Here is a 144,179-nt window from a genome sequence, read left to right as displayed (position 1 = left end):
AAGGAATTTGGTCGCGTTCAATGAGAACTCTCAGGGCTAGATTAACGAATAGTGCGGTTTATTGAAGCAACAGCTGCACAAGTTCTTTTGGATTGCCGGTGATAGAACTGCTGCCTACAAAGCATGGGCACATGCCAAGAATACGAGTAATGTAGCCTGGCTACGAACGCCTTAAGTTATAAAACAACTCTATAGAGATTTCTAAGGTTCCCAGGGAAGCACTCGGTATATCCAAGTGTTCGAATCTTACCCAAAGGCGTCCCTGTGGGGGGAAGAAAGGCTCAGCCCATCGACTGATCCCAGACGTCAGAGGTGGTCTGCCACGGTGTGTTCCCTAACATCCCGCCCCTCTCAAGCCTTTTGACACTATTTTTTACTTTACAGGTGGAGCTTGAGTGACTCTAGTCCTACATATCTTTGTTGGAATCGGTGTCAAAGTTTCTCGCTTTGCTTGTAAAGGTATAGACCAAGAAAAATTCAGAGCGCAAGCTCAGTGAAGGGTGGTCACACCTTGGAGGCGGGTAGCTTTTGGGATGGAGGTGTGTTTTGCTATTATGATGAGATTATAAGGAGCAAAGTTCACCCAAGGATAGTATTTTGTCAAAAAAGTGAGAGTCTGGGGGCCCATTCCCAGGCAGATTCGTCAGATTCAAAAATACTTCACTGCACAGCATGACACACGCTAAATAGGTTCTTGTGTCTTTATACAGTAGCATTGTCTTTGACCAGGGATGCGTATCCTGGTTACCAGGGTGGGTCTCCATCTCCGTGTCCCATAGTACCTTCCAGTTCCCGTCTTATCACAGAGCCTGGCCGCAGTGTCTCCACTCCGCTCCACCCTCCGTAGAGTTTCTCTCCGAGTCAGCACACCAAGTTCCCCGGGTGTTGCCAACATCTAAGGTTGCCTAGGGAACTTCTGTGGGATGGAAGCCTTCCATAACCTCCATGCTCCACCCTGAAAGTTTCTTCAGTGCTGTACCTTTCCTTAAAATGCGAATAGAAATTTAATCTCTAAGTCACCTCCAGCAATAATTCCAGAGACCTGCACTGCAGAGAGCCGCTCTCCTCGATGGAGCAGGAGACCTTACCTACATTGGTAAGGAACGGTGAGGAAATGCTGCACGCTCTCTACGTCTCTGCAAAGTTCATGCAGAGGGAACCAAAAGCCTTTCTTTCACCTTGGGCATCCCCACATCCAAAGGCATGTCTATGGTGTCAATGCCCTTCTTTACCTAGTCTGGACGTGCAGGTGAATTGAGAAGGACGCCCAGCAGCTGTGGCCAGGGCATGGCCACCAAGGGCAGGGACGGCCCCCTGGGCCTCCAGGGCACGGGGACTGCCTGGGGGCCAGCACCCCAAAGGCCTTCCTCCGAAGGGTGCTGGGCGGAGGGGCGGCGGGCGGGGCTGCGCATGGCGGGCCCCATCGCCCCCATGTCACAGGGCCGCCACCCGGCAACGCAGCAGTCACAATGCCCTGGGACAGGATAAAAGGGAGCGTCGTCCCCTGTCCCGCTGCCAGAGGGCAGCCCAAAGGCATCCGAGAGGAAGCCCATGAGGAGACGGTGGGATTACTTGGAGAGGGGGCTGAGGGAGGAAGAGAGGAGGAGGTGGGACGAGGCTGCTGGAGGTTCTCCGCTGCAAGGCCAGCTCCTGACGGGGCCCCCTTCAGAGCCCGTCTGATGGATGAAAATCCTGCCTCTGCCTTTAAGGAACAGACACCAGCTGCTCAGGAGATGAGAAGAAGCACCAAGGCCTGGAGGTGCCCAAGGCTCTCAGGCCTTTTCAGCTGGATAAGCGGGGGCAAGACCAAGGGACTGCCTTCTTGAGGAGCACTGCAGAGCCCGCCGTCCTCATCCTCTGCGGAGCCAGTGGCAGCAGCCGTAAGAAATGGGATGCAGAGATGTTGCCAGGGGTCCCAGTGCTTTGGAGCACCCACCGGTGCCCTGCCGGGCGCGGGAAGGATTTTGCCCGCAGGGTCGATCAGGCCGGGGGCCTTTGGCCACTCTAGGAAGCCCCTGAGGTGGCTCCAGGGTAAGGGAGAATAGGGCTGGGGCATCTCCTGGGAGGCGTGAGCAGCCTGTGGGAGGAGGAGGCAGGTCTTGCTCACATGCTCAGGGACTAGCCGATCGCCAGCGCTGGGGTCAGGAAGGAATTTTCCCCCGGGGCAGATTGGCACCGGTCCCCGGGGGTTTTTTGCCTTCCTCTGCAGCATTGAGCATGGCCACTTGCCAGGGCTCCTCAGGTCCCTTTTGGCTGGGTCACTGCCTGCTGCTCATGCACCACGAATTTGGCCTCTCGTGCCCTGCAGCTGGCGGGAGGAAGGCTTTTTTTCCCCCACGGTGGGCTAGCGAGTGTTCCCGGGGGTTTTTTGCCTTCCTCTGCAGCACGGAGCACGGCCACCTGCCAGGGTTCCTTTGGGCCATTTTGGCTAGGTGCCTGCTGCTCCTGCTCCACAAAGGTGGCCCTCGTGCCCCGCCTCCGGAGGGAGGTATCTCTCTAGACTCCCAGGGCAGGCCCCCAGGGTGGCCCCCAGGGCTTGCTTCTCGTCCTCTGTAGCACTGAGCACAGCCCCTTGCCAGAGCTCCTCCGGGCCCTTTCGGCTCGCTTCTTGCCTGCTGCTCTTGCACCTCCGAGGCGCCACTCCTGCCCTGGCTTTCTTGAGCTCTCTTGCCCAGTGCCACTTTGGAGCGGGAGCGAGCTCTGTTCTTCCCTGGGCTCCATTTCCCCAGGGGTTCTTGCCTGCGCTTGGAAGGGCTCCAGGCTCGCTGCACCATCTATCTGGAGCTGCCACTTTTCAGCTGTCCTGGCGTGCAAGACAAGCGCAGGGCAGGCCCGAGAGCGCTTTTCACGCGTCACTGGCCAAGAAGCACAGCGCAACAAGTTTTGGAAGGCAGAAAGTGCGCTTGTCATCGATACGTGTCATCCTTTGGAAAATACCCGACGGTGCCACACACCTCTTCTTCTTCTTCTTGTCCTTTTGTGTGTGGCCGGTACTGACGCTCGTAGATCAAGTTGTCACTCTTGAGGAGCCAGGGACTGCTTGGCCTGTATTCCTGCTGCGACTTTCCGTGGCTCTGTGGCATTCTTTTGCCAGACAGCAGGGGCTGTTTTTTTCAAGCTAAACTGAAGAATGCATCAGCCTGCTCCTGGCTACACACAGGCGTTGTTAGCGCTAGTGAGCATTGGCTCTGCAAGGGATTCAGAGAAACAACATAAAATCACATAAAACCACATAATAAACCTTAAAATAACAAACCATAAAATAACATGCCATAAAATAAAACAAAACAAAGTAAACCGAAACAAAGTAAAATAAAAAACTAAACTAAACTAAACTAGACTAATATAAAATAAAATACAAATAAAATAAAATAAAATAAAATAAAATAAAATAAAATAAATACAATAAAATAAAACAAATAAGTAAATGAATATAAAATACTTACAGTAAAAAATTATAATAAAATAACATAGTAAAATATCATAAAATAAAATCTCATAACATAAGAGAAAATAATGCAAAGAAAAAGAAGAGAAAGGAAGAGAAAAAGAAAAGAAAAAGAGAAAAGAAAAGAAAAGAAAAAAGAAAAAAGAAAAGTAAAAAGAAGAAAAGAAAAGAGAAAAGAAAAGAAAAGAGAAAAGAAAAGAAAAGAAAAGGAAAGGAAAAAGAAAAGGAAAGGAAAAAGAAAAGAAAAGAAAAGAAAAGAAAAGAAAAGAAAAGAAAAGAAAAGAAAAGAAAAGAAAAGAAAAGAAAAGAAAAGAAAAGAAAAGAAAAGAAAAGAAAAGAAAAGAAAAGAAAAGAAAAGAAAAGAAAAGAAAAGAAAAAAGAAAAGAAAAATAAATGAAAATAAATCCTGTTTCCACCCGTAACCTTTCTGATTTGTGTGCTTCAAATTTCTTTTTAGAGCTGAAAAACCCCTGGCATTACAGGCAAATAACAGTCTCATCGTAATTGGACTCATGGTGAGCGCAGGGGATAGAACAGAAGAGCATAGAGTAGAACAGAAGGCAAGAGAAGAGAAGAGTGATGCTTTGTTATGCCTAGAGTTCTGCGTGGCCGTCTCTGCCCCTGTCTCCTGGATGGGCCGGGGACCTTGTCGAGTTAAAGGGCAAAGCAATTTGGCAGAAAATAACCCCCCTTGCATTCCAGCTTGTCCTCAGGTATCAGAGGGGCTGGGGGCGGCTGGGCTTACGTTCCGAGTGATGCCCAATTCTCTGCGTTACAAGCCCGGTCGCGTTCAATGTATTGAGCTCTCACGATTACGGATGCACTCGTAACACCATACGCTATCAGTCTAGTCGCGTTGCATGAACTAGCACAGCCACCCTTAAGGAATTTGGTCGCGTTCAATGAGAACTCTCAGGGCTAGATTAACGAATAGTGCAGTTTATTGAAGCAACAGCTGCACAAGTTCTTTTGGATTGCCGGTGATAGAACTGCTGCCTACAAAGCATGGGCACATACCAAGAATACGAGTAATGTAGCCTGGCTACGAACGCCTTAAGTTATAAAACAACTCTATAGAGATTTCTAAGGTTCCCAGGGAAGCACTCGGTATATCCAAGTGTTCGAATCTTACCCAAAGGCGTCCCTGTGGGGGGAAGAAAGGCTCAGCCCGTCGACTGATCCCAGACGTCAGAGGTGGTCTGCCACGGTATGTTCCCTAACATCCCGCCCCTCTCAAGCCTTTTGACACTATTTTTTACTTTACAGGTGGAGCTTGAGTGACTCTAGTCCTACATATCTTTGTTGGAATCGGTGTCAAAGTTTCTCGCTTTGCTTGTAAAGGTATAGACCAAGAAAAATTCAGAGCGCAAGCTCAGTGAAGGGTGGTCACACCTTGGAGGTGTGTTTTGCTATTATGATGAGATTATAAGGAGCAAAGTTCACCCAAGGATAGTATTTTGTCAAAAAAGTGAGAGTCTGGGGGCCCATTCCCAGGCAGATTTGTCAGATTCAAAAATACTTCACTGCACAGCATGACACACGCTAAATAGGTTCTTGTGTCTTTATACAGTAGCATTGTCTTTGACCAGGGATGCGTATCCTGGTTACCAGGGTGGGTCTCCATCTCCGTGTCCCATAGTACCTTCCAGTTCCCGTCTTATCACAGAGCCTGGCCGCAGTGTCTCCACTCCGCTCCACCCTCCGTAGAGTTTCTCTCCGAGTCAGCACACCAAGTTCCCCGCGTGTTGCCAACATCTAAGGTTGCCTAGGGAACTTCTGTGGGATGGAAGTCTTCCATAACCTCCATGCTCCACCCTGAAAGTTTCTTCAGTGCTGTACCTTTCCTTAAAATGCGAATAGAAATTTAATCTCTAAGTCACCTCCAGCAATAATTCCAGAGACCTGCACTGCAGAGAGCCGCTCTCCTCGATGGAGCAGGAGACCTTACCTACATTGGTAAGGAACGGTGAGGAAATGCTGCACGCTCTCTACGTCTCTGCAAAGTTCATGCAGAGGGAACCAAAAGCCTTTCTTTCACCTTGGGCATCCCCACATCCAAAGGCATGTCTATGGTGTCAATGCCCTTCTTTACCTAGTCTGGACGTGCAGGTGAATTGAGAAGGACGCCCAGCAGCTGTGCCCAGGGCATGGCCACCAAGGGCAGGGATGGCCCCCTGGGCCTCCAGGGCACGGGGACTGCCTGGGGGCCAGCACCCCAAAGGCCTTCCTCCAAAGGGTGCTGGGCGGAGGGGCGGCGGGCGGGGCTGCGCATGGCGGGCCCCATCGCCCCCATGTCACAGGGCCGCCACCCGGCAACGCAGCAGTCACAATGCCCTGGGACAGGATAAAAGGGAGCGTCGTCCCCTGTCCCGCTGCCAGAGGGCAGCCCAAAGGCATCCGAGAGGATGCCCATGAGGAGACGGTGGGATTACTTGGAGAGGGGGCTGAGGGAGGAAGAGAGGAGGAGGTGGGACGAGGCTGCTGGAGGTTCTCCGCTGCAAGGCCAGCTCCTGACGGGGCCCCCTTCAGAGCCCGTCTGATGCATGAAAATCCTGCCTCAGCCTTTAAGGAACAGACACCCGCTGCTCAGGAGATGAGAAGAAGCACCAAGGCCTGGAGGTGCCCAAGGCTCTCAGGCCTTTTCGGCTGGATAAGCGGGGGCAAGACCAAGGGACTGCCTTCTTGAGGAGCACTGCAGAGCACGCCGTCCTCATCCTCTGCGGAGCCAGTGGCAGCAGCCGTAAGAAATGGGATGCAGAGATGTTGCTAGGGGTCCCAGTGCTTTGGAGCACCCACTGGTGCCCTGCCGGGCGCGGGAAGGATTTTGCCCGCAGGGTCGATCAGGCCGGGGGCCTTTGGCCACTCTAGGAAGCCCCTGAGGTGGCTCCAGGGTAAGGGAGAATAGGGCTGGGGCATCTCCTGGGAGGCGTGAGCAGCCTGTGGGAGGAGGAGGCAGGTCTTGCTCACATGCTCAGGGACTAGCCGATCGCCAGCGCTGGGGTCAGGAAGGAATTTTCCCCCGGGGCAGATTGGCACCGGTGCCCGGGGGTTTTTTGCCTTCCTCTGCAGCATTGAGCATGGCCACTTGTCAGGGCTCCTCAGGTCCCTTTTGGCTGGGTCACTGCCTGCTGCTCATGCACCACGAATTTGGCCTCTCGTGCCCTGCAGCTGGTGGGAGGAAGGCTTTTTTTCCCCCACGGTGGGCTAGCGAGTGTTCCCGGGGGTTTTTTGCCTTCCTCTGCAGCACGGAGCACGGCCACCTGCCAGGGTTCCTTTGGGCCGTTTTGGCTAGGTGCCTGCTGCTCCTGCTCCACAAAGGTGGCCCTCGTGCCCCGCATCCGGAGGGAGGTATCTCTCTAGACTCCCAGGGCAGGCCCCCAGGGTGGCCCCCAGGGCTTGCTTCTCGTCCTCTGTAGCATTGAGCACAGCCCCTTGCCAGAGCTCCTCCGGGCCCTTTCGGCTCGCTTCTTGCCTGCTGCTCTTGCACCTCCGAGGCGCCACTCCTGCCCTGGCTTTCTTGAGCTCTCTTGCCCAGTGCCACTTTGGAGCGGGAGCGAGCTCTGCTCTTCCCTGGGCTCCATTTCCCCAGGGGTTCTTGCCTGCGCTTGGAAGGGCTCCAGGCTCGCTGCACCATCTATCTGGAGCTGCCACTTTTCAGCTGTCCTGGCGTGCAAGACAAGCGCAGGGCAGGCCCGAGAGCGCTTTTCACGCGTCACTGGCCAAGAAGCACAGTGGAACAAGTTTTGGAAGGCAGAAAGTGTGCTTGGCATCGATACGTGTCATCCTTTGGAAAATACCCGACGGTGCCACACACCTCTTCTTCTTCTTCTTGTCCTTTTGTGTGTGGTCGGTACCGATGCTCGTAGATCAAGTTGTCACTCTTGAGGAGCCAGGGACTGCTTGGCCTGTATTCCTGCTGCGACTTTCCGTGGCTCTGTGGCATTCTTTTGCCAGACAGCAGGGGCTGTTTTTTTCAAGCTAAACTGAAGAATGCATCAGCCTGCTCCTGGCTACACACAGGCGTTGTTAGCGCTAGTGAGCATTGGCTCTGCAAGGGATTCAGAAAAACAACATAAAATCACATAAAACCACATAATAAACCTTAAAATAACAAACCATAAAATAACATGCCATAAAATAAAACAAAACAAAGTAAACCGAAACAAAGTAAAATAAAAAACTAAACTAAACTAGATTAATATAAAATAAAATAAAATAAAATCAAAATAAAATAAAATAAAGATAAAATAAAACATAAAATAAAATAAAATAAAATAAAATAAATAAGTAAATTAATATAAAATACTTACATTAAAAAAATTATAATAAAATAACAGAGTAAAATATCATAAAATAAAATCTCATAACATAAGAGAAAATAATGCAAAGAAAAAGAAGAGAAAGGAAGAGAAAAAGAAAAGAAAAAGAGAAAAGAAAATAGAAGAAAAAAGAAAAAAGGAAAGGAAAAAAAGAAAAAAGAAAGAAAAACGAAAAAAGGAAAGGAAAAAGAAAAGAAAAGAAAAGGAAAGGAAAAAGAAAAGGAAAGGAAAAAGAAAAGAAAAGAAAAGAAAAGAAAAGAAAAGAAAAGAAAAGAAAAGAAAAGAAAAGAAAAGAAAAGAAAAGAAAAGAAAAGAAAAGAAAAGAAAAGAAAAGAAAAGAAAAGAAAAGTGAAAAGAAGAAAGAAAAGAAAAGAAAAGAAGAGAAAAGAAAAGAAAAGAAAAGAAAAGAAAAGAAAAGAAAAGAAAAGAAAAGAAAAAAGAAAAGAAAAGAAAAGAAAAGAAAAGAAAAGAAAAGAAAAGAAAAGAAAAGAAAAGAAAAGAAAAGAAAAGAAAAGAAAAGAAAAGAAAAGAAAAGAAAAGAAAAGAAAAAAGAAAAGAAAAATAAATGAAAATAAATCCTGTTTCCACCCGTAACCTTTCTGATTTGTGTGCTTCAAATTTCTTTTTAGAGCTGAAAAACCCCTGGCATTACAGGCAAATAACAGTCTCATCGTAATTGGACTCATGGTGAGCGCAGGGGATAGAACAGAAGAGAATAGAGTAGAACAGAAGGCAAGAGAAGAGAAGAGTGATGCTTTGTTATGCCTAGAGTTCTGCGTGGCCGTCTCTGCCCCTGTCTCCTGGATGGGCCGGGGACCTTGTCGAGTTAAAGGGCAAAGCAATTTGGCAGAAAATAACCCCCCTTGCATTCCAGCTTGTCCTCAGGTATCAGAGGGGCTGGGGGCGGCTGGGCTTACGTTCCGAGTGATGCCCAATTCTCTGCGTTACAAGCCCGGTCGCGTTCAATGTATTGAGCTCTCACGATTACGGATGCACTCGTAACACCATACGCTATCAGTCTAGTCGCGTTGCATGAACTAGCACAGCCACCCTTAAGGAATTTGGTCGCGTTCAATGAGAACTCTCAGGGCTAGATTAACGAATAGTGCAGTTTATTGAAGCAACAGCTGCACAAGTTCTTTTGGATTGCCGGTGATAGAACTGCTGCCTACAAAGCATGGGCACATGCCAAGAATACGAGTAATGTAGCCTGGCTACGAACGCCTTAAGTTATAAAACAACTCTATAGAGATTTCTAAGGTTCCCAGGGAAGCACTCGGTATATCCAAGTGTTCGAATCTTACCCAAAGGCGTCCCTGTGGGGGGAAGAAAGGCTCAGCCCGTCGACTGATCCCAGACGTCAGAGGTGGTCTGCCACGGTATGTTCCCTAACATCCCGCCCCTCTCAAGCCTTTTGACACTATTTTTTACTTTACAGGTGGAGCTTGAGTGACTCTAGTCCTACATATCTTTGTTGGAATCGGTGTCAAAGTTTCTCGCTTTGCTTGTAAAGGTATAGACCAAGAAAAATTCAGAGCGCAAGCTCAGTGAAGGGTGGTCACACCTTGGAGGCGGGTAGCTTTTGGGATGGAGGTGTGTTTTGCTATTATGATGAGATTATAAGGAGCAAAGTTCACCCAAGGATAGTATTTTGTCAAAAAAGTGAGAGTCTGGGGGCCCATTCCCAGGCAGATTCGTCAGATTCAAAAATACTTCACTGCACAGCATGACACACGCTAAATAGGTTCTTGTGTCTTTATACAGTAGCATTGTCTTTGACCAGGGATGCGTATCCTGGTTACCAGGGTGGGTCTCCATCTCCGTGTCCCATAGTACCTTCCAGTTCCCGTCTTATCACAGAGCCTGGCCGCAGTGTCTCCACTCCGCTCCACCCTCCGTAGAGTTTCTCTCCGAGTCAGCACACCAAGTTCCCCGGGTGTTGCCAACATCTAAGGTTGCCTAGGGAACTTCTGTGGGATGGAAGCCTTCCATAACCTCCATGCTCCACCCTGAAAGTTTCTTCAGTGCTGTACCTTTCCTTAAAATGCGAATAGAAATTTAATCTCTAAGTCACCTCCAGCAATAATTCCAGAGACCTGCACTGCAGGGAGCCGCTCTCCTCGATGGAGCAGGAGACCTTACCTACATTGGTAAGGAACGGTGAGGAAATGCTGCACGCTCTCTACGTCTCTGCAAAGTTCATGCAGAGGGAACCAAAAGCCTTTCTTTCACCTTGGGCATCCCCACATCCAAAGGCATGTCTATGGTGTCAATGCCCTTCTTTACCTAGTCTGGACGTGTAGGTGAATTGAGAAGGACGCCCAGCAGCTGTGGCCAGGGCATGGCCACCAAGGGCAGGGACGGCCCCCTGGGCCTCCAGGGCACGGGGACTGCCTGGGGGCCAGCACCCCAAAGGCCTTCCTCCGAAGGGTGCTGGGCGGAGGGGCAGCAGGCGGGGCTGCGCATGGCGGGCCCCATCGCCCCCATGTCACAGGGCCGCCACCCGGCAACGCAGCAGTCACAATGCCCTGGGACAGGATAAAAGGGAGCGTCGTCCCCTGTCCCGCTGCCAGAGGGCAGCCCAAAGGCATCCGAGAGGATGCCCATGAGGAGACGGTGGGATTACTTGGAGAGGGGGCTGAGGGAGGAAGAGAGGAGGAGGTGGGACGAGGCTGCTGGAGGTTCTCCACTGCAAGGCCAGCTCCTGACGGGGCCCCCTTCAGAGCCCGTCTGATGGATGAAAATCCTGCCTCAGCCTTTAAGGAACAGACACCAGCTGCTCAGGAGATGAGAAGAAGCACCAAGGCCTGGAGGTGCCCAAGGCTCTCAGGCCTTTTCAGCTGGATAAGCAGGGGCAAGACCAAGGGACTGCCTTCTTGAGGAGCACTGCAGAGCCCGCCGTCCTCATCCTCTGCGGAGCCAGTGGCAGCAGCCGTAAGAAATGGGATGCAGAGATGTTGCCAGGGGTCCCAGTGCTTTGGAGCACCCACAGGTGCCCTGCCGGGCGCGGGAAGGATTTTGCCCGCAGGGTCGATCAGGCCGGGGGCCTTTGGCCACTCTAGGAAGCCCCTGAGGTGGCTCCAGGGTAAGGGAGAATAGGGCTGGGGCATCTCCTGGGAGGCGTGAGCAGCCTGTGGGAGGAGGAGGCAGGTCTTGCTCACATGCTCAGGGACTAGCCGATCGCCAGCGCTGGGGTCAGGAAGGAATTTTCCCCTGGGGCAGATTGGCACTGGTCCCCGGGGGTTTTTTGCCTTCCTCTGCAGCATTGAGCATGGCCACTTGTCAGAGCTTCTCAGTTCCCTTTTGGCTGGGTCACTGCCTGCTGCTCATGCACCACAAAGATGGCCTCTCGTGCCCTGCAGCTGGCGGGAGGAAGGCTTTTTTTCCCCCACGGTGGGCTAGCGAGTGTTCCCGGGGGTTTTTTGCCTTCCTCTGCAGCACGGAGCACGGCCACCTGCCAGGGTTCCTTTGGGCCATTTTGGCTAGGTGCCTGCTGCTCCTGCTCCACAAAGGTGGCCCTCGTGCCCCGCATCCGGAGGGAGGTATCTCTCTAGACTCCCAGGGCAGGCCCCCAGGGCGGCCCCCAGGGCTTGCTTCTCGTCCTCTGTAGCATTGAGCACAGCCCCTTGCCAGAGCTCCTCCGGGCCCTTTCGGCTCGCTTCTTGCCTGCTGCTCTTGCACCTCCGAGGCGCCACTCCTGCCCTGGCTTTCTCGAGCTCTCTTGCCCAGTGCCACTTTGGAGCGGGAGCGAGCTCTGCTCTTCCCTGGGCTCCATTTCCCCAGGGGTTCTTGCCTGCGCTTGGAAGGGCTCCAGGCTCGCTGCACCATCTATTTGGAGCTGCCACTTTTCAGCTGTCCTGGCGTGCAAGACAAGCGCAGGGCAGGCCTGAGAGCGCTTTTCACGCGTCACTGGCCAAGAAGCACAGCGGAACAAGTTTTGGAAGGCAGAAAGTGTGCTTGTCATCGATACGTGTCATCCTTTGGAAAATACCCGACGGTGCCACACACCTCTTCTTCTTCTTCTTGTCCTTTTGTGTGTGGTCGGTACCGACGCTCGTAGATCAAGTTGTCACTCTTGAGGAGCCAGGGACTGCTTGGCCTGTATTCCTGCTGCGACTTTCCGTGGCTCTGTGGCATTCTTTTGCCAGACAGCAGGGGCTGTTTCTTTCAAGCTAAACTGAAGAATGCATCAGCCTGCTCCTGGCTACACACAGGCGTTGTTAGCGCTAGTGAGCATTGGCTCTGCAAGGGATTCAGAGAAACAACATAAAATCACATAAAACCACATCATAAACCTTAAAATAACAAACCATAAAATAACATGCCATAAAATAAAACAAAACAAAGTAAACGGAAACAAAGTAAAATAAAAAACTAAACTAAACTAGATTAATATAAAATAAAATAAAATAAAATCAAAATAAAATAAAATAAAGATAAAATAAAAAATAAAATAAAATAAAATAAAATAAAATAAAGTAAAATAAAATAAAACAAAATAAAATAAATAAGTAAATTAATATAAAATACTTACAGTAAAAAAATTATAATAAAATAACAGAGTAAAATATCATAAAATAAAATCTGATAACATAAGAGAAAATAATGCAAAGAAAAAGAACAGAAAGGAAGAGAAAAAGAAAAGAAAAAGAGAAAAGAAAAGAAAAGAAAAGGAAAAGAAAAGGAAGGAAAAGGAAAGAAAAGGAAAGGAAAGAAAAGAAAAGAAAAGAAAAGAAAAGAAAAGAAAAGAAAAGAAAAGAAAAGAAAAGAAAAGAAAAGAAAAGAAAAGAAAAGAAAAGAAAAGAAAAGAAAAGAAAAGAAAAGAAAAGAAAAGAAAAGAAAAGAAAAGAAAAGAAAAAAAAGGAAATGAAAAAGAAAAGAAAAGAAAAGAAAAGAGAAAAGAAAAGAAAAGAAAAGAAAAGAAAAGAAAAGAAAAGAAAAGAAAAGAAAAGAAAAGAAAAGAAAAGAAAAGAAAAGAAAAGAAAAGAAAAGAAAAGAAAAGAAAAGAAAAGAAAAGAAAAGAAAAGAAAAATAAATGAAAATAAATCCTGTTTCCACCCGTAACCTTTCTGATTTGTGTGCTTCAAATTTCTTTTTAGAGCTGAAAAACCCCTGGCATTACAGGCAAATAACAGTCTCATCGTAATTGGACTCATGGTGAGCGCAGGGGATAGAATAGAAGAGCATAGAGTAGAACAGAAGGCAAGAGAAGAGAAGAGCAATGCTTTGTTATGCCTAGAGTTCTGCGTGGCCGTCTCTGCCCCTGTCTCCTGGATGGGCTGGGGACCTTGTCGAGTTAAAGGGCAAAGCAATTTGGCAGAAAATAACCCCCCTTGCATTCCAGCTTGTCCTCAGGTATCAGAGGGGCTGGGGGCGGCTGGGCTTACGTTCCAAGTGATGCCCAATTCTCTGCGTTACAAGTCCGGTCGCGTTCAATGTATTGAACTCTCACGATTACGGATGCACTCGTAACACCATACGCTTTCAGTCTAGTCGCATTGCATGAACTAGCACAGCCACCCTTAAGGAATTTGGTCGCGTTCAATGAGAACTCTCAGGGCTAGATTAACGAATAGTGCAGTTTATTGAAGCAACAGCTGCACAAGTTCTTTTGGATTGCCGGTGATAGAACTGCTGCCTACAAAGCATGGGCACATACCAAGAATATGAGTAATGTAGCCTGGCTACGAACGCCTTAAGTTATAAAACAACTCTATAGAGATTTCTAAGGTTCCCAGGGAAGCACTCGGTATATCCAAGTGTTCGAATCTTACCCAAAGGCATCCCTGTGGGGGGAAGAAAGGCTCAGCCCGTCGACTGATCCCAGACGTCAGAGGTGGTCTGCCACGGTATGTTCCCTAACATCCCGCCCCTCTCAAGCCTTTTGACACTATTTTTTACTTTACAGGTGGAGCTTGAGTGACTCTAGTCCTACATATCTTTGTTGGAATCGGTGTCAAAGTTTCTCGCTTTGCTTGTAAAGGTATAGACCAAGAAAAATTCAGAGCGCAAGCTCAGTGAAGGGTGGTCACACCTTGGAGGCGGGTAGCTTTTGGGATGGAGGTGTGTTTTGCTATTATGATGAGATTATAAGGAGCAAAGTTCACCCAAGGATAGTATTTTGTCAAAAAAGTGAGAGTCTGGGGGCCCATTCCCAGGCAGATTCGTCAGATTCAAAAATATTTCACTGCACAGCATGACACACGCTAAATAGGTCCTTGTGTCTTTATACAGTAGCATTGTCTTTGACCAGGGATGCGTATCCTGGTTACCAGGGTGGGTCTCCATCTCCGTGTCCCATAGTACCTTCCAGTTCCCATCTTATCACAGAGCCTGGCCGCAGTGTCTCCACTCCGCTCCACCCTCCGTAGAGTTTCTCTCCGAGTCAGCACACCAAGTTCCCCGGGTGTTGCCAACATCTAAGGTTGCCTAGGGAACTTCTGTGGGATGGAAGCCTTCCATAACCTCCATGCTCCACCCTGAAAGTTTCTTCAGTGCTGTACCTTTCCTTAAAATGCGAATAGAAATTTAATCTCTAAGTCACCTCCAGCAATAATTCCAGAGACCTGCACTGCAGAGAGCCGCTCTCCTCGATGGAGCAGGAGACCTTACCTACATTGGTAAGGAACGGTGAGGAAATGCTGCACGCTCTCTACGTCTCTGCAAAGTTCATGCAGAGGGAACCAAAAGCCTTTCTTTCACCTTGGGCATCCCCACATCCAAAGGCATGTCTATGGTGTCAATGCCCTTCTTTACCTAGTCTGGACGTGCAGGTGAATTGAGAAGGACGCCCAGCAGCTGTGCCCAGGGCATGGCCACCGAGGGCACGGACGGCCCCCTGGGCCTCCAGGGCACGGGGACTGCCTGGGGGCCAGCATCCCAAAGGCCTTCCTCCAAAGGGTGCTGGGCGGAGGGGCGGCGGGCGGGGCTGCGCATGGCGGGCCCCATCGCCCCCATGTCACAGGGCCGCCACCCGGCAACGCAGCAGTCACAATGCCCTGGGACAGGATAAAAGGGAGCGTCGTCCCCTGTCCCGCTGCCAGAGGGCAGCCCAAAGGCATCCGAGAGGATGCCCATGAGGAGACGGTGGGATTACTTGGAGAGGGGGCTGAGGGAGGAAGAGAGGAGGAGGTGGGACGAGGCTGCTGGAGGTTCTCCGCTGCAAGGCCAGCTCCTGACGGGGCCCCCTTCAGAGCCCGTCTGATGGATGAAAATCCTGCCTCAGCCTTTAAGGAACAGACACCAGCTGCTCAGGAGATGAGAAGAAGCACCAAGGCCTGGAGGTGCCCAAGGCTCTCAGGCCTTTTCAGCTGGATAAGCAGGGGCAAGACCAAGGGACTGCCTTCTTGAGGAGCACTGCAGAGCCCACCGTCCTCATCCTCTGCAGAGCCAGTGGCAGCAGCCGTAAGAAATGGGATGCAGAGATGTTGCCAGGGGTCCCAGTGCTTTGGAGCACCCACTGGTGCCCTGCCGGGTGCGGGAAGGATTTTGCCGCCAGGGTCGATCAGGCCGGGGGCCTTTGGCCACTCTAGGAAGCCCCTGAGGTGGCTCCAGGGTAAGGGAGAATAGGGCTGGGGCATCTCCTGGGAGGCGTGAGCAGCCTGTGGGAGGAGGAGGCAGGTCTTGCTCACATGCTCAGGGACTAGCCGATCGCCAGCGCTGGGGTCAGGAAGGAATTTTCCCCTGGGGCAGATTGGCACCGGTCCCCGGGGGTTTTTTGCCTTCCTCTGCAGCATTGAGCATGGCCACTTGTCAGGGCTCCTCAGGTCCCTTTTGGCTGGGTTACTGCCTGCTGCTCATGCACCACGAATTTGGCCTCTTGTGCCCTGCAGCTGGCGGGAGGAAGGCTTTTTTTCCCCCACAGTGGGCTAGCGAGTGTTCCCGGGGGTTTTTTGCTTTCCTCTGCAGCACGTAGCACGGCCACCTGCCAGGGTTCCTTTGGGCCATTTTGGCTAGGTGCCTGCTGCTCCTGCTCCACAAAGGTGGCCCTCGTGCCCCGCATCCGGAGGGAGGTATCTCTCTAGACTCCCAGGGCAGGCCCCCAGGGTGGCCCCCAGGGCTTGCTTCTCGTCCTCTGTAGCATTGAGCACAGCCCCTTGCCAGAGCTCCTCCGGGCCCTTTCGGCTCGCTTCTTGCCTGCTGCTCTTGCACCTCCGAGGCGCCACTCCTGCCCTGGCTTTCTCGAGCTCTCTTGCCCAGTGCCACTTTGGAGCGGGAGCGAGCTCTGCTCTTCCCTGGGCTCCATTTCCCCAGGGGTTCTTGCCTGTGCTTGGAAGGGCTCCAGGCTCGCTGCACCATCTGGAGCTGCCACTTTTCAGCTGTCCTGGCGTGCAAGACAAGCGCAGGGCAGGCCCGAGAGCGCTTTTCACGTGTCACTGGCCAAGAAGCACAGCGGAACAAGTTTTGGAAGGCAGAAAGTGTGCTTGTCATCGATACGTGTCATCCTTTGGAAAATACCCGACGGTGCCACACACATCTTCTTCTTCTTCTTGTCCTTTTGTGTGTGGTCGGTACCGACGCTCGTAGATCAAGTTGTCACTCTTGAGGAGCCAGGGACTGCTTGGCCTGTATTCCTGCTGCGACTTTCCGTGGCTCTGTGGCATTCTTTTGCCAGACAGCAGGGGCCGTTTTTTTCAAGCTAAACTGAAGAATGCACCAGCCTGCTCCTGGCTACACACAGGCGTTGTTAGCGCTAGTGAGCATTGGCTGTGCAAGGGATTCAGAAAAACAACATAAAATCACATAAAACCACATAATAAACCTTAAAATAACAAACCATAAAATAACATGCCATAAAATAAAACAAAACAAAGTAAACCGAAACAAAGTAAAACAAAAAAACTAAACTAAACTAGATTTATATAAAATAAAATAAAATAAAATAAAATAAATATAAAATAAAATAAAAATAAAATAAAAAATAAAATAAAATAAAATAAAATAAATAAGTAAATTAATATAAAATACTTACAGTAAAAAATTATAATAAAATAACAGAGTAAAATATCATAAAATAAAATCTGATAACATAAGAGAAAATAATGCAAAGAAAAAGAAGAGAAAGGAAGAGAAAAAGAAAAGAAAAAGAGAAAAGAAAAGAAAAGAAAAAAGAAAAACGGAAAGAAAAAAGAAAAAAGAAAAAAGAAAAGTAAAAAGAAGAAAAGAAATGAGAAAAGAAAAAAAGAAAAGAAAAGAAAAGAAAAGAAAAGAAAAGAAAAGAAAAGAAAAGAAAAGAAAAGAAAAGAAAAGAAAAGAAAAGAAAAGAAAAAAGAAAAGAAAAGAAAAGAAAAGAAAAGAAAAGAAAAGAAAAGAAAAGAAAAGAAAAGAAAAGAAAAGAAAACTAAATGAAAATAAATCCTGTTTCCACCCGTAACCTTTCTGATTTGTGTGCTTCAAATTTCTTTTTAGAGCTGAAAAACCCCTGGCATTACAGGCAAATAACAGTCTCATCGTAATTGGACTCATGGTGAGCGCAGGGGATAGAATAGAAGAGCATAGAGTAGAACTGAAGGCAAGAGAAGAGAAGAGCAATGCTTTGTTATGCCTAGAGTTCTGCGTGGCCGTCTCTGCCCCTGTCTCCTGGATGGGCCGGGGACCTTGTCGAGTTAAAGGGCAAAGCAATTTGGCAGAAAATAACCCCCCTTGCATTCCAGCTTGTCCTCAGGTATCAGAGGGGCTGGGGGCGGCTGGGCTTACGTTCCGAGTGATGCCCAATTCTCTGCGTTACAAGTCCGGTCGCGTTCAATGTATTGAACTCTCACGATTACGGATGCACTCGTAACACCATACGCTTTCAGTCTAGTCGCATTGCATGAACTAGCACAGCCACCCTTAAGGAATTTGGTCGCGTTCAATGAGAACTCTCAGGGCTAGATTAACGAATAGTGCAGTTTATTGAAGCAACAGCTGCACAAGTTCTTTTGGATTGCCGGTGATAGAACTGCTGCCTACAAAGCATGGGCACATACCAAGAATATGAGTAATGTAGCCTGGCTACGAACGCCTTAAGTTATAAAACAACTCTATAGAGATTTCTAAGGTTCCCAGGGAAGCACTCGGTATATCCAAGTGTTCGAATCTTACCCAAAGGCATCCCTGTGGGGGGAAGAAAGGCTCAGCCCGTCGACTGATCCCAGACGTCAGAGGTGGTCTGCCACGGTATGTTCCCTAACATCCCGCCCCTCTCAAGCCTTTTGACACTATTTTTTACTTTACAGGTGGAGCTTGAGTGACTCTAGTCCTACATATCTTTGTTGGAATCGGTGTCAAAGTTTCTCGCTTTGCTTGTAAAGGTATAGACCAAGAAAAATTCAGAGCGCAAGCTCAGTGAAGGGTGGTCACACCTTGGAGGTGTGTTTTGCTATTATGATGAGATTATAAGGAGCAAAGTTCACCCAAGGATAGTATTTTGTCAAAAAAGTGAGAGTCTGGGGGCCCATTCCCAGGCAGATTTGTCAGATTCAAAAATACTTCACTGCACAGCATGACACACGCTACATAGGTTCTTGTGTCTTTATACAGTAGCGTTGTCTTTGACCAGGGATGCGTATCCTGGTTACCAGGGTGGGTCTCCATCTCCGTGTCCCATAGTACCTTCCAGTTCCCGTCTTATCACAGAGCCTGGCCGCAGTGTCTCCACTCCGCTCCACCCTCCGTAGAGTTTCTCTCCGAGTCAGCACACCAAGTTCCCCGCGTGTTGCCAACATCTAAGGTTGCCTAGGGAACTTCTGTGGGATGGAAGTCTTCCATAACCTCCATGCTCCACCCTGAAAGTTTCTTCAGTGCTGTACCTTTCCTTAAAATGCGAATAGAAATTTAATCTCTAAGTCACCTCCAGCAATAATTCCAGAGACCTGCACTGCAGAGAGCCGCTCTCCTCGATGGAGCAGGAGACCTTACCTACATTGGTAAGGAACGGTGAGGAAATGCTGCACGCTCTCTACGTCTGTGCAAAGTTCATGCAGAGGGAACCAAAAGCCTTTCTTTCACCTTGGGCATCCCCACATCCAAAGGCATGTCTATGGTGTCAATGCCCTTCTTTACCTAGTCTGGACGTGCAGGTGAATTGAGAATGACGCCCAGCAGCTGTGCCCAGGGCATGGCCACCAAGGGCAGGGACGGCCCCCTGGGCCTCCAGGGCACGGGGACTGCCTGGGGGCCAGCACCCCAAAGGCCTTCCTCCGAAGGGTGCTGGGCGGAGGGGCGGCGGGCGGGGCTGCGCATGGCGGGCCCCATCGCCCCCATGTCACAGGGCCGCCACCCGGCAACGCAGCAGTCACAATGCCCTGGGACAGGATAAAAGGGAGCGTCGTCCCCTGTCCCGCTGCCAGAGGGCAGCCCAAAGGCATCCGAGAGGATGCCCATGAGGAGACGGTGGGATTACTTGGAGAGGGGGCTGAGGGAGGAAGAGAGGAGGAGGTGGGACGAGGCTGCTGGAGGTTCTCCACTGCAAGGCCAGCTCCTGACGGGGCCCCCTTCAGAGCCCGTCTGATGGATGAAAATCCTGCCTCAGCCTTTAAGGAACAGACACCAGCTGCTCAGGAGATGAGAAGAAGCACCAAGGCCTGGAGGTGCCCAAGGCTCTCAGGCCTTTTCAGCTGGATAAGCGGGGGCAAGACCAAGGGACTGCCTTCTTGAGGAGCACTGCAGAGCCCGCCGTCCTCATCCTCTGCGGAGCCAGTGGCAGCAGCCGTAAGAAATGGGATGCAGAGATGTTGCCAGGGGTCCCAGTGCTTTGGAGCACCCACAGGTGCCCTGCCGGGCGCGGGAAGGATTTTGCCCGCAGGGTCGATCAGGCCGGGGGCCTTTGGCCACTCTAGGAAGCCCCTGAGGTGGCTCCAGGGTAAGGGAGAATAGGGCTGGGGCATCTCCTGGGAGGCGTGAGCAGCCTGTGGGAGGAGGAGGCAGGTCTTGCTCACATGCTCAGGGACTAGCCGATCGCCAGCGCTGGGGTCAGGAAGGAATTTTCCCCTGGGGCAGATTGGCACTGGTCCCCGGGGGTTTTTTGCCTTCCTCTGCAGCATTGAGCATGGCCACTTGTCAGAGCTTCTCAGGTCCCTTTTGGCTGGGTCACTGCCTGCTGCTCATGCACCACAAAGATGGCCTCTCGTGCCCTGCAGCTGGCGGGAGGAAGGCTTTTTTTCCCCCACGGTGGGCTAGCGAGTGTTCCCGGGGGTTTTTTGCCTTCCTCTGCAGCACGGAGCACGGCCACCTGCCAGGGTTCCTTTGGGCCATTTTGGCTAGGTGCCTGCTGCTCCTGCTCCACAAAGGTGGCCCTCGTGCCCCGCATCCGGAGGGAGGTATCTCTCTAGACTCCCAGGGCAGGCCCCCAGGGCGGCCCCCAGGGCTTGCTTCTCGTCCTCTGTAGCATTGAGCACAGCCCCTTGCCAGAGCTCCTCCGGGCCCTTTCGGCTCGCTTCTTGCCTGCTGCTCTTGCACCTCCGAGGCGCCACTCCTGCCCTGGCTTTCTCGAGCTCTCTTGCCCAGTGCCACTTTGGAGCGGGAGCGAGCTCTGCTCTTCCCTGGGCTCCATTTCCCCAGGGGTTCTTGCCTGCGCTTGGAAGGGCTCCAGGCTCGCTGCACCATCTGGAGCTGCCACTTTTCAGCTGTCCTGGCGTGCAAGACAAGCGCAGGGCAGGCCTGAGAGCGCTTTTCACGCGTCACTGGCCAAGAAGCACAGCGGAACAAGTTTTGGAAGGCAGAAAGTGTGCTTGGCATCGATACGTGTCATCCTTTGGAAAATACCCGACGGTGCCACACACCTCTTCTTCTTCTTCTTCTTGTCCTTTTGTGTGTGGTCGGTACCGACGCTCGTAGATCAAGTTGTCACTCTTGAGGAGCCAGGGACTGCTTGGCCTGTATTCCTGCTGCGACTTTCCGTGGCTCTGTGGCATTCTTTTGCCAGACAGCAGGGGCTGTTTCTTTCAAGCTAAACTGAAGAATGCATCAGCCTGCTCCTGGCTACACACAGGCGTTGTTAGCGCTAGTGAGCATTGGCTCTGCAAGGGATTCAGAGAAACAACATAAAATCACATAAAACCACATCATAAACCTTAAAATAACAAACCATAAAATAACATGCCATAAAATAAAACAAAACAAAGTAAACGGAAACAAAGTAAAATAAAAAACTAAACTAAACTAGATTAATATAAAATAAAATAAAATAAAATCAAAATAAAATAAAATAAAGATAAAATAAAAAATAAAATAAAATAAAATAAAATAAAATAAAGTAAAATAAAATAAAACAAAATAAAATAAATAAGTAAATTAATATAAAATACTTACAGTAAAAAAATTATAATAAAATAACAGAGTAAAATATCATAAAATAAAATCTGATAACATAAGAGAAAATAATGCAAAGAAAAAGAACAGAAAGGAAGAGAAAAAGAAAAGAAAAAGAGAAAAGAAAAGAAAAGAAAAGGAAAAGAAAAGGAAAGAAAAGGAAAGAAAAGGAAAGGAAAGAAAAGAAAAGAAAAGAAAAGAAAAGAAAAGAAAAGAAAAGAAAAGAAAAGAAAAGAAAAGAAAAGAAAAGAAAAGAAAAGAAAAGAAAAGAAAAGAAAAGAAAAGAAAAGAAAAGAAAAGAAAAGAAAAGAGAAAAGAAAAGAAAAGAAAAGAAAAGAAAAGAAAAGAAAAGAGAAAAAAGGAAATGAAAAAGAAAAGAAAAGAAAAGAAAAGAGAAAAGAAAAGAAAAGAAAAGAAAAGAAAAGAAAAGAAAAGAAAAGAAAAGAAAAGAAAAGAAAAGAAAAGAAAAGAAAAGAAAAGAAAAGAAAAGAAAAGAAAAATAAATGAAAATAAATCCTGTTTCCACCCGTAACCTTTCTGATTTGTGTGCTTCAAATTTCTTTTTAGAGCTGAAAAACCCCTGGCATTACAGGCAAATAACAGTCTCATCGTAATTGGACTCATGGTGAGCGCAGGGGATAGAATAGAAGAGCATAGAGTAGAACAGAAGGCAAGAGAAGAGAAGAGCAATGCTTTGTTATGCCTAGAGTTCTGCGTGGCCGTCTCTGCCCCTGTCTCCTGGATGGGCTGGGGACCTTGTCGAGTTAAAGGGCAAAGCAATTTGGCAGAAAATAACCCCCCTTGCATTCCAGCTTGTCCTCAGGTATCAGAGGGGCTGGGGGCGGCTGGGCTTACGTTCCAAGTGATGCCCAATTCTCTGCGTTACAAGTCCGGTCGCGTTCAATGTATTGAACTCTCACGATTACGGATGCACTCGTAACACCATACGCTTTCAGTCTAGTCGCATTGCATGAACTAGCACAGCCACCCTTAAGGAATTTGGTCGCGTTCAATGAGAACTCTCAGGGCTAGATTAACGAATAGTGCAGTTTATTGAAGCAACAGCTGCACAAGTTCTTTTGGATTGCCGGTGATAGAACTGCTGCCTACAAAGCATGGGCACATACCAAGAATATGAGTAATGTAGCCTGGCTACGAACGCCTTAAGTTATAAAACAACTCTATAGAGATTTCTAAGGTTCCCAGGGAAGCACTCGGTATATCCAAGTGTTCGAATCTTACCCAAAGGCATCCCTGTGGGGGGAAGAAAGGCTCAGCCCGTCGACTGATCCCAGACGTCAGAGGTGGTCTGCCACGGTATGTTCCCTAACATCCCGCCCCTCTCAAGCCTTTTGACACTATTTTTTACTTTACAGGTGGAGCTTGAGTGACTCTAGTCCTACATATCTTTGTTGGAATCGGTGTCAAAGTTTCTCGCTTTGCTTGTAAAGGTATAGACCAAGAAAAATTCAGAGCGCAAGCTCAGTGAAGGGTGGTCACACCTTGGAGGCGGGTAGCTTTTGGGATGGAGGTGTGTTTTGCTATTATGATGAGATTATAAGGAGCAAAGTTCACCCAAGGATAGTATTTTGTCAAAAAAGTGAGAGTCTGGGGGCCCATTCCCAGGCAGATTCGTCAGATTCAAAAATATTTCACTGCACAGCATGACACACGCTAAATAGGTCCTTGTGTCTTTATACAGTAGCATTGTCTTTGACCAGGGATGCGTATCCTGGTTACCAGGGTGGGTCTCCATCTCCGTGTCCCATAGTACCTTCCAGTTCCCATCTTATCACAGAGCCTGGCCGCAGTGTCTCCACTCCGCTCCACCCTCCGTAGAGTTTCTCTCCGAGTCAGCACACCAAGTTCCCCGGGTGTTGCCAACATCTAAGGTTGCCTAGGGAACTTCTGTGGGATGGAAGCCTTCCATAACCTCCATGCTCCACCCTGAAAGTTTCTTCAGTGCTGTACCTTTCCTTAAAATGCGAATAGAAATTTAATCTCTAAGTCACCTCCAGCAATAATTCCAGAGACCTGCACTGCAGAGAGCCGCTCTCCTCGATGGAGCAGGAGACCTTACCTACATTGGTAAGGAACGGTGAGGAAATGCTGCACGCTCTCTACGTCTCTGCAAAGTTCATGCAGAGGGAACCAAAAGCCTTTCTTTCACCTTGGGCATCCCCACATCCAAAGGCATGTCTATGGTGTCAATGCCCTTCTTTACCTAGTCTGGACGTGCAGGTGAATTGAGAAGGACGCCCAGCAGCTGTGCCCAGGGCATGGCCACCGAGGGCACGGACGGCCCCCTGGGCCTCCAGGGCACGGGGACTGCCTGGGGGCCAGCACCCCAAAGGCCTTCCTCCGAAGGGTGCTGGGCGGAGGGGCGGCGGGCGGGGCTGCGCATGGCGGGCCCCATCGCCCCCATGTCACAGGGCCGCCACCCGGCAACGCAGCAGTCACAATGCCCTGGGACAGGATAAAAGGGAGCGTCGTCCCCTGTCCCGCTGCCAGAGGGCAGCCCAAAGGCATCCGAGAGGATGCCCATGAGGAGACGGTGGGATTACTTGGAGAGGGGGCTGAGGGAGGAAGAGAGGAGGAGGTGGGACGAGGCTGCTGGAGGTTCTCCGCTGCAAGGCCAGCTCCTGACGGGGCCCCCTTCAGAGCCCGTCTGATGGATGAAAATCCTGCCTCAGCCTTTAAGGAACAGACACCAGCTGCTCAGGAGATGAGAAGAAGCACCAAGGCCTGGAGGTGCCCAAGGCTCTCAGGCCTTTTCAGCTGGATAAGCAGGGGCAAGACCAAGGGACTGCCTTCTTGAGGAGCACTGCAGAGCCCACCGTCCTCATCCTCTGCAGAGCCAGTGGCAGCAGCCGTAAGAAATGGGATGCAGAGATGTTGCCAGGGGTCCCAGTGCTTTGGAGCACCCACTGGTGCCCTGCCGGGTGCGGGAAGGATTTTGCCGCCAGGGTCGATCAGGCCGGGGGCCTTTGGCCACTCTAGGAAGCCCCTGAGGTGGCTCCAGGGTAAGGGAGAATAGGGCTGGGGCATCTCCTGGGAGGCGTGAGCAGCCTGTGGGAGGAGGAGGCAGGTCTTGCTCACATGCTCAGGGACTAGCCGATCGCCAGCGCTGGGGTCAGGAAGGAATTTTCCCCTGGGGCAGATTGGCACCGGTCCCCGGGGGTTTTTTGCCTTCCTCTGCAGCATTGAGCATGGCCACTTGTCAGGGCTCCTCAGGTCCCTTTTGGCTGGGTTACTGCCTGCTGCTCATGCACCACGAATTTGGCCTCTTGTGCCCTGCAGCTGGCGGGAGGAAGGCTTTTTTTCCCCCACAGTGGGCTAGCGAGTGTTCCCGGGGGTTTTTTGCTTTCCTCTGCAGCACGTAGCACGGCCACCTGCCAGGGTTCCTTTGGGCCATTTTGGCTAGGTGCCTGCTGCTCCTGCTCCACAAAGGTGGCCCTCGTGCCCCGCATCCGGAGGGAGGTATCTCTCTAGACTCCCAGGGCGGGCCCCCAGGGTGGCCCCCAGGGCTTGCTTCTCGTCCTCTGTAGCATTGAGCACAGCCCCTTGCCAGAGCTCCTCCGGGCCCTTTCGGCTCGCTTCTTGCCTGCTGCTCTTGCACCTCCGAGGCGCCACTCCTGCCCTGGCTTTCTCGAGCTCTCTTGCCCAGTGCCACTTTGGAGCGGGAGCGAGCTCTGCTCTTCCCTGGGCTCCATTTCCCCAGGGGTTCTTGCCTGTGCTTGGAAGGGCTCCAGGCTCGCTGCACCATCTGGAGCTGCCACTTTTCAGCTGTCCTGGCGTGCAAGACAAGCGCAGGGCAGGCCCGAGAGCGCTTTTCACGTGTCACTGGCCAAGAAGCACAGCGGAACAAGTTTTGGAAGGCAGAAAGTGTGCTTGTCATCGATACGTGTCATCCTTTGGAAAATACCCGACGGTGCCACACACATCTTCTTCTTCTTCTTGTCCTTTTGTGTGTGGTCGGTACCGACGCTCGTAGATCAAGTTGTCACTCTTGAGGAGCCAGGGACTGCTTGGCCTGTATTCCTGCTGCGACTTTCCGTGGCTCTGTGGCATTCTTTTGCCAGACAGCAGGGGCCGTTTTTTTCAAGCTAAACTGAAGAATGCACCAGCCTGCTCCTGGCTACACACAGGCGTTGTTAGCGCTAGTGAGCATTGGCTGTGCAAGGGATTCAGAAAAACAACATAAAATCACATAAAACCACATAATAAACCTTAAAATAACAAACCATAAAATAACATGCCATAAAATAAAACAAAACAAAGTAAACCGAAACAAAGTAAAACAAAAAAACTAAACTAAACTAGATTTATATAAAATAAAATAAAATAAAATAAAATAAATATAAAATAAAATAAAAATAAAATAAAAAATAAAATAAAATAAAATAAAATAAATAAGTAAATTAATATAAAATACTTACAGTAAAAAATTATAATAAAATAACAGAGTAAAATATCATAAAATAAAATCTGATAACATAAGAGAAAATAATGCAAAGAAAAAGAAGAGAAAGGAAGAGAAAAAGAAAAGAAAAAGAGAAAAGAAAAGAAAAGAAAAAAGAAAAACGGAAAGAAAAAAGAAAAAAGAAAAAAGAAAAGTAAAAAGAAGAAAAGAAATGAGAAAAGAAAAGAAAAAAAGAAAAGAAAAGAAAAGAAAAGAAAAGAAAAGAAAAGAAAAGAAAAGAAAAGAAAAGAAAAGAAAAGAAAAGAAAAGAAAAGAAAAGAAAAGAAAAGAAAAGAAAAGAAAAGAAAAGAAAAGAAAACTAAATGAAAATAAATCCTGTTTCCACCCGTAACCTTTCTGATTTGTGTGCTTCAAATTTCTTTTTAGAGCTGAAAAACCCCTGGCATTACAGGCAAATAACAGTCTCATCGTAATTGGACTCATGGTGAGCGCAGGGGATAGAATAGAAGAGCATAGAGTAGAACTGAAGGCAAGAGAAGAGAAGAGCAATGCTTTGTTATGCCTAGAGTTCTGCGTGGCCGTCTCTGCCCCTGTCTCCTGGATGGGCCGGGGACCTTGTCGAGTTAAAGGGCAAAGCAATTTGGCAGAAAATAACCCCCCTTGCATTCCAGCTTGTCCTCAGGTATCAGAGGGGCTGGGGGCGGCTGGGCTTACGTTCCGAGTGATGCCCAATTCTCTGCGTTACAAGTCCGGTCGCGTTCAATGTATTGAACTCTCACGATTACGGATGCACTCGTAACACCATACGCTTTCAGTCTAGTCGCATTGCATGAACTAGCACAGCCACCCTTAAGGAATTTGGTCGCGTTCAATGAGAACTCTCAGGGCTAGATTAACGAATAGTGCAGTTTATTGAAGCAACAGCTGCACAAGTTCTTTTGGATTGCCGGTGATAGAACTGCTGCCTACAAAGCATGGGCACATACCAAGAATATGAGTAATGTAGCCTGGCTACGAACGCCTTAAGTTATAAAACAACTCTATAGAGATTTCTAAGGTTCCCAGGGAAGCACTCGGTATATCCAAGTGTTCGAATCTTACCCAAAGGCATCCCTGTGGGGGGAAGAAAGGCTCAGCCCGTCGACTGATCCCAGACGTCAGAGGTGGTCTGCCACGGTATGTTCCCTAACATCCCGCCCCTCTCAAGCCTTTTGACACTATTTTTTACTTTACAGGTGGAGCTTGAGTGACTCTAGTCCTACATATCTTTGTTGGAATCGGTGTCAAAGTTTCTCGCTTTGCTTGTAAAGGTATAGACCAAGAAAAATTCAGAGCGCAAGCTCAGTGAAGGGTGGTCACACCTTGGAGGTGTGTTTTGCTATTATGATGAGATTATAAGGAGCAAAGTTCACCCAAGGATAGTATTTTGTCAAAAAAGTGAGAGTCTGGGGGCCCATTCCCAGGCAGATTTGTCAGATTCAAAAATACTTCACTGCACAGCATGACACACGCTACATAGGTTCTTGTGTCTTTATACAGTAGCGTTGTCTTTGACCAGGGATGCGTATCCTGGTTACCAGGGTGGGTCTCCATCTCCGTGTCCCATAGTACCTTCCAGTTCCCGTCTTATCACAGAGCCTGGCCGCAGTGTCTCCACTCCGCTCCACCCTCCGTAGAGTTTCTCTCCGAGTCAGCACACCAAGTTCCCCGGGTGTTGCCAACATCTAAGGTTGCCTAGGGAACTTCTGTGGGATGGAAGCCTTCCATAACCTCCATGCTCCACCCTGAAAGTTTCTTCAGTGCTGTACCTTTCCTTAAAATGCGAATAGAAATTTAATCTCTAAGTCACCTCCAGCAATAATTCCAGAGACCTGCACTGCAGAGAGCCGCTCTCCTCGATGGAGCAGGAGACCTTACCTACATTGGTAAGGAACGGTGAGGAAATGCTGCACGCTCTCTACGTCTGTGCAAAGTTCATGCAGAGGGAACCAAAAGCCTTTCTTTCACCTTGGGCATCCCCACATCCAAAGGCATGTCTATGGTGTCAATGCCCTTCTTTACCTAGTCTGGACGTGCAGGTGAATTGAGAATGACGCCCAGCAGCTGTGCCCAGGGCATGGCCACCAAGGGCAGGGACGGCCCCCTGGGCCTCCAGGGCACGGGGACTGCCTGGGGGCCAGCACCCCAAAGGCCTTCCTCCGAAGGGTGCTGGGCGGAGGGGCGGCGGGCGGGGCTGCGCATGGCGGGCCCCATCGCCCCCATGTCACAGGGCCGCCACCCGGCAACGCAGCAGTCACAATGCCCTGGGACAGGATAAAAGGGAGCGTCGTCCCCTGTCCCGCTGCCAGAGGGCAGCCCAAAGGCATCCGAGAGGAAGCCCATGAGGAGACGGTGGGATTACTTGGAGAGGGGGCTGAGGGAGGAAGAGAGGAGGAGGTGGGACGAGGCTGCTGGAGGTTCTCCACTGCAAGGCCAGCTCCTGACGGGGCCCCCTTCAGAGCCCGTCTGATGGATGAAAATCCTGCCTCAGCCTTTAAGGAACAGACACCAGCTGCTCAGGAGATGAGAAGAAGCACCAAGGCCTGGAGGTGCCCAAGGCTCTCAGGCCTTTTCAGCTGGATAAGCAGGGGCAAGACCAAGGGACTGCCTTCTTGAGGAGCACTGCAGGGCCCGCCGTCCTCATCCTCTGCGGAGCCAGTGGCAGCAGCCGTAAGAAATGGGATGCAGAGATGTTGCCAGGGGTCCCAGTGCTTTGGAGCACCCACAGGTGCCCTGCCGGGCGCGGGAAGGATTTTGCCCGCAGGGTCGATCAGGCCGGGGGCCTTTGGCCACTCTAGGAAGCCCCTGAGGTGGCTCCAGGGTAAGGGAGAATAGGGCTGGGGCATCTCCTGGGAGGCGTGAGCAGCCTGTGGGAGGAGGAGGCAGGTCTTGCTCACATGCTCAGGGACTAGCCGATCGCCAGCGCTGGGGTCAGGAAGGAATTTTCCCCCAGGGCAGATTGGCACCGGTCCCCGGGGGTTTTTTGCCTTCCTCTGCAGCATTGAGCATGGCCACTTGTCAGAGCTTCTCAGTTCCCTTTTGGCTGGGTCACTGCCTGCTGCTCATGCACCACAAAGATGGCCTCTCGTGCCCTGCAGCTGGCGGGAGGAAGGCTTTTTTTCCCCCACGGTGGGCTAGCGAGTGTTCCCGGGGGTTTTTTGCCTTCCTCTGCAGCACGGAGCACGGCCACCTGCCAGGGTTCCTTTGGGCCATTTTGGCTAGGTGCCTGCTGCTCCTGCTCCACAAAGGTGGCCCTCGTGCCCCGCATCCGGAGGGAGGTATCTCTCTAGACTCCCAGGGCAGGCCCCCAGGGCGGCCCCCAGGGCTTGCTTCTCGTCCTCTGTAGCATTGAGCACAGCCCCTTGCCAGAGCTCCTCCGGGCCCTTTCGGCTCGCTTCTTGCCTGCTGCTCTTGCACCTCCGAGGCGCCACTCCTGCCCTGGCTTTCTCGAGCTCTCTTGCCCAGTGCCACTTTGGAGCGGGAGCGAGCTCTGCTCTTCCCTGGGCTCCATTTCCCCAGGGGTTCTTGCCTGCGCTTGGAAGGGCTCCAGGCTCGCTGCACCATCTGGAGCTGCCACTTTTCAGCTGTCCTGGCGTGCAAGACAAGCGCAGGGCAGGCCTGAGAGCGCTTTTCACGCGTCACTGGCCAAGAAGCACAGCGGAACAAGTTTTGGAAGGCAGAAAGTGTGCTTGGCATCGATACGTGTCATCCTTTGGAAAATACCCGACGGTGCCACACACCTCTTCTTCTTCTTCTTCTTGTCCTTTTGTGTGTGGTCGGTACCGACGCTCGTAGATCAAGTTGTCACTCTTGAGGAGCCAGGGACTGCTTGGCCTGTATTCCTGCTGCGACTTTCCGTGGCTCTGTGGCATTCTTTTGCCAGACAGCAGGGGCTGTTTCTTTCAAGCTAAACTGAAGAATGCATCAGCCTGCTCCTGGCTACACACAGGCGTTGTTAGCGCTAGTGAGCATTGGCTCTGCAAGGGATTCAGAGAAACAACATAAAATCACATAAAACCACATCATAAACCTTAAAATAACAAACCATAAAATAACATGCCATAAAATAAAACAAAACAAAGTAAACCGAAACAAAGTAAAATAAAAAACTAAACTAAACTAGATTAATATAAAATAAAATAAAATAAAATCAAAATAAAATAAAATAAAGATAAAATAAAAAATAAAATAAAATAAAATAAAATAAAATAAATAAGTAAATTAATATAAAATACTTACAGTAAAAAAATTATAATAAAATAACAGAGTAAAATATCATAAAATAAAATCTGATCACATAAGAGAAAATAATGCAAAGAAAAAGAACAGAAAGGAAGAGAAAAAGAAAAGAAAAAGAGAAAAGAAAAGAAAAGAAAAGGAAAAGAAAAGGAAAGAAAAGGAAAGGAAAGGAAAGAAAAGAAAAGAAAAGAAAAGAAAAGAAAAGAAAAGAAAAGAAAAGAAAAGAAAAGAAAAGAAAAGAAAAGAAAAGAAAAGAAAAGAAAAGAAAAGAAAAGAAAAGAAAAGAAAAGAGAAAAAAGGAAAGGAAAAAGAAAAGAAAAGAAAAGAAAAGAAAAAAAGAAAAGAAAAGAAAAGAAAAGAAAAGAAAAGAAAAGAAAAGAAAAGAAAAGAAAAGAAAAGAAAAGAAAAGAAAAGAAAAGAAAAGAAAAGAAAAGAAAAAAGAAAAAAGGAAAGGAAAAAGAAAAGAAAAGAAAAGAAAAGAAAAGAAAAGAAAAGAAAAGAAAAGAAAAGAAAAGAAAAGAAAAGAAAAGAAAAGAAAAGAAAAGAAAAGAAAAGAAAAGAAAAGAAAAGAAAAGAAAAAAGAAAAGAAAAGAAAAGAAAAGAAAAGAAAAGAGAAGAAAAGAGAAAAGAAAAGAAAAGAAAAGAAAAGAAAAGAAAAGAAAAGAAAAGAAAAGAAAAGAAAAGAAAAGAAAAGAAAAGAAAAGAAAAGAAAAGAAAGAAAAGAAAAGAAAAGAAAAGAAAAGAAAAGAAAAGAAAAGAAAAGAAAAATAAATGAAAATAAATCCTGTTTCCACCCGTAACCTTTCTGATTTGTGTGCTTCAAATTTCTTTTTAGAGCTGAAAAACCCCTGGCATTACAGGCAAATAACAGTCTCATCGTAATTGGACTCATGGTGAGCGCAGGGGATAGAATAGAAGAGCATAGAGTAGAACAGAAAGCAAGAGAAGAGTAATGCTTTGTTATGCCTAGAGTTCTGCGTGGCCGTCTCTGCCCCTGTCTCCTGGATGGGCCGGGGACCTTGTCGAGTTAAAGGGCAAAGCAATTTGGCAGAAAATAACCCCCCTTGCATTCCAGCTTGTCCTCAGGTATCAGAGGGGCTGGGGGCGGCTGGGCTTACGTTCCGAGTGATGCCCAATTCTCTGCGTTACAAGTCCGGTCGCGTTCAATGTATTGAACTCTCACGATTACGGATGCACTCGTAACACCATACGCTTTCAGTCTAGTCGCGTTGCATGAACTAGCACAGCCACCCTTAAGGAATTTGGTCGCGTTCAATGAGAACTCTCAGGGCTAGATTAACGAATAGTGCAGTTTATTGAAGCAACAGCTGCACAAGTTCTTTTGGATTGCCGGTGATAGAACTGCTGCCTACAAAGCATGGGCACATACCAAGAATATGAGTAATGTAGCCTGGCTACGAACGCCTTAAGTTATAAAACAACTCTATAGAGATTTCTAAGGTTCCCAGGGAAGCACTCGGTATATCCAAGTGTTCGAATCTTACCCAAAGGCATCCCTGTGGGGGGAAGAAAGGCTCAGCCCGTCGACTGATCCCAGACGTCAGAGGTGGTCTGCCACGGTATGTTCCCTAACATCCCGCCCCTCTCAAGCCTTTTGACACTATTTTTTACTTTACAGGTGGAGCTTGAGTGACTCTAGTCCTACATATCTTTGTTGGAATCGGTGTCAAAGTTTCTCGCTTTGCTTGTAAAGGTATAGACCAAGAAAAATTCAGAGCGCAAGCTCAGTGAAGGGTGGTCACACCTTGGAGGTGTGTTTTGCTATTATGATGAGATTATAAGGAGCAAAGTTCACCCAAGGATAGTATTTTGTCAAAAAAGTGAGAGTCTGGGGGCCCATTCCCAGGCAGATTTGTCAGATTCAAAAATACTTCACTGCACAGCATGACACACGCTACATAGGTTCTTGTGTCTTTATACAGTAGCGTTGTCTTTGACCAGGGATGCGTATCCTGGTTACCAGGGTGGGTCTCCATCTCCGTGTCCCATAGTACCTTCCAGTTCCCGTCTTATCACAGAGCCTGGCCGCAGTGTCTCCACTCCTCTCCACCCTCCGTAGAGTTTCTCTCCGAGTCAGCACACCAAGTTCCCCGGGTGTTGCCAACATCTAAGGTTGCCTAGGGAACTTCTGTGGGATGGAAGCCTTCCATAACCTCCATGCTCCACCCTGAAAGTTTCTTCAGTGCTGTACCTTTCCTTAAAATGCGAATAGAAATTTAATCTCTAAGTCACCTCCAGCAATAATTCCAGAGACCTGCACTGCAGAGAGCCGCTCTCCTCGATGGAGCAGGAGACCTTACCTACATTGGTAAGGAACGGTGAGGAAATGCTGCACGCTCTCTACGTCTCTGCAAAGTTCATGCAGAGGGAACCAAAAGCCTTTCTTTCACCTTGGGCATCCCCACATCCAAAGGCATGTCTATGGTGTCAATGCCCTTCTTTACCTAGTCTGGACGTGCAGGTGAATTGAGAAGGACGCCCAGCAGCTATGCCCAGGGCATGGCCACCAAGGGCAGGGACAGCCCCCTGGGCCTCCAGGGCACGGGGACTGCCTGGGGGCCAGCACCCCAAAGGCCTTCCTCCGAAGGGTGCTGGGCGGAGGGGCGGCGGGCGGGGCTGCGCATGGCGGGCCCCATCGCCCCCATGTCACAGGGCCGCCACCCGGCAACGCAGCAGTCACAATGCCCTGGGACAGGATAAAAGGGAGCGTCGTCCCCTGTCCCGCTGCCAGAGGGCAGCCCAAAGGCATCCGAGAGGAAGCCCATGAGGAGACGGTGGGATTACTTGGAGAGGGGGCTGAGGGAGGAAGAGAGGAGGAGGTGGGACGAGGCTGCTGGAGGTTCTCCACTGCAAGGCCAGCTCCTGACGGGGCCCCCTTCAGAGCCCGTCTGATGGATGAAAATCCTGCCTCAGCCTTTAAGGAACAGACACCAGCTGCTCAGGAGATGAGAAGAAGCACCAAGGCCTGGAGGTGCCCAAGGCTCTCAGGCCTTTTCAGCTGGATAAGCGGGGGCAAGACCAAGGGACTGCCTTCTTGAGGAGCACTGCAGGGCCCGCCGTCCTCATCCTCTGCGGAGCCAGTGGCAGCAGCCGTAAGAAATGGGATGCAGAGATGTTGCCAGGGGTCCCAGTGCTTTGGAGCACCCACAGGTGCCCTGCCGGGCGCGGGAAGGATTTTGCCCGCAGGGTCGATCAGGCCGGGGGCCTTTGGCCACTCTAGGAAGCCCCTGAGGTGGCTCCAGGGTAAGGGAGAATAGGGCTGGGGCATCTCCTGGGAGGCGTGAGCAGCCTGTGGGAGGAGGAGGCAGGTCTTGCTCACATGCTCAGGGACTAGCCGATCGCCAGCGCTGGGGTCAGGAAGGAATTTTCCCCCAGGGCAGATTGGCACCGGTCCCCGGGGGTTTTTTGCCTTCCTCTGCAGCATTGAGCATGGCCACTTGTCAGAGCTTCTCAGGTCCCTTTTGGCTGGGTCACTGCCTGCTGCTCATGCACCACAAAGATGGCCTCTCGTGCCCTGCAGCTGGCGGGAGGAAGGCTTTTTTTCCCCCACGGTGGGCTAGCGAGTGTTCCCGGGGGTTTTTTGCCTTCCTCTGCAGCACGGAGCACGGCCACCTGCCAGGGTTCCTTTGGGCCATTTTGGCTAGGTGCCTGCTGCTCCTGCTCCACAAAGGTGGCCCTCGTGCCCCGCATCCGGAGGGAGGTATCTCTCTAGACTCCCAGGGCAGGCCCCCAGGGCGGCCCCCAGGGCTTGCTTCTCGTCCTCTGTAGCATTGAGCACAGCCCCTTGCCAGAGCTCCTCCGGGCCCTTTCGGCTCGCTTCTTGCCTGCTGCTCTTGCACCTCCGAGGCGCCACTCCTGCCCTGGCTTTCTCGAGCTCTCTTGCCCAGTGCCACTTTGGAGCGGGAGCGAGCTCTGCTCTTCCCTGGGCTCCATTTCCCCAGGGGTTCTTGCCTGCGCTTGGAAGGGCTCCAGGCTCGCTGCACCATCTGGAGCTGCCACTTTTCAGCTGTCCTGGCGTGCAAGACAAGCGCAGGGCAGGCCTGAGAGCGCTTTTCACGCGTCACTGGCCAAGAAGCACAGCGGAACAAGTTTTGGAAGGCAGAAAGTGTGCTTGGCATCGATACGTGTCATCCTTTGGAAAATACCCGACGGTGCCACACACCTCTTCTTCTTCTTCTTCTTGTCCTTTTGTGTGTGGTCGGTACCGACGCTCGTAGATCAAGTTGTCACTCTTGAGGAGCCAGGGACTGCTTGGCCTGTATTCCTGCTGCGACTTTCCGTGGCTCTGTGGCATTCTTTTGCCAGACAGCAGGGGCTGTTTCTTTCAAGCTAAACTGAAGAATGCATCAGCCTGCTCCTGGCTACACACAGGCGTTGTTAGCGCTAGTGAGCATTGGCTCTGCAAGGGATTCAGAGAAACAACATAAAATCACATAAAACCACATCATAAACCTTAAAATAACAAACCATAAAATAACATGCCATAAAATAAAACAAAACAAAGTAAACCGAAACAAAGTAAAATAAAAAACTAAACTAAACTAGATTAATATAAAATAAAATAAAATAAAATCAAAATAAAATAAAATAAAGATAAAATAAAAAATAAAATAAAATAAAATAAAATAAAATAAAATAAATAAGTAAATTAATATAAAATACTTACAGTAAAAAAATTATAATAAAATAACAGAGTAAAATATCATAAAATAAAATCTGATCACATAAGAGAAAATAATGCAAAGAAAAAGAACAGAAAGGAAGAGAAAAAGAAAAGAAAAAGAGAAAAGAAAAGAAAAGAAAAGGAAAAGAAAAGGAAAGAAAAGGAAAGGAAAGGAAAGGAAAGAAAAGAAAAGAAAAGAAAAGAAAAGAAAAGAAAAGAAAAGAAAAGAAAAGAAAAGAAAAGAAAAGAAAAGAAAAGAAAAGAAAAGAAAAGAAAAGAAAAGAAAAGAAAAGAAAAGAAAAGAAAAGAGAAAAAAGGAAAGGAAAAAGAAAAGAAAAGAAAAGAAAAGAAAAGAAAAAAAGAAAAGAAAAGAAAAGAAAAGAAAAGAAAAGAAAAGAAAAGAAAAGAAAAGAAAAGAAAAGAAAAGAAAAGAAAAGAAAAGAAAAGAAAAGAAAAGAAAAGAAAAGAAAAGAAAAGAAAAAAGAAAAAAGGAAAGGAAAAAGAAAAGAAAAGAAAAGAAAAGAAAAGAAAAGAAAAGAAAAGAAAAGAAAAGAAAAGAAAAGAAAAGAAAAGAAAAGAAAAGAAAAGAAAAGAAAAGAAAAGAAAAAAGAAAAGAAAAGAAAAGAAAAGAAAAGAAAAGAAAAGAAAAGAGAAGAAAAGAGAAAAGAAAAGAAAAGAAAAGAAAAGAAAAGAAAAGAAAAGAAAAGAAAAGAAAAGAAAAGAAAAGAAAAGAAAAGAAAAGAAAAGAAAAGAAAAGAAAAGAAAAGAAAAGAAAAGAAAAGAAAAGAAAAGAAAAATAAATGAAAATAAATCCTGTTTCCACCCGTAACCTTTCTGATTTGTGTGCTTCAAATTTCTTTTTAGAGCTGAAAAACCCCTGGCATTACAGGCAAATAACAGTCTCATCGTAATTGGACTCATGGTGAGCGCAGGGGATAGAATAGAAGAGCATAGAGTAGAACAGAAAGCAAGAGAAGAGTAATGCTTTGTTATGCCTAGAGTTCTGCGTGGCCGTCTCTGCCCCTGTCTCCTGGATGGGCCGGGGACCTTGTCGAGTTAAAGGGCAAAGCAATTTGGCAGAAAATAACCCCCCTTGCATTCCAGCTTGTCCTCAGGTATCAGAGGGGCTGGGGGCGGCTGGGCTTACGTTCCGAGTGATGCCCAATTCTCTGCGTTACAAGTCCGGTCGCGTTCAATGTATTGAACTCTCACGATTACGGATGCACTCGTAACACCATACGCTTTCAGTCTAGTCGCGTTGCATGAACTAGCACAGCCACCCTTAAGGAATTTGGTCGCGTTCAATGAGAACTCTCAGGGCTAGATTAACGAATAGTGCAGTTTATTGAAGCAACAGCTGCACAAGTTCTTTTGGATTGCCGGTGATAGAACTGCTGCCTACAAAGCATGGGCACATACCAAGAATATGAGTAATGTAGCCTGGCTACGAACGCCTTAAGTTATAAAACAACTCTATAGAGATTTCTAAGGTTCCCAGGGAAGCACTCGGTATATCCAAGTGTTCGAATCTTACCCAAAGGCATCCCTGTGGGGGGAAGAAAGGCTCAGCCCGTCGACTGATCCCAGACGTCAGAGGTGGTCTGCCACGGTATGTTCCCTAACATCCCGCCCCTCTCAAGCCTTTTGACACTATTTTTTACTTTACAGGTGGAGCTTGAGTGACTCTAGTCCTACATATCTTTGTTGGAATCGGTGTCAAAGTTTCTCGCTTTGCTTGTAAAGGTATAGACCAAGAAAAATTCAGAGCGCAAGCTCAGTGAAGGGTGGTCACACCTTGGAGGTGTGTTTTGCTATTATGATGAGATTATAAGGAGCAAAGTTCACCCAAGGATAGTATTTTGTCAAAAAAGTGAGAGTCTGGGGGCCCATTCCCAGGCAGATTTGTCAGATTCAAAAATACTTCACTGCACAGCATGACACACGCTACATAGGTTCTTGTGTCTTTATACAGTAGCGTTGTCTTTGACCAGGGATGCGTATCCTGGTTACCAGGGTGGGTCTCCATCTCCGTGTCCCATAGTACCTTCCAGTTCCCGTCTTATCACAGAGCCTGGCCGCAGTGTCTCCACTCCTCTCCACCCTCCGTAGAGTTTCTCTCCGAGTCAGCACACCAAGTTCCCCGCGTGTTGCCAACATCTAAGGTTGCCTAGGGAACTTCTGTGGGATGGAAGCCTTCCATAACCTCCATGCTCCACCCTGAAAGTTTCTTCAGTGCTGTACCTTTCCTTAAAATGCGAATAGAAATTTAATCTCTAAGTCACCTCCAGCAATAATTCCAGAGACCTGCACTGCAGAGAGCCGCTCTCCTCGATGGAGCAGGAGACCTTACCTACATTGGTAAGGAACGGTGAGGAAATGCTGCACGCTCTCTACGTCTCTGCAAAGTTCATGCAGAGGGAACCAAAAGCCTTTCTTTCACCTTGGGCATCCCCACATCCAAAGGCATGTCTATGGTGTCAATGCCCTTCTTTACCTAGTCTGGACGTGCAGGTGAATTGAGAAGGACGCCCAGCAGCTATGCCCAGGGCATGGCCACCAAGGGCAGGGACGGCCCCCTGAGCCTCCAGGGCACGGGGACTGCCTGGGGGCCAGCACCCCAAAGGCCTTCCTCCAAAGGGTGCTGGGCGGAGGGGCGGCGGGCGGGGCTGCGCATGGCGGGCCCCATCGCCCCCATGTCACAGGGCCGCCACCCGGCAACGCAGCAGTCACAATGCCCTGGGACAGGATAAAAGGGAGCGTCGTCCCCTGTCCCGCTGCCAGAGGGCAGCCCAAAGGCATCCGAGAGGAAGCCCATGAGGAGACGGTGGGATTACTTGGAGAGGGGGCTGAGGGAGGAAGAGAGGAGGAGGTGGGACGAGGCTGCTGGAGGTTCTCCGCTGCAAGGCCAGCTCCTGACGGGGCCCCCTTCAGAGCCCGTCTGATGGATGAAAATCCTGCCTCAGCCTTTAAGGAACAGACACCAGCTGCTCAGGAGATGAGAAGAAGCACCAAGGCCTGGAGGTGCCCAAGGCTCTCAGGCCTTTTCAGCTGGATAAGCGGGGGCAAGACCAAGGGACTGCCTTCTTGAGGAGCACTGCAGAGCCCGCCGTCCTCATCCTCTGCGGAGCCAGTGGCAGCAGCCGTAAGAAATGGGATGCAGAGATGTTGCCAGGGGTCCCAGTGCTTTGGAGCACCCACAGGTGCCCTGCCGGGCGCGGGAAGGATTTTGCCCGCAGGGTCGATCAGGCCGGGGGCCTTTGGCCACTCTAGGAAGCCCCTGAGGTGGCTCCAGGGTAAGGGAGAATAGGGCTGGGGCATCTCCTGGGAGGCGTGAGCAGCCTGTGGGAGGAGGAGGCAGGTCTTGCTCACATGCTCAGGGACTAGCCGATCGCCAGCGCTGGGGTCAGGAAGGAATTTTCCCCTGGGGCAGATTGGCACTGGTCCCCGGGGGTTTTTTGCCTTCCTCTGCAGCATTGAGCATGGCCACTTGTCAGAGCTTCTCAGGTCCCTTTTGGCTGGGTCACTGCCTGCTGCTCATGCACCACGAAGATGGCCTCTCGTGCCCTGCAGCTGGCGGGAGGAAGGCTTTTTTTCCCCCACGGTGGGCTAGCGAGTGTTCCCGGGGGTTTTTTGCCTTCCTCTGCAGCACGGAGCACGGCCACCTGCCAGGGTTCCTTTGGACCATTTTGGCTAGGTGCCTGCTGCTCCTGCTCCACAAAGGTGGCCCTCGTGCCCCGCATCCGGAGGGAGGTATCTCTCTAGACTCCCAGGGCAGGCCCCCAGGGCGGCCCCCAGGGCTTGCTTCTCGTCCTCTGTAGCATTGAGCACAGCCCCTTGCCAGAGCTCCTCCGGGCCCTTTCGGCTCGCTTCTTGCCTGCTGCTCTTGCACCTCCGAGGCGCCACTCCTGCCCTGGCTTTCTCGAGCTCTCTTGCCCAGTGCCACTTTGGAGCGGGAGCGAGCTCTGCTCTTCCCTGGGCTCCATTTCCCCAGGGGTTCTTGCCTGCGCTTGGAAGGGCTCCAGGCTCGCTGCACCATCTGGAGCTGCCACTTTTCAGCTGTCCTGGCGTGCAAGACAAGCGCAGGGCAGGCCTGAGAGCGCTTTTCACGCGTCACTGGCCAAGAAGCACAGCGGAACAAGTTTTGGAAGGCAGAAAGTGTGCTTGGCATCGATACGTGTCATCCTTTGGAAAATACCCGACGGTGCCACACACCTCTTCTTCTTCTTCTTCTTGTCCTTTTGTGTGTGGTCGGTACCGACGCTCGTAGATCAAGTTGTCACTCTTGAGGAGCCAGGGACTGCTTGGCCTGTATTCCTGCTGCGACTTTCCGTGGCTCTGTGGCATTCTTTGCCAGACAGCAGGGGCTGTTTCTTTCAAGCTAAACTGAAGAATGCATCAGCCTGCTCCTGGCTACACACAGGCGTTGTTAGCGCTAGTGAGCATTGGCTCTGCAAGGGATTCAGAGAAACAACATAAAATCACATAAAACCACATCATAAACCTTAAAATAACAAACCATAAAATAACATGCCATAAAATAAAACAAAACAAAGTAAACCGAAACAAAGTAAAATAAAAAACTAAACTAAACTAGATTAATATAAAATAAAATAAAATAAAATCAAAATAAAATAAAATAAAGATAAAATAAAAAATAAAATAAAATAAAATAAAATAAAATAAAATAAAGTAAAATAAAATAAAACAAAATAAAATAAATAAGTAAATTAATATAAAATACTTACAGTAAAAAAATTATAATAAAATAACAGAGTAAAATATCATAAAATAAAATCTGATAACATAAGAGAAAATAATGCAAAGAAAAAGAACAGAAAGGAAGAGAAAAAGAAAAGAAAAAGAGAAAAGAAAAGAAAAGAAAAAGAAAAGAAAAGAAAAGAAAAGAAAAGAAAAGAAAAGAAAAGAAAAGAAAAGAAAAGAAAAGAAAAGAAAAGAAAAGAAAAGAAAAGAAAAGAAAAGAAAAGAAAAGAAAAGAAAAAAGAAAAAAGGAAAGGAAAAAGAAAAGAAAAGAAAAGAAAAGAAAAGAAAAGAAAAGAAAAGAAAAGAAAAGAAAAGAAAAGAAAAGAAAAGAAAAGAAAAGAAAAGAAAAGAAAAGAAAAGAAAAGAAAAGAAAAGAAAAGAAAAGAAAAGAAAAATAAATGAAAATAAATCCTGTTTCCACCCGTAACCTTTCTGATTTGTGTGCTTCAAATTTCTTTTTAGAGCTGAAAAACCCCTGGCATTACAGGCAAATAACAGTCTCATCGTAATTGGACTCATGGTGAGCGCAGGGGATAGAATAGAAGAGCATAGAGTAGAGCAGAAAGCAAGAGAAGAGTAATGCTTTGTTATGCCTAGAGTTCTGCGTGGCCGTCTCTGCCCCTGTCTCCTGGATGGGCCGGGGACCTTGTCGAGTTAAAGGGCAAAGCAATTTGGCAGAAAATAACCCCCCTTGCATTCCAGCTTGTCCTCAGGTATCAGAGGGGCTGGGGGCGGCTGGGCTTACGTTCCGAGTGATGCCCAATTCTCTGCGTTACAAGCCCGGTCGCGTTCAATGTATTGAACTCTCACGATTACGGATGCACTCCTAACACCATACGCTTTCAGTCTAGTCGCGTTGCATGAACTAGCACAGCCACCCTTAAGGAATTTGGTCGCGTTCAATGAGAACTCTCAGGGCTAGATTAACGAATAGTGCAGTTTATTGAAGCAACAGCTGCACAAGTTCTTTTGGATTGCTGGTGATAGAACTGCTGCCTACAAAGCATGGGCACATACCAAGAATACGAGTAATGTAGCCTGGCTACGAACGCCTTAAGTTATAAAACAACTCTATAGAGATTTCTAAGGTTCCCAGGGAAGCACTCGGTATATCCAAGTGTTCGAATCTTACCCAAAGGCGTCCCTGTGGGGGGAAGAAAGGCTCAGCCCGTCGACTGATCCCAGACGTCAGAGGTGGTCTGCCACGGTATGTTCCCTAACATCCCGCCCCTCTCAAGCCTTTTGACACTATTTTTTACTTTACAGGTGGAGCTTGAGTGACTCTAGTCCTACATATCTTTGTTGGAATCGGTGTCAAAGTTTCTCGCTTTGCTTGTAAAGGTATAGACCAAGAAAAATTCAGAGCGCAAGCTCAGTGAAGGGTGGTCACACCTTGGAGGTGTGTTTTGCTATTATGATGAGATTATAAGGAGCAAAGTTCACCCAAGGATAGTATTTTGTCAAAAAAGTGAGAGTCTGGGGGCCCATTCCCAGGCAGGTTTGTCAGATTCAAAAATACTTCACTGCACAGCATGACACACGCTAAATAGGTTCTTGTGTCTTTATACAGTACCATTGTCTTTGACCAGGGATGCGTATCCTGGTTACCAGGGTGGGTCTCCATCTCCGTGTCCCATAGTACCTTCCAGTTCCCGTCTTATCACAGAGCCTGGCCGCAGTGTCTCCACTCCGCTCCACCCTCCGTAGAGTTTCTCTCCGAGTCAGCACACCAAGTTCCCCGGGTGTTGCCAACATCTAAGGTTGCCTAGGGAACTTCTGTGGGATGGAAGCCTTCCATAACCTCCATGCTCCACCCTGAAAGTTTCTTCAGTGCTGTACCTTTCCTTAAAATGCGAATAGAAATTTAATCTCTAAGTCACCTCCAGCAATAATTCCAGAGACCTGCACTGCAGAGAGCCGCTCTCCTCGATGGAGCAGGAGACCTTACCTACATTGGTAAGGAACGGTGAGGAAATGCTGCACGCTCTCTACGTCTCTGCAAAGTTCATGCAGAGGGAACCAAAAGCCTTTCTTTCACCTTGGGCATCCCCACATCCCCACATCCAAAGGCATGTCTATGGTGTCAATGAAATGAAATTAAATAATGAAATGAAATGAAATGACATGGTCAGTGAAATGATAGAATGAAATTAAATGAAAAGATAAATTGAAATGAAATAAAGAAATGAGAGGAAATGAAAACATTAAAAATAAGGTGAAAGAATGAATCAAATTAATAAACAAAATGAAAGAATGTAAATAAATTTAAATTAAAGAGAGAAATGAACTTTAAAAATGAAATAAAATGAAAAAAGTGAAATGATGTAATGAAGGCATGAAAGGACATGTAATAGTGAAATAATGAAAAAAGGAAATGACAAAAAATTAAATGAAAGAATGAAAATAAATGAAAGATGGAAAATACATGTAAAAATGAAAAATGAAATGAAGAAATATAATGCAATTTATTTAAATGATATGAAACAGAATGGAAGAATTAAATGAAAAGACAAACTGAACTGAACTGAAATAATAAAATGAAATGAAATGAAATAATGAAATGAAATAATAGTCGTATTATATAAATTATAAATTATAAAATAATAAAATAATTTAATTTCATTTTGTCATTTCATTTCATTCATCACTTCTTACTTTCATGGTTTTGTTTTTTCATTTTTTCCATTTTTTAATTTCTTTTACTTTATAATTTCATTATTTCAGATGAAATGAAATAAAAAGACATAACATGAAATGAAAGAATGGAATGAAATGAAATGAAAGAATGAAATGAAAAATTGCATAAAAATTGAATTGAAATGAAATGAGGAAATAAAAATGAATTAATCAGAAAAAGGAAATTAAAGAATAAAATTTGAAAAAATGCAATGAGAGATTAAATGAAAGAATGAAATGAAATGAAACCTAAGAAGGAAATAGTGACATGAAAAAATGAACTACTGACAGAATGAAATTATATAATGAAATAAGGAAATAATGATGTAATGACACAATAAAATAAAATAATTTTAATTCATACTTTCATTTAATGTAATTTCATTTCAATTCCTATCTTTTAATTTAATTTAATTTAATTTAATTTAATTTAATTTAATTTAATTTCATTTCATTTCATTTCATTTCATTTTGCCATTTCATTTTTCTTCATATTTTCATTTAATGATTTCACGTCATGATTTCATTTAATTTCATATTTTTATGTCATTTAATTTCATTTCATTCTTTCATTTGATTTTTTGTTAGTTTTGTTTAATCCTTAAATGTAATGTCTTTCTTTTCATTCTTTCATTTTATCCTGTGATTTCATTTCATCATTTCATTTCATTTCCTTTAATTTCATTTCATTCTTCAATTCATACTTGCATTTCATGTTTAAATTCTTTCATTCTTTCATGCTGTCCATATTTCATGTAATTTCTTTTCATTCTTTCTTTCTTTCATGCTGTTTTACTTCATCATTCATTATACATATTAGATGAAAAAAAAGACATGAAATGAAAAGAAAGAAATGAAATTAAATGAAAGAATGAAAAAAAAGGTACACGAAAGATTAACATGAAATTTAATGAAAGGAAATGAAAGGAAATAAAAAACAGAAATGAAAAATGAAAGAAGGAAATGAAAAATTAAAGAGTGAAATGAAAGAATGAAAGAAATTAAATGAAGGAATTAAGTTAAATGAAGAAAGAAACAAAAACAGAAATGAAAGTATGAAATTAAATATAAGAATGAAATAGTGACATGAAAAACTTAAGTACTGTAAAAATGAAAGAGTGAACAAATGACAAAATGAAGTAATGAAACAGAATAATGAAATAATGACATCATGAGATGAAATAATTAAATCATTCAATTAAAAAATGATACAATGAACTAAAATATTTTCATTTCATTCTTTCATTATATTTCACTGAATTTCATTTTGTTTTGTTTCCTTTAATTTCATTTCACTTTATTTTGCTTAATTTCATACCATCATTTCATGATTCCACTTTATGATTTGATTTCACAATTTCACCTCATTTCATGATTTCATGTCATTTCATGTCATTTCATTCTTTCATTTCATTTCACTTCATTTCACTTCATTTCACTTCATTTCATTTCATTTCATATTGTCATTTCATGATTTCACTTTATGATTTCGTCTCATTTAATTTAATTTCATATTTTACTTTTTATTTTCTCCTTTCATTTCATTACATTCTTTATTGAATTAATTTTTAGTTTATTTCATTGTCTTTTTTAAATTAAATTTTATTTGATTTCTTTTCATAGACTTACATTTCTTTTAATTTAATTTCTTTTAATTTCTTTTATTTTTCATTTTATTTAATTTTGTTCTTTCACGTCATTTTAAATTTCATTATGTCATTTCATTTTAGTCTTTATTTAATTTCATTCTTTCATTTCATTCTTTCATTTCATTTCTTGTCTTTTTATTTAATTTCATTCATTAATTTCATGTCCTTCTTTCATTTAATTTCATCCTCCATTTCATTTAACAGAATTTCTTTTAATTTCATTTGTATTCATTCTTTCATGACATTTCATTTTTTCGTTTCATTTAACTTAATTCCTTTCCATTTCATTTCATTATGTAATTGCCTGTATTCACTTCATGATTTCAGTTCATTATTTCATCTCAGTTCATAATTTCATTTCATTTCATGTGATTTCATGTAATTTATTTTCATTCTTTCATTTCATTTAATTTAATTTCATTTCATTTCATTTCATTTTTTAATTTAATTTTTCATTTCATTATTTCCTTTCGTTGCATTTTTCCATTACAATTCATGCAATTCTTTGATATTGCTTCATGTCACTTCATTTCTTTCTTTCATTTCATTTCATTTTACATTTCAATCTTTCATCTCATTTAATCGTTTCATTTCATTTTTCATTTCTCCATTTCATTTCATTCTTTCGTGTCATTATTCGTTTCATTTTATTTCATTTTTTCATGTCATTCTTTCATTTCATTCTTACTTTAATTTCATGCCATTTCATTTCAGAATTTCATTTAATTTCAATTAAATATATAATTTTGTTTCATTTAACGTTATTTTATTTCATCTTTCATTTCACCTTATATACTTTCTTTTGATTTCACTTAATTTCATTTATTTGCATTTCATATTTTATTTTCATGATTTCATTTCATCATTTCATTTCATTTCATTTCATTTCATTTCAGTTTCATTTCATTATTTCATTTCATTCTTTTACTTCATTTCATTGTTTAATTTCATTTCTTTTCAGTCACTTATTTTATCCTTTCATTTAATTTCATTTCTTTTTGTGATTTCATTTCATTCTTCAATTCACACTTTTGTTTCATTTTTTCATTGGTTCATTGTTTCATTTTTTCATTGTGTCATGTCAGCATTTTCTTTATTTTCATTTTTTCATGGCATTAATTCTTTTCATTCTTTCATTCCTTCATTATTTTTTTAATTCATCACTGCAGTATTACCAATGAAATAAACTAAAAAGACATTAAATGAAATGAAAGAATGAAATTAAAAGAATGAAACAAAAAATTACATGAAAGAGAGAAGTAAAATGAAATTAAGTAAAATTAAATGAAAGAAAGAAATAAAGTGAAATAATGAAATGAAACTAAATTAAATTAAATTACATTAAAGAAAGAAAGTGAAATAATGTAATGAAATGAAACAAAACCTAAGAATGTATTAGTGACATGAAAAAATGAACTACTGACAAAATGAAAGAATGAACGACTGACAAAACAAAATAATTGAATAGAATAATACAATAATGAAACAATGACATAATGACATCGTATAATGATATAATGAAATAATGAAATAATTAAATGAAATAATGATACTATGAAATGAAATAATTTTTTTTCAATTCATTCTTTCACTTCATTTCATTTCGCCTTATCTAATTCCATTTCATATTGTCATTTCATGATTTAACGTCTTTATTTCATCTGATTGCATTAAATGCAGTGAAATGAAATTAAAAGATGAATAGAAATGAAATTAAATAAAAAAAATTAAATTATATTACATGAAATGAAGGATGAAATGAAATGAAATGAAATGAAATGAAATGAAATTAAATTAAATTAAATTAAAGGAGGAAATGAAAACTTAAATGAAAGAATGAAATTAAATTCAATTACATGAAATTAAATTAATTTTTAAAATTAAAGGCAATGAAATAAAAGGAAAATCTGAAAGGAAAGAAAGTAATGAGTGTATTAAGTGGAAGGCCAAAAGGAAAGAATGTAATGAAAGAATGAAAGAACGAAATGAAATGAATTCATAACTTGAAATGTAAGAATTAAAGTATGAAATGAAATGAAATAAAATGAAATTAAATTAAATGAAATGAAAAAATGAAGTGATGAAATGATGAAAGGAAATCGAATGAAATAATGAAAAGTAGTGAAAGGATGAAATGGAATGAACTGAAATTAAATTAAATTAAATTAAATTAAATTAAATTAAATTAAATTAAATTAAATAATGCAATGAAATTCAATGAAACAATGGGAGGAAATGGTGAAATGAAATGAAATAATGAACTGAAAGGAAATAATGCAATAAAATGAAGTGAACTAAAATGAAATGAAAGAATGAACAGAAATGAAAGAAATTTAAATGAAAGAATAAATAACATTAATAAGATTTTAAAAGAAAATTAAATTCAAGAATTAAATAAAATAATGAACTATCATGCAGTAAACGAATCAAAGGAAATAAAAAAAGAAAAGAAATGAAATGAAAGAATGACAAGTAAGAATGAAATAATTAAGTCAAATAATAAATGAAGGAATGAAATGCAGTGCAATTAAACGATATGAGATAATGAAAGAACCAAAAAATTAATGTAAGGAATGAAAAGAAATTAAATAAAATCATCAAATTAAATGAAATGAAATAATTACTTTATGAAAAAAAAGGAAATCATGAACAGAAATGAAAAAATGTATTAATGAAATAAAATGAAATTAAATGAAAGAATAAAATAAAATAAAATAAAATAAAATAAAATAAAATAAAATAAATAAAATTACATTACATTACATTACATTACATTACATTACAATAAATGAGATTATGGAATGAAATGAAATGAGACAAAAGAATGAAATCAGATGAAGAAATGAAAGGAAATTTTTAAAAATATTGAAATTAAACAGAAGACTAAAAAAAATCAAAAAATGAAATGAAATTAAAGGAAAAGAGAAGAGTTGAAATTAAATGAAAGAATGAAAACAAATGAAAGAATGAAACTAAAAAACAATTAAATGAAATGATGAAATGAAATGTAAGAATGAAATGAAATGAAGCAATTAACAGAAATCAAACAAAAGAGTGAAATGCAATAAAATAATGAAATGAAATGAAATGAAATTAAATTAAATTAAATTAAATTAAAGAAAATGCAATGAAATTAATTGCAATGAAATGGAAGAATGAAATGAAATTGAAAGACTGAAATGAAATGAAGGCATGAAATAAAATGAAATTAAATGAAATGAGAGAATCAATTGAAAGAATGAAATCATTAAATGACATGAGAGAATGAAAGAAAATGAATTTAAATGGCTAACATAAAATGAGTAAGTGAAATGAAATTAAATTAAATGAAATTAAATGAAAAAATGAAATGTAAAAAAAATGAAATTAAGGAATCAAAATGAAAGAACGAAATGTAAATGAAATTAAATCATGAAATGATAAAGGAATAAGAAAGAAAAGAAAAATTGCATGTAATGAAAGAATGAAAAGACTGTATTATATGAAATGAAATGAAATGAAATTAAATGAAATGAAATGAAATAATGAAATAACGGAAGAATGGGTTGAAAGGATGAAATACAATGCAATGCAATGCAATGAAACGGAAAAATTAAAGGAAATTAAATAAAACATAAACAAGGAAAAGAAAGGAAGTAATGACAGGATTAAATTAAAAAATAAAATTAATGAAATTAAAAGAATGAAGTGAAAGTATGAAATAATGAAACTAAATGAAATCATGAACTTGAAAGAGAAAAGGAAATTAAATTAAACTAAACTAAATCATATTAAATTAAATGAAAAAACTAAATGAAATTAAATTAAAGAATAGCAAAGAATGAAGTGAAAAATGAAGGAATTTGTTTAAATGTAATGAAATGTAATGTAAAATTACGTAATGTAACGTAATGTGATGAAATGCAATGAAATGCAATGACATGAAATGCAATGAAATAATTAAAAAAGGAAATGAAATGAAAGAGGGAAATTAAAGGAAAGAATGAAGTTAAATAAAAGGCATGAAAATAAATGAAAGAATGAAATGAAAGAATGAAATAAAATGAAAGAAAGAATAAAATGAAAGAATGAAATGAAAAATTACATGAAAGAACAAAATGAAATTAAATGAAAAATGAAAAATTAAATGAAAACTGAAATTAATGCAATGAAATGACATTAAATATTTAAATGAAATGGAATGGAAGAATGAAATGAAATTAAATGAAATCAAATCAAATGCAATGCAATGAAATTAACGAATGAAAGGCAATGAAATCAAATGAAAAAGTGAAAGAAAGTAATAATTAATTCTTTTTGTTAGTAGTTCATATTGTCATGTTCCTATTTCATTCTTAGGTTTCATTTCGTTTCATGTCATGTCATTTCCTGTCATTCCTTCATTTAATTCTTCATCTCTTTCTTTCATTTAATTTCTTTCATTTCATTTTTTCTTTCACTCTTTCTTTTCATTTTCCATTTTCTTTCGTTTTTCATTTCCTTCTTTCCTTTCCTTTCCTTTCATTAAATTTCATTTTAATCTTTCATGTAATTTGTCATTTCATTCTTTAGCCAGGGGTTTTACGGCGTCGTAGGGGAAGACAGGGAGTCGGACATACGCTACCCCTTTGGCGATTTAGAATGTGCAAGAGAAAAGCACCTTAGAGATGACCAGGAGGCGGCCCTGAGGCCCCTTATAAAGACAGAAATAAAAGGCGGGGTGTGGAATTTGGATAATGAGGTGGGATTCCTGTGCACCAAGAACTGTTAAGACTGACCTTGCCATCTCTTGTGTGACCTGGGGGAGTGGAGACCCACCTGCTAACACAGGGTGCAGATACGGAGGGGGCTCTGTGGAGGCAGGACAGCCCTGCGTGTGGTCAGCAAAGACAGCAAGATAACAGAAACCTGAATGGTTCTTTGTTTCTTCCAAAGGCTTCATGTCCGATCACTGACCTTTGCCTCATTACCAGTGAAATGCATATTACAACTCACACCCTGCATATGCTAATGAAGATTACAAAGATCATGCTAAACCTATAGGACTATAGCACTCGTCTCTCCACCCAAATCATGCTACATGTCACATATGGGGGGGGAACCTCGTAGTTTTGGGGATAAAAGAGGGAGAAAATGATTGTTAAGGTGGGAGAGAAGAACCTCGATACCTGACGGAGCAGTCAACGGGCTGTGTTCTCTTCCTCCACCCCAGGCAGGGACGCCTGTCTGGGTACGCCCTGAGCCTCTCACCCTCTGGGTGACAGTTATCCCCGGGGTTGTGTATTACTGTCAAGTTTGCTAGCAATATTAACCTTAATTAGTAGCACTGTTGTAGTTAGTGAATTTATCAACGGCAATCTCAAATCTGTTCTGTCACTCTCAATAAAATAACTGATTGTGCTTTTTGTGCATCTGCTCAGTGCAAGTCCTTTTGCTGAGGCTCTGATAAACGAATCGGTGAAAGTCCTGGGGCTCTGACAGACAAATTTCAAAACTACATTCCTTTTAACGCGACAGTAAAAATTGGCGTCATGGACAGGATTGCCCTGGATAAACTGCTACAAAACTATAAATGTGCACTGTCCCAAATGGGACTAGAGTAGGCCCAGAAATTCTGGAAAAATGAAAATAAAATAATAGAGCGAATCGAACAGTGCAGGAGTGAGCAGAAGGTTAAAGATGGTGAGGGTAAAGGAATTGTCTTCGCTATTTTAGGAGCTTCTTATCACGCAGAAGGAGGCTAAGGAATTCCTGCCTCCTGAATGAACTGCAGATGTGGAATGTTACCTTAAAGTCATGCAATGATGTGTTACAGAAATCACTAAATTTTGAACATGAACAGTTAGGAACGCGAGTAGATACCCTCCTAATAGAAAATGCAAATTTAAAGAAGGAAAATGAGCTGCTTAAGACACTATTGTTGGCTTTTGGTGAAAAAACCTATAGAAAGTCCGTTTCAGGAAAAGTTGCGCTCTGTGCTGGAATCAATGCAGACAGCTAGCGATCCCACAGCGCAGATCCGCAAAATTGTTTGGCACGCTGACCCTGAAACATGGGATGGAGATACCTGGTATGATGATGATTATTCTGATGAAGCAGGGGAGGGTTCCAATTAGGATTATACCCCAGAGCTGGTATCTGGATGGCCGCTTATTAAAACTGAAGTCACAAATGAGGGGAGGGACGATGTTCATACCACTATGCGAACTGTCCCATGGACAGTTCCTTGTTAAGGAGCTCCCCAATGTCAGCCCCTATTGATCCAGCTAGATTGACCCCCCCTTATCCGTGGACTCCCAGACAGTCTAAAGACATATGTGGCAAATGTGCAAGATCGCAAACGGGCCACCCGCAATTCTGGGCAACAGGGTGGTGCACGACAGAGAAGACGGGCAGAACAGGTTCGTGCAACTACTTGGGGGGAGTTTGTTCAGGAATTGGTAGATTATGGATGCAGGATGGACTGGGTCTATTTGACTGTTGAGAAGCCCCACAACCACACCCCTCACCGAGTCTGTCAAGTCTGTACTCCTAAGCCAAAACCTGAGGTCAAAACTAAATTTGATAAGGAGCACGATGACCTCTGGCGACAGGCTGTGGCGATAGGAGTGCCTCGACGGCTGTTACACGGCTCATGCACTGCTGATCTCCGAGCTCTGGTAAAAGTGGTGAGCAGAAGGGACTCGCTACAGGGAGGTCGGTCCCAAAGGAGACCTTTGGCCCCTGACAAACCCCCTCCCTCAGTGCCACAGAGGGATTTGATTGGCGTGACAGATAACCTGCCAAAAAACGCATGTCCCTCAGGAGGACAGTGAGCCATCCTGCCCAGAGGGTGTTAGCTACGCAGTGGCTCTTCCAGGAAACATCAGGAACCAATTATTGCTATACCAGTGGGACCCCGGAGAGTTTTTGTAAATTTTCTTATTGATACTGGTGCCCAAATATCAGTGATTACTAAGGAGATGGCAGAATGCCTAAATGTCAAACCTGGCCACCACAAACTAAAGTTCACAGGGATTGATGGGATCATAAAGGAATGCCCCACGGTGAAGATCACTTTATGGCTCCCGGAAGAAGATAAACTGACTCAAACTGAGGTATTGGTAGGTGCAGCCAATGCTAACGTATTGGGATTTAATTTATTATTTGGTAGAACATGGAAGCTCCCTGATGGCTCAGTTTGGAGCTTCGCTGGGCGAGTTAACACAAAAGGGGATGAGACAAAAAGCATAAACTTATTAGAGATGTCCATACCCTTGCCCCCATCAAAAATTAGTAATGTGATACAATACCCACTGCCAGCGACCGTGCAGTTGGGCATGGACGGCGTGGTAACAGACTTGGAAAAAAGAAATATTGTCATTCGCACTCACTCCCCATATAATTCTCCTGTCTGGTCAGTAAAAAAAACAAACGGACAGTGGCGGCTTACAATTGATCGTAGGTGACTGAATGCCAATGCAGCACCTTTAACTGACGCTGTACCAAATACTGCAGAGTTAGTGACCCAAATCCAGGGAGCATCTCACACATCGATGGCAACCCTAGATATAAAGGAGATGTTTTCAACAGTGGCAATGGTATTAACGACCCCAAAGAATCTCTATGCTTGGGAAGCAAAGGACAGTTCTGTGAAAATACACCAAATTAGTACCAGATGGCTGGTATGTACCTTTTAACATAACTCTGCCGGTCAGAAGACGACCAAGCATTCTTTTGTTTTCCCTTGCAGAAACATTGATGACAACAAATTACACCTGGAACCACGGCCTATCCTACGTGGAGCTGGAGTGTCCTCAAGGCTAGCAAATAGCTCAAACAATCTAACTTGCTTTCGTAGTATTGATGATAGTTTGGCAACCAAAAGTTTTAACCATGATGCTGGTAGAATATAGTTTGAGTATTCTATCGTTGACTACCTGTGGATGTTTTTTTTTCCTCAAACCTTATATTGCAATTGATCTATGCTTTTGGGCACATGCATAATGTCAGTCAAATAACTGCATGTTTGCCTCTACCCAAGTCTGCTGCTTCAGCTTTGGACTGGGGAATTTTAACCCTTGACCTAAATCGAACCTTTTCAGCCATGAAAAAAACTAGTGTGGGCAAGATGAAGTTTGGAAACATTACAACATATTCTCTTGGCTGGTCGTACATTGGCCAAAAAGAGACCTGCTGGGAGGGTAAATATTCTCCTGCAACAATCAAAGCCACATGTGACATATTTCCCTGGGGAATGCACTTACCCAAAACATGGGACGCACCCCAAACGGGTGACTGGCATTACATGCAGACCACTGATTGGGATGGGACTACTGGACCATCAAATACCCTCGTTGACGTATATACCAATTTTAAGATTTCCCGTGCGGTTAAACCAAAACACTGTAATTGGAACTGTACTAAAGTTCACAATTGCAATAGCAAAAAGAGTGGAACTCAGAAATTGGGCCTGATAGCTCGAGCCCTTTGGCTGGGTTGTATTTGCTGTAACTATGCCACCTCTATCAATGACACCTGGTCACGTTTGACAGTTAACGATACCCATATAAATTGTAAGAAGCTGACATTGCCTTCTATGGGACGCACTGTTTGGGTTACTAGTGATGGAACATGGACTACAGATTTGCCAGTGGAAGGTCTGCGACGTCGGCATGCATTGGCATTGTTGACACATTGTCCTCTCCGGTGAAAACAACCTCTTGTGCTACCCCTATGGAGGCAGATCAAATGGGAACCAGAAGACCCTTGGCAGCATCCAACCACAGGAATGGTAGTTGGATGGACTTTGGAATCTATCTTTACACCCCAGATAATGGCTTTCCAGAATCGCATGATGCTGTATAACCTTACGGGACAAATTGAAGCATTGGCTGATGTGATTCAGGTTGGACTGGAGAAGTTAAATGAACAGCTGCAGGCAACATTGAGAACAGCATTGCAAAATAGAGCAGCCTTAGATCTGCTATTACTGCGTGAAAATGGAGTGTGCAGATATTTGGATTTAGTAAATGATACTTGTTCTGTTCATATACCAAATGTAACTAAAGATCTTGACGAACAACTAGATCACATAAAACGCGTGGCAAAGGCCAGCCGTGAAGTGAGAGAAGGGATGGAAACAACCTGGTTGAACAAGCTGTTATATGGATTGGGATTTTCACTATCAGGCTGGCTTGCTTCTTTATTGCAATCTGCGATTATTGTAGTTACTGTAGTCACTGTTTTCTGTATCATATTGGCTTGTGTCAAATCTCTGTTCACCCGGGTGTTCACTCATCAGGTGCGTATGATCTCTGGCTGTACAGAACTGAAGGTGAGCCCTGGAGTGAGGAAAAGAAGTCTAATGTGAGGGATATCCCCAAAAGCGATTTTATGCAAGTGCGATTTGGATTTTGATACGAGTGACTATAGTCACGGGGTGGATAATGTGGAATTTGGATAATCCTCTGGGTGAAAGTTATCCCCGGGTTCTTGTATTACTATCAAGTTTGCTAGCAATATTAACCTTAATTAGTAGCATTACTGTAGTCAGTGAATCTATCAATGGCCATCTCGATTCTGGTTCTGTCGCTTTCAGTAAAATAACTGATTTCGATTTCTGTGCATCTGCTTAGTGTAAGTCCTTTTGCTGGGGCTCTGAGAAATGAATCCGTGAAAGTCCTGGGGCTCTGACAAATTTCAAAACTGCATTTCTTTTAACGTGCCAGTGTATGTATTGAACACGATCGAACTTGTAATACAGGAAATTGGGCATCACTCAGAATCTAAGCCCAGTCGCCCCCAGCCCCTCTGATATCTGAGGACAAGCTGGAATGCAAGGGGGTTTATTTTCTGCCAAATTGCTCAGTCCTTTAACGCAACACAGAGACATCAATTTGTTTTGGAAAATGTGGCTTGGCAGTTGCATGTGTTGAGTCATTGGACCAGGTGTGCTTTTGGAGAATTGAATTTACAAGAAGTCCAACAAGTGTCTAAAATGACGGTACAAAATAGATTAGCATTGGATATGTTATTGTTAAAAAACAGGGCGGTTGTAGAATGTTAAACCTGACCGACGGCGAATGTTGTGTCACCATTCACAGCGCTACTACCTCTACTGAAGAAGCCCGTGCCAAAATGAAGGAAATCACCAACCAGACTGCCGACCTATTCCAATCACAACAACCTAAAGATTGGTTTAATGGACTCACCCCTGGGTCATGGGTTACATCTGTGCTAAAACCTCTGGGACTCACAGGGTGGGGAAGATGGCTAGTACAACTTGGGCTAACATTGGTAGCCAGATTTACATTTTTACTGATAGGGATAGCTATAGTGCAATGTCTTGCATACTTGTATGATGTCTTCTATCTCTTCTCTCTTTTCTCCATCTGTCCGATAGTGAGGATCACCACCCTCAAGGAAGAAATTGAGGCTTGAGATTTGACAAAACGCCTGTTAAAGTCACGGGGTGGTGTAACAAACAGGATGTGTGGCCTATGGGATATGCCTTAAACAAACCGGTTTTGCAAGTCGGTGGGAAAAAGGGAAGTGGCGAGCTTCGCAGAGGCAGGGCGATGTTGTCTCCTGCCTTAACTCCCCCATTTTGATGAGATGCATACACAAGGAAAAGGTCACATCGCGGTCACAACCGGAGGAGGGGTGTGTTGACCACCAAGACCCCACACACCCCCAGACTCATTTCGAAAACGTTCCAAGTACTCCAAGTACATAGTGACCCTGTGTGTCAAGACTCCGCCTGAAGGGAGGATCCCAGGAAGAAAGAGACTACAAAAGACACCAGGACAGACTGGGTGACGGCACTCCACCATCCAGGAACCACAAACCAGACACTACGCAGAAGACATCGCTGGAACCAAGGGTGGCGATATCTCTTTCTTTTCTATTTCTCGCTTTTTCTTGTCTATTCTTACTCTTCCTTCTTTTTCCTTTTACCCCTCGTTTGGGAATTTTATAACTATAAAGGTAGTAAGGGGTATTTTATCACTTTTGTCTGCAATCAATAAAGGATTTCTATGGAATCGCCTGGTCGCTTGGTGTTAAGCTCGCCTTTATTTCTCCGCTGGGGATCACAAAACCGAAACAGAACTTGTCCTTTAACCCAGGGCTTTAGGACTCGGCTTGCGACAGAAGGTGCAGGTTTTCCTCTTGCCGTTCATCATGGCACTGAAGTTGATGAGCGAGGCAGGTAAGTGCTGGACTTGCTGAACAGGGCTTTCACTGACACCCTTACTGGGACGATGGCAATGGTCTCACCTCCTTCACAGATGCTGGGCTCAATCACCTGCAACCGGAGGAGGGGTTGGTAAATACAGCAGAGGACAGCCTCTATCTCTGCCCCTGATGCCACCCCAAGTCCCCATCAGCTCACCCTCCCTGCTTAAACGCCTCCTCCAGAGCCAGAGCTTCAGCTCTGCTTAGGAAGCATCACGAATGGTTTCTGAAAGACTTGATTGCATATGGATGAGAGAGGATTCCCCAAATAAAGCCTTCCTTCCCGAAGACACAGGTCCTGCTTACACTCCCAAGATGCGGTGTGCTAACACTGCCTGGCCCAGGCAGCTCACCTGGCACTGCAGGATGGGTTTGTCCTCAATGTTCATTTCCATCTTGAGGTGGAAGAGCAGCCGGACCTGCATGAGGCACCCGGAGGCAGTCAGCATGCCCTTTTGCGGCTGGAGAGTGAAGTGGATGCCAAGTCGCATATGTTGGTATCTGTGGTTTCCAGCTTGAAACTGGGGTGAAAGGGAAGGAACAGACCTCTGCAGTTAAAAATACCAGTGCCACCAGCACAGCCGGGGCTTTGCATAGGACCATGAAAAATAATACAAGGGAAAGAGTCCAGCTCTGCTCGGGGAATCCCAGATCTTGATACAGAGTGCAGACAATCAGCAGTGCTGTAAGCTAACTGACACCAAAGTTTTTCCTTCCCTCCTTTAAAGAGTCTCATAAAGAGAAATGAGCTGACCCTCAAAGAAGGCCATGAATCTCTGCAGTGAGGGGCTTACATTTCAGGGTCTCTCCTGGTTCCTGCTGAGCTGTGAAGAACTGCTGGTGCGTGGCTGGATTCTCTATTAAAATATTTGAGATTAGAGAGCGCAGGTTTTGTATTTACTTGAACCGTGAGGTAGCCAGCATGGGAACAGGTTCTAACCATGGACAGAAGGAGAATGCAGGCCTGGGCAGGTGGTGGCACCATGCATTCATGGACCAGGCAGCTGGACCCACCTGTACACAATCTCGTACTTCCCTTTGTTCTTCAGAGCCAGCACTTGCTTTGCATCATCCAGGACCTTAAGCATCCCAAAATCCATGCTGCTGCCTGTACCTGCAGAAAACCCACAGAGAGAGGTAAGAAATGGTAAATATTTGTGAGCTGCTGCAGACTACACCAAGTGACAAGATACACATTTGGAGTTCTCAGGTGGCACAAAACCCTTCTCAGCAAGTTTCCTTTCTGGGAAGTTTTCTCTAGCTACTTTGCTGCCCTTTCCCTTACTCGGCGAATATCTGCAGGGTTTAGCAGCTAAGGAGGTTGCTTTCCATCTCCTTGCTTCCGAGCACAGATCCAACCACTCTCTGTGCCATGCCGAGCCTTCAGGAGTTGCCAACTGCTTGTTCACATCACTGTCATTTCAAAGCCCCCAAATCAATCTGCACATGAAGTTGCACACTTCAAAGTTTGGAGGTGAGAGACTCAAGGCTCTCTCTGTGCCCTGACAGTGCTTCACTCCATGCAGCTTGCAGGATACATGCGTTATGTATCCGTGCCACGCTTGCGTGGTACCCCATCCCGTCCTAAGTGCTTTGGTTGCCCACCTGCCAAGGCAATGCAATGCACCCGGACTACTTGGCTTCAGGGGCATCCACTCACCTTTAGAAATGCTGATGCTTAGACCTCCACAAGGATTTGGGTATTTTCAATCTCACCAATCCCCAGCACGTTTTCTGCACCTGAAACCTGAGGCGGCAAGAAACAAACACTGCTTAGACCATTCTCCTCAATTCTTTTGCTAGACAACATACAAGGCCTTGCCTCTGCCAGCTGCTTCCACCCTGGCCTCCCCTGCTTGACAAGCATTTGTGGACTCCTAAGCTTTCCTAACCTGTTCATCTCACGGGCTGACCCAGCGAGATTCTGACGCAGTAAGAAACCCTCTCAGCCCACCTTGGCACTCCTCTAGCAGCAGTGCTGCTGCTAAAGCACCCTGGGAAGCAAGGTGATGTTAGAGCAACCGTAAGAAGTGTGAGGTGTCCCAGAGCATGTGGCACTGACGACCAACCCTCTCCTCTTCAACCAGCCAGCACCCTCACTGAAATACAGCCCCTAAACCATGGGGAACAAATCCCAGGCTGAGAGTTTGTTGCTCTATGTTAAGAGCCCCAGACGGACTCCAGGATGGCTGCAGGGAGCACGTCCAAGTCTGGACAACCAAACAACAGCATTCAACCATGCACAGCAGCACAGTTGGCATTGCACAGGCTCAGGACAAAGCCCCGTAACCCAGACATAAGCCACACAGAGGCAGCACCTCTTCCTGAGGTGCTGTACAGCAGTACATCTCTTCCGGACTCCACAGTGTACTTGCCCCATGAAGCTCAGCTACAAGAGCACCCTAGTAGTCACCTAGTTTCCAAAACGTTATCCTTCAGTGAGAGTCCCTTGCTGCTAAGGGCCTGGCCCCCGGCAATGCAGGTAGAAAGGAATCTCGGGAAGGCTCATCCTTTTGCCCTTTTGGCAGGGTACCCTTCAAGCACAGTCTCCATCCGTAAAAGCACAGCGATCACTCTGCCCTGCTCTGCCAGGGAGGGCACAGTCCCCCTCACCTCTAGTCGGATCATCTTTTTAATGCTTAGAGCCTTTGTGGCCTTGAAATAGAGATGCACGCCAAACTCCGTGTGGGGAGCAACGATGCCCTCATCTTGTGACATGGAGAAGTCCTCGCCGACGTTTTCCAGCCCACTGACCCGCCAGGCCACGGGCAGTGGGGTGCTGTTTTGCAGCACCAGGGTCTCGCTGTCCCTCCTGTAGAGACAAGAAGACACTCAGCACCGGTTGCTCGACGGTCATGCTAGCCTTGCAACTGAATGCAACTTGGAGCAGCCCTAGCCATGCGTATGAAACCATACTTTAATGGTTTCTCTATGTCACAAGTCTGAGAGGTGAGGTCCTTGGGGGGCAGCTTGGTGTTACAAGTGTATCCAACAGAAGGCAGATAAGGAGGAGCAACTGGACTGCTCGGCAACCAGCAGACAAGATACAAATGCATCGAGATGCCCATGGCACAGCATTGCTGCGGGGCTATGGAGCTCGTGGCTGTTACAGGATATCGAAGCCAGCGAGGAATGGTGAGCAAGAGACTGGGAATTGCTGGGAGAAAAAGGGATGCTAGCCCAGCCAGCTGGGCAAAACCTCCCTGGCCTCTCCCTTGTCCCTGCCCCAGGCTCTTCTCAGGATTCTACAGACTTCATATGCAAGAGTGGATTCAGGGCCCACAGGAGCAAAGATGGCACCAGGCTGCAGTGAAGTGATGGAGGTGACACTGAAGTCCTCCACTGCCACAACAGACATAAAATAGGTGAAGGGCTTCACGTTATTACCCGTCCCGCATCATTTCTCAGCACCTTCCTCCTCCTCCTCTCCACATTCAACTTTAGAGTCCACTTTGCTGGACTGGCTTTCATCAAAAATGGAGGAGGGAACAACTGAGTTATGGGATGAGATGGTGTGAACAATCCCAGCAGAGTGCTCTCCTCCTTGATCTGACAGAGACTGGACATCTTCAAAGTTTGCTGAGGAGGAAAGACATGGGGAGGGAAGAAGAGGGTGAACATGGCCAGGCAATCTGCTCTTTGCCATTCGCCACTTTGCACAGCCACATGCAAAAGACAGAAAACTTACCAGGAAGGGAAACTCCCAAGGCAGAGTTTCCCTGCCCAGGCTGTCTCTGCCCTCAGGAGAAATTTGAGCTTGTGCTTTTGTTGCTGGGAAGGAGCAAATGCAAAATAGCTAGTGATATTAGACCTGGTTCTACTGGCTGAAGAACTCATCCAGTCCTGCTCTTTGTGGATGAGGGACACAAGGGGATATCCTGATTATTTCCCCAGTCCATGGTAGGCAGATATGAGCTTGCTTAGACTGCACTCAGGGCTGGCAGAGGATGCGCATTCCAAGCCACAGACTTTCACCTGGGAATTCCTTCACCAAGCTGGGGAACCGGTGGCTGCTAAAAGCATGGACTTTCCATGGAGAATGAGGTCACGGAGAGCTCAGGGGAGGTGGGCTGGACTCCCCTGCTGTGTCCACACTTAGGACAGCCAATGCCAAACCCTCACCATTGTCCTGGCCTGCTGGTTCCCCAGTCTTGCGCTTTGCCTGCTCATCCTGCAGTCTTTTCTGGTCCTGATAGTACTCCAGCACCTCTGGGGGCAGCTTCTCACCCGGGGCGCGCGGAGGCAGCAAGAAGGTGTTGTGGCAAATGTAGCCCTTGAGCATCCGCAGGATCTGTGTGCATAGGGAAGAGAAACCATAGATGGGATGTGTTTCTTGACCTCCATTCCATGAACAGGCTCCCCAGCCAACCTATCTTCTCCCTCATTCCTTCCTCCCAACAACACAGACTATCCAAGCCCCTCCACAGCCTGCCAGCTGAGCTGGCTAACCCTGAAATGCCACCAGGCTTTGCCCTGGGGACTGCCTCCATCTCCCCGGCACAAGCCTGGGAACGCTGAAGCACTGTGGAGCTACGGGAGCATGCACATGGGGACCAGACCTTCCCTCTCACCTGCTCCTCAGCCAGTACTGCTGGTCAAACTCCAGCAAGTGAAACTCGATGGCGAACTCGCATGGGTTCTTCACCACCACTGTCCCCTCCACCCCACGGCTGTACGGCAGCACTGCTCCCAGCTCGAGCACTGCGGGGCTCAACTCCAGCTGTGGCTCCAGCCCCTGCCCCAAGACCTGCAGCTGGAGGGGCTGGGTGCGCTGGCAAATGTTAACCTTCATCTCGCTTCTGTAGGACTTCTGAAAAGAAAGAAGTGCAGAGAGCTCCTCCATGAAGTCCCAGGTGACAGGGCCTCAAATTCAACCCTTGCCCCAAGGTCAGGGATGTTACCAGTACCTCTAAGGTGAATGGAAAACAGATATTAACTTACAGCAGGGGCTACAGCACCTGCATGCTGGCTCTGAGTAACTGGGATGAATCCTGCTGTGAAGTGGAACTGCATATTTGGGGTCAGATGGATCTAAAATGGACTATCAGATGTTTCCACCTAGTCACGAGGGAGCGCAATGCTCATAAGAAAGGTCCTCATGGGTGGACTCAGCTCCCACAGGACTCAGGGGCTGCTTCACCTCCTTCTTCAGGGTTGTGTTGCCCAGACACAGTCCTGGCACTGCTGCATCAGGCAAACATCAGCTACATGAAGGAGGCAGATGAGCTCTCAGTGGCTACAGATAAGGGTCTTCCTCTCTGCTCAGTGCTTGGCTCTGGTTAAAGCCAGAGACAAGATGGTTACAGCCTGCAAACACACCGATGCAAGGGGGAAGATGAGGGGAAACAGGCAGATTTCCCCCCATGCGCCGAGAGGGAGCCACACCGCAGTGCCCTGATGCTCTCTGTGCCAGCTCCCCATTGGCATTTCAAAGCCCCTCTCAGAAGACTGTGCTGCAGGGGAAACTGAGGCACCGTGGGTACGGGGCTTGCAGAAAGCTCCATGTGCAGGCAGACCTCATCTCCTCCTCCCTGTGCTGAGTTCTAGTTACCACACTGCCCTGCCACACCTCCTGGGAGTGGCACCTGCCGATCTCACCTCTTCTGGGGGTAAAAGCCTGACTCGCACGTTGCAGCACTGTCCTGGAGCCAGGGCTCCAGCCGAGGACAGCACCTTGAAAACACAGGGCTTGGCCTTCGACTCCTGCAGCAGCTTCTGATGCACCCTCGCTAGCAAACGTTTGTCTGCCTGAGCACAAAAAAAAATTGTGGGAGGTCTCCTTGGTCTGCGAGGACAGACCGTCGGGTCCTGCAGTGCTCTGAGATACTGTCACGGTGCTGAGAGCACCCACATCCAAACTGGCCACGGCCACCACTGGTCTAGAACTGGAGGGAAGACACATAGGCAGGGCAGGCAGATGGGGAGGCGCTGTCCTTGGAGGACGAATGGGGGAAGATGGCAGAGAAGTGAAGCATCAGCTAGTGCACAGGTCCAGGTGAACCAGATTTGCTCTGTACTCTCTAAAGCTTCCTCACACGAGCTGTAGCCCAAGTGCTCAGGCAGCCACAGGGGCAGAAAAGGCAAGAGAGGCAAAGAAAACCCAACCAAGAAGTTAGGCGCTACACGTTGTCTGTGCTTTACCTTCTTAACAGGCTCATTCATGGTGATGAACCATTTACAGGGGACCTGGAGCTGATTGTGGAGCTGGACGGTTTCTTCCTGGCACTGTCCACACTGGACAGCGGAGAACTCCAGTCTGTCCCTGGAGAGGCAGAGGGACGGCACAGTCACGTTGGCATGGAGGCAGACATGAAGCGTGGGGCCTCTTGCTGCCTAGTGAAGGACAGAGCATCCAGCTGAGAGCCCAAGTGACATCTACTGCTGTCCCCAACCTGCTGCCTGCCCCAAAAGGTGGTGCGGGCACAGGGAGGTGAGGGACCATGAGGTACCTTGATGGGCAGGAGCACGTCCACCGCTCCCAGTGGCAGGTTGGCACTTGGTGGGTCAAAGCGCACTTCGAATGTCTTGGTCTTGCAGCAGGGCAGGTGCTTCACACAGTCCAGGTCCACGCTGAAACCTTGAACAGATGAAAATAAAGCAGCTGAGACACTCAAGCGACAGGAAATGTGTCGCAAGCACGTTAAGGCCATACGGGTGTCCTGGCTGGCAGCTCTGTGAAGAAGGCGGCAGCTCTTTGCCTCTCCGGAGAAGCCTGCCACTCTTTCTCCCTTGTCACCGCTCAAGGAGAAAGGCTTTTCACAGCCAGAATCCAAGGTCCTCATGGTCAAAAGGAAACATACTAGCTGAGGAGCATGGGTAATTCCTTTATCAGGCATCCCAGGGAAGGATGCGCAGGCCTCCCCAAAGGAGAACTTCCAACTGTGATTCCCACGGGCTGTGGTGCTCCCTGGAAAATAACTTAAGAGGAGACACCTGACCATCCCTCAGACACAGCCAGTCACTGTTTGATGGCACTGCAGCCTTACCTCAAGGCCTGTTTTGGAAGCCTATTTTGATACACCAGAGGACCTCACAGGCTGGTTTCTCAATAAAGGCTGAACAGAAGTGCTGTGACATTATGAACTCCAAACCAAAGCACTTCCAAACTACCACGCGGCCATCTGTTTGCAATGCAAACCCACTGCATGCACAAAAACTCAGATGATGCTCACGGTAACCAAAAGCAGAAGATGCTGAGAGGCGACCATGGTCATCAGCACATCCAGCCCCTGCAATCACGTGTTAGGGCAGCCACAGGCAGGCCACGTCTCTGGGCACTGCTGGCCAGGAGAACTCAGGCTCCAAGGCACCAAGCAGGGGGTACTAAGGAGGACAAAGCTATACAAACAAGCACTCAGAAAAACTCCCCATGTCCAGTGGCTTAAGCTAATCTGTCAGAGACAGCTCCTTCAAGCCCACATGAAGTCTCCCCAGCACTGGTTACCTGTGTCACACAGGACACATCCGTCAGTGTGAAAGGACACACGGAACTGCCCGGTGTTGGTGATCTTCACGATGTGTGTATGGATGTTCCCGAGAATGACGTAGCCAAAGTTCAGGACATACTCGGGCAGCTCAGCTCTGAAAGGAGGAATAAGGAACGCCCTTAAACCACAGCCTGGCTATGTTTCCAAGTGGATGGAAGATGCAAATAAAATGGATATTTCTGTATTCACTGCTGTAAAAACTCAACTCTAGCCAGTGAAACCCAAGCCTGACCACCTGGTAATAAGTCTTTGGCAAGTCTCGGGGAGTCTAGGCCCTAGGTTTCATCAGCTACCAATGCGACCTTAACAAAAAATCAGTTTATACTGCTCTGCAACCAGATCTGTTCCCAGAGAAGCACCGGTAAATGCAGTAATCAACACCTATGAGATTCGTGGGAACATCCTTTGCCAGAGCAATCCCACTCAGGAAAACACCTAAACAATCTGTTTTGCAGAGCCTCTTCCTCCTGAACTGGAGCCTACGGTGCCCATCCCTCCTCATGAAGGAGAAAAGGAAGGACAAGTTACCTAGGTAAGCCCTGCAGTCACACCAGCACCCAAGCCACCTGACGTAGGGCTTGTCAAGGATTTGTCAACCTGTGCCGTTCCCTGCTCTTTTTGCTTAGTGGGATCTGTTAGTTGGAACAAAGACGCCAGCTTTGAGTTGCCTCTTTCAGAGCTGGGCAGCAGGGATGCTGTCTGTGCTGTCTGGATGGGCTTGACAGTCGGCACTGGACCCCCTCAGCTCTAAGAGCAGAACCCATCATCGGTGGGGAGCTGAGTCCCCAGCTATTCCCAGCTCTGCAGGCACAAGGAGCTCTCAGGAGCAGGGGTGTGCTGCCGAGTGTTACCCTTGGGGTGCCTGGACATAGGGTACGGGAGTCCCCACTAACTTGAGAAGCCTCCGACGAGCACGCCGGTCAAAGGCAGTGTCCTCAGAGGGACCGGAGGCGAGAGCTTTCTGCTGCGCCAGGGCGCGTTCCTCTATCAGCACGTGCTCCATCTGCATCTGCAGCCAAATGTTGAACTGAGGAAAGCAAAGACGGTGGCTTGTTAGCAAAGGTCCTTCCCAAGGGAGAGGCTTGTCTATGAAAGAGGATCCCGCACTGCTCTGCTTGAGAGGGGTGATGGGGTCCTCCTGTCTCGCTGCTCAGTCTCTGTGACACCCCCTGCTCTCTTAGACAGGACCTTATCTGGGGGGAAATGAACTCCAGCATCTTTGCCTGTCCAGTCACTGTTATAAAAGCTGACCTGGCCAGACAAACAGACAGACAAGCCGGGAACCTTCCAGCACTCCAAGTATTTGCCTGCCCCCAGCCACTGCCAAACCAGCTTGGACAAAAGTTCTCTCCAAAAAGGAACCATGACAAAGCTGGTGCCTCTTGGAGACGAACACTGACAGCACGGTCCCAGGGCACAGTCAGGCTGCTGCTATGAAGCTCTGTAAACCTGGCAGGGCTTGGGGTGTGAGCCACAAACACCCCAGCGATGACCTGCATCTCTATTCACAAAGTACCATAAATTCAATCACATGAGCACGGTCTTCAGGATCTCTCCCTGGGGTAGTCCGGAAGATGGTGCGTCTACAGGAGGGACAGCTACCAGAGGTGGGCAGCCCCCGGGCCAACGCTGAGCTGATGTATGATCATGGCCAGATGCGGGCAGGGAGATCCCAAGTGCCAGCAGGGCCCCGGGAAGCCTGCTGCAGGGTGCAAGGGGCCCAAGTGACATGGCGGGAGGGTGGCAGTGACAAATGGGGCAGCAGCCATTCTCACCACGGTGCCCGAGTCGTCTATGGGTGGCTCCATGGCCGCAGCCTCCCCCAGAACAAGTGCTTTGTCCCTCTGGCTGTCTTGTTCCACCTTTGCTGTCACCTCGGAGGAACTTCTCGTACTTTTTGTTTCCTGAAAGAAGAAAACATCCACAAATAGAAGTGTGGGCGCAGCGCCATGCCCACTTAAGCTGGGAAGTCCCACTCCTCTGATGCTGGCCTCTCTCAGAAACAAACCCCTCGAGCAATCTATGCAAAATGGATGCTGCTACTCCTCTCTGAATCCTGATGCTCACTCCCACCCATCTTCCTCCCCACAGAGGAGCACCTCATCCCCTGCAATGCGATGCAAAGCCAAACCTGCCAAAATCCCTGCCAGCCTTTACAGCTTTCCCAAGCTTTTCTGTCTAGGCATCATCTTTGCAGGCCACCAACAGATACGCTGGCAAGCTCTGCAGGGTGGTTCGCGGGACAAAGCCCACATGGGCTCGTCTGCTAGACACTCAGGAAGCAACCAGAGGGTTGAGTGCTGGTCTGACAGCCCTGAAACCTCCAGGTTTGGTGGAGATGGCTGGGAGCTGCCCTATGGGCATACGATACGACATGGGGGAAAAAGCCAGGGACCTACCTGGGGAGCAGACAGGCAGTGCTCACCTTTGGTGTTCCTGGGCAGGCCCAAGTAGGTCCTGGGAGAGATCCCCTCTCCTTTGAGGGAGACTTCTTTTGGCTCCAGGTGACCCACTTGGACCTGGAAAGTCCTGAAGAAGACTCCTGGCACTCCTGGCAGGTAACGGACTTTAAGCACTTGCTCCTTGCCAGGTCCAATGTAACCCTGCAGGGCACAGGAGAAGAGGGAGGGAATGCAAACCAAAGAAGGTTTGGTGGAGGGATGGCTCAGATGATAGACATGCTGAGAAGAGAAGGCAGGTTCTCAAAGGTAAGAAATTATCAGACAACATCGCCTTCTAGCTCTCTTCTATCCAAAAGCTCAAGTCTCCTACACCAGGATGCTCTGTGTCCTTCAGAGGGCTTGTAGGGATGCATTCCCACAGCACAGACTGCCCTGCACTCAGCATGAGCACACCTCTCCTAGCAAGAGCCAGACGGAATAAATAAAAGCTCTTTTACCAGCCGCTGTGGAAGATGAGTGAACTGCCTGACCTCTCAGCAGAGCCAGCAGCTCCTCTCACAGCACGTCAGTGGTTCCCAGGCTGCTGTCAAAGGGCCTCACCCCTTATTAACGACCCCAACCAATCATCTCCTGCCTGTGCGGTTACACCGAGGGTGCACGAGTCTATCTGGACTCACAATGACCTGCAAACGTACATCTCTGGAAACGCAGGAGCAGAGACTAGGAGGAGATCTAGGGAAGAAGGTGTTGCCAGGAAGGTCACCTCCTCTCCGGGCTTCCAGAAGGACTGTCCGACCCCCGGGCTGGGCTCACGCCAGCCAGGTCGAGAGCAAACTCAAGCAGATGGCAACACAGCTCGGGGTGACTGGACACAGCCGCAGCTTTCCTCAGCTCGCCCTCTGTACACGGGGCTGGACCCTCGGCTCCCCGCTCCCCTCCACGCTGCAGGGACAAGCTACTGAGCGGGACGGATCCTGCCACTTGGTCCCCCGAGCCCTTATCCAGCGCACAACACAGCTGCAGCGAAAGCGAGCCCTGCCAAGCTGCCAGGGACGACAATGCTGTTACAGCAACAACCGCATGGGTCCGAGCAGAGCTGTGTCTTGGGAAGCTCACAGGAAGAGGGCATCAGCGTGTCATCCCTTGTAGGAGACAGGCATGAGGGAACGTGAAATCCTTTTGGCTTCCTCTTCCCATTGCAAAAAGTATCTAAGATATGAACACTGCTTCAGCTCAAAGACATCCACGCAGGACTGAGAAGCTGGGATGGTGGGATGCTGCAAACTCCTCTCCTTGCTATTCCAGCCCTGCTCCTCCCTGGCCCCCCCACTGCCCCACAAAGCTGCTGCAGAGCAGTAAAGCTGGAGGAGTGAGGGACCAGCACAGGGGCTGTTACAATTTCTGACCAAAGAGCTTCATGCCCAAGAAAGAGAGTATTGAAGTCTCACCTGGTCAGTGCTGGCAGGGGGCAGGCAGGGTTTGTTACAGGCCAGGATGAGGACTAAGTCCTCTCCGATCACACAACCCGGGTACGGTGACCCTCGGGAGAGCCTGCACCGGCCAGCGCCAGTGCTGGCACAACCAGAGAGCTCAGCAGCTGGGGTCCGGAGAGCTACCAAAGCACTCGTGCCTCCCGCACGTGGCTGCTGAATGACAGCAGAGCCACCCACCAGCAAAGGCCATTAAAGGGAGACTATTAGGACTGCGCTTGCCTGATCTTCTCTGCCCCCCAGCAGCAATTGCTTACAGCCCTCTCTCTCCTGGCTGCTTTTGTGGGTTTTTTCATGGCTTTTTTCCCTTTTTTCCCTCCAAACCTCTCCTAGGCAGCCTGACAAAGGACCAGGGTTAATCGCTTGCGCTACCTCCGTACTCACCGTGCTGGGCACGACCAGGGGCACGCCGGGCAGAGGGCTGTCAGCAGTGGCCGCGCTGGCACTGAGCACCGCATAGGTGAATCCCACCTTGCCGCTGTTCTGCAGGGTGACCTCTGCTTTGGTGACTTTGTTAAACAGCTGAAGAGAGGACAGAGGAGTGGGAAGTTACAGACACAGGCCCGATGCTGAGAATCTCCTTCCTCTTTCATTGGCTTGAAAGGAAATGAACCCAGCGCAGCAGCAGGGACCGCAGAGGACATATGGCACTTGACTCTCCTGGGTTAACCCGGGGAACCCACAGCCACAGGGTACATCTTAGCCCTACACAGGAACAGATATTTACGGCAGCACGCAGAGGTGCAATAACAACCATGTAAAGACCAGTAACAAAGAAATGAGGGGATACAAGCCCTCTGCCCTTTAAGGTGTCATCGAACAGCTAGCTGAAACAGAGAAGGAGGCATCGAGGCATTTCAGAGGATAAGGCACCTGCATACAATTACTTGCAAGCAAAATACCAGCAAAAAGGGAGACAGACGGTGCAACACATGCAGGGCCAACAGCTGGAAATATCTGTGGGGTTTTTAACGAAAAAGAAGTAAAGTGGGGATTATTCTGGGACATTCTCTCCAGCTTCAGTGACAGGAAGCCCAAGTTAACTCCTGGTTTGTTTTGTTGATTAATCAAGAGCACTGAAAAAGAGCATCTCCTTGCACCTCAGGCTTTAGGAGCGGATCAGTGGATGGATGTCTCAAGGCACGTCCCTCTGGAGATCACCGCTGGGATCCTGCCTGCCCCAGGAGGCAGCGTTAGGAACCTTGAAGAGGAGCAATTCCCAGCTTTGGGTGGGGGGGGGCAGGGATGGAGATGGCCATTAAAAACCACCCTGGATGCAGGACGTATTACTCAAAGGTTGTAATTCCAAGTCATACAGCTGACAAAGTAGCTGGGAAGGGGAGAGAGCCCTAGACCTAGGTGGGCAGCAACCCACCAGGGATGGTTTCAAAGACCGCTGCCAAGAGAAGTGTGCAGTACCTGCAGCCCGCAGTCGATCTCCATGGTGTCTAGGAGGTAGTCAATGAGTGAAGCCTCCCCACTCAGCATGATCTCATAGGTCGGGCCTCCCTCCACCTTGCACAGCGCCGTGACACTGGCGACGATGTTTGCGTGGCCAAAGAAGGTGAACATGACCTGCTGGCTCTCGCCCGGCTGCAGCACACTGTACAGCGGCAGGATGTCAAAAACCTGGAGGGAGCGGAGGAGAGATCAAGATGTCAAGCATCCAAATTGATGCAGAAGAGGAGCCATGGCTTGAAGCAAAGGACAGACATGACTGGAGGGGCCTGTTCCTCAAACACAGGCAAAATCATCCTAATCTCATCCTGCATCCATTACGCTTTCCAGTGGAGAAACCATGGGAAAAATCTCCCATACTCACTAACTAGTACATTCATTAATACACTACATCAAAGTAACTTCGGAGGTCTCATCTCTCTCTCTCTCTGATCTGCATGCTGCTCTCTCAAGATGCTGCAGCAAAATCTACTGCAAAAATTTCCTATCGACCACTTGATTAGTAACAGCAGGATGAATAATGCCCTCCATAGGTGCCGCACAGGTAACATCCTTAGCCAACCCTATGACATGTCCCGCATGGCCTCTCCAATGACCCGTTGCTTCAGCAGTGCTGTGCAACGTGCTGGGAGGGGTGTGAGGCCACTCTGTGAGCCATGCTGAGGGCCACCGGTGGGAGCGGGGGCTACATAAGCAAGTCAGATTCCCACTTACCTCCTCCACTCCCAAGGCAAGGGGCTCTGCCTCCATGAACGGCATCAGCTCCTCGATCCTCACCCGGCTCTGAGTCTCCGCAGCACCCTCCATCTCTGCAGCACCTTCCAGCTCCGCAGCAGTGGATGGTAGCAACTGGAAAACAGGCACCATGAGCTGCAGAAAGCAGCTGCCTGGTCTGGGTGAGACCACTCTGCTGCAGGCTCCACCACCTCACCAAGCCAGGAGCAGCTGAGATGGGACCTGGGTGCAAATCAAGCAGGGGTATGCCCATGGCATCAGTTGAGCGTGGGTCCAAGCCCACCCACAGATGAGACACAGGCTCCATATGCACTTCCTACACGCAAGCTTGCACGAGGAAGCTGCATGCGCCCAGCACTGAGTCCTGGCAGAGACCTCAAGGGTACTTTGCACCCTCGTGCCAGCCTGGCTTTGCTCACTCCTGCCCAAGGAACACACGGAGAACCCCATGCCTTGACAGGTTAGGTTTTCTGTGACAAAAGGGGAATGCAGCTGCAAGTGAGATTTATTAAAAACAGGAAAATAAGGACTTAGAAAGTGCTCAGCACAACTATCCCGTTTCAGATGGTGCTTAGATTTCATCTCATGCACTCATCGGTGCTGGAGAGCTGAGGATCTCTGCTCGGACATTCTTCTCCAACAGCGCCTTCCTGAAGAAGGCAGCTGAGATGTTTTTTTGTCTTGCAGCAGCCGAGAGCTGGTATCGAACCTCAAAGGCGCCATCTCTCAAGAGGAACCTCATCCCTGGGCTTCTGACCCCTATTTATAAAAGAGGGCTTTGTGACTGCTCTTGAAGTTTAAGAACACCCCCTTGTTCGCTAATGTCAAGAAGTGCTTTGTGCTGTGGCCTTGACTTCAGCAGAATCTGCAAGAATATTTACAGGACATCCTTAGACCTAGTCAGAGGCTCCATCTCCCCAGTAGGTAAAGCACTGGGGAGGGAAGAGTTTTCTCTCATCTCAATGCTCTTTCTGTTGTCTCCATGTTTTCAAACTTAGCAAAGCTTTGCCAAGCGTATATTCCCCAAGATGCTAACCCACATCTTTCCTAGGCCTGTGGTCTCCCAGCTCCCCAGGGAGGTTATATGGCGATTGCCTTGATAGAGTGACACAAGCAGAAGACCAAACTGCAATCTAGAAGCATCCTTTGAATCCAGAAGAATCCTTTGAAGCAATTTTGGATCCTACTTAGCCAGGTCCACTTGTATTTCCCTGGTTTACTTCCCGTGCATACATGGCAACAAAGCAGGAAATAAAGATGATTTCATGCTTCTATCCAAAAACATTCAGCCACACTATTCTTTACGTCTACAGGGTATCATTTCTCCTGATTCAGAAAAAATGTGCAGAGTTACAACATTAAAACTGCTGATATTTGGATGTAAGCAGGTGCAGCTCCCCTCCTTGAACTTAATGTCAACGCTGGCACTTTCAGAGCCTCTCGGGCTCTCTTACCTCCTTTTCTATTGCCCTAGGAGCAGCCTCTGTCCCACACGATGCACAACAACATGCCAGCTCCCACTAGTACCAAGGTCAAGCTCCAAAGCAGCGAGGTTCACCAGGAAGGTCAGCACATCAAAGGCAACTTTGTCTGCAAAGCCTTCTTTTATAAAAAGTAATCTCTGTGGCCATCACTGCAACACGGGCTCTTGGAGTAAGGCAGAAGCGTGAAAGCGGGTGGCTCCAGCTGGGCTTGAGAAGGTGCTACAAGCAGATCACTACTTGGCACGGCTTGATATGGAAAGGAAACTGGAAGCCCTCACATCATGATGCAGATAAAAGCCTCATTTGATGTTGTAAACAAAAAAAACCAAAACCAAACAAAAAACAAATTATCCCAAACCCAATGCAAGTCAGGAGAATCTGAGTGGCCTTCTCCAAGCAAAACTGTCCTATTTCTCCCTCCCCACAGAATCACAGAATCACTAAGGTTGGAAAAGACCTGTAAGATCATCAAGTACAACCAAAAAAAAAAAAAAAAAAAAAAAAACACCGAAAAAACCAAACAAACCACACCACACAACAACAACAAACCACAACACACCAAAAACCAACCCACCCAACACCACACAGCTCCATGCCCATTAAGCTACATCCCACAATGCCACATCCACACGCTCCTTGAATACCTCCAGGGAGGGTGACTCTACCATCTTCCTGGGCAGCCTATTCCAATGTTTCACTACTCTCTCAGTAAAGAACTTTTTCCTAATATCTAGCCTGAACCTCCCCTGGCGCAACTTGAGGCCATTTCCTCTAGTCCTGTCACTAGTCACTTGGGAGAAGAGACCAACACCCACCTCTCTGCAACCCCCCTTCAGGTAGTTGTAGAGAGCGATAAGGTCTCCCCTCAGCCTCCTCTTCTCCAGGCTAAACAACCCCAGCTCCCTCAGCCGCTCCTCATAAGACTTGTGTTCCAGACCCCTCACCAGCTTCGTCGCCCTTCTCTGGACACGCTCCAGCACCTCAATGTCTTTCTTGTAGTGAGGGGCCCAAAACTGAACACAGTATTCGAGGTGCGGCCTCACCAGAGCCGAGTACAGGGGCACGATCACCTCCCTGCTCCTGCTGGCCACACCATTTCTGATACAAGCCAGGATGCCGTTGGCCTTCTTGGCCACCTGGGCACACTGCTGGCTCATATTCAGCCGGGTGTCGATCAACACCCCCAGGTCCTTTTCTGCGGGGGAGCTTTCCAGCCACTCATCCCCAAGCCTGTAGCGTTGCCTGGGGTTGTTGTGGCCAAAGTGTAGAACCCACAGAAGCCCCGTGTCCAGCCGCTGGCCCTGCTGCCCAGCCCGCTCTCAGGGCATGTGGCAGCAGGGCACCAAAAAGGGAGGTTGGCATTAGCATGGCTTTTTAATGGCAAGCTGGGGGAGACAACGCAGGTGGTAGGCATAGAAGAAAATCTACCTTTGCTTCCAGGGAGTCATCTGCAACTGCTGGCTCTTGGGCAGGATCCCCCGCTGCTACCAGGGCTTCGGCTGGCTCCGCCGCACCCCCGTCCCTCGAGCTGCTCTCTGCAAATGCTGAGCGCTCTGACCGGCCTCCCTCCTTCTTTGGTGGTTGGGCTTTGATGAAATATTTAGGTGCTGGAGGGCTGAACCTGGAAAAGAACATAACTTTGATCACGGACCTGCAGTGGGAGGGAGGGGAGCCTGCACGAGCGGCCCCTTGGCAGGATGCAGCCCCTGGTGTGGCACTGGTGGTGTGAGCTCAGTGATGGATCTGACCAAGTAGCTCCAAAACCAGGATGGAGCAGGACAATGCTTGGAGCTGCCCAGGGATGATGCTGCTATAGTGGCTGTGCAGGCAGCTGGCAACTGGCTGCAAGGAGAAATGGAAGAGGACAGAGGGGAATGGCTTGTAGGGAGGTAAAAAGCACAGCAGGAAAGGAAAAGAGACACAAACTGTGCAAAAAGGTGAGGCTGAGATGCAAAGGGGCAGATCCGAACAGCGATGAGCCAGTACAGACCCACTGGTGCCCTCCTGAAAGCACCCACCGCCGCGGACCATGCCTTCCTCACCCAGAGGGCCAAAGCAAGAAATTTTGCAGCTCTACTACACCTTTATCCTGAATATTTCCCCTGATAATTACCCGCAGTCATAGGTCACTACGAGCAAGCAGCGATGCTGGCGGCTTTCCCAAAGCATGACCAGGCAGGAGCAGGGGTGGAGCCCGCAGCCTGCTGTGCCCTGACCGGACAGAGCCCAGCACCGCTCGGGGCACCCATGGACACTCTTGCACGCGCACGGCAACATGGAAAGACACGTTGAACAATTCCAGGCAGAGACTCGCAATTAAACAGCCCATTGATCCCTGATGAGTGCCAAAGCAGCAGCAATGAGCACTTTGGGGAAGGAAGCTCTGGTCATTTTTAATCAATATACGGCAAACGTCGATGACAACATTCAGCTCCCTGCTGTGCCGCAGGTATTCCCCTGTACATCTTCCAGCTGAACATCGCTGGCAGAGCAAGAAGTCACCTTCCAGGCAGGGTTTGCTGGCCAGCTGTAAAACCAGAAGGCAACCCCCATCCAACTGCAGCCCACTCAGGGCATGGATGACACATGGACATCTCCCACGCTTTGTCCTGATGGCACAGGACAAAGCCAGGGAGAGAGTCAACTACCTGACAGCACCTCGGGGCAGATGTGCAGCGCTTTTCACCCAAACAATGGTTTCTCCTTCGCCTCCCCTGCCCTAAATCCACTCCTCTAACTCCCTGGGGCTGCTCCCCGGTCTGCCGGGGCAAAGGAAAGCTCTCGGGGTCTGTCACCCTCATGCAAAGGAGGAGGCTGAGCCTCCGAAAACACAAGCGTAATACTTGAAGTGATTCCCACGCAGCCGTTCTGGGCTCCAACCTCCATCGCGATGGCCCAGGTAAAAGTCCTCCAGGTGTGCAACAGTGAAACCGTTGGTCAGAAGCCCCGGGGCAGCAGAAGCTGCCTCAAACCTGCAGCTTCCCAGCAAATGAGCTGGGAAAAAGCAGTGTCGTGCTGGAAGGCACAGAGCTGGAGGGTACGTGGTGAGGGTCACCATGCTGAAGGTGAACGTAGAGAAGAAGCAAGCTTACAGACACGTTTCAAATAGGAAATCATCACCCTCCAACCTTTGTTCTGATAAAGCATCACTGTACCACACCTAGTATATGGGTTTATGTCTCTAATACAGACTTGGTAACAATATACGCTCACTTACTCCTGGCTCCAAACCCCTCCTTGGCACTCACTGTATTTACTTCTCATCCTTTCTGGAGGGGAACAGGTCACAAATTTCCCCAAGTCTCCCTTGCTTCAGCTCCTCAATGCCTCTGTCCACGAGTACAGAGCCTCTCCGTAAGCCGCTCACGGCAGCCGGACTGCCACCCCAGAAGTGAAGCCTGCCCGGCACCCAGCCCTTGCTCCAAGAGACTCCTCCGTTTCCAAGAAAGAAGAGGCCACTTCTCTGTTACACCGAGCAAACCGCTTCTCAGCTGCTGCCAAACCACACGCAGCTGAAGGACACCTTCAGCAGCACATTTCCACCACGACTCAGTCCTCCTTTTCTAAGTTACCCATGGGATTGAAGCAGGAGAAACAGCACCCATAGGGCTACCAAAGCCCAAAGCATACTGCCCCAAGGAGCTGATAGCACTGGGGGGTGACAAGGGGGTATGCTCTACTGTCACCATCCCAGACTCCCCAGCAGCAGGGGCACGGTGGATGTATGCATTTCTGATGTATATTCTCGCTGCTCATGTTGCTACCTCTCCCCTCTGGTTGCTGACAGAACACTGCTGTCAGATTTTTGCCTTGCACCTTTTCTCACTCTCTACATTTTCCATCTTCCTTGTTATAAAAACATCAGCAAAGCAAAAAACTCATCAAATATAACACAGACTTGGGGTTGTGGGGTTTTTTTGTCACTACCAAGGCTGGGATCTGGCTTGCAGGGTCCCTGCAGGGCAACCTGCCAAGGGACATGGACGGAGAGAGGACAGAGGCATGAGGAATTACTAATGCTATAGGAAGATCCACTTGGGAGGAGAAAGGCTGCTGGTTTGTTCAAAACAAATTGGTTGAAAAAATCCTGGATGGAAAGGAAAGAGTCATCTTCTACATGTTTAGCCCAACAATCCCTTTCCCCAAAGAATCTACTGGCAAGTCATTACGCTGGATTTGTAGCCAAGACGCTCCCACTCTCCAGAGAGGTCAGATCAACACACGGAGGGGACCTGACATGCGCCACGGAGGTGCGCAGCTCCTGCTGATCCACCCTGGCACACGGACCGCATGGCGTGTGTTAGCTCTATCCCAGGGAGGGAACATGGCTCGCGTGAAGGGGACAAAGAGGTGATGCAGGAACAGCAACGCTCAAAGAAAATGACAAGGCATGGACCCTTAATAAAGGATTAAAACTCTAGAGAACAGCTAAGTTTGGGGATGAGCCTTTGGCAGCCTTTGTCACAGGTCTCTAAGAAAAGCCTTGTATAGCCCTTGGATTTAATGTCTTCCTTTTGATGGGAATCCCAAACAAAGCTGAGGAGCTGGGTACTGCCCTTAGAAAGGGGAACAAATCTGCCTTTCAGGAAGAAACCTTTAAGATAAGAAAGATGATGAAATGTTTGAAATTGACTCCAGATCTATTATCTCCTGCTGGGCCATTCTGGAGATCCTTTCCAACACTGCAGAAAACATCTTGGTGCAAAGGCTTAACTCGGCTTTGAGCTATCAAAGGTCCAAGAGGTAAGGAGAGCCTATTCCTACTCTGTCTCTAACCACATAGAAGAAGAGTAACCAGGAGAGATTTATGGCTCAGCAGTGTCAGAGAAGGGGCATGGGTTGGCGTGAGTTGGGCATGTCCAACCACACAGCAACGGTTGGACTGTGTTGCTTATATGATTGCTCTGCTCAAAGTAGCAGCAGTGACTGAAGAGTAAGGAGGAAAAAATGCGTTGAACAATTAGAAGAAAAAAAAAAAAAAAGAGATCTAAGCACACAGCGTCCCTTCCAGGCAGAGAAACAACACTCTTCTCTCCTGTCCAAAATAAACATGTGTGTCTGATTGATGCTGCTGGGAGTCTCTGATGATTGGCTCCAGCAAGGTTAGATGTATGGTCAGTTAAACTCTATTGATCTCACCTTCCTGAGACCTGATGTTTGATTCCCTCAGTGTCAGACTGAGTGACCTTGATCTGACCATTTAGAATACCAACAGTGCTTAATGTGGACCAGAAATAGTATCTGACACGTTGCCCTTCTGCAGGGCTCTTAATGAGCAATTTGAGGTATTAATAGCTTGGAGACAGTCTTCATTTCCAGCTCTGCCACAAAGGATCACATGGTGTCTGCTGAGGGACGCGGAGAGAGTACATTACTGCTTAACCAACATGCAGAGCAGAAAAGGGAGCTGTCGTAACGTCCGCAGCGCTAACGAACCAGCAAAGGGGCTATGCCCAACCCTTTGGAGCCGAGGCTGCTATCCTGCTAGATGCTTTGGACCCTCAACTGCTACCGACTCAGCAGAGTTAGGTGACTCTGCATCCACTGGAAAACCCATTTGCTACGGTAATCAAAACTGCCCAGACTAGACTTTTGTACTATGTAGAGAGGCCACAGTGGGAGGAACTGCTAGAAATGTGTTTATAGATGTGCTCTGGCATGACTGCATGATTGGCTTGGAAACCACAGACCAGCGCTGGGTGGCCCTGCTCCCAGGGGATGTTCAGACAAGTCCTCCCACCAACATCCACAGCTGTACCCGAAGCTGCAGCAGAACCTGCCATTTCGCTGTAAGACACTAAAGACCTGTTTGGTGAATGTGACGTGCCATTGAACAGATGAAAACTCACTTCACCAAGGTGGTGTTTGCCTCAGGCCACAAAGGTCTGAGAAAGCAGCTTTCCATACCAGCTTCCCTTCCCAGGGGAACCAGTACAGGGGCTACAGCAAAGCAGCAGCAAGAGACTGGGGACACGGCACATCGTTCTGGTGGCAGTGCCTGTGTAGGTTCTTCGTATGACATAACAACAAATAGGGTTGGCAGAGAAGGAAGAGAGCTCCTGTTACAGATCTGCTTCTCCAAGTGCCTAAGCGTGGCTTTGTAGCTCCAGAGACAAAGCAGGATTCTAGGCTACGGGTTATGCAAAAAGTGTTGGTAGCACCTTACAGTCCCAGCTTCGCTGAAGAACGCTGCCTCTTTCCCAGCATCAAACTGGTGGAGATCACCTAGTCCCTGCACATCTAGCCTGACCACAGCTGGTATGTGTTCTTTCCACAAGGGAAAGTTGAAAGCAATTTGTCGGATGCCAGGCAAACAGCTTGGTCTTTGCAAAGTACAAACAGGACACCGGGAAGAAGAGCTTCAAGGAGAGGGTGGAGGCGCACATACCTCATCTGGTTCACGTGGCTGTCCATCAGGAAGGACCAGTGGTACCGGACAGGAAGTGGGCTGCAGTTAGTCATCTTGACGTAACGCACAGCTTCGGTGTCATTCAAGACGCACCCAAAGTCCACGGCCATGGTCGGGAAATGGAGATTGGGGAAGTAGACCTCTCCCCGAACGGTGACCTGCTCCTCCTGAGGGTGCTCGAGAAAGCGTATCTTCAGAGCCTTCTCTGCTACCCAGGTATTCAAACCCTCTTCATAAGCAGGGTTAAAGCTGATGGAGAGATGAAGTTCCTCTCCTATCTCCAGCTTCATGGGCTGCAAGGAGATGAAGAGTATTAACCACCAGTGTGATGAAGTCCCAAGTTCTGACGGCATGAAAATGTAAATATTCAACATGTGACCCCAACGTGGCCTTCTCAGTTCATCTTTCCTTTTCTTTACAGTGTGCACCTGCCCGCAAGCACCACAACACTCTGGTCTGAGACTATCTCAGGCTCATGCCTCTGGGCTCTGCATCCATACAAGAGGCAAAGAAAGATTGTCCTCCTGAATTCTGGACCCACAGAAGCTATATGCTAAATACATAACCAAACCAGCACTCTGGCAAGCCAGGGCCTTTTGCCCCGACTCTAGAGGAACATCTTTTTCCTCACAGCACAAGCGCAACGGCATTGCAGCCTCACCCTTGCAGGTGCTAGTCACTGGCACAGCACAGAAATGGTGGCTGTGCCTACCACAACACGTTTAGCAGAGTCCATACCCAAGACCTTCCAACAACAACAGGGCAGGTGCCAGGGAGCAGCTGGAGGAGCTTCCTCAGCCTTCCTGAAAGCAGGGCTGCCCTTGAAGGGAGCAAGCTGCTCTTGAGGTTATCCAAGGATGGCTGCTGGAGAGCTAGGATGGTTTCCAGGAGACACCTTTACTACATGGCATGCCCAGACCTAGTTGCACGCTCCCCTCTCCTCATGGCTTAGAGCCAGGACGTATTTCCCCAATTCAGATGATAGTTCATTTCCTTCAGCAACTCATTTCAAATCTAATTTAGTTCAGGCTAGTCTACTGCTGATTCTAAAGAATAAACCTCCCTACCAGAGGACCTCCCAACAGAAATGCACCACCACTTTCCTCCCTCTTCAAACCCCACCAGCACGAAGGTCCATGGCTGCTCACCTGAACATCTGCGGGGAGGGGCTGCTGGTCCGCATCGCAGATCACGAAGGGTTGCTCCAAGGCCAGGACAACGCTGAGTGGCAGGGAGGACATGTTTTTTAATGAAAGAGGCTTGTACTGCAGAGTTAGGACATCACTGGGTTGCTACAGAAACAGGAGACAAGGAAAAAAAACAACCTGAAGCAGCCACGGACCTCCTTCCCTTTTCTGATGCATTTCAAGGTTTTCAACCCCAAAAGAGCATACATCTCTATTTACTATTTTTATTCACTTCTACCCTTCTAGAAAGGTTTCCTTGAAGTAGATCAGATGCTTTTCATCTTTAGAAACTACAGCATCCCCCGGGGGACAGGGAAACAGTCTCATGTACAGATGGGGGGATAGGACCCCGAGAGGAGGCAGCTGCTTGAACAAGATCAAAAGAGAAAGTGAACCCAGAGCTTTTGTCCCTGCGTGGTTTATAGAAACTAGACAGGGTTTGGGAAACTACTTCTGGGTGTATTGACGTCAAACAGCTGCAGCTTCGTAGCACTCGATAAATCAGAGCGTGTGGCATCAAGCAGACCACAGGCAGACATCAGGCAGAGCTGAAAAGCTTCTAATTAAATCTGAACTGCCTACGCACAGGATTTTGTGCTTCTCTGGAAGCCTGGGAACTGGAGGAGAGACCTGAAAACACAGAAACTAAATAATGAAGTATCTTCTCTTTTTCAGACACTTCGCGGGAGAGGGAAAGATGATGCAGGAGTCAGGATCCAGAGACTAGAGGGCTCCTGCTTTGTGTTGGTATTACCATCACTGCAGCTGAAGGACATCTGCGGGTCCTTGGAAGAAAGTGAGGCTTGGGGAAATGCAAAGAGCATACCAACAGCAGAGAAGGCAAAGAGAGACAAGAGATCACAGTTTTCCCTCATCAGCCTGAGGAGCGGACAGCTCTCTCAGTTTTTCTCAGCTCCCCTACAGGACCAGTGTTCAGACTTCACCGTGCCTTGGAGGAGGATCCTCAAAAACCTCCCTTTATCCTGAGTACAGAAACTGGTGTCTCTCTACAAGTGGCCACGATCCCCCTTGGCAGAGCAGCTGTAATCTCAGTTTTACTTCGGTGAAGTTAAAAACCAGTCCCATCCCTAAAAACGTCCTCACTTACTTTACAAAGCACCTCAGGAGGGGTGGGGTGGGGGGGGGTTAGCAACGCTCAGCTGCAGCTCTCTGCTCTCCCACCTGCAGTCCCAGCACACGAGGGGGCTGCACAAAGCCCATGCTGTTCTCGTGGGTCCCACACGTCTCACCCTGCACCCTTGGCTCAGCAGCTCAATTCTGTCTCCACATCAAGAAAGGCCGAATACGGCTGGTGAGACTGTCCCCAAGCCCAGAGGAGCGAAATAATGATCTCAGTGTTAATGGCAAAAGCTTGGTCCTGCTCAAATCAATAGCCAAAGCCCTGAGGACTCAGAGAAGATATTTAACTTCCCCCTTTGAACACAAGCACACACACCCCACGGGCTCTCAGCCATCAGCCAAGCTATTCGATGCCAGCATGCAATCCAAAGACTTACCTTCTCCACCCGGAAAGCGATTTCTCTGGAGGATATTTGCAGAATGGGAGCAACAAACTCACAGGTGACGTCCACTTGCATAATCTGTGCCTTCCCTGCCTTGCTCCCCACCATGGCGTGACACAGCAGCCGCTCCTTCACTACCTGCATGCAAGAGTCACACGTCACCCAGCGGGTGCTAGCAGGGCGTCCAGAAAACACCCTGCATTTGCTAGCCACCCGACCATGGACATACAGGATTTTGATAGCCCGGATAAAAACTGCGCCACGGGGTCTTGGCCATCAACAGGTATTACTGCCCTAAAGTTACAGTCACTCGTCTCCTCAACAGCCCCCTCTCTTTCTATGCTGCACCCTATTTATTCTGCACTCAAATGTCCATACCGCTACACCCCAACATCCACAAAAGGCACTTGAGTCACATGCTGTCTACAATCGTAATAATCCCTGCCCCAAATGATGCTTGTTTTGATGTGCCCCATTGCTAAGCATAATGCTTACAGAAAGCTGTAGGAACTTATTAAAAATATATATAACTATATTAAGGGAAACAAGTGGTAGAAGGGCCAATGCCAGCAAACCCTCCCTTGGAAGCTTAGTGGAAAGGATGCATGGGAAAAACCCAAATAGCCATCCTGCCTTCAGGTAAAGAGGGGATCACTCATTCCTAGGATGTACTGTGCCCTCCTAGAGCTGCTTTGAAAAGAAATCTCCCCAGGAAAGAGATGTCTTGCACATCAAACAAAAACCCTCTGCTGAAGCTGGATGCTTCAAAAGTTCAAGACTTTTCCCTGATTTCTCATGGTTTCACTTTCCCAAATTCCTCCCGTCGTTTCTCACTCTTCCCTCTGGTACAACACCACAACCCAAGTCCTCCTCGGAGTCTACAGCCTCCAAAATCATCTGTGTTGCACGGGCAGTGCAGGCAGTTGGGCTTCTGACCAACCTGAAGAGTATTAAGTTCCCAAGACCCAAGTAAGGTGGAAAGCCCACTCCCAGGGTCTGGGCTTTGACTGCATGAGCCAGGTAGCCACAGCTGAGCTCAAAGATCCCCTTTGGCCTTTCCAGGCAAGACACTCACCAGTGCCCTGATCACTGCCTTTCCTTTCTGGTACTTTTTTCCCTCTTCAGCAAAACCTTTGGGCTCAGAACTGCACAGGGACAATCCCATCACAGTCAATTGAGTGAGTAATCAAGTCTTCCTCAAGCTGCCACTGAGGCAACCCTTTAAAAAACCTTTCAAAGCACTGGTATCAGCAGGAGCTTAATGCAGATTTAGTCCACATTTGCTTAAACATCTGTGCCCACTGGTCCTGGAGCCAGGGAATGCGCACCAGGGTTAGCTGGCAGTTTCTCTGCAGAGTTGGATTTCCCCTGGAAAGAAGGGTCCAGGAGGAACACCCAGTGACCCTGCTGAAATCCCCCCTCTCAGCTGCCGTCCAAGGGTGCTGCAAGACCTGGCTGCCCTTGGGACACCGGGGCTAGCTGAGAGACTGGGGTGAGCTGTTATGGAAATATTGACAAAAGTCAAGCTGTCTGTTATAATGATCCCTGGGAACAGGCTCCCACATGGGGAATGATCATTAGAGCTGACGCACCGTGTTCAGTTTTCTCCTCCAGGACTCACGGCTAGACAAGCCCTCTGCTTACGTTTGTCTACAGAGGAAAAATGATGATGCTCCCAGATGCTCCCTCCCTTCACAGGTGGTTTGTTTTGCTCGCTGCTTCCCCCAGATAGATCACCTTGCATTTTTTAATCTACTTTCTGCCTGTGCTCCTAGTCTAAGTGTAACTTACTTTCCCTGCCCTTCCTTTCTGCCTCAGCACACGACACCTTGTAACCTGCCCTTGGCCCCTGAAGTAGCAATACTTCCTTCAGCCCCCATTTTGGTGTCAGCAAGTTGGGTTTATGGTAGCTCTAGAAACACGAAAAAAAGCCTTAGCAACTGATGGTGGCCAGCAAGAAAAGCAACTGGTACTGCCATGGTAACTTGTGGCAGTGAAACAGTTTCTGGAAAGCTCTTGCTCATTTTCACAGGAAAATGTCGAAGGGCTGCAAAAGAAGTCCCAGTGGACGTGATCTGATGGAAAAGGCTCAGCCCTCATGGGGGATCTCACCTGGGGAGCGCTAGAGAAGCCTTCCAGCGTCATCTCCATAGTCTTGCCCGGCATCAGCTCCATCATCAGCGGTCGAAGTTTAAACATGGGGCAGGCAGGTTTGGGGCTCTGGGAGGAATCTTTGCCCTTCGTGTTACTGATGGCTGGGAGACGATGATGCTGGTGAAAGGGGCTGAAACCTTCCGTTGTCCAATAGAGGTATTGGGTGCGTCGTCCTTTATTTGTCATCTTGAAGTGATAACAGCAGGGATCCAGGCTAGAAGAGAAGCAGAGATGGAAAATGTCACGGGAGCTGCTATTTCCCAGCGATCACCCAGCTTCAGCACCCTGATGGCATTATCTGACTGCACACTCAGCAATAAAGGCACCTCCAAAAAGGCTGACCTAGCTCAAAGCTACAGCAAGAGCCAGACCTTGGTTGCCCCGAAGTTTATCACCATCCAGCAGCTGGTCTGGTTGTGTACAGCAAGGAAAAACTTTGTGAAGAACGTTGTGGTGGGTTGACCTCGGCTGGATGCCAGGTGCCCACCAAGCCGCTCGATCATTCCCCTCCTCAGCAGGACAGGGGGGAGAAAATAAGATGGATAAAAACTCGTGGGTCACGAGAAAGGCAGTTTAATACGGCAAAAGCAAAGGCCGTGCACAGAAGCAAAGGAAAAGAAAAGATTTATTCTCTGCTTCCCATCAGCAGGTGATGTCCAGCCACTTCCCGGGAAGCAGGGCTTCAGTATGCTTAGCGGTTGCTCCGGAAGACAAACATCATAATAACGAATGCCCCCCTTCCTCCTTCTTCTCTTAGCTTTTATTGCTGAGCAGACGTCATATGCTATGGAATACCCCTTTGGGCAGTTTGGGTCAGCTGTCCTGGCTATGTCCCCTCCCACGATCTCGCCCACCCCCAGCCTAGCGGTGAGGGGGGAATGTTGCAGAGACAGCCCTGGTGCTGTGCGAGCACTGCTCAGCAGTACCCAAAACACTGGTGCCCTATCAGCACCCTTCCAGCTACCAATACAAAGTACAGCACTATTAGGGCTGCTATGGGGAAAACTAACTCCATCTCAGCCAGACCCAATACAAACATCATCTCAGTTGCTGCAGACAGAGCATCAACAACCTTTGGGGCTTGATAATCTGAGTATTTTTCCAAGAGGCTTCCTGCAGGTCTCAACACATCAGACACTGAGCTGGCCTGGCCTGGCTGCAAGTGGAGGGAGGAACAGCTTCGCTGCCAGTTCACCCTCCCCTTGGGAGCTGCTGCCTCAGATGGCTTCCTCCAAAGATGCTATTGGGGAGGCTGCAGGCTATACAGACTCATGTGGTGACCTGGGCACCACTTGCCTCACTGGTGGGATCCCCCTCATCCCCCCATCCCTTAGGGAGCAGCCAACCCCATTCGTCCCCAACATATCACCCTTTGCCTCAACAGTGCAGCTGGTTTCGTGTTTTAGGGAGACAGATGCACTCTGAGAACATAGGATCAACAGAAGTTTTCCCAATACGAACACAGCAGCAAGACCAGCTCTAGCTGCTGAGGGAATGGAGCGACAACCACAGATGAAGAACTAGAACTAGATATAAAGCCAAATGAATATTCAATGGAAATTGATTCCTTCAGGTAAAGAAACACTAACCGCAGGCTAGTCTGGAGTAATTATTTTACCCTCCATAAATCTGAGCATGACCAGGAAATGAAGAGTTCCTGGAACAGTTAGTGTCTTTTTGAAAGGTACAGAACATGTGGCTTACAAAATGCATGTCTGCCATAAGCAGCTAAATACAAACACACAAGCATATACTATAGAACAAACAAGTCTGTGAAACAGACTGATAAAAAAAAATGAGGTTTACAAGTTTAGTATGAAATGGTGTGTGTTGTGGAGAGCAACGGATGAAAGCTTGGAGCACCTCTGGGGAGATGCAGAATTTGTGGCTCTGGGAAAGCCCAACGCATCGGAGATGTTACCGGGGTCCCACCTCAGCTCACTCGGTGGCAGTTCTGCAGCCGACACCAACGGCAACAACTCCAAACAGAGCCTGCGGGTGAAGGGGGGCAGAGCACAATGACATGAGCCACCCTAACATTGTCCCCTGTGTTGTGTAGCCAATCTGTGGCTGCACAGAGCACAGGACACGCTGGGCAAGCACCAACCTCCCTGCAACGTCCCTGCTGATGTGGATGGCTTGTGGATGCATATTTAAGTCGCTGAAAATCTATCCTAAATGCTTAAGGTAGGATTAACCTGCTCTTTCTAACCAAAAATGTAGGTATCGGAGCACTGTGGACCCTCTTTGCAGCCAGGGAAAGGAACAGGCACCTCGAGAAGATGATGCCTCTTGCCCCAAAAGGTCTCCAACACAAGGCGAGCAGCACTTTGCAAAGGCTTATTTTCCTCCCCTGTTTAGAATGACGTGCCTGGTTTCAGACACACACGGTAGCATCAACAAATCCCCTCCTCCGAGCCAAGCTCTTTCAATGAATACTCTCAATTTATCCCGCCCAACCCCAGCAGACCTCTCCTCCTCTCCCTTTCAGAGCTGGGCCTGCAGCCACCCTCACTTGCCCATGCCCCGGGCTGCTGCTGCGGCGTTGACGGAGGAGACAGGGAGGAAAGCAGGCAGGAGAAACCAGAAAAGAGCAACTATGTCTAATAAAGAGCAGCCTGGCAGGGGATCCAGGTAAATGAGTGAACTGAGGCATGATACAGGGCAAAGACAAATTCTGCAGCTCCTCCAGGACTCCCGGGCAGAGGGGAAATAAAGCAGCACCATTACTTTACTCGAGGAGTTGCTAACAAGCTACCTCCACGGTTTTCTGCTGTTGCAAGATGATACTCCATAGTGAGTGAAAAAGCAAGCCATGTTATTGCAAAGGGAAATATGTTTAGACCCGTAATGTAGCGTTTTCCAGCCAGAGGCTTTGGGGACCTACTGTTCTTCCTCCATATCTTTATTTGGTAAAGTGAGGAAATAAAGGTATTATAAGTAAGGGCAATTCAGTGACAATTTAGCAACTGGTGTCCATTTTGGTGGCTTTTGAGGGTATCTAACGTCTTTCAAATGGCCATAAAATGCTTCTAAAGGAATTCCTGTGGCTTCAGTGAAACGGAGCCAGGACCTTGAGCACAGAAGGAGAACTAGCCTGAAGGACTACAGCAAAACTCCTCCTTGCTGAGCCCACGGCAGAAGCGGGAGCTGAGAGATAGCCTACCTGAAGTGGCGTCCCAAGCTGAGCTCCGGACCAAAGGGTTTGTCGGTGACAATGGTAGTGCCAATGCCGACAGCCCGGACGGGGATGACATAGGAACGGCTGTTCTCTATGACCAGTTTCACCTCATCCTTGAATTTCTCTGCGTCATCCAAGTTTGCAATGATGGTCACAGACACCTCGGTCTCGGGGGGGATCACTCCTTTACTGGGTTCAATCCTCCAGCGTGAGCGTTTGCCAGCCTGTAAGACAAGACAAACACTAACTTAGCATGGAAACCATGGACCCTGGTCTCTTGTGGGGTGCAGGAAAAGGAAGGACTAAAGATATGAGGGTAAAAAACAGAAAGGCTTCATTTCCCTAAATCTAAGCTACAGTGTCTGGAAACAGCAATTATGCAGGAGCTTATACAACCTGTAGTTTACCCTCCTTTAACAGACTCTCTTCATTAACCCCATTTTGCCCAACCCAAGAGATGCTCATCCTCAGGAGAAGGTTATTCCCCCTTCTCTTTTGGTCTCTCTTTTGGAGCGCGCACCAAGGGAAGCTACTTTCTCTCTCCTGCCTTCCCAGCCACGGTGGCCGGGTTTGCATGAAGGCTCAAGGCCAGAGGAAGCCAGGACTGCTCAAATCCCACCATGGCAGCCACGTGCCTGGGGGATACTGCTGAGAGCCTGAAGAATAACTCTGCAAAACCGGTCGATCAAAACCCCAAAACCAAAGTCTTCTTTCCCAAGAGTTAGGCAGTGCTTCTCAACAGCCCCTGAAGGACTGAAGCACTCGGTCCCCACTGATCATCTACTGCATTGAGGTGTCCCACTGTCCTTGGCTTTGAAGCATTCAGCTCTAAGTGTTTACAGCAGGGCAGTAAAGAAATAAGCAGAAAGAAAGGGCAAGACATTCCCTGTGGGCATGGCCGGGGCTTCCCAAGCATTCTCTTCCTCTGGTTTCTCATGCACCTTCGGCTAGGAATGGGGCAATAAGGGGGCTGGACCCCCGGTCCATTTAAAAGCACAGTCGCAGGGAGCAAGCTTGCAGCGGACAAAGAGAAACGCATGCAATGTTCCCCGGCCAGCATGAAATGCACTGGGATGTAGATGTACGGCTTCAAAGTGTCCATCACGGTGTTAGTGGCACCCACACCCCACAGTTCAGTGCTGTGTTTGGGACAACAGGCACTACTCACCCAAAACACCTCAGTATTGTAAGAGAAAAGGGTTTTTTCTTCTTTTTTTTAATGAAAAGCAAGGGTGAGCTTGGAGGCCTGACATGATCCAAGTGCCTGATCCAGGTGAAGTCAGCTTGAGTTTCCATCTGTCAGGCTGGTGGCACTGAGCTCTAACAGGACACCAGCCAGCCCAAGGGAGAAGAGCACCAGCAAACCAAGCAGCATGTCAGAGTCATGGAAAGCATTTTAAATAACCCCCCCAAAATGACCTCTGCTAACAAGGGTAAGACTAGCGGGAGGACAGGGAAGCAATAACTTCCTGAGCATTCAGGGTCCCGGCAGCGTTGGTAGGTGCCTCAGCTATGAAAACTCCTTAGGCTGACTGCAGGTCAGGTCTGCATGCCTGCATCCCAGGATGGAGCATGCCAAAGGCATCAAAATTATTCCAGGCACTGGCAAAACTAATAAACTCAGTTCCAGGCTCTTCAAAGCCTTCCCTCAATGCAGCCTGCACAATTCGTTCAGATAACAACCAAATCGCCCATCAGCCAGAACAAGAAACAGAATCACTAAAGAAGCATCCCTTTATTGGTACTGGTTTTAAGTTTATCTCCTTGGTTTGCTGTCTCTCCATATGACCATTTCTTTAATAAAGGGAATGTCGTCAAAAAGCTTGAGATAATATGCAATGAAATCAGTAAATGAAACAAAACCTGCACTAAATGAGGAGAGAAGCAAATATGGGAAAGGGAACTGCATGTTCTCTCCTTGCTTACACCAAGTTTGACCAAAACTCTTTATATGCTGCCTGAAAATCACTTGATTTTCTCCAGGGAATCCCAGTGAGAAGATAAACAGGTGCAGCTTCTTTTTTTTTTTTTTTTTTTTTTAAATAAACAAAACTTGGTTTCTTCTGCAGTGTCTGCTCCAGTTGAATATGATGGCAGCTCATCCCTGGGAAGGTGGAAGGGGATCTGCTCCCCAGGCACTCTCCTGAAGACGACAACACATCTGGCTGGATGACCGCTGCTGGAGACCGGGCGGCAGTGAGCTCCATCAGGAGCACAGGGCTCTGGATTAGGGAGGTCAAGGATCCCGTCAACGGAGACAGGACCCCAAAATTAGGAAACAGAGCACCGTCACTAGAAGGGGAAGTCCCAAGAAAGCTTTCCTCTCTCCTCCCTCATTACAAGGCACCAGGAAAACACCGTTTGCCTCCCTGCGGTAGCACATAACACACCCAGCACGGTGGTTATGCAGGCAGAAGAAAGCTGCCGCTGATGAACAAAAATTGCACCCTAAGCCTTCTCTTTTCCTTCCTGATCACACAGGTGTGATATGCAGCTGCCTTCTGTGATGCTGAGACATGTCATTCTTTGTAGACAAATAAAAGATGCCTGAGGAGACAGAGTGACAACAAACAAGTAGGAAACGATCAAAGAAAGATGTTTTTTTCTCTCTGCCTTTCTGCACGGAGAGCAAACACTTCCATTAATCAAGACAACTCTTTTGCACTTGTCAATACAGCAAAAATCAGACACTTAGGGAAACAGGAAAAGAAGATGACAGCAGCAGCAAGGAGGAGAAACGGCCGCTTTTTTCAGCAGTTCGCATCAGCCCCCAGCTAAGCTGCAGCAGCTCCTTCATGTTGACCTATTCCTCCAGTCTTTTTTACCAAGAAAAAGGCAAATCCTCCCCTTGCAGGATCCACAGGATGCTCTAACAGGGCTGCCTGGCAGCTGGGAAAGCAATCTGACAAGGAAAGGTACGTCAGACAGACACAGGATTCAGTGGATGAGCACGGGATAACACGCTGGCCCCAAGGGTCACAGACCAGCAGCTACCCCGGCAAGCAGGGATAAGCCAACCAAGGACCAGGGTATGAAGTCCCTACACTCCACTACAAACCCAAAAAGCCTCATCTCAATGCACAGCTTTGGAGGGTTTTTTTATTTCCTTCCTTCTGGTGGCAGAGATGCTCAGTGCTGCTCCCCGCAGCCCACCTGACGGAGACAAGAGGGGTACAGGGAAGCCTGTGCATGACGACTGGTACTCCAGGCAATTCCTGAAGTCGCTATCCCGAAGTGAAGTTTTCCACAAAAAACATCTCAGCTTCCTCCAATAATGTTCTTTTCTCCCATAAAGCAAGAAGAAAGCTCGACTTGACAGGAACAGCAATTTGCACGTGATGGTTAAGGACACCACCATGGCCATCTGCATTACAGCATTTTCCTTTTCTGTTTTGAACAAGACACCAGTCTTTTATTTGCCCTGTTGCTGCCCCTTAATCTAATCTCATTCAGTTTGTTGAGCTGCCAGTCAGTGTGCTGTAACGCTGCTGATCCAACGCTGCTCTGAAAATTTCAATCAAGAGCTCTTTCTTTCGAGTGAGGACCGTGATCCAGAAGCCTAACTGCAAAAAGCCAGGGTTTTGAGATTAGCCATCAAACGGGAAACAGGGAAATCCCAACTCGCTGTCCTGCGGCAATCTCCAAGCAGGAAATCAAAGCAGCAGCTTTGGCATCTTCAAGAAACACAAGACTTGGGTTCAGGGGCACAAGTGAATGAAGGATGCCCAAGTCACCCACCAGCTAGGCTAAGGGACAGCCGGAGCCAGTTCTGCTCTCAGATCTACATGTGCAGGTCACCCTGACACCCAACCGCATCTCAAATTCTATCTCCAAAATTATTCAGTCCTCTCTTCTTCCGATCAATAAACTGCCAGGCAGCCTAAGGCAGCAGCGAAGGGCAAAACTTCAATCGAGGCAACAAAACAGCACCAAAGTAGGCATCTGCTGAGGGCAAGGGAGTAGCTCAAGCACATCTCGCCTGCCACAGCGCTGCTCCCATCAGGCAGGCTCAGCATCATCGTCTTGAAGAGTCTGAAGAGCCCTTGCTGAAACGGCTGATCCAGCAGGTTCCTGGGACCTGCCTCCTTGAACATCTCCAGGATAGCAGCAGCTATCCTGAGAAGCTGAGATGCTCACCATGGGGTAACTCCATGCTGGGGAGTCAGCAGAGGGGCTATGGAACAGCAGAGGCCATCTTTAACTGCAGGAAAAGAAACCATCCCTGAACCACCTCATATTACTGTTCCAGTTATTGATTAGCAAAATATTTGCAGAGATTGCAGGGAAGCAGGATGGGATTTATTGCCCAATCCCCTAAGTTAGGGCACTGAGGCAATGGAGAGGCAGATACACCCCTGCAAGCCCCCTGGGTGCACTGCAAGCTGCTCGGGGGAGGGAGGGAAGGCATCACACAGAGATGGAAAGCAAAATTTCTTTGTGGAGACAAAGAAAGCTGCCCTGGGAATCCCCCAATTTCAGGTTACGTTTATGCTCCTGGGCACAGAAACTGGAGTGAAACAGATGGAAAAGCAGCAGGAAGGAAATTCAGCCTGGGTTAACCAGCCCCAGAACTTCAACCCGCCTAGCACAGAGAAGCACAAACCCCCTCCAAACCCTGTTTTCCTGCCCTGAGCCCCCCTCCAGTGGGGAGCACATCCCACCCCGCCTCAGCACCCAAGCCCTTCCCAGCTGCATCAGCCCTGCTCCCCCTGCCAGGGAAGCAGCCAAGCTCTCCTCCTGCTACGCAGCTTCTCACACTAGGCAGCCTCCACGAATTAAATAACCTTCTTCTGCAGCTAGTCTCCAGAGATGCTCTGCAACGCTACGGACTCTACAGACTCCGTCGCTACACCACACTTACAAGCATATTTTTGTGCAACAACCCAGCTGGGGTGACCCCCCGTGAGTGTGAAACTCACCTCACCACGAGCAGTTGGAGGACAGACCTCACACCCTAGTCCCTATCATTAGCAGGAGGTTGAGGCAAAGGAGATGCAGACGCAACAGGGAAACCACAGGGCAACCCATGCCCTTTCAGGAGCAAAGGGCCACAGGATTCCCTTCATCTCCTAGAGCTCCAAAAGCATGACTCTCCGAGCTAAATACCTTCCACAAAATAAAGGGACAACTTGTGAAAATGATCCAGACTCATTTCTGCTCAAACATCTATGCAAATTCTCTGTTTTACTGAGGGGCGCCCCAGCTAAAACCACCCCCAGAGCCAGGCTCCTCTTACCGCATTGTGATGGAATATCTTGCTTTCTCTCTCAGAGAGCGATACGGAAATGTTGTGTATAAAAAACAAGTCACGCGCTGTTATGGACCAGTCATTTTTGTTGGGAAATAGCCCCACAGATACTTACCATCTCTGCCCAGAAGGATGCAGGGATGACAGTCTGATTGCAGAGGTGGAGAGTTCGGGAAGCATCTTGCAGAACTTGGATACTGCCGAAATTTATCTTACTTGGATGCACGTAGACAACTGGTCCTTCTCCAACGCTCACTAGATGGATTTTCTACTCCAGGAAGCAGGTAGGAAAGATCAAAAAGAACAGGGAAAGATTGAAAAGATTAGACAGCTCTAAGGGTACTCCTAGACTGAGGGATAATTAGGGTGGTTTGAAGTTTACAGTGTGGTAAGACTGAAACAGAAGGCCTGGAGCACGTGTGGGATCTGGAGCAATCCCATCTGAAAGCCACAAGCTCCCAGTATCAGGGGATAAAGAAACCCAGTTTCCCACGCTTGCTTTTTCACACCTCCTCTACACTGTTAGCTCTCTTTCCTGTACCCTGTGCCTGGTCCCACCCCTTTTCCTGCTCAGTCTTGCCCCAAACCACCCTCCCTGACTTCTGCTGCTGCACAGCCCCACTTGGAGACTAACTTTGTTAACACTCCCAAAAGCAACACCTGAGACAACCAGCACAAGTCAGAAGCAAAGCAGGCTCTTCAGAGTACAGATCACGCAAGTTAGTTGCCTCTGATTTGTGCTTGTGTGTATTGCTGGTATTATATGAATAACAGACATAAATTCTAGTGGGGGGAAACCCTTCTTTTGAAGGGAAGCATGCCTTATATTTACGAGCAACTGTTTTGTCAAACTTCACACTTCCCTGCAAAGCCTGCGTTGCCTGGCCTTCCCATTGACTGCTTTACATTGCACATCCACAAGGGTCTGGGTTGAGAAGTTCAGTGGCATCCAGGGGATTTAGCAGCATCATTTCCATTCCTTTTAATGGAAGTTTAAATCCCTCAACTACTTTCAAAATGTCAGCCTTCCTTTCTGTAACAGAAAGCTTAAGGTTCCCAGCAATCCTCTGACATCCTCCTTCATGCTCAGACAGATGGCAAGACATTTTAAAACAGTTGCTTCAAAAGTTAATACCATTTTAATTCAAAGTGTAACTAAATTTCATCTAGATTTCAGCTAGATGAAGCCAGGACACTACATACAACGGTCTCTTGACTACATTTTGTTGTCGCTGCTGCTGTTGTGTATGCAAATGGTGTGGAGACTCAAGTGTCTGTGGCTGGGACTTTTGGCAAAGAGATTTGATGGATTTTTCTCAAACATGATGGGCCTGACTTCAGAAAAGCTTAAATCCAGCTTTGGACAAAACATCACTTCAGCATGTTTTCTTACGTGCTTGCTTTAGCAGGATTCAGGGAAGTCCCTGTGCGCTCCTGAGCAAAAGTCCTAATGAAGCAGCGGTTGCTGCTCGTCTAATAATACAGCAGAGTAGGAGAGGCAGGGATCGTGCTGCATTTTAGACTGGGCTTGTTATCCCATCTCACATACCCATAATGAAATGCTGTGTCAGACACTTAGATTACCACCTAAGAGAATACCATCCCTCCTCTTCTCTGGGCATGAGCCACGGCTCATGCCACGGATCCCTTCTTTCCTTGTCCACGCCAGCCATATATTACAAGTTCTTGTTTTCCGAGGAAGAATCCCTGTATGCTTTATGCCCCACCAAGATGAGTCGCACAAAGGCACACATCTCCCCTAGCACTCACCAGCGGGGATCCTTCGCTCCCAAACACCGCGACACGAGCCACTGTGTCCTGCTCTCCCGTCACCTGGGCTTCCAGTGTAACCGGGATCTCCACCAAGCTGCGAGGCTGGATAATCCCGCATGGCATGGGGCTGGAGTACCACACAGAAGCATCCTTCTTGTGTTCCTATAAGGCACAGAATCAAAACCAACTTTAAAGCTTCCTCAAAGGTCACTCTGAACTCCTTGACATCTACACTGACAATTCACACACATTTTTAAAAATCCCTAGAAGAAAGCAGAAAGGCACAAAAACAGATGCAAGACTAGTATAGGCTTACCATCCTGAGGGGGTCCAAGAGCTGCTGCATGCACAAACACCTGCTCCTGTGCTGGCAGCCTCCTTGCAGCAGCCTTTCATGACCCTCTAAGTTCTCCTACGTGAAAGCACCCCAAAGACTACACTATGAACTGCTTCCTAAAGTTTCTATTCAGGCAGGTTCCTATTTAACTGCTTTCTAAAGTTTCTATTCAGGTAGGTTCCTGTTCTCTGCAAACCTTTAGGTTTGAATATAAACCAGCAAGGTCTTCTCCAAAACTCCTTTTTTCCTAATATACCCCTTGACAACATTTGAGGAAAGGAGGTGGATGCAATGCCAAACCTGAGGAAGAACTGTGTAGCAGCCTGGGAGATTGCTGTTGTTCTCAAGGGTCAGCATCTGCCGATACGGGTACTTTAGAAAGCACCGTCCAAATGTCACGACCGGGTTGAGCACTCGCAGCTGAGGAACGACGCATCTAGGCAAAGAGATGATCAAAAGGGAATTGGAGATACTGAGAGAATGTAGAATTTGTTTACTCCCCAAATAGCATGAAATGGAGCATAACACATGTCACTGTCAAATGGACGTTTAATACCCCTACAGCAATAAATTGCCTTTAATTTCTTTTTATACAACAACCTCTTGTAAAGGAGGAGCAAACCCTGAGTCTCAGCATTGTAGGGGCTGCCAAGTGCCCAGGCAGAGCACCGTGCCCTGTCCCAGAGCTGTCTGATGGGCACCTTTGCCCCAGGAGGCTTGCAAAGACACCTTGCACCCTCCTGACGCTCCTAGCAAGGCATGAGCTCCAGGGGAGCCTTCCCACCCATGACCAGGGCTCACCAAGCCTCAGGGAACACAAGACCCCAGAATCTCAATAAAAATTACTCCCTCCTCTCCCATACTGCTTTTGCCCTGCCTGAAAACTCAGCCATTTACCCCAGCAACAGAGGGCACAAGCCACCACCTGCCTCACACAGTGGCTGGTCACCCTTTCCCCACTTCTGTAGCCACCTTGCTCCTTGACCCTCACAGGTCCATACACTGTCTGCTCCCATTTGCACTTCTTTTACGGAATTGCAGCCCAGGCACTGACTGGACGACTCTCCCTCTTGCAATTAAACTGACACCCACTGCAGCACAACAGCATCGAATCTGGCTGCAGCAAGAACAGCTTTTGACTTAAATCTGAGAACATTACGTCTCAGAAGAACCAGAGGAAAGCAGAGAAACCTGAGCTCACCTTCCACATCAAGGACTATTTTCCCCATCCTAAGATCTTGCCTCTACTTTCCCTCACCAGTCCTGACACAAGCCCCTTCCCCATTTGCACATGCCTTTGTTAACTGAACCAGACACCAGCTTTCAGCAGGCTGATCGCTGCATCCCAAACGAATGTTGCATTTTGGTCGCAACCCAGCACAAGTCCACCACTTGCAGGAAGAAGGAGAGGCAGCCCTTTGGAAATTTCTTACACCTCAAGCACCAAAAGCCAGGCCAAACATGAATATAATTACTGTTCCCTTTAGAAAAAGGCTCAGCCCCATGCCTGTCCGTTGAGCACAGGTGCTTCTCAACGTGGGCTGCTTTCAAAGCACTGCTGTTCTCCTAGCTAGCTGGGTAGAACTAGCTCATTAAGCAACGCTTCTTGTTTGGAGATGGAGCCAGAAAACCGCGTGCAAGGCAGTGTGCTGGTGGTGGGTGCACGAGGACAGACGATGAGCTGCAAGCGAAGCGGGGATACCTGGCTGTGAGAGGCAATGCCAACACCTCCTTGCCAACACCATCCACGTCCACCACCAGTGCCAGCTCATATCTCTTCACGGTGTTGGAACACAGGGTGACCTGGTGGAAGGGAAGACCATCAAATACTTTATCGCTCCCAAAAGCCATCGTCCATGTGTGGTGTCCTCCGGTTCTCCTTCCACAGTAAGGAAAGGCAGGGTTTTGCCCTAATTCTTCTGCTGGTCCATGTACAGAGCACAGGCTCTGTGAATAATAAAAGTCTTCTGACAAGATTTGCTTTGTTAAATACACCGTGCAGTTACCAAGGTATATGCAAGGTAAATTAAAGCACAATTAGACTAATGCTCTACTCACCACTGTATTAAAATTAAGGGACCAGTTTGTAATCTCGACTAGAATAGCATAAATCCAGAGGACATCTGCTGACTTGAACAGAATGAGTTCAGCTTTACAGGGGGAAGCTGAGAGCAAAACGTGGCCCAGCAGATGCTGTGCAGTTCACGGCTGCCAGAGCTTTTTCAGTCCCCCTTGGAGATCGCTGCAGTGAATACAGCTCCTCCTGCTCAACAGGACAGGAGAAATTAGACTGGGAAGAAAGGCAAACTGCTTTATCCAATGACATCTCTCTTTTTAACAGCCACCTTCTGTCCTCATCCTTCCTCTGCCCACTTTAAATCCAAGAGATCGCTCTAAGCAGCTCTCAAAAACACAGGAGTGGCTTCTGTACCTGACTATACGGTACAAGACCTTCCGCTTAGGATTCTGGAAACAAAACGGTGCTCCTTCTGAAACGTCCCAGAGTAACCCAGCCAACAAAAGCCTAACACTAATGCATATATCTTACTCGCTGTGCTGGTTTTGGCTGGGGTAGAGGTAACTTTCTTCATAGCAGCTAGTATGGGGCTGTGTTTTGGATTTGTGCTGGAAACAGTGTTGATAAAGCAGGGATGTTTTAGTTACTGCTGAGCAGTGCTTACACAGAGTCAAGGCCTTTTCTGCTTCTCACCACCAGCGAGTAGGCTGGGGGTGCACAAGAAGTTGGGAGGGGACACAGCTGGGACAGCTGACCCCAACTGACCAAAGGGATATTCCATACCATATGACGTCATGCTCAGCATATAAAGCTGGGGGAAGAAGAAGGAAGGGGGGGGACATTCGGAGTAATGGCGTTTGTCTTCCCAAGTAACCGTTACGCGTGATGGAGCCCTGCTTTCCTGGAGATGGCTGAACACCTGCCTGCCGATGGGAAGTGGTGAATGAATTCCTTCTTTTGCTTTGCTTGCGTGTGCGGCTTTTGCTTTACCTATTAAACTGTCTTTATCTCAACCCACGAGCTTTCTCACTTTTACTTTTCCGATTCTCTCCCCCATCCCACCTGGGGGGAGTGAGCGAGCGGCTGTGTGGTGCTTGGTTGCCAGCTGGGGTTAAACCACGACACTCGCGTTATGCTAGCAGCACTAAAGCCCTCTCATACATCAGTGAAGCTTCAGCTCCACCTGCTGAAGCACGTATGGCCGGACTCTTCCCATACCTCGATATCCATGACCCCCTGGGAGCGGATGGTCCCTCTGCACGGCGTTACGGTAAATTCGGTTGGCTTCACAAGACCTTGGGCTCCCCTTCTCCAGTAGGAGTGAGTGTTGTCCGACATATGAACAAAACTGGTAACACTGGGCTCTCCCGAGCCGTCCCCAGGAATGCGAAGGTTGAAGGTCATGGGCACCAAGGAGGTGTTAGTGAGGCAACACGACAAGGTGCGAGGGAAACCTAGGAAAAAGACACAAATATGAATTTACGCCCCAATTATCCCCCTGAGTCCTGGTGTGAATATCCTGTTATGATAAAACTGTGCCTGGAGTTTAGCTCTTTTCAATCTGAATCACAGCTAACTGAGAAACTAAGCAAGGAATTCATCGTCACTTAAGCTCCCTTTTATGCTGATCACAGAGATTGCTTTCTTGGCAATGCCCACTCTTAGCGATGCCGAACACCAGAATTTTGTCTCTCTTTACCTGAGGAGCGCTCTCACATGCCCCAAAACCAGCATCAATTATTTCTCACTTATGAGCGTACATCCAGACAGAACATTGATTCTGAAAATTCAGTCTGTAACATTCTCTCTTAAATCCACAAACGCTCCCACAGTTTTCAATATATAAAAGCAGTGTATTGTCATCGAGGAGAAGCTCCAGTAAAAGAAAGGATGGATGCAATTGGCTACTACAGCACAATGCAAAGCACTCTAATGCAGTTTCTCTAGGCAGCATCCTCAAGGCATCTCCTATTTTGGGGCAATCAGAGTCAGCTCGTGACAACCTGCAGCCCACTTCACAGGAGGCAAGCCTGATGCTTGCTTAGAAATTAGCAGGAACCGTGTCTCAGCTTACCTAACAAATGGAGACATCACATCCATGCTGCACACTGGCTTTGGTTACTGCCCGCAAGGGTTTACATCACTTTAGCTTGGATACCTGCCTTCCATAATGGAAAAGCAGTTATACAACCACACCTGGTGGGGATGTGCTGCAGAGACAGGACATCAGCCCACAACCTGCTCTGGAGTGGATATCTGGCTTGGCTGGCCAGCTCTGTGAGAAGGAGACATCTCCCATGGCCTGCTTACCAAGAGTTACTTGAATACAGATGGGGAGCAAAAGCAACAGCAGACAGCAGGTAGTTCATCCATGCCCATCAACAGTGACCACTGCCCACCTCCAGCAACTACTCCAGCAGGGAGGCAGGGAGCGCACAGAAAGAACAAACACAGTCTTCACAATCCCAAAGGAGACCAAAGTCCCCAGATGCAGACAACAGTCAGCAGCAGAGCTAAAAGAAGCAAAAATACAGTAGCTGCCTTCAGCTCAAAAGGCCTTATTAATGAAATCAGATTAAGTAGGATGAAGCTCCTATTACATAACCATATTTCTGCCTGGTGTGTTTCTGGTTTTATTTATTCAAAAGGAAATAAAGAAGTGGCAGAGTGGTGATGTAGGGAGGGGAGGAAGCAGCTCAGGAAAGGTAATGAGTTTTCTTAGAAAGTCCATGAACAGCATGAAAACACAGAGGCATCCTGGGTGCAGAATGATAATGGCCCTTCAATCACAATTGATTTCACAATTCAATTTTAGAACATCTCAGTAAAAAGCCTTTTGTGAGACAGAGATAGAGAACCAGAATCTGCATTTCAATGGAGACGCTCTGGATGCTCAGCCACCGGCTCCATCAGCAGACCTGGGCTTTTGGCAGGGAAGGAGAAGGAGCCCAGATCTCAGAGGATATCAGTGCCTGATGCCAAGCTATTGCTTGGGCATATTACCTGGGAGGTGAGAATGAGGTGACCTCACAGCACTAATCAACATCTCACACTAAAGGCCAGGTGGGGAAATGGTGCCCTTGCCTTGCAACACGCACATTCACCCAGAGCAGCTACAGGCTAGCATGTGGCTTCAACTCCCTTCTCCTGCAGTCCCATCCCCTGGGCCCTTCTGGCACAAGGACTTTCACAGCCATTCTGCTGCCAAGCATTGGAAGGTTGGGGCTGAACAGACTATGAGGGACACCAGAAAGCACTGACTTTCTGTTCCTTTGGTCCTATCTGACCTCATGATGGCACAACACTGCCTAAGCCACCAGCAGCCCTGGTTTTCACACCTCGAAGGCTGCTACGGAGGAACACAAGTGACTGGTGCTCTTCTGTTCAGGTGCTCTGTTTTGGTAATGCACAGACCTCTCAACCTATGCTCCAAGCCCAGGGCACACTCACCAAAGGAGACGTCACCGAAGCGGAGGGAAGGTACATTGAAATGAAAAGTCGGTCCGATGACACAGCCCCTGTGACGACAAAGACAGGCAGAGGAGGCATTGGTTTGGTTAAAGAGAAATGCAAAGTGTTCGGCTTTCGTTACTGCTCGAAGGGATAAAAGCTGGTCTCAGAACCACAGCAGGTTTCAAATCAACCCATCCCCTTTCTGCTCAGCACAGCATCCATGTGGACAGGAGACAGCCAAAGCAAAGTGGTCAGCAGCTGATAGCTGCTGATGTGCCTTAGGGCACCACGTCAGGCAGGGTATGCCCCCAAGTTGCTGCTGACCTGATGAAGGACCCTGAACAAGTGATGGCTCCGTGCCTCAGTTTCCCCATCTGTAACATGATGACACAGAGGTCTCCACGCAAAAGTGGACCCATTGTACTAGCTTTTCCAGCTGCAGGTTCTCTGCTTTGGTATTTCTTTGCTGGAACTGGTGTTCCCATGGAGTATATGAACATCTTGTCCTCAGATCATCTTGATCCATGCAATCATGAGGCATGCAGGATTTGGAGGCATGAAGCCAGGGGAGCTCCCAGACACCCACTGGCCACAACAAGAGCAGCAACAGTTCTACACAGCGGACAGCTGAATCTTGGGGAAAAGGATCAGCTTGTCACCAGTGCACCAGCTGACACATCCAAGAGCAACACATGTCTCCAACCACCGAACACGCGTGTCCTGAACCCATCACACCTCCTCACCTGTCCTTAAATTCAGCAGCCAGGCTCCAAACTCCAAAACTCACCAAAATCCCCTGAAATCAGCACTTAGAGCTTCACAACAGCCATTAACTTATTTCATGGTTGATGCCAATCAATGCCAGCTCTGCCTCTTAGTTAAAAATCAAGGACCACAGTGAACGCTGCCTTCTAGTTTTAGTCACAGGACTGCCACTGGCTCTGTTTGGCACATGACCAGACTCAAGCATCCCGCAGGAGGGACCTGCGTTCATCCGTGGTATCCCATTTCCAGCATCCCTTTCTAAACACCAAAGAAACAAGCATTCAGGACCTTGCAAGGTTAGGTTCCTTCCCAAGAAGAATCACCTATGGTTTGGGCATCTTCTGATTGCATAGTTAAAAAGCACTCAAAAACTGACTTTCAGGAGTTTCAATCCAATACTAATTCTCGATTCTTGGAGCTGAAGCAGTTCCTGAGACTAATTCAGGAAGCAAATCCCTGATGATGATGATGAAGTTCCCTCTCCAAGGACCTCACATAATCAGACCTAACCGCCCAAGCCCTAACACCTTGCTTTGGACAGAGCAAAGGGAGCAGGCATGCTTTCCATCACAGCACTTGCCACAAGACGATGGAAAACTACCTCCAAACCAACCATGACTGGGGATCACACTGGAAAACTGCCAAGGATGAGCCTTGCCAGGCAAGCGGAGAAATGACTGCCATTTCTGCTGAGTGCACCGTATCTGTGCTCAGGGAAGTTAAACCTGAATGACTGCCCAGAAGGCTCGAGCAAGGAGCCAACCCAGAGCTCTGTGCACCACAGCTCATAACAGTACAGCTCGCAAAAAAATGGGGGAAAAGGCAGTGGTTTTGGCAACTACCGCATTTTACAGTAGCATTAAATAATGCACTTGTGAAGGGAGATCAGGGTCCTTGCAGAGCACGAAGGATAACACAAGGTGGGAGAGGAACCACTTGAACACTCATCCCCATTCCTTCCTTCCTTTGTAGCCCAGTGTCCCACCAGCCAGCTCGCCTCCATTCAAAAGAGCTGGGAGTTTTTCTCCATGGAGGACTAAATCCAGTGCTTAAAACTTCCCGACGAGGGAGGCTCAGCTTGACCTGGTGGGTGGACATCTCAAAGGCCTTTGAAAACAAACAGCTTAAGCTGTGGGGCTGGAGAATGAAAGATAAGGACTGGATAGGGATCCTTGAAACTAAGGCAAGGCAGAAATCAAGGAGGCAGATGACATCTCAGAGCAGAGTGGACTGCAATAGGAATTACTGCTGAGGGACAGCTGTACCAGAGCAGGTGGGCATGCTGGGGTACCCTCAGATGGGCTGCATAGGAGCCACCACCTAGAAAGGAGGAATACAAGGATGGGGAAGAAATAAATAAAAAAGGACCAGCAATCCTCTTTCACTGAGACATAAGGTCTGCACCGAGCTCAGGGCCGTGCTGGCAGAACAGGGCAGAGCGGCCACAGAGAAGGGGAGGACATGCTGGGCACTGGCAGCCAGGGCACCAGTGGGGAAAAAAGGACCACTTCAACCAGTCCCAAAGCTCCAGAGCACCCAGCATCAGCTTCCCTGCCTACACCACATGATCCCAGCAGCTCATGCTTAAGACTTGCTGGGACAAGTTCGCATGCTGCTGTGGTCCTGAGAAATGAGCTTTGCCTCTCCTTTCATCAGCTTTTTTTTTTTCCCCTTCTCCCCTCTTGCTCGGTGAGGATTATCTTTTGCAATGGCACCAGCCCAGGGGATGATGCCCAAGTCCTTGTGACAGTACTTGCTGCAGAGCTTCCCGTCTCCTGCATCAGCACATTTCTGGCTGCAGAAAGGAGGTACCGTAGCACTCACTGCACAAGAGCCGGGAGGACAGCTTGTCCCAACGCATTAGCATGAGAGATGATGTTGATGATGCTGCTACCCATTTTGTATGGAATGTTAACAGAGGATTTTAAAAACACTGCTTCTGGCTGCAGAATCACCCAGGCTAGCCCCTCTCCAAAGCCCTCTTGGCCTTGCTGGGTGTTCGGTGGGACATCCCAGACCATCTACTGCCCAAAGCTGATACCATCACACTGTCTGCCATGGCCCAAGGGGGAATGAGCTACCTGTAGCAAGGAGTCACTTCAGCTCCTGGGCACCTGGACAGGGCAGCAGGCATCTCCACACCTTTCCTGTACAGCCTCCAGTCAAACTTTTTTCCAGCACGGGTAGTCACTTAAAGCCCCACGGTCCTCACACAGAGATGTCAAAGGGTCACAAAAGGAACCTGCTGCTGCCAAATTCTGGGCAAACAGTGTCCTAGAAAGTCACAGAGCCACCCTGGCTCAACCATGAAGGCAAAGCTGCTTCCCAGAGGAACCCAAGACTTTGAAAGTTAAACTGGGTATTGAGAGCAGAGGAGGCATGGTCATAGGTGGCCAGCAGCTCAAGGGAGGTGATTCTGCCCCTCTACTCGGCTCTGGTGAGACCCCACCTGCAGTACTGCGTCCAGCTCTGGAGTCCTCAGCACAGGAAAGAGATGGACCTGTTGAGGCGGGTCCAGAGGAGGGACACGAAAACTATCAGAGCGATGGAACACCTCTCCCATGAAGAAAGGCTGAGAGAGTTGGGGTTGGTCAGCCTGGAGAAGAGAAGGCTCCAGGGAGACCTCCTTGCGGCCTTTCAATACTTAAAGGGGGCTTATAAGAAAGATGGGGACAGACTTCTTAGCAGGGCCTGTAGCGATAGGACAAGGGGTAATGGCTTTAAACTGAAAGAGGGTAGATTTAGACTAGATAGAAGGAAGAAATATTTTACAATGACGGTGGTGAGGCACTGGCACAGGCTGTCCAGGGAGGTGGTAGATGCCCCATCCCTGGAAACATTCAAGGTCAGGCTGGACAGGGCTCTGAACAACCTGGTCTACTTGAAGATGTCCCTGCTCACTGCAGGGGGGGTTGGACTAGATGACCTTTAAAAGTCCCTTCCAACCCAAAGCATTCTATGATTTCCTCTCGCGGACAATTACGCTTTCTTGGCTGCTGCAATTGCAAGGTTCAAACTGGAGTCAAGGTTAAAAAGCCTTGGTTCTTAGTGGGGGGATGCTAGGATCTGAGCCAAGACAAAGACCTTAGACAACCCCTTTTTTCTCTGCTCCATCATAAAATGAGGTAGGGGAGAGATGATTACCCAGAGAGAGCTACAGATGTGCCCACCAAGCTCCTACAACCCTCCTCACCTGATAGTCAAGGTCACAGGCTCAGGGGATCCATTCACACTGAACTTGAATTCTTCTGTGAACTGCCCAAGGATAGTGGAACTGAAGGAGATCCGGATGACCTGGAGCCCGTCCGGCAAAATGGTGCCCTCCTGGGGGAGAAAGGTGAAGCAGGAGCCCAGAGCTGTAGCTGGAGGGACCAACCGGAAGAAAGCATCGATGGCTCCTTTGTTAAACAGGACCACCTGCAGCAGCAAGAAAGCAAAATGGAAATACATAAGGAATCTTCCTTTCTTACAGAAGGCTGACTGGTTTTCCCATTAAACAAGTAACATCTGTAAAAAGACAGAAGATGCCATGTGCTGCTGCTTGGCAGAAGCCAAAGAATATGCAACAGGACAAGTTCTGCCTTTGTGTTTTTACATGCAAAGCAGTGATAACTTCATGTAAACAGAGTCACGCTGGGTTTATTCTACTGATACAGAGCAGTCCACTCTGACTTGCAGTGCAGAGGACCTGCTCAGCATCAGCGAGTTGATTCAGACCCGTCCCTAAGAGCAACGAAGGGCGGTTGCAGCATTACTAGTGGATCATCACACAACTGCTTCTGCTCCCAATGAGCCTGGTCCTGCCAAGGGCAGAACATGGTCAGCTTCCATTGCAGCCAACAAGTTCATTGCATGTAGAAGACCCCTCAGGCCAGCACTATAACCAACTTCAGAAGCACTCCCCAACTCTGCTACAGTATAGAAGTTAGGTTTCTCTTCTTTTTTCTTTAAGGTGATACTTTCTTAGTCTTTGCTCCAACAGACATGCCAGGAAAGAATGAGCGTGAGGTGCATAGCAGCTCCATCTATTCCAAAGAATTTCTCTTTCCTAAATATACACAGCCACCATCTAAGATTTTACCATCATTGGAATAAACTGCAAATTTAGAACCAAGCCATATTTTGTTGAACGCTTGAGAGATCTACTGCCTCGAACAAGTGATACAATCCCGCAGCGTTTGTTGAAATTCATCTCTTTTCATGCTGGGCAAGAAATGCCCACATCTGCCTGTGAGTACCGGTATACTGTCAGTCACCAACAAACCTACCCAAAGCAAAGCTGTAAAGTTTCTGATTGCTGCAGGGTGAAATCCTGCCATTTCTGTGGACTTAGCTATCTGCTTTGAATTTCTTTTCCCTAATTTTTGTCCTTGCAAAACCTCAGAGAAACTGAGACAGAAGCATAGAAACATCCTTTGTTTTTCAACTTTGCAGCTGCTGCTGAAAATATGCATGTATTCAAACTCCACAATGGTAACTTGAACACTACTCTCTCCTCTTGTGTGTTTTACACCTTAGTTACAAATTGCACTTCAGGGATCCTACACTGAGCTGAGGATTTATGGTTGGACTTGATGATCTTACAGGTCTTTTCCAACCTTAGTGATTCTGTGATTACCTCCAGTCTAGCTGCTTAGGAAAGCACTAACAGCTTCATCTACTTAATCACATTTTCTCAAGTAATGAAAATCATAAATTGATAGAGAGAGAATCAATGAAGTATCAGCATTAAAAATGCACACAGCGCACAATTATTTCGGTAAGAAAACACCTTAATGTGTCCTTCCCTGCCACAGTCAAGGTTTTGAAAGTGTCTGGCATGATGTATTGCCTCGTCTTCTACCTCTTTCACTTGCTCTATCTTTTTTTTTTTTGCAGAAGACTTGACACCATTGGGGGGAGGCAAATACATAGAAAGTTCCTTTGCTTCATTTCCAGAAATGCTTTGCTCTTCATAGAGCCAGAGGTGCACCAAGCCCGAAGTGTGGCGAGGGGCACGTCAGCGAGGGGAAGCACTCCCAATTTCTTTCCTAGGGACAGGTCGGAGCCAGGAGGCTGGACAGCTTTCCTCCCACTCCCAGGAATCAGTAGGATGCACTTAACTGAAAACTGTTTGCAAGGGACTTGAGTTCAAACACAGTAAATTTGTTCCAGCTGCTTTTTAAGAGCCAGAGTACAAATGCGCTTTGCATCTAGGGCTGAAACAAAAGCCTCTGAATAGTTATCTTTTTGACCCAGTGCTGCTTTCATGTGTCAAGGGGTTTTTTTTTGCATGAAGCCTCCCAGCTGATCTCAAATGGAGATTGCCAAAAAGCAGGGACTAGGGCTTCACAAAAATATACACCTTTCAGACCCCATCAAAAGTATCCAGATTCTCTGAAACCTCTCAAACTTGACTAGAATGTCAAATATTCCCTGCTCACAACTGCCTGAGTTGCCAGGAATCCTGCAGGTCCACGAGTCTCAGTGTTGCCCCGGGAGCCTTGAGGATCCAGCCCAACCCCTGTGAACCCCTCCTGCTCACCTCATAGCTGTGGGCTGATCCCATGAAAACCTTCCCGATGTCCAGTTGGTCAAAGCTGAAGCGGAGGCGGGGCCCTATGCCTTCGCCTTCGATGCGCAGGGGCAGCCTGGTCTCTCGGCCTGGGGAGAGATTGCCGTTTCAGTACAGTAATTCCCTCTGTTGCCCTGGATTTTCCAGCCTGCCTCAATGCTAGTCCCTGACTTTGCGATGGATGGGACCAGCTCTAGATGCTCCAGGAGAAGATATGGGACCCTTCTCATCCCTCAGGACATATGCCCTTGGGCTGGTTTCTAATTTAGTAATCAGTTTGCACCCTGAAAATGTAATGCTGAGTTTAAAACATGACCTCTGAATTTCTTCCCACACACTTAGATGAGCTTTGAAATCCATTCAGTGAAGGCACAAAGCTCACAAAACAGAACTGAAGATAAAAATCTGCCATCTAGACTGATGCAATCGGAGACGACAGCACAAGAGCCGAGAAGTACGAGCCCAAGCAAGGCGAAGCTCCCTGCTAACGGCCATAGGCACATCAACAGTAACCGCTCCCAGAAGAAGACTTGACAGCACTTCTGTAAGACAGGATGGGCATAAAGCTTGTCTAGCGGACTACTCCGATTCCGATTCCCAGGGAGGACATTCACCCTGCTGAGTACACCAAGGCCTGTGCAACGTTACCCGTATGCACCATAGACTCCGAGCCACGAGGTGACAATTCCCACGCAGGGAGAGAAGCACATGCTGGCCAGAAGTGGTCCTTTTGCAGACACCCCGTGCTCAGCAGGGCTCAGCCACCTGAGGTCTGACAGCATCTGGGGAGTGGGAAGTGATCCAGGGTCTGGGAGCACATTTGTAACTCAGCTCCTGCTACCTCAGGCATCTGATGATGCATCCGTGTAATAAAGATTCATCTTGGAAGTATATGGTCTATAGGGGCTTAGTGTTTGTCCACGAAAGCTGTTCTGCTGTGTCATTCTTTGGCCTTTCCAGGCACCTTGCAGCAGAGCAAATGCTGGCAAACCCATGGCATGAAAGCTTATCCCTTCACTGCCTTGGTTGTTCTGGGATCAGTGATCCAAGCTTGTAGCCAGGCATCGCGAGGGCTGGCCTTGGACAGGAGATCACCTGGAAACCGCAGGGACAGCAGGCATGTGCCAGCCCTGACCTGCTGACCACCCACCCTTCCCAGCAACTACATGAGAACCGAGGGGGCTGGAAGACTATTTGTGTCTCGCCTTCACCATCGGTAACAGAAGCAGGAGAAAGGAGCTGTACCTGAGATTTCACAGTAGACCGCTTGTTGATACACTCTGGCTTCTCGGGGTTTAAAGATCACCTTGATTTCAGCCGAAGAATTTGGCCAGACATCTCCCTCCTAAAACAGAAGCAGACCGCAAACCATTTATCTTTAAACGTTAACATGTCTTGTTTTCAACCACAGTCCTGTAGCCTATATTTAGAGCATCAGTGAAGAGCAAGGAGCAAGTAACACTTGCCAACAAAATTTATAAAAGAGTCTGGAAGCAGCTGCAAAAAACTGTCCAAGTCCCTTACCTTTACTGGCACCCAGGAGAGGCATTTTGTTAAATTAGGGCTACAATGAAGCAACGCAACTGGCAACCAAACTCCAGCAAATCAAGCAGGATTTCTTCAGAGGTACCAGCCAGTCTAAGGAAAAGGGACCTGGCTACACTTCATGTCTGTAAATCATTACATGGAGTACCAGTACACAGTACTGTGGGCAGCCAGACTTCTGCACCTCACCTTAATGCACTTCAGGAGCTCAAGGGGGGGTTGAGCTAGTTCTGGAGTCATACTCCAACTGTAATGAAGCAGAAAACCTGGGACACACTCCAAAATCAACTCTAATGCATTGCACGATGCCCTTCAGGCTCAGCTCATCAGCTCCCACTCTACAATACTCCTACTGCTCTGACACACTCTCTTGGTCACACCATGCTGCTGTCAGCTACAGTGGTGTGACACTGCAGTTGTGCTGACATTGCTGGCTCTCAGCCTTCGATGGGCTAAACGAGTAACCAAGAAGAGAATATGATCCCCTTCCTTAGTTAAAAAAAAAAAAATTAGTTTCACCTATTTTAAAAAAAGAAGAGGTTGGGCTTATCCTAGGGTTCACTCCAAGATGAGAAGGGATTTTGCACTGCTCAGACAGCAGGCATTCTTCATCTCAGACCATGCAAATACTCAGAATCAGAGCTCTGGTTGATTGAAGGACATGGGGTTTTGCTTGCAGAAACAGAAAAGCAAAGATTTTTCTGTACCTATGTGCCATACAACTCAAAAAGCCCGTTTAAACCTGCCAGTCTTGTGTCCAGGCTCACAGATGCCATTGGAAGGGAGATTCAGACATGGTGTAAGTCCAGGTTATACAAAGGGATTGGTGTTTCCGTGACTAAACTTGGGCTGAATTTGGCCTCCTTTCCACAGAGGACCATTTCATTCGTCAGGTCAATATGTGAACTGACAGTGCTCTAATATCCTTTGTTACTCCCCATACAGTATGCATCAGGTGTGCCCTTATGTATAATAATCGATACCTCTGAACACTCTAAGAACACTTATTTATAGCCCTTGCAGTAGCTCAGCTTTAGGCAGGCTCTCGCTGCCTGTCAGGAGCCCGCAGTTCAGAAGTGGTTTTTGTAACAAGCTCTCCCAGCCTCACTAGAAACCCGACGTTCTCTCTCGGCACGTCAAGGCAGCTGATGCAGGGATCTGCCAAGTGACCTCATTCAGGGAAGAGCAGGAGGAGGAGGAGGGGAGGTTCTCAGCTACAGCTTACCATCGGCTCAATGGTGAAGATATCATCTGAGAAAAGCATGGAGTCTCCTTGCACCTTTGCCCTCTGGTTCTGGAAGGTGCGGGAGAGAAGGGAAAGGCGTTCTCGGAGAGTGGGGTCCACCGCGCACTCCTTGAGGAAGAAATCCGTCTTGTCCTCCTCCTGCCTCTGCAGCCTGCGACACAGCCTGCGGCCATGGGGAGAGACAAACCAAACAGATAATTCAATAAGCAACGTATTTGCAGAGACTGCCGGGTAAGTGCAGGGGCAGCAACGCACTCAGGGAGGAACAGCAGCAGCTCAGCAAGGGGCTGACCCTGAGCCATGGGGTCCCAAATGGATCAGATGACCACTTCTTGCTCCCTGGCGTGGCAGGTAGTTTTACCCCACACTCACAAGTTAAGAAGAGGTTTTGGAAAGCTAGCAGCCCTCAAGAGAGCCTCCCGGCTCAAAGCCACTGCCACAACTGATGGAGAATCCACCAACCTCAACTGCCTTTTCCCACCATAGAGCTGCTCGGGGGAGGCAGATAAAGATCAAGGAGCACCCACTGCAGGGCTTCACTGGCAAGGGGAGAAGCACCTGGGGTTCAGCTGCAGGTTACGAGCATCACTCTTTTTCCTTCTTTTTGGACCTGCGGGGATAAGCAAACAATGCCTGCTCCCAGTTCCCTATACTGCCTTCCAACAGGGGATCCCTGCTTCTCTGACAGCAGGACAGTGGCCTTAGAGCTATGACCATCCCTAAGACTTCCAAGTAAGGAAGAACAAAACGTCCTGCTCAGACTCTAAGACACAAATTGGCACGAGATCACATGTAATTGGAAAAAAAAAAAGAAAAAAAAATAATCAGGTTGAAGTCTACTGGGGGGAAACCTGGTTGCTTCTGAGAGGAAACAGGATCACTCAGGGTCCAGGCTGAGACAGGCAGCTGGGAAGAGATGGTAAAGGAATGGGCCAGGGAAGTACCAAGACAAGGTCAGGAGGTTTCCTTTCAACACGCTGAGCTTGCACAGAAGTCACACACTGTGCCATTAAAAAGAGAGAACAGTGGAAAACTAGTTTTGCCCTTCAAGGAATTTCTGACCTAATTACGTTGCCCTTTATTTGCTCAGAGGCCCTTAGAAAGTGCTCCACTTTATGGCAGTTTCCTGATCAGCTATGGGTTCACACTAACTCCTATATACCTACATCCATCCAAGTCTGAAAAGTCACACAAGGATTCCCTAAATCACCCAAGATTTTAAGTGTCATTTCCAATTCACCCCCCCGGGCTGCAAGTGTTTCTCTGCTGCCTGAAATGGGAATTTCAAAGCTTGAGCAAAGACACCCTTTCAAGAACCTGCCCCATCTCTCGCCACCATGAAGACACAGGGGGCTGAAGCCCAAATGCACTTCCAGGTCCTGTGCTGCCCTACCTTCCCTGCAGAACCCTCCACCTCCAAACTCTCCCCAGCCTCGAAGGAAGGGCACAAATACCTCCTTGTGCTGGAAACCAGGGCAGCGCAAGGCAATTAACACCCTACAGCAGGGTGGCCTCAACTTTCACTCTACCCTGCACATTGCTGGGAAAGGAGCCTGCCATCTTATCAAAGCTGGAGCGGAAGAACCTGCAGTGACTATCGTAATAGTTATGTTACCTGCAGCTACATTATGTCCCAGGTAATGAGTGCTGACACTTTCCTCACGGTCCCTCTGTAGCGTAGGGATCTCTGGACCTCAGTGGTTTGTGCTCCTACAAACCACCAATTTGCTATCCAGTCATTGCAACCAACCTTTCCTCTACAAAACATCATCCTCAGCTGGAGTATGGGTGGAACTGGAATGGGAAGTGCTGAGCTCCATTACCCTGAAGCTCAGTGACACATACGCTGACACTGGGGATGGTTTACTTGTCCTAAACCATTCAAAAGCACCAACACCCCTCTGAGGCCACACGTCAGTTTTACCCTTGGGCAACGTATCTTACAGAAAGGAATCTTTCAAACGAACCTCAGCTTCCGCTGATCCTCCTCTTCCTGCGTAGCAAAAGCCTTCCACTGGAAGTGGGCTACGATTTCACTCCGATTGTGGATGACCAAGGATCCATGGTTTGACAGCGAGAGGTAAGTCTTCTCAACTGCCAAGGAGTTCCTGTCTAGCCTGATGTTGACATCTCCAGCTGCTCCATAAAGGCTCGTGTGGATATCTTCACCTGCAACAAAGCAAAGGGCAGTCTTTGCTCACCTCACTTGCTGATGGAAGTACCAGGAAGAGAGCAAACCACAGGTAACAGAAGAAAGCGTTACAGCTTTTAGCTGTATTAGCAGTTCCACGGATCAGCACATTTATCTCATCCTGATAGATAAATGTGTACAGCACGAGGATGTCCTGGACACCATCTAAAGCACCTAATTTCTGGGTGTGTTTGTAGAGGTTTATCCCCAAGGTGACAGCATTTACAGTGAGATTTTTCAGACGCGCCCAGGTGCCCTTTGGGTTGCCATCCCACTCAGGTCACAGGGAATTCTACATCAAAGTCATTCAGGTGACTCTGAGGAGTCCCACCACAGTCATAGCTTGACCAGGGTCTCCTGCAGGCACACCACCAGTGGTGGGTCTCTCCTGAGGATCCCTTGTTGCTGGCAAGCAAAGATGCCTGGGGGCATGTGGGCAGAAAAGGGAGGTTCAGAGGAACAAGTGAAGTGACAGCCCACCGCAGGATGGCATGCAGAAAAGAACTTCACTGTGTTGTAGAAGCAGTGCCCTCACTTGCTGTGGGTTTGTGAAGATAGGTCAAAACGAGACTGGTGGGGCACAGCCCACACCAACCTGCCCATTGCAGACCTGCAAGCCCGTTTTTCCAGCCTGGATCCTGTTGCCTGTGCCCAAGGGCACAAGTCTACGCTGAATATTCCCAAGCTGTTCAACAACCAAAGCGAGGGCATCTTTGCTTTCCAACTCAGACCAAGCTGAAGAGGAGCGAGCCCCTGGCTGTGCACATCAACTGATTAATGACCAGAGTCTTGCTGGGGTACCTGCCAGCATCGCACCCTCCAGAACAGACTCCCACCAAAGGCTTCCTCATTTCCAGAGCTTTCAAACCTTCATTCTTCCCAACTATGGAACCTCTGGGAGTCAACTGAGCTCAAACTTCACTACCAAGCCCACTCTTCCTGTTGTGGGTGAGTGTTTCCCAGGTGAGATGCAAACAGCAAACATCAGACATGCTCTCCAGAAATGGCATTTCTAGGGAGTGGTGCTTAAAGCCTCAGAGCCAGCCCCAACTGACAAGTGCAGCAGCCCGGCCATGGCCTGGAGGGCATCCCTCTGCAAAGGCAGAGCCTTCTCCTCACTGCAGGCATTACAGCAAGGCAGCCAGTGGATGGACCTGCCTTTAAAAGGCTACCATGCAACAACACAAGGGGAGAGCTGGATGGACTCCTTAAATCCTAAGCCAGGCAATGCAGCAGAATCACATTCATTCTGGGAGCTGGGTTGGGGAATGAGGCAAGACTCGCCCTTAAAACAGTAGATCTCTACAGTCAGTCATTCATGTCTGCACATGGAGAATTCAGCCTTCATGCCTGTACAATCCTCAATTTCTTTGCTCTTAAGGGAGTCTGGAGTGGCAGGGATTTGTGGCCAGAGCTGAGTTACATTGGGAGAACACCAGCAATGTTTCCAATGACTGGACAATCTGCCTCCCATAATGGACAATTTAGCATAAAAAAATAACTGAACTTCAGAAGAGTTACAGAGACGGCCATGCTTTATAAGCATTATCTTTCCCCTGCGCTGAAACCTCGGCATACATTGGCAAGCAGATGAGCCAGGACCCAAGAAATGGGAGATAGGCACAGTGCTTCAAGCATGCACAACTCAGGTTTATGGAAACACAAGCTAATCCTCCACAACAATCAAGACAAACTACTACAAAATAAACACCATGAAAACTGTCACCTCACTGTCTAAACCCATGGCCATGTGGGTCTTGAAGTATTGGGTATAGTTCTGATCTCAAAAAACTAGCTGAAGCGTTTGAAATTAATAGAGAAGGGCAGAAAGTACAATTAAAAGTATGGAGCAGCTTCTATATGAAGACTGAACAGATTTCTCGGTTGAGGAATCCATATGGGAGATAGATGGAAGAGGTTTGTAAATGCACAAGTGGCCCGGGAAATGTGAATAAGGAAAGACTTGTCATGATTTGTCACAAAACAGGAACCTGAGGGCCTGAAATAATCTTATTAGTCAGAAATTACACAAAAGTACTAGTACTTTTTCAGGGAAAAAGTAGTACTTTTCCAGTACTCTTTTTCAGTAAGAACAAGAGTCAAAGAAAGATCTAGCCCTCGGAATTTTATCCTATAGATTCTCTAGATGCATACAAATGAGGCACTTTTTTGTGCTTCTCTCTCCGAAATTTCAGTAGTTCTTTCAAGAAAGCGTTACCCATCCCATGAGCTTCTCAGAGTGAGAATAAACCATTCTCTGGGAATATGTCATTAACTGACAAATACTGAACAAAGCTGTGACAACTCATAAAGCCACAAAGAGCATTTGGAAGATACAGGAGCATTTTTATAACTCCTACAAACTCGAGACAACTAAAATGTTCACTGCTGGGCTAAAGCATCATGCTATCACCTGGATTAGGACATCACGCTTCCCAGGACCAACAGTCAGCAACAGGGACAAAACAAACCTCTCTTTCAAGCAAGAGAAAACGCACACCAAATGCATACATGCAACAGAGAAAGCGTGTCGTTCAGCATCATGAGATACCTCTGCTGAACCAAGGCTGACAGAAGCATTTTAACATGTCGCACCTTTTTCTTGAGTTTTCCCCATTTACTCTTAAAGTGACTTATAAAGCTGACGGTATTTCTGTGGCCTGATCTTGGCTTCTCGTACCCTAGCATACATTTTACACCTATCTCAGGAGACACTGAGCACTTCCTGCCAAATCCCAAGAGCCCTCAAGTCCTGGCTACTTTAGTCCTGATGTTGTGAAGCATGGGCTGTAGATGGGTAAAGGGCAACACGGAAAAAAAGGTCTGTGGCAAGACGATGGAGAAGCAGTACATGGCACAGAGGTGTGTAAGAGACAGCAGGCACTGGAGAGAGTCTGACAGAGACGTGTTCCCCACGTTATGCTTCAAACATAGCGTTGTCATGGACTAAAACTTCATGTGTGCATATGCACGCTGCAATGGAGAATCAAGGTTTCTCCCTCCTCCACTCAGCAACTCCCAGAAAAACTGGATTCCAAAATCTCATGCGTTTGAGGGGATCTACTTTAACAACCCCCTCAACACCAACTATTTTTCACTTTTATTTGAGATAAAGCTGGGGCAGGGCAGGTACACCTGGACAGGGAATTGAGGTGGCTGGGACAACGGGGAATGATGGCAGAAGACTGTCACGAGGAGGTGCTGGGTGTAGAAGACCATGCTGACACCAGGGTCCCCCAGCGAGGGACCAGCGCACAGGACATACAGAACAAGGACAGGCTCAGCCTCTGCCCCTTATCTGCTCACTTCTAAGCACTGAAACATGCAGAGCTTTTGGAAGAAAAGCTTTTAGAAGTTGTCTGCAAAGCAAGCTTAACATTATTGTGCTTCGAAAGGGCTCTGCTTTGAAGGACACAGAGAGCGTGCACCACGCAGCGCCCAGCACTTACCTGTGTCGTAGTGAACTATCAGGGACCTGGAATGGTGCCCAGTCTTCAGTGGGTGAAACTCCACTGTCACTTGCATGGTGTCACCAATCCCAAGAGTCCCGACGGAGGGATCGACAGAGAAAGGGCTGCAAGGCAAAGAGAGCTATCAGGACTATTGCGGGAGATTTAGGGACTGTATTCCTTTGGCAGTCTAGTTCCCTTCAGCTCACTTGCGCAAGCAAGGAGTAAACAAACCATAGTCAGCAGAAGAAAAACACAATATACAGGATAAGAAACAGAGCTACTGACTCCCACTTCTGCAGAGATCCAGCCCTCAGAAGATCCTACGGTATAAAATTACCTCATCTTCCCCACGCTCTGCATCCAGTTCTCTGCACTGAGCCTCAGGAGTCCAACTGCTAGCAATACGATCAGAGAATGCTTTTGGAAGAGCACAGAGATAGGAACAGCTATTCGCATGCACAACTTGACACTGATTTCCTCAGGAATCTGTCTTTTCCTGCCACCTAGAAACCTCACCTCAAGAGATGCAAATGTCAAGGCAATACCTGTTCAATGAGATCACAGCCTAGAAATCAGACAGAGAATAAAAGTCTTTTTGAAGACCCGAGACTAGTTATGGTTTAATTTGCAGAATTCTTTTTTTTTACCTTGAAAGCATCCTGGTTTAGCCTAAGAAAGGGCAAGTTTTATCAGCATTTCAATGAAAGCTGCTCTGAGAAGAAAAGAACAGGAAAAATCTGAATGCAAATGCAGACTGGAGTGATACCACAGCATGGAAACAAGACGCAAAAGGAGTATCCCATTTACAGCCTGAACAATTAAATCCCTAGCGAAATGAAGCGCCATTAACAGGAGCATATCAAGGCGAGTTTAACAGGAGGTTTTCTCTCTGTTCACAAGCAATGCAATCTGGGACGCCGGGTTGTACTCCAAGCTCAGTAACTGTTTGCCTGGCCCACCAGACAAAGTCTGTGCAATGTCTTGGAAATAATTATGAAAATGTGTTGGCGTACTTTGGATTTAATATGAGCAGTTATGATTTGTCACCAGGTAAACAGCTCTTGGCTGATAGAAACAAAACTCGATGCTTTAATGCTTAGGGCTAAGTCAGGTAAAACATGCTTCTGAAGAACGGCAGCTGCGCTTCATGGCTCTTGTACAGCCACACTTAGAAAACAAAAGTTACTGGGTTTAGTGCTTTGCTGGTGGTCAATTTGTCACCTTAAAACCACATTCTGGAGAGTTTTACCACGATTAGAGAACGCAATGCGCACACCAAAATAATGAGAACAACTGGAGCCATGCGCCAGCTGAACTTTGCTCACATGAGTAGTGACAGCTGATGAAATTGCACTCAATAGAGCAGTTGGCAAGGACACTGCAAAAAGATGCCTGACTTTACTGGGTATTTAGTTTGGTGGTGACAACTAGATCTGGACAGCCCCGAGGAAAACTGTACACCGATTTGCAAGTTCCTGCCTATGTATTCTCCACAGCGATAAGCAGCAGCCTGCTGAAATAGCATCCTGGAAGCCTGCTTAAATAGCTTTGCCAGGCTTTGGTGGAAGCTCCTCTTGGACCCTCACGTTTCACAGGAGAAGAGTAAGAAGTCTTCTTTCGAGCCCTGCTTTCGTGGGGAAGAAATTGAGGCTACTCAGGTGCACCAAGTCAGACAGCGGGTCTTTGCTGCATTCTTGACCTCAGCTCCTACACCAAGACCTCTGGGACCAAACAACCCTCAGCTCATTATCAACCAACTGAACTGGTTTCCTTGCAGATGCGGTGTCAAAAACGCATTACCCTCTCCAATTCAGCAAACCCCAAAACCGGTGACTGCCTTCTGAGACCAAAAGGAACAGCACAGGCTGACCGCAACACCATTCACATCAGGCATTTGATAGAGGACCACCGGAATACCCTGTCCTTGTGGCCTCCCAGAGCACGGGTGTATTTGGCTGAGAGTGGTATGCAACCGTTTCAGAAGGTACTTACCATCAGCAGGTTGCAAGCTAGCTACTAACATTCTAGCACTCTCCAGGAAACCTAGGAGAGATAAAGCTCTAGGAGAAAATGCCCCCAACCCCTGCACCACAGAGTTGCTGCATCTTTTGCCTGTGCCCTCAGTAGCATTCTGCTTGGGGGCTGTAGTGCAGTCTTGAAGCCCGTGTCTGCTCGTCTCCACTTAAGAGCTCATTCTACGTAAGAATATTTGCTCCCAGGGACCAGACCAAACCTACCAGAAAACAAAGTTCCTGGACCACACAGTGTTACTGTCAGGGCCTCAGTACCCTCAGCTTTCATCTACTGATCTCCAATTGCTCAGAATTACTTGCCAATATAGACACAGCTGCTGATAAACTCTTAAATGTCTCTTCCACCACCTCATAGCTGGCCATTTCCTAACACTGCATTTGGTCTACACGAACTGAGCTCCTAGAGCTGTCATCTGCCACGCACTATCCCATACAGCCCAAGGGCGGTCAGGTTGCCTTCCTTTACTTGTTCTTTCAAACTAACAGAATTGGTCTTGTGAGACGCTGTGCTGGAGACACCACTGCAGTATGAAACTTCCCTGCAGCTTGCCGAGTTTTATGGAAGGTTGTATCATGCTTAAAACACTGTAAGCAACTGCCAGACCCACATGTCCTGCCCAGTTCCAGCTATGGCTGCAATACAGCAGTTCAGATGCTCTGGTTCCTTTTTGTTACTGCTTACCAAATCTATTATCACGCAACAGTATTTTGCACAAGCAAGATGTTGAGTTCCTTTACCTCTGAGTGCTGATGCGGTAGCGGGCCTCCCGGTTCCCGATGTTGCGAACCAGCAGAGTTTTCTGGGTGCTGGACTTGACTGGACAGACACCGAAGTTCAGCTGGTCAGGGAAGTCCAGGATGGCTCGGGCACCTATAGCCCGGATCGGCACAATAAACTTTTCCCTTTCCGTCATGCAGGTGAGCTGGTGGAAGTAATCCTGCAGGGAAAGAAACAATCCCAGCACAGTTCATTTAGTGCCATCCCCGTGGCAGAAGGAAAACTGCTCTTTGCTAGGACTCTAACAGGAGCATTCAATAATGTAATAGTCCTTTTTGCTTTAATGACCTTTCAGTCCAGGAGCAGGACTTGAACAGGGCTGTTAACTTGCAAAGAAGAAACAATCCCATTGAGTCACCTGCTTTCCCAGCAAGCTGGCAGAACCAGGCAAAACCATCTGGTACTTTGATTCTGAGGCACCAAAATAGAGTCATTTCATGTATAGGATTACAGCAGTAACAAGAACCTGCCTTGATCACCACTGCACACTATGAAAGGCACCACTAAGAACCCAGCTGCGCCACAGGGCCAACTCCAATCCCAGCAATGCAGTGACCTCCTTGAAGCTTGGCAGGGGATGCTCAGGTACATTTTCAGGAGGACTTGGCCACATGCATGATCAAGAGGCAGTCTCTGGTGAAATACTTAACAAGCTGGACACCACGAGAATTGTTTTATGTCAGCTGAGTGTAGGGTACCTGGGCATTTCCCACCCCTTCCCATTGCATTATAGGGACAAGGCTGGGGGGACACACCCGTAACAGGTTATCTGATCCATCTCCCCACCCCAGAACTGGCTCAGCTCTGTACCCAAACCATTCTTGAGAGATGTTTCACAAGTACTTAAAAGCACCAACAACTCCACCCCTGCCCTCAACAGCCTGTTCCAGCTCTGCCCTAGGCTTAAAGAGAGCTCTTCCTCTGTCTAATCTCAATTTCCCTTTACACCTCCTCCTAGCCTCAGGGGAGGCAGGAAACAGCTTTGCTTCCTCTCTGCTGCATGGCTGATGTCTTCATCACCTCTCTTTTGTACAGTCTCTAGACTAAGTGACTTTCTACCTTGTTAGCATGCCTACCTGAGGCAGGTGGTATCAGGAGCTGCAAATGGGAGACACTCAGACATCCCGACCAGAGCAAACTCAGCTCTGCTATTCCCAGTCATTGGCTTGCTCAGAAAAGAGACAGACAGTCCCCAGACAGTCCCCCCCCTGCAGCTGTCTGGCATTTAGCAGAAGGAAGGTGAATCAAATCACCAAAATCATTCTGCTGTAGGGTTGAGCAGCAGACCCATCTCCAGATCTACGGTGTGGCATCCCTGTGCTGGAAGTAGCACCTTGCCCCTGCTGAAATCAGTGGTAAAACTGCTTAGTAGGGCCAGGAGCCATTACCTCCAGCAGCTCTTAGTGACCAGTTGATAAAAGCTCTGCCTCTTATCACTCACTTGCTGTCCTGATCTTTTTTCCTCAGTGCTTTTATCTCGTTTGATATTTTTATAGTTGTTGAAGCAGCAAGCAGACAATTTAGGATTTGCACACAGCAGCAAACCCCCTCAACCAGACCGATTCGCATTCCTCTGCCCTTAGGATTTCTTGCTCCCATACCCATCCTCTCCAAGCCTGCAAGGGACTTACGGCAGCCAGACGAGGCACAGACACAGAGCTACGCCTTTAGCACAACAGCTAACACCCAGTGCCTACCAACTGCCTGCTCAGCTGGGGTTTAAGGTTGCACTAACAGATGCTGTCACATCCAAGATGGAAAAAAAATAAAGGACCCTTTTTTCCAGACATCTCAAATATTCACACTGGATATTGCAGAAGGGCTTTTGCTTCTCATATTTGGAAGGTAAAATACCAGGAAGGGAACTACAGCAAATGACCTACAGAGTTGAAGATCACATTTCAGGAACACATTTCATCTTCAGCAAGTCCTTCCCAATTAGCAATTTTGTACTCACTCTTGCAGCCTAAGCCCTCTAAAACAAAAGCTATGGGCAGCCCATGTGAATTTAAAGCACCTATTAGCTGGGTACTTCACTGAGTCCTGGACTGTTTAGATCCTCAGAAACTGCATTAGCAAATGAAGAATGACATTTCCTTTTTTTTTGTTATTTTGGCCACACTACCGTAACAAAGGTACTGTAAATCCAACTGAAAGCTGCGTGCCTTATTAAGTCTGGGCATGCCATATTGACTTATCTCTCCCTTCCAGATGCCAGGTAGACAGAGGAGGACCCCAGGAGTTCAGATCAGCAGGGGGATAAAGAAAAAAGAAAACTTCAACAACTGGAGCCATTTGAGAGAAGTAAAAGCAAACAATTTCCAAGTTGTTGTCATTGCTAAGGAATGGATCAACGGCAATGTAAATAAGAGCCCAAGGAATCAATCCCCCCAAAAGCAAGCACAGGCAGCCTTCCCAGCTCCATTGCCAGTGAGGGGCACTGGGACTGCCTGCACAGCAGCGCCTGGGGAAGGCACTTCTCCAGGTGTGCAAAGGCAAGGCTAAAGCAACAAGGATTTGGCCTCGCAGAGACAACCGTGACCTTTGAGAGAGAAAGCCGCCTCTTGCCATTCATGTACACGCACGTTGTGTGCTGAGCCCCTTCTCCAGGGACGCCCTGGGACGCTGCACCCTCTACAAAGCTTGACTCAAAGCACTTCAGCACATGCTGACCCTTCAACCGCGCTCTAGGACCCCAAAGTGGGACCTTGCAGCAAAGCTGAATGCAGCGTCAGGCCAAACGGAGGGAAACCCAAGGAAAGAGGGGTGCTAGGCAGAAGCTGGCTGCTCATGCTGCTGTGAACCCATGGTCCCTTAAGCTTTTGAAAGCTGAATGGCCCTACCCTGGAGGAAGATCAAGGCTGCAATTCTCCACTGCAGCACTGCCCTGTGTTACCAACTGCTATGCACTTACTCACAGCCTAGGGGTACAGTCGAAACCAGTTTAAAATCTTGTTTGAATTTTCAACTGCAAACCCTTAGCAGGCTGTTTAAAACCAGGTCTCTAAATAAACATGCCTGGGTGTGGGAGGGGTTGCATCACTTCTATGCTTTAAAGATTGTTGTGTTTAGATGCGGCTTCAGGCGATAGATTTTCAGGAACATACAACTTCATCCTTCATACAACTCCGCTCTCAATTTCAGGGAAAATACACTTCATCGTACAATGGTTCCTCTTCTCTTATTCCCTGCTGATAAGCAGTACGTTACAAGCTCTGGACTGCAAAGCATCACCGCTGGCATTTGAATTAGCACCCACTGAAATTAAAGCAACTGCTTGTATCAAAGGTGTCATTTCAGGCTCTTTGCAAACTCAGGCTAACATTAATTACTGTCACAGGGATAGCAACCTTAACTGCCCAGTATGCCAGCAAACTCGGATGTCAGTTTTACTGTAGAACAGATCCTAAACACTTCACTGAATTCCTTGCAGCCGGCAACTGCAAAGAAGAGATCCTTGTAGCATGAGGTAGCATAGTAAGACAAACAGGGAAAGCTCCCTGCTGAAACCATGATACCATCAAGGCTGGAAAATAAGGGCCATTAAAAGAGGGGAGGGAGGCTGCAAGATGAAGGTGGCTTCACATGAGAAGGGGAACCCCTCCTCCTGCCTCCCTCAGCTACCAAGTCACAGGATGCTTTGAAATCAGTCCCTTTGCTCCAGGTTCATTTTGCGCAGGGTCATTTGCCTTGATCTTCTGCCCCTTTTCTCCTCCCCGGAGTCTTCTTGAAAGTATACTTGGAATAGCTTCCGTGTGCTACAAAACATCTAACAGGGCTGGACTGACTTTTAAAGGAGTTCATTTCAGTAATGCAATAGCTCATCGTCCTGTCCTATTTCATATCAATCAATGAGCATTCATTCAGTCTCCATTGAGCATCAGTCATCAATTTTGCAAACCTCGCAGACTGAACTTGGATTGCTTGAAAAGATTCTACTCCTACAGTGAAAAGAGCAAGAGGACAAAATAGAAGAGGCTGTCCGATGTTTTTATATGCTTCTTCCTTCCTTCTTCCTTGAAGATAATCTACTGACAAGCCTGAATGACACACAAACGTCCGTATTTCTGGCTGTTTATTCGCCAGTCAGTTCCACAATGGTTTCCAGTTACGCAGAGACTGTCAGACCATTGCGCATGGAGACCCGGCAGCACAGGTGGCACGAGAACACCCCCACTGCACAACCGGAGCCAAAAAACAGAAATGCAGCAAGAGCAACTAATTGCAAATGTTGCCCAACAGAAGAATTAGCATTTCATATTTATAACACAAGTGCCCATAAACAAAGAGACATGTCAGCTATTTATTCACTTTCTGACAGTCCAATCACATGGCATATTCCCAAATGACTGCAAGACAATAGGAAACTGCTCATTTTTCAAGGAAGGCCTGCACGGTACATTGCATTTCAGCCACTAACAACTCACATGGTCTTTTTATTTAGGGCTTAGCCACAATTTTACTCCCTTGAAGCATGAGTGACTTCACTGAAGTCAGACTATACCCTGGGGAAAAACAGATTCAAAGCGAGAGAATTATAGAAACCAACTCCACATCAGGAAGACTCGCCAACCTTGACAGAGGGGTTTGTACCTGCATCCCGATTCACTGGGTTATCCACAGTCCCTGTGGATCATGGAGCAGCAGAGAGGCAGAGGTTGTGCCAAGGCAGCACTCATAAGCCTTCCACAGCTAAACCACAGACATTCTGCATGCCAGCAACTGCAAGCCCAATGTGGGTGGCTTTACAGAACCATTTCCCAGAGCCTGCCTCTTCGCTAAGGGGTTTTCAAGGTGCTGTGCACCTCCTGACCGTGCTATTGATGCATTTCTAGCTGAGCTACAGCACTCTGCTACTTCTCTGACTCACGCTCCACCAAGGACGAGACAAATCATTTGATTTGTACAAAATGATGATTCTGCTGTATAAATCCCACGTGCTCCCCACAAAGCAGCACACACCCCTCTCCCGATGCCCTACACAACCCCTGCACAGGGCACAAAACCCAGTTCAGCAGAAACCTGTCGGGGTGTCACTGAAGCTGTGCGGAGGACCTCTCGCTGGCAGAGCTCCCTACTCCACACACTCGCCTGTTCATGGGCAAAACAAGGGACAAAGTATTGGATATTAGTGCTCTTGGCGGTTATCTCACGCTACTTCTACTTGTGGTGATGTTCACATGTTGCTCTGCTGCCTCTCGAAACTTGAAGAGCAACGCTTTGCCACCCTTCATGGGCGCCCATTTACCTCTTCCACCCCAAAAATGAACACTAATTTATACTAACAAACCACATTTTAAAGGCACCAGTGTACTTTGCAAAGCCTACCTCGGTGAGATTAAGCTCTTGTGTCACTTGGGTAGCGTGGAAATCTGCCCGAGGCCAACATAATTCTTACCCTAAATATTAATGATGTTAAATCATTAATAATTAAAAATAAATTAAGTCCCTCCAAAGGAACAGATTATTTCACAAGCATGGGGAGCCAGGCACCACAGGGCATTTCCTCTTCAGTTTTCTATATCCATACTGTTTGAGGACAGGACAAAGTGTTAAACTAAATCTAAGCTGCAAATGGAAGATGAGAGAACAGCTATGCCCAAAGAGATCTTGCACCTCTGGCCTGGTGCAGAAATACCAGCTGGCTCAGAGCTATCCCCTAACCTGGCCTCTCCAACAAAGTCATGAGAAAAACAGTGCTAAGAGGTAGCAGGATGCTGGTGGGAGAAGTCAGCCTGCCTGTCTTTGTCTGCCTGCAATGCTTCCTCCCTTCCGTGCCATGGACTAAATCCTCTGTATTAACAAGCCTCCAGGTAACAGCACTGACCCTTCACATCACAGCACTGAGAATCAGACTTGCCAGGGCCACAGCACTGATGTTCAAACCTCCAAGCAAATGCATGTGTGGCATGGAATAGGTGCCAGGTGACAGAGCCACCACAATAACACGCATGAAGACACAGCCACACCAGTACTACTGCCCACAGGCTCTGGGGTAAGGTGTCTGCCTGCAGACTGTACCTGCCCCTTTAGTCCTAGACATGCTCTGCCAGGCAGATGTCTCAATGTCATCTGCAGCACACCAACCTCCCGCTGAGTTAAGGACATCTAGAGCTCAGTGGCTCTGCATCAGGCTGGCTCCCTACCACGGGCACAGCACTCCCTCTCCCCTAGACTCGCAGCTGGATCACAGGCAGGCAAGTATCCTCAGGGACAGCACAGCTGCAAGGCTTGGAAATACAGGGGATGAGACAGCATCATCTTTGCTCCAGTTCAGGGTGAGGCAGGGAAGTGGCTGCCAGATGGGAAAGAGAAAAGCTCTCTGGATCTGCTTGTGCCTCTAGGGTTTTCTATAAGAATTAAACCCCTACCACTGAGATGGCTAAACATCTTATCAACACCCCTCCCTGACACTCTCCTACTCTTCCATGTGCATCTTCCCTCACAAATGCTCAAGAAAGCGCAGAGAGGGAAAGCACAGCCTGCGAGTCCCTGCTGCAGTGCCTAGCAGCACCATGCAATGCCAAGATGTGACCAGCTGCAGACTGCCTGACCACAGCTTAGAGCAGACCTCACAGCAGGGTGTGGACTAGAACCAACGTGCAAAAAAAGTGATTACTTTAGACATAACGTTCAGCTGTCCAACTACTGCGTCCAACATGATACACATTAGGATGACAGCAGTTTTCAAAGGTGGTGGTCCTCACCCTGATCAGGCTCACTTCAGGTCCTCCAAATAACAGGTCACTTTTAAACAGACCTTTGTATTTATAATTAGTGGAGCAAACCCATAATTATGCAGCAACAGACAGATACTAGAAACCGACACCTTGAGAGGCTGCTCCACCACAGACAGTAGACTCTCTTATCCCTGAAGCCAATAGACATTACATTAAATGTGCCAGCACTGAAGGATAAAAACAGTCTGAAACACACAAGAGCCTCCAGCCTATGAGAGCATAACCTTCACCATGGGGAAAGAGTTTCCCCCAGTTCTAGATCCAGCGCAACCCCACCAAAACCAGGACGGGTCCTCAAAACCCACACCAGATGCTCTGTTCTGAATCCGGCCCTGCAGGTGCAGCTTCCCCTGAAGGCACCAACCTCTTGGCACCACAAGTCTCACCTTGTTCTCCTCAGGTGTGAAAAGGATGCGGAAAGTGGAACGCATGCCAGGTGCTACCTTACGGCACATATCCTTGGGGCTGATCAACTTGAAATAAGGCGAGCTCTCCAAGACGACCTTCACCAGCCGAGGAACCTGCAGGGAAGACATGAAACTGTGACTTCACCACTTGTGGGAACATGAAGAGAAGAGACCTGGCCATGCCCTGGAGACATCCTTCGTCAACCACCTTTCCAAAGCACTTTTAGCTCTCGAGGTACATGCACATAATACACAAGGGAGGACCTGAATCCCTTCCGCCGGGGCAAAATAGCTCCAGGCCAGAGGCAGTAGGGAATGCCCTGCTGTGAAGGAAGTGCCAAGCAGATAAGACACCAGCAGTATGGCGATATGATACCTGAATCAAGTCATCCGCATATTCAACAAACCCAGAGAACCTGCTTGCTTCTGCCTGCTCATATCCATGCTGTCACGCCTCTAGAGGGGGAATGTATTATCTGAAGGCAAAACAGGATGTGTTTTACTGGGGCAAGGAAGAAATTCACTTCTAACCTACCGGGTTTGAGCAGGGCAGTCAAGCTGCAGTGCTACAGAGTTGTGCAGGCAGACCAACAAGAGAAGGAGACCACAGACATTGTGGCCTTGCTGGGAATAAAAGCAAGCAGAAGAGCAAAAGGAGGAACATAGGAAAACAAAGAGACAACCCCAGAAACAAGGAGATGGCTAAGAGAATTTAAAGGGGGCTGTAAAGAAGCAAGGAACAAGCACGATACTTTACAAGGAAAGGCTGATGCAGAAGATCAGAGCAGTCAACTTACCAAATAATGGTAAGCCAGACGACCCCCCAGGCTGTGCCTATCAATTATGGGCTTCAAAGGCATTTTCTGCCTTGAGATGCATGACCAGCACTGACTCACACTGTGGTTTCATTACTAAAAGCCAATCTCAGCTCTCCGGAGGCTCTCGCTGCCTGCTGATTGTAGCCAGGCAGCTGCCAGTGCAGGCAAGGCAGATCTCTGGGCATTCCTCCCCACACCCGGGAGTCCCTGCAGGCACCCTGCTGCAAGTTTCTGCCCTCTGGGATGCCACAAGCACAGAGACAGCACACAGGCGTTTTCTAGCACACGGATGTCAACCCCTGAGCACCAAACCTCATCTCAGAAAGTCTAAAACAGGCGATTTTGACTGACAGGCAGCTTCACTGAGAAACAACGAACCCACGCGAGGCTTGGCAAACGTGGAGATTCATTCTGCACCACCCACCCAAGCCTGATAACCCATGGCCTAGGCAGTCCTGAACTCTCCAATCTCCCTTTGCTCCCAGCAATGCAGCGGGTTCCCGGAGACAATTTCACACTGCAGACAAAGGTTTTGGTCACCAAGTCGCTTGGGAGAGGAGCACACGTGGCTCAGACCTTCAGCAAAAGCCACCCAGAACATCTGAGGGTGGCAAGGAGCAGCCTGAAGTCAGAAAAGCTATTTTACAACACATAGGTAAGAGCAGTAAGTATATGGCAAAGTGCTTCTGTATTTGAATGATTACAGAGCCTCTCTTTGGAATATACTTTGCTGTCAGTTGGATTTTGATGGAGCAGACAACCTCAGGCTACCATGCCGTAGAAGTGAGTGTGATTCAGAGGAATCTGGGAAACTGGTGAGAAAACTTTGAGACACAGCACAATGTTGCTTTTCTCTAGGACATTCGCAAAAGCCAACAAAATTAGAATATGATTTAACCCCTCTTGGCATTATCATCTCTATCTGTGTGTACTTAAATATGCCAAGGATTTTCCTTAAAGCTCATCTCACTTTTACCCCAGTGCTGTCCAACAGTTGAGGTCTTGCTAGCTTCAGAACTAATTCATTTTGGAAAAAAAAAAAATCAACAGTTCACACATTGCCTCCTCCCCTTTACAGGGCATACAAATCCCAAGATGCAGCTGTACAAGTTCATGATTTTTTACTGGGAATGGCAAAAATGTTGATGCAGATGTTCCTTTCCACTTGAGGAAGCAGGAATAGAGCAAATTAACTGTTTGCCTGTTGGCTGGTACTTGGCAAAGACAAACATTCTGAAGTGCCACATGGATAAGGGAGCAGCTGAAGCCAAAAGACTTGGTGGGAACGACCCATAGGGAAAGAGAAACTGAGGCACATTTTAATCAGGAAAGAGGACACCTACAGCAAAGAGTGCCCAGAATCACTGTGGACCACACAAATGGTATCCCTTGGGCATGGGCACCCACGCTGCATCTTTCCAACATCCCCGAGCTGAACACCAGACCAGGAATGGCGCAGCACTCTCCAGGAATAACTGAGGGACCACACCTGCATCCTTCCTTGCCAAAGGGGCTTCCATTTTCAACCGTGTCCCTGTCAAAACCTGTCATCTCAGAACACACTTTGACTTCTCTTGACTTCTCCACCTGCCATATGCCCTGACAGCTTTTTTTTGTCCACCTGTTTGTTTCCCCCAACAGGTAGATTTGGGGAGTGAGTTAATTCACCCGCTCTCGTGCACACTTCCACCTTCCCATCCTGCTCTCCTCTCAGGGATACATCTTACTCTTCAGTACAGAAGACTGTCTTTAATTACACCTTTCTTTTTCTGACCCTTCTCTGCTTCCAGCACACTTACTGTTACGTGTCAAGAGAAACCCTTGCCTGTACAACGTTCTCTCCCAGAGCACTTTCTAACTCAGCTCCGTTCCTCGCTCCTGTCTTTTCCCACCAGCTTGCTCTTGGCACATGCCTCACTCCAGCAAATGTTTCCCCTGATGAAATTCAAAAGGTCTCAATTCTCCTCTTTACAGTGAAACAAAATTGCTGATGTTTTTCAACCTTTTCCCTTCTCAACTTTCTTGCAAAATCTCAAAACGATCACAATTTTTTCAAGTAAAGGTGGAGACCTTCAAGAGCATGTTACTCTGGATGTGCTGTGGTTTTCCAAAGGGAAAGCAGAGAGCCACGTTGCCTTAGAAAAACCTGGGCAGAACTGAATTACACTTAGCAGGAGCCTAAAGTGGCACGTAAAGGCCTCCCACTGCTCCTGCTAAATCAGTCCATTTCCACTGCTGCTTCAAAACACCCTTCCTGGAGCGCTAATGCCACTAATTCTAACTTATTCCAGCATAAAGCGGAGAAGACTCAAACCCTGTACTCTGACACTGAGCTGCACAGAGGCAGCTAAATGGCTTGTGAGAGGCAGAGATGCCCTGCCAGAAACCAAGGTTAACCAAGGAGCCACCAGGACGTGATACACACTCGAGGTAAAGCATGAGGGCAGGCAAGAACTGTACAGCCCTCAACATTCCCCTCAGTCCGGGGCTCTCAAGGGGAAGGATGTAGACTAGAAAAGCTCCTTGGGGTTAGATGCCACCAACGCACGGCCAAAATCAGGGGGAGAAACCCCAGCGTGGGAAGATTTCCACCAGCTTGCAAAACAAAGGTGGTGAGACTTTTTATTCTGATATGCTGTGCTGCAGCAGATAACTTGCTATGCTGTATACCACGTGAATAACACTGCTCTCCTCTTCCAGCACAGCGTTAAACCTCCACGTCCCAGCACTTACCTTGTCGTTGTTCCTCAGAATCAGTGGCACTTCGTAGACCTCGCAGGGGATGTAGTTCTGAAACACCACCTCGGATGGGAAAGGCTGAATCAAGCTCCATTCCAGGTCAGCTGAGGAGACCTGGAGATGCAAGAGAGGGCAGTGAGAGATTCAGCTGCTGGGAGAAAGATTAATGAATGAGACTGCTATATTGATCTCCAGTGAAGTACAGTCTCTTGGTGAGTACGTCTGCCCAGCTCACACTAGGGAAACAGGAGCTCACCCACCTGTGTTCCGAGCTCATCAAAAGTTTCTGCACTGCTCAGCAGGCTCAGGCTAAGAAGCTCTTTTGGGAGGTGTTGCTCCAGGTTTCCTTCTCCAAAATGCAAGGCAGCACTTACCTCCGGCAGAGCCCTGTGCTAATGGGGTCACACAGCTCCAGAGCACTTACTGAAAGAGCCATGAGTGATCACGGAGAAAGCGAAACCCAAGAATTTACGTGAGACTCCATGGGAAACCATTTTGGGATGATCTTCACTCTGAGACAGAGAGACCGAGACCCACACATACCCAAATATCTTTTTTGATATAGAGCCTAGAAACCAGCAAGAAGAGAACAGTACCAGTTAGTGTGTTTCCTAACACACTAGTTAGGAAAAAGACAAGTGAGGTGAACGTTGGATGGCAATAAGGTTCAGCTCTTTTCTCAGCATTACTGGGCAACTTGAACAAGACTGGACTTGGTATCTCCTTTTTCCATGGACTTTAAAATGGATGCTTTATTGTATTCTGGTTTTGCTGTTTTATTTAATACCACTGCAGAAGCATGGCTGAAAATATACACAAACAGCAAATGCTTACAGAGCAGAGGCATTGCTTTGAGGAAATTCCTCCCTGCTTTGCCTCCCCTCTTCTAGCTCCACCGTTCCCACTCGAAAGACACGGGCAGGTCTCCTGCTTCTCCACAGAAGTCACAGTCGTGCTGAAGCTAGTAGCTGCAGCACACTGCCAGTTAGTTGTGCACTCATCTGATGTGTTCCCAACCTTTCGTGCTGTCTAGGGCAATCCTTAACCAATTTGTTACAGGTCTCTGGCTGGCAATTTTCCACTCAACAGCCTACCTCAGTAATCTACCCATTTGGACTGTGTGTTGTACTAGGCAGTCCTGTAAGAAAAGCAGCTTTAAACATACATCTAAGTAAGCACTGAGCCAGAGAAAGCACATCCACACCCCTCTGCCCAGGGTCATTCCCCTGTATATCTGACAGCCTGCAAATTCTAACACCCTGCAAGGGTTCCACACATTGTTCCAAACCAAAGCATTCATGCAGTTGGTTTTGTTAAATCTTTAACACTTACCATAGGCCCTCAGCCTTCGAAGGCCAATGCTGCCACCGCTGAGGGAATCCTACGACCCCAAGCATTTGACAGAGGCTACACCAAAGCCAGGTGTGGCTACTTCAGCAGGAGGATGGAAAATGGCAAGCTCGCACCCTGGTGTCCTGCCCCAGCCTTCCCCCAGTATCGGGCTTTAGCACTGGTAGCTAAATTCCAGCAAAATCCACCAAGTTCAGCAGAGGTTATTTGTATTGGCTACTAAGGACAACAGGACCTAGTCACCGAGGTATTCAGAGAAGCTGGAGGCAAGCCTGTCACAAGCATGCACCCTCTTCAAATGCCACATCAAACAGCAAGGAGAAGGGCAGGAAAAGGCTACCTTTCGATGGGAGCTTTCACTCCTCTCTACAAGCGGGATAATCTGGGGCCGCCTCATCTCCCGAGTGCTGGCCAGCCTCTGCTCCGTGGTGAGAGACATCTCCTTCAGGAAGGCCGAGGGAGTCAGCTGAAATGCAAAACACCAGCAAGAGCTACAGAAATGCCTTTCTTCAGAAAGGCTTTTCTTGTTCATGTGCCACCGATGAATAATTTGTGATCACAGCCACCTGGACAGTCCTGGAAGTCCCCAAGTTTCTGCTGAAATATTTAACATCAGGAAATTAATGATATAGAGCGGAATACACACGCTGTAACCAAGTGGCTCTGCCCCATTAGCTTCTCCTTCATGATTCAATGTGACACGTTTTGGGGATTACTTCTCTTTGGGTATTTGTTTTCTCTTTAGTTTTGCTGGATTGAGCCAGATTGAGCCTTTGAAGAGAGTGGGGAGGAGTTATCAGAAATCCCCAAACTCCATCCTTGCACAATGCTCACAACCAACACGTGTGCAGAGATGTCACAGCTGGGTGAGTCAGAGGAAAGCAGAAAAGCAGCGTTGTGCCAAGACTAACGTGGAGAGGAATGGGTCCAAGTTTTAGTTATCTCTTCTTAATTAGCACTTGTTTTCTCTCTGTTCTGGCCTCACACACCCCTCTGCAGAAGTACACAGAGATATCTCCTTGACAGAGCCTGAGCACTAGCTCATCTCCAGTCAAGTGAGCTCCAGTCAGCAAAGGGGACATTTGTGGATGGGGAGGCGGAATTGCCCTGACTCCATTGCTGTTTGCAGGGCTGGATCTGTGCTCCACACAGGATATGACGTATAATCACTGTTTTCCAACCTATTCTATCTGGGACCAGCCACGTCTCTCAAGTCTTCAGACAGAGTTTGAGCAGCCCACCACATGCCCGGCTGCCTGGCGGGCAGGTACGGTCAGAGCAGCACTGGCAAGTATGCCTATGTGACAGAAGATATTACTGCCCACACAAAGAGGATGGAAAGAAGCACACCCTCACGCTTCAGCTATGCCAGTGCAATGCCCAGTACTTTCATTTAACTTGGCCTCCAGGCAAGACTCTGGACTTTCCCTGAAGCAGCACACACTCCATTCCCCACTGCACCATGACAGCCACCTCTGGCAGAAGCCAGGCAGCAAAGTGATGGGGAGGTGGTGTCCAGCTTCACAGTGCTGCTAGACAACAGGAGGGGAAGGTGGAGGAGGGACACGGGGGGAGTTTCCAGCCTTAACACAGGGCCTGCCCGGCCACAGCAGGTACTTACAGTTACAGACTCCTCTGTCTCTCTGACTAGCTTCGGAATACAAGGTGCTACCATCTTGCTCTGGAATCCATCAGCCATTTTGGAGGACCCCATGGACCGATGGATCTTGCCAGTGGCCATCTCTCAGCTCACCTGGAAGGAGCAACAATGGAACTTTGAAACTCTAGAATCCCATTCACGGCAGACCCAAAGGACACACCCATGTCTCCAGGCTGCGGCATCCTTCCGAAGTGAAGAACATAAGGCCTCCTCACCCTGTTCCGTGATTAGACCATATTTAAGTGGCACAGTCAAGATTCATAGCAGTAAAACCCCAGAACAAACATTCCCTGAGCCAAAACCGCCTTTTGCTGTGGGTGCAGTCCCACGAGCCACAAACACACATCAGGGCCTGCTGGCATTTGTCGCCTTCCCCTGCTTCCATTACTTTGGAACCCCATTTACTAGAATTATTAACCCAATCTCTGTTAGTATCCAAAGTGTCCTTTATTCCTCTTTACAAGTTTTCCAGTGGGAACAGAAGGAAGGTAAATGTCACTTAACTGCTTCCAAAGAAGCACCTTCACCTCGTCTCTTTAAAGCAGCAATATTAATCTCTGAACACCACCTGGCTCATGATACGGGCTAGGGTCATAAGGCCAAAGTATCGGTAAGCACAAGGCTGGGCTTCACACAAGCTCAGTCGTGCCAGGACCTGGAAAATTCAGAAGGCTCAGCAGCACAAATACAGGCACAGAGGGGCCCTTCAGGGCTGGTCCGATACCAACCAATGGCCCTCCAAACTTAAAGGCTGGGGATATATTGGCACACTCTGCACTACAACACACCATACCCAGCTTTTTTTGTAGCAGCAGAGACTAGTGGCTCAGTCTTGCTTCCGTATACACAATAAATCCTTTTTTTTCCTCCTTCAAAAATAAACCATCTCTCTCTGGACTAATTGGTTAGTTTGCCTTCCTATTACACTTTGCTGGAAGAGTGAGACAGGAGATCTGTTCAATGTGAGATTTTGTTCAGCTACATCTTCTTGCCCTCTTCAGGCTTAAGTAGCAAGATCACATTTCGTGACTAGAAATCACCTGCTTAGCTATTATTAGCACAGAAACAGCATCTCAAGGAAGCCAGGAAAGGAGAAGCACAATTTCCAAGACTAAGCTCTTGTCCCTCCAGCCCACTGCTAAGTGGCTGAGTGCTTTCTAAATCAAGTCTTGCTACCCAGGAAGCCTCACCCATCACCTTTATAGTCCACTCCCTCTGTATTTTATCACTTTGGTACTGTCATCCTGCAATTTATTACAAAAGCTCTACCACAGCCGAGACAGTTAATAGGAGCCTAGTGTTATACCTTCCTGTTCTTTCTTTTAATAAACTTCAACTCTCAGCTGACAGTGAGGTGGACCAAGCTCCCTTCCAAGGGTCTGCTGAAGATTCCACAGCTCCACATGCATTAATTTACAACTGTGGCTCCTGCCTTAAGTATTTACAGTACTGTTTTCCCTTTCCCAAATGCCTCTCCCAGCACCTATCTCTGCTATCCTGGCTTTGCAACTTCCATCAACTCTCCCTTTTTATTTCCTCTTTTCCTGGCATCTGGACCACATTTCATTCTGGTTCGCAATGCATCGCAGCTTCCATGCAGCTAGCGACTTTGGAGTGGAAAAGCAGAAACCAAAGGACTATTAATGGATCCCCAGGTCAGGAGCAAGCGGCCATAGGCAGGGTCAGCAGGGTCAGAGCTGACTCTGCAATGGTTAATCCAGAGCAGCACGTTTGCAAAGCAGTACCTCTCTTCAGTAGCTACTGTCAAGACCTCATCCAAAGTTCATAGAAATGATAGGAAGACTCCTATGGATACCAGATTGTTTCCCCATGCGATCTCTTACTCCACAGCAAATGCTTGGACACACCACTTCCACCAGACTGCAAAGGAGAGCTAAAAGGAAATGAACAATTCTGTACTCCCCGGGGGCTTAAAGCATATGAACCTCTGCTCTGCTGACATGCAATCATTTGTTAATCCGCCATTTCACTCCACACCCAAGCTGGAACAAGGGGCACTGCCAGCATACTGAAAAACCACCCTCTCTCTTTCTGAGCCATCTCTCAGCTTCTGCAGTGTCAACTTGCAGTGCGCAGCGCAGGCGGCATGATGTTCACATCCTGACCAGCTGCCTTCCCCAGCCAGGACCCCGACAGGTCAGGCATCAGCCGAGTTCTCTGACAAGCTCCTGTGACCCTCATGCCAAGCCAAGCTGCTTTAATCTCAATTTTCAAAACCTTCCGAGTGAAATACTTATGTGTATTCATGCCCAGATCTCAAAGGAGTTTCAAGCTCTGGAAAAACATCAACACTAATTGAATTCAAAGGTGCTGAACTGCAGAAAGGTAAGCAGAGGCAGGAGTACCACCCCGCAACCTCACCTTGGCTGGCTTCAGCTTCGTACCCAATTATCCAGCACACACACGTTACTGGCTGCCAGAATAGCAAATATTCCCTATTGACTGGATTACTCCTGTAACACTACAGCACTGGCTGTAACCCCGAGGTGCTACAGAGCAGACTTTGGCTTCACCGAGTTATTTCCCACCCTTCAGCCAAGGGGCAAGGCTGGACAACCTGTTAGGAGCAATCTGCACCTTCCTGTAGTAGTCTAGCCTTTGGATTTTCCCTTGACGTAGACAGGAATTGCTTCTCAGGAAATCACGTATGGATTTAGAAGGCAAGGAAAGGACAGTCAGGGAGAGCTGGCTGTGCAATCGCTTCGAGCTAGGCCATTTGTTGCATTTTGCATCATAAGCCTTCACGGCATTTTATAGACAGAGCGAGAATAAATCGTCTCATCCCTCATTTACAGACGGGGCCACACAAAGATTTAAGGCCAAAACATCCGAAAGCCCACGTGCGAGACGAGGGGGGCAAGACCAGCAGCGGCGAGGCAGGCAGCCTCCATCCCCCTCCACATTTAACCCACATCAGCATCCCATGGGGAAAAAAGGGAGAAGTTTGGGAAGGTTCTCCTTCAGGGAGCAAAGCTCGCTCCCCGTCCAGCCCTGGGGGGAAGAAGGGGCCCCAACTCCCCCTCCCCACACAGAGAAAGGGCTGCAGCCTCCGGGGGCACCTCACCCAGCACCACAGCCCCACTCTGCTCCACCCGCAACCTCACCCCTACAGCCTCCCCAAAAAAGCACCCTGGGCGCGCCGGCACCGCCTCCCGCTTTCCTCCGGGGAGGGGACACAGCCACCACCACCCCAGCACGGGGGGTCACCAGCGTCCCCCCACCTCTCCCCCCCCGCGGGGGACACGGGGCACACTCACACCCCCGATCCCCGCTGCCAGAGGGGCTGTTGCCCTCCTGCCGAAGGCAACCAGGACTCCGGGCGGGCCCAACACCGCCATGGCCATGGCCAACGGCCGGGCGCCGGCAGGGGAGGGGGGCGCCGCCTTCGGGACAGGAGGGCGGACACGGACACGGAGGCGGAGGGGCCCGATGGCCCCGCTGAGGAGCCGCGGCCGCCTGCGGTCCCCCTGCGTCTGCCGACTGGCTGGAGGGGACAGCCAGAGAACACGGAGAGAGCCCAGGCCTGCCAAAGGCTTCACGAGCTCGCACGGCTTCGGCAGGGAGCCTCTGCCCCAGCACCACAGAGACCAGCTGCGCTTCCCTCATCTCCGGGGGCACGGGCACGGCAGAGGCCCGGCTAGCAGGGCCTCATCCCAGAGCAGGGACAGCCGCGCAGGGACAGCGTGCAATGGCCACGGCAAGCACGCGCGGGAATTGCCTCCAACGCACCCTCCTCCCAGCTTCAGCACGGCCACATCCCTGCGGGGGTCACCCTGAAACAGAGCAGCCATTGGAGACGCTCAGGGCAGAGCCCAAAGGGTTTCTCCCAGGGCTATCACCTCTGCCAGCTCTAAGATCAAGCAAGCGAGCACGCAGCACTGATCACGAAAAGAGCCACACACTACTGGGAAACAGCCGGTGTGCCAACAGAGCCTAATCAAGTCACACACATCCCACGAAGGTGCCAGCTCTGCCCTCAGAAGGGACCATCTGCTCTTCTCCTGCTCTCTGGGTGATAACTCGCACCCCAGTCCCACCCGCTCACCTGCTCGGCTGCCACCTCGCACCTCCCAGTCTGCCTGTGGCACGGCGCTCGGCACAGGTGACACCGATGCACAAACCGGCACAGCCAACCGTGTCATTTCTCAGGGAAGCGCTGTAATAAGTACACCCCGACAAGCACAGCCCAACAGACACAGCTCTACACTCTTCGCTGAAGCCAGGCTCCCCCTCACTCCCTCACTGAGGAGCTCCAGAGGGGCTCTGAGCTCTGTCATGGGGCTCACTGCTGGTCCACTCAAACGGATGCATTTCACCCGAGTGCCTCTGCCCAGCACTCTTGTGCAGAGTCTGACACAGGGCTGAAGGGAGCTCAGGGCTTGCAGAGTTCTCCTCAAATCCCTCATGCCCATTTCAAGGCCAGAGATGCTTCTGCGACTAGGAAAATGGAACCAGCTGTTTCCATCATGGTGGAAAACTCAAGTTGCCTCAGATGGCAAACAAGAGCACTTCCAAAGCAGATATCTGGAGGTTAATTCCTGCTTCATTGTGAGCATCACTGGTATTTCATTAAGAAGCCATCCAGGACACTTCAAACTCTGAGCCTTGGGCAAATGCCACAGGACTGCAAAGTGTGAAATCATTATCTAAAAGAACAGGTCACCTATTCCTCTGCCCCACACTTCCTCTCCAACAAAAAGGCTCCTGCCTAAATAACTAGACCTGAGAAGACCCACAGCCATTAACGCACTTCACCTGGGGGCACGTGCATTGCACTCCTGGGGAACAGCAAGACTTCAGGCAGGGCTCACCCTGTGCCACAGGACAGGCACGTAGCAGAACGTCTGCTTCTCAGCGTACAGTCTCTTCCAAGGACTGAGCAACAAAATACAAATGCACGCAATAAAGTGTCACCCCTGGCACGCAGCACATCACCCTCCGGTGCCTTCAGCATGAGCACAACCTGGGCTCATCCTCCTCCCACCATGCGTCAATTCATTTTTGCCTTATGTTCCCTACACTGCCACAGAGACGAGCCAGTCACTAACTGACGGAAACACAGGGCTCTGAGGTCAGGTAACCAGGGCAAGATGTGACCTGCAGTTCTTCCCAGCCACTGCTTTCCTTCCATCCGCTTCACATCAGCAGAGGCCAGCTTATTCACCCCCACTCTACCGGGGGGACATTGGGATACGGATCCCATAGCCTGGCTATTTCACTGTACTTTCTCATCTAGATTAAGACCCAGCGAGATCTTACAGATGTTGCACAAAGTTTAGGCGGGTTTTTTTTCCTAGGCAGGTTCGATCCAAAGTAAAGCAGAATTCACAGTACAAGAGAAGCCTGGGACAGGGGAGCTCAAACATGCTGGACAGGGAGAAACATATGCTGACATATTTTATGCGCATGCCGTGACTCCAAAGCCTTTTTCTCCTTGGCTCCTCTTCCCACATCCCAACTCTCATACATTAACTCCCTTTATTTCAACTCCCGGCAAATCTCCATCTGCTCTTGCCAGACCCTGGGCTGGACATACCCAAGCCCATCACCTGGAGGGCAACTACACCAGCACACACAGCAACACGGTTTATCACTGTGGAAATTCCAAATGACAGCCCTGAAGAGGTCACCACTTGGGAAGACCACACCAAGACACTCTGCAGGAGCTAATTTCAGCCACCCAGGCTACAGAAGCACAGCACCCAGAGGGCCCCAGCTCTATCCCTGCGCTCAGCCAGGCTCTTCAGCCTCCCTGCAGCACCCATCACTAGAGGGAGGGCCTGGGTAACCCTTGCAAAACCTGCTCCCAGCCCCGAGGGAGGTCAACTCCCTTTGCCAGGGCCTTAAACACCCAGACAAAATCCTGGCAGGCAGCAGGGAATAGCTGATGCAGCCCTGTGAAAGGGGAGCCTCGGAGACCCTGCTGAGCAAGCTGAAGGGGACCGCTGCTCTCTGCAAAAAGCAGCTTTCATGGATTCTTTCGGCTTTTGCACACAAAGCCCTCAGTGGACTCTGGCCTTTTGCAAAGCACACGTTCTGCCAAAGCTGCTTAATTTCTGATGGCACAGAAGGTGAACACTGAAGATTATTACTTTTTCGAGCTAACGGGGACTTTGGGGGCTAGGAATGCACTGCATTCCCAGAGAGCACAGTGGGGAGGTGGTGCTGCAGGTGTACGCTACCAGACAGAGTGCTGGCAGCTGAGCAGGGGGAGGCCACAGACAGCTTGTCCTGTAGCTTCTTCACCATAACCATGGCTCCTGGTGGATACAGACACCAGGCAGCCCTGCCAAGCTGCCATTTTTGAACAACGGACCTGAAATTAAAATCAACATGGGTGTACGTACTTTGCAAACCTACACACATGGTTCAGGACGTCCTGCAGGATGTAGAAGACTGCAGCCACCACTCTCTGACCCAGTCCTGGGCTTCACCATGCTTCGAGGTGGAAAAGTCATAAGATAGACCATCCCTCTCACAGAGCTTGCTGCCAGATGCACAGGTATAGCTGAGACAGGGAAGACCACGTCTCTTCCAGGCTTCTTCCTCAGGACAGGGCTTATCAGTTCCAAGAACGCTTGCAAGCTAGCCACAAAATGATGCATCAGCCATCTTCCCCAGGGGAGACCCATGCTTTCAAAAAGAGAGCCCAGAAGCTGAAATTCACACCACCACAGTAGCTCAGGACCACCAACTCAGAGGAGGTACAGGGTTTACATTGCTGCTCCTTCTCCATTCCTGGGACTGTACATACAACCCCACAGGGACCAACAAGCCCCTCTCCCCTTGCCAACACCCTCTCTGCCCCATGAGCTCACCTCTGTTTTCCTTCACAATATCCAACTCTCACCATTAGGTTCACCTTGGAGCCACCACTCCTGATTCATCCTTGGCTCTCAGTTGGCTGCCTGCGTTTCTGGCTCAAAGGACACATTTCAAGCAGCACAGACTGCAGCTAGTCCCAAGGAAGCAGAGAGGGGAGGATCACACTTGCACACAGCCCAGTGCAGAAGCAAGCCACCCACCTCAGCACTTCAGACAAGCCACCCTTCTCCACCCTAGCAGGGTCTGACCAAAGCAGGCTCTTGGCCCTGGTCTCCTTAGAGGCACAGGTAACAGTTAATCCATGCAGGGAGCTGCTCTACAGGGCTCCAAATCCTTCCCCCCATACCCTGAGAAGTGTTGTTTACATAGCTCTTACCCTCCTGCAGAAACAAATGAGCATACAGCCAAGGGCAACAGGCAGCCATGTTGCATTAGTAACCTCTCTTTTGCTGCAGTGCTGGAGGGACACAGAGCACTCTCAGCCACCATCCCCAAAAGCCCTGCTGCAGGCTCTGAGATGAGACCTGACAGCACAGGCACTGTCTAGCTTCTGAACAACAACACCAGAGCCCCTGGGCGGGTTTGAAACAGGCACATCAGAAACGTAGCTTTTCTGTCACCAGTGCTGCACTCACCAGACCAAACCCACAGAATAATTGGACACGTCTGGCATCTTGCAGAGGACAGAGCCACAGCAAAGGCAACGACCAGAGCTGCAATGAGGATCCAGGGAGAGCAGGAAAGTGCTGGTGCAGACAGCTTACACCACCACAGGGATGCAAATGGGAGCATCCACTACCCCCACTTCAACCCATAAAGGAAAAACTCCAGCACTCAGTTAAAGAAAGGAATACGACTGCAACACTCAGTCATTTTAGATGCTATCAAAACTTTTCCTCCTGAATAACTGCAGTGAGATCACTTACCTAACTGCAACCTCGTGAAGTGCCAATCATGAAGTCCCAAACAGGCAGCCCATAATCCTCTTTGTCCAAGCAGGGTTCATAGTTGTTTCCTTCTGAAAAAAGAAGGACAATAAAGTTGGCCCCTTTCAGCCATGTTTCCCTGTGCCTTCCTCTGAGCAATGCAATCCCACATTGCAGGGGAGAACATTGATCCTTCCAGTAGCACAGACCTCGAGGCACAGCCCTGGGTTTCCTTTCTCCCTTTTTATTCCCATGCTGGGAATCCATTTTGTTTCCTCACTTTTTGCTTAGTTTACTTAGTTTACAGCTCACTTCGAAACCCTGAACTGCTTCTCTACTCCTGCTCTGAATCAAGACAAGATTTCATATGCCTACATTTTGGAGACCCTGACATTAGCGGTACAGCCATGAAACCCGAAAAGAGTAAATTGGTTTTTCCCCACTGCTTTTTAAACAAAGTCCTTGGCCCCAACAAGTGTAATGCTTCCTAGGTTTTCCTTTTCCTTAATACTATGAAACCATTTAATCCAGCCAGCTGTCTTTGTGTAAATGCAGAAGAAAAGAAGCCTCAAGAAGATAATCCCATTTCAAGGGGAATGTCTGACATAGAGGTTAGCAGGGCAGTAACTGAGGCTGTGATTGCCTGGAGACAATGCACAAGAAGATGGGTAGGCTCTGGATGAGGTTCAGGCAGCAAGGTACTGCCACAGTGTTACAGAACATCTCGAAACACAAGGTCCCAAACAAGTGAAAAAGAATGGAAAGAATGGAAAGAAGATACTTCATAACAAATACACCTGGCACTTAGACATATTAAAGATAAAAACTGTCTCCACTAACTCTCCACTAACTAGCAATAACGATTAATGCAAGGACGAATCTTAGAAAAATATAATAGAGTGCCAAAATAGTGCCCTAAAGTTAACCTGCCTCATTATAATCTCATTGTAATGTGAAAACCACACCTCCTAGCTAGAAAACACCCCCAACCCAAATAAGCCCCCTACTCTCTCAGCATGCATATTGAATTAAAAGAGAACCGTATCTTTAAGATGAAGTAAGAAAGGTACTAACCAAGAGTTAATTTAGGGGTAGGATCAGTAGGCGTAACTAACTTCGTTAACTGTTTTAAATACCTGTCACGATTTTAACCCGGTGTGCATGTTAGGCACTGCAATAAACCAATGCCGGCTTTCTAAACTATCATTTGGTTTGGAGAGCTTTCTTCGCTACGATTTTCCAGCAAGCACCGGAGTGTTTTCGGGGAGGCCCTCTGATTCCCTGGTTGGGTGAGTTTCTGCGACAGCTCTCTGGGAGACTAACGACATCATTGGTATTGGCATTAGTATTGGGATTGGTATTGATATTGATATTGGTTGCCTGCAAGGAAGTCATATCTGAATTAAGTACGTGTTGTTGAGCTATTGGTATTGGTAGTGCACGACTGTGTAATCCGTACGCTACTACGGGGACGCCCGGAGCCTGGATTTTGGTTTGGCTTGGGCACACGTACGTGGTAATTTTATACAGTGGGAGATGGACAATCTACTGAAGGGGAATTCTTAAGCGCTCTCCTCTAGGGTGTATACTAAACCACTGGAGCAAGTTGGGGGGTGACCCCTTGCTCAGAAAAAGCTGGTACAATATTGCAGTCATGGGTGGCCCTTGTATACTCTGGATGATCAGGAGAAATGGCCCAAGAATGGAAGTATAAGCTACAATACTGTGTTGCAATTAATGCTGTTCTGTAGATGCAAAGGAAAACGGCATGAGATACCATATGTGAATTTGTTCTTTGCGTTGCGAGATAATTATGACATACGTAGGGAGTGTGGCTTGATTGAAGGTGAAAGTGCTGTATTGGCGCTAGGGGCAGAAAATAAGAAAACACCTAAGCATTGTTGTTCAGCACGTAGCATCAGCAGGTGATGCAAGAAATATAAAGAGAAATGGGAAGAAGAGCAACAGGAGGAGGAATTTGAGATAAGGATAGTAATTGGGCGAGGTAATGGGCAAAGCATGGACTGCACAATGTTAGAGAGTGGGATGAATGTGGATTTCTGCTGTTGTAATTGTGGGTTTGATTTTGGTGTGGGGAATTCTTTTTGTTGCTGTGAGTGAAGTTTATAAAGATTGTGTGTCGAATGTGGATTTTAATGATAATTCTTAAATCTGTGATAACAGATTTAAGAAGGGGAGAAGATTTCCCTGTAAAGCACAAAGGGCCGGAATATCCTTGGAGAAAGATGAGTGTGCTTTCTGTAAGCAGAAAGGACACTGGAGAAGGGAGCATCCACAGTTAAGAGGACAAGGCCTGGAGGAAATGCCAAGTCAGGCTGTTAACATGATGACATTAGAGTCAGACTGAGTGAGACCACGGGAAGATTCAGAAACCCTCCCCAACAGAACCCCTGGTTATAGTAAAGTTGAGGAATGAAAAAGTAAAATTTTTAGTAGATATGGGGGCCACTTACTCAGTATTGAATACAGGCAAGGCTAATTTGAGTAATCAAAGCACATCAATTATTGGTGCCACAGGGCGGAAAGAAAATAGGCTGGTTTTCCAGCCTTTGAAGTTTGGAATTGGGAAAAGGGTGTTAACCCATCAATTTCGTTATATCCCTAATTGCCCTATGCTGCTATTAGGACGAGACATATGAAGTAAATTGAATGTACAAATTACTTTTTCAAAAGGAAAAATCCAAATCCATATTCCTGAAAATAAAGCTTTGGATCCTCAAGTTTTTATGTTACAGAAGGAAGCCGAGTTACAGGAAATACCAGAAGTTGAAAATGCTGTAACTCCTCTAGTACGGCCTTCAGGAACACCAGGACAATCCCGAGCGGCAGAACCAGTAATCGTTCAGTTGAAACCAGGCACCAGACCGGTAAGACAAAAACAGTATCCAATTAAATGAGAAGCAAGAAAAGGATTAGAACCATTGATAGAACAATTTGTAAATTTTGGATTATTAACAGAATGTCAATCAGAATACAATACCCCGATCCTACCAATTAAAAAGCCGCATTCAGAAGAGTATACGTTGGTCCAGGACTTAAGGGCTATAAATCAAATAGCACAGGACATTCACCCAATAGTGGCAAACCTGTATACTCTCTTGGCCACCCTGAAGGAAACACACAAATGGTTTACTGTATTGGACTTGAAAGATGCGTTCTTTTGCCTTCCGTTAGCATCTGAGAGTCAGGAACTGTTGGCTTTTGAGTAGGAAAGCCCTTAGACTGGTAGAAAAACTCACTTGTGCTGGACAGTATTACCACAAGGATTTAAGAATAGTCCTAGGATCTTTGGAAATCAGTTAGCCAAAGAATTAGAAGACTGGCAAAAGATGCATAAAAAGATCACCTTACTGCAATATGGAGATGACACACTGCTAGCAGCAAGTAACAAGGAAGATTCCATACAAATTACCATAGACCTCCTAAACTTTTTAGGGTTGGCAGGGTACAAAGTATCCCGGAAAAAGGCACAGATCGCCCAACAGGAGGTAATATATTTGGGGTACACAATTTCCCAGGGCCAGCGTAGTCTTGGAACTGAAAGAAAAGAGGCCATTGGCCAGATCCCCGAAACCTAAATCGAAACAAGAGCTCAGAGCATTTCCCGGAATGGACGCATGGTGTCGCCTGTGGATAATAAATTTTGGACTCACTCCCAAACCCCTATATGAAGCTGTACAAGGGGAAGGAAATCTCCTTTTCTGGACTCAGGAGTGCAGAGATGCATTTATGAAATTGAAACAGGCCTTAATGAATGCTCCAGCCCTAGGCCTTCCGAATTTGGAAAAACCATTTGAATTATCTGTGCATGAAAGACTGCATATTGCCTCAGGGGTATTGGCCCAGAAGCTGGGATCCTGGAGAAGACCCGTGGGATATTTTTCAAAACAACTAGACAATGTTAGCAAAGGATGGCCAGCATGTCTCCGAGCAGTGGCGGCTACAGTATTACTGATCCAAGAGGCCTGAAAATTGACGCTTGGGAAAAAATTAACTGTACTTGTACCCCATGCAGTTACAGCAGTGCTGGAACAAAAAGGAGGACACTGGTTGTCACCAAGCTGGATGCTGAAATACCGAGCCGTTCTTCTGGAACAAGACGATGTGGAGCTGAAAGTAACCACGATCCTGAATCCAGAGACCTTCCTAACCACTGATCCTGGTGGAGAAGAATTAGCACACGACTGTCTGCAAACTGTAGAACAGACGTACTCCAGCAGACCAGACCTGAAAGACCTACCAATAGAAAATGCGGACTGGGACCTGTTCATAGATGGTAGCAGCTTTATGCGGAATGGAACACGAAAATCAGGTTATGCAGTAATAAGTCGTAAGGAAGTCACTGAGGCCAAAGCTCTGCTATCTAACACTTCAGCCCAGAAAGCAGAACTCATAGCCTTACTGAGAGCATTAGAACTGTCAAAAGGTAAAACTGTTAATATATGGACAGATTCAAAATTTGCCTTTGGAGTGGTGCATGCTCACGGAGCCATTTGGAAAGAAAGGGGACTTCTAACATCTCAGGGATCCCCAGTCAAATACAGGCCAAGGATCCAACAACTATTACAAGCAATTAATCTACCCCAATTAGTGGCAATTATGCATTGCAAGGCACATCAAACTGGAAATAGCCCAATGCATATAGGGAACCACAAGGCAGACAGAGCTGCGAGAGAAGCAGCTGAAGGTCAAATATTGCTAGTTTTGCCAGAAAAGGTTCAGAGGTTGGGACCTAAGAGTCCGCAATATACACCAGAAGACAATCAATTGGCTAACCTACTGAAAGCAAAGAAAAATCAAGAAGGATGGTGGGTGACTGCTTCGCACCAAGTAATAGTTACACAAGAAATCGTGCGTGAAATAGCCAATAGACAACACCAAGAAACTCACTGGGGAACTGAAACAATGGTGGAAGCACTAAAAACACAAGTGCTAAGTGTTCAAATGACTGCAATAATTAAGAGCACAGTGAAGAAATGTGAGTTATGCCTGAAGAATAATCCTCACCTACCCTGAAGACCTTTACCAGGGGTGACAAAGAGAGGAAACAGTCCAGGAGACTATTGGCAAATAGATTTTTCCGAATTACCGCGACAAAACGGGTACCGGTATCTTTTAGTAACGTAGGACACTTTCTCAGGTTGGCCAGAAGCTTTCCCTTGTTGCACCAACAAGGCAAAAGAAGTAGTGAAAGTGCTACTTAAGGAAATAATACCAAGATTTCGGGTACCCATAGGACTATCTTCAGGTAGGGGCCCACACTTCATAGCAGAAGCTGTTCAAAGTTTGACTAAAGCATTAGGGGTAAAATGGGCTCTCCATACCCCATGGAGACCTCAATCAAGTGGAAAAGTAGAAAGAATGAATCAAAGCCTAAAAAGACAGAGAAGTAAAATTTGCCAGGAGGCTCAGATGAAGTGGCTGGATGCCATGGAGAGGTCAATTACAGATTTGGATGAAAACCTAATTCTAACTTTGATACAAGGGTTTGGTAAAATGCATAATCTTACCAGTGTTACAGCATGCATCCCAATCCCTCACTTGGACAGTCAGCCCATCCCATGGGGCACTATACCGGCAAATTTATCTTTACTAGAGGAATATGACAACATCACAGGAGCCTTTAAGCAGGCCAGTGTCTCTCATTATTCAGACAAAGACAAGAAATGTAGACAGAGAGGAAGCCATGTTTTACAAGATGCTACTTTTTGGAGACCAGGGGACAACAGTACAGTATTTGGGAGAGGCTCGGAAAAACAACATCCCTTAGATGGCCATTTTCTGCAAATAGCATTGGCAGCCTCTGGCGGACAGGCCGCAGGATTACTGAAACTCTGTGTCACTAATAATACAGTACCTAACGTAACCACCGCTCCAGAATGTACTAACCTTAGAACAGAACTCAAAATTTGGCCTAGACCTTTGGAAGGACACTGGAAATATATCGGGAATGTGGATTGGGGCTTTAATTGGGGAACGAAGGCTACTTACGTTAGCCAAACCAACTGGATGTGCCCCGATGTTCTAAATTATAGTGAAATATCAATCCTAAATTCTACCTTGACAATGATAGAACGTTGTAAAAACCAAAATTTTTCAACTAATGATTGTAAACAAAACGTTCCATCCCCAGGCTACACGACCTGGGTTACATCAGATGGATATTGGACTACCTGACTACGACTTAGTCCAATAACTAGACAAGTAATTTTAGGATTACTGACCTTATGTCCTATATGGAAAAAGAATCCAATCAAAGCTCAATATTGGGGACGAATTAAAAGAGATACCGAGACAGAAAAGGACCCCGATACTTGGACGGAGCCTTCTGCAGCAGTACAATTTGAGTGGGGACTCCAAAGTTTCCCATTACCAGGGCTTTACAAAATCCAATGTTAATAGAAAATCTGACTTGGCAGGTGGAAGCCTTATCAAGAGCCACTCAGAAAGGATTCCAAATTATCAACAAACAAATCCAAGCTAACACTAAAATGACATTACAAAATAGGCTGGCCTTAGACTTGCTATTAGTCAAAGAACAAGGAGTGTGTGGATATCTTAAGTTAGACAAAGAGCACTGCTGTATCCACATCCCAAATATCACTGATCATCTCCAAGAACAATTAGACAAAATGAGAAAAGTAGCAAAAGACAATAGAGCGATAAAAGAGGCAGCAGAAAATAATTGGTTTAACAAAATTCTCCAAGAATTAGGTGGATGGTCTCTAAAAGGATGGTTTGCTACATTGCTGGAGGGAGTGATTTATGTGATCGTGATTGTGATTATTATAGGAATCTGCATAGGCTGTACTAAAAGAACCACTGAAAGAAATACATGGAAGTAGTAAAAATCTTACTACTTCAAAAGGAGGGATTGATACCAAAGAATTAAGAAAAAAACCAAAGTTGCCAAACCTAAACCGTGATCACATACGAGCAATTAATGACCCTAACTGCATCGCTGAACTGATACAATGATAATACCAGAACTTCAGACTGAACTAATATCCAAACCACTGAGAAGATTTGGTATCGACTATGCATAAGATAAGTGATTTTTCCACACAACTGCTTCAATAAGGCTCTTAGAAATTATTATTAATAATATTGATAGTATTATGGTATTAATAGTATTATTGCGTGCATAATAAGGTTAGACTTGAAATATTTTATATTTTATACTCTATTTCTTTTTCCAAGTTGTAAGAGGACGGGATAGATTTGAGAATGTGTGACAAGGTTAATCACCTTCTGTTTAGTTGGTGAAATCCAAGTAAGAAGGATTGAGACTTAGGGAAATTATAAAATACATCCGTAAGTTTCAAAGGGGGGAAATGTTACAGAACATCTTGAAAAACAAGGTCAAAAACAAGTGTTAAGAACAAGTAAGAAGAAATAGAAGAATGTAAAGAAGACACTTCATAACAAATGCACCTGGCTCTTAGACATATTAAAGATAAAGACTGTCTTCACTAACTCTCTACTAACTAGCCATAACAATTAACGCAAGGACGAATCTTAGAAAAATAGAATGGAATGCCAAAATGGTGCCCTAGAGTTAACCTGCCTCATTATAATCTCATTCTAATGCTAAGGAACACACCTCCTAGCTAGAAAAGCCCCCAACCCAGTTAAGCCCCCTACTCTCTGAGCGTGCGTGGTGAATTACAAGAGAACTGTATCTTTAAGATGAAGTCAGAAAAGTATTAACCAATAGTTAATTAAGGGGTAGAACCAGTAGGTGTAACTAACTTTGTTACCTGTTTTAAATACCTGTCATCATTTTAACCCTGTGTGCATGTTAGGAGCAGAAATCCCCCATGCACCCTGCGCTGCAATAAATCAGTGGCGGCTTTCTAAACTGTCATTTGGTTTGGAGAGTTTTCTTCGTTATGATTTTCGGTAACAGAATTTGGTGACCCAGATGGGTGTCAACAGAATCTTAACGGACCAGAGGAATCATGAGGACTCCAGCACGCACCAGAGTATTTTCGGGGAGGCCCTGGTCGGGTGAGTTTCTGCGACAGCTCTCTGAGACACTGACGA

The 144,179-nt window shown here is 47.7% G+C and overlaps 1 pseudogene; it reads right to left on the bottom strand.

Moving 5' to 3' along the window:
- Positions 1–58,121: 58,121 nt before the first annotated feature.
- Positions 58,122–128,421, bottom strand: LOC132317614 (hydrocephalus-inducing protein homolog; annotated as a pseudogene).
- Positions 128,422–144,179: the final 15,758 nt, after the last annotated feature.

This window comes from Gavia stellata, chromosome 10 (genome assembly GCF_030936135.1).
Source record: "Gavia stellata isolate bGavSte3 chromosome 10, bGavSte3.hap2, whole genome shotgun sequence".
Classification (NCBI taxonomy): domain Eukaryota; kingdom Metazoa; phylum Chordata; class Aves; order Gaviiformes; family Gaviidae; genus Gavia; species Gavia stellata.
This window is presented reverse-complemented; position numbering and strand designations above follow the sequence as displayed.